This window comes from Xenopus tropicalis, chromosome 3 (assembly GCF_000004195.4).
Source record: "Xenopus tropicalis strain Nigerian chromosome 3, UCB_Xtro_10.0, whole genome shotgun sequence".
Taxonomy (NCBI): Eukaryota; Metazoa; Chordata; class Amphibia; order Anura; family Pipidae; genus Xenopus; species Xenopus tropicalis.
The window spans coordinates 134,001,081-134,145,259 of NC_030679.2; the positions used below are offsets into that span (position 1 = coordinate 134,001,081).

At 44.6% G+C, this 144,179-nt stretch overlaps 6 protein-coding genes across 12 annotated transcripts in view; 1 reads left to right on the top strand and 5 right to left on the bottom strand.

Moving 5' to 3' along the window:
- The window catches only part of LOC100487836 (C-type lectin domain family 4 member G), a 14,988-nt gene extending 6,371 nt beyond the window's left edge, over positions 1–8,617 (bottom strand). The window contains exons 1-8 of the mRNA XM_018092528.2: positions 7,794–8,617; positions 7,145–7,279; positions 6,652–6,705; positions 5,958–6,008; positions 5,463–5,513; positions 3,268–3,396; positions 2,544–2,621; positions 3–77 (exon numbers count right to left, since the gene is read on the bottom strand). Coding sequence (XP_017948017.1) covers positions 3–77; positions 2,544–2,621; positions 3,268–3,396; positions 5,463–5,513; positions 5,958–6,008; positions 6,652–6,705; positions 7,145–7,279; positions 7,794–7,848 — 628 coding nt within the window. The 5' untranslated portion in view covers positions 7,849–8,617. The remainder of the gene's footprint in view (positions 1–2; positions 78–2,543; positions 2,622–3,267; positions 3,397–5,462; positions 5,514–5,957; positions 6,009–6,651; positions 6,706–7,144; positions 7,280–7,793) is intronic.
- Positions 8,618–10,364: 1,747 nt separating this feature from the next.
- Positions 10,365–45,354, top strand: evi5l (ecotropic viral integration site 5-like). Of its 4 annotated transcripts, XM_031897653.1 has the most exons (20): positions 10,369–10,485; positions 14,404–14,564; positions 14,982–15,147; positions 16,829–17,053; positions 17,924–17,998; positions 18,145–18,270; positions 18,785–18,928; positions 19,352–19,441; positions 19,701–19,798; positions 20,718–20,778; positions 20,956–21,009; positions 21,583–21,615; positions 22,107–22,247; positions 34,323–34,451; positions 34,539–34,679; positions 34,816–34,974; positions 35,267–35,413; positions 37,202–37,297; positions 37,443–37,538; positions 38,526–45,354. In XM_031897653.1, the coding sequence occupies exons 2-20, from the start codon at positions 14,404–14,406 to the stop codon at positions 38,811–38,813; spliced, it is 2,430 nt and encodes an 809-aa protein (XP_031753513.1). In that variant the 5' UTR covers positions 10,369–10,485; the 3' UTR covers positions 38,814–45,354.
- Positions 45,355–46,119: 765 nt separating this feature from the next.
- On the bottom strand, positions 46,120–55,870 carry tgfbr3l (transforming growth factor beta receptor 3 like). Of its 2 annotated transcripts, XM_018092529.2 has the most exons (9): positions 55,669–55,866; positions 52,655–52,745; positions 50,526–50,650; positions 49,794–49,931; positions 48,700–49,008; positions 48,053–48,191; positions 47,937–47,969; positions 46,395–46,505; positions 46,120–46,271 (listed from the first exon to the last, which is right to left on the bottom strand). In XM_018092529.2, the coding sequence occupies exons 2-9, from the start codon at positions 52,698–52,700 to the stop codon at positions 46,213–46,215; spliced, it is 960 nt and encodes a 319-aa protein (XP_017948018.1). In that variant the 5' UTR covers positions 52,701–52,745; positions 55,669–55,866; the 3' UTR covers positions 46,120–46,212. The 2 variants fall into 2 exon arrangements, with proteins under 2 accessions (XP_017948018.1, XP_031755210.1); XM_031899350.1 differs by lacking the exon at positions 46,395–46,505 and having other exon boundaries at positions 55,669–55,870.
- A 4,054-nt stretch (positions 55,871–59,924) lies between these two features.
- Positions 59,925–75,805, bottom strand: map2k7 (mitogen-activated protein kinase kinase 7). Of its 2 annotated transcripts, NM_001032352.1 has the most exon segments (12): positions 59,925–61,978; positions 62,567–62,612; positions 62,853–62,995; positions 63,192–63,272; positions 64,493–64,672; positions 65,257–65,364; positions 65,627–65,746; positions 66,101–66,214; positions 67,734–67,800; positions 68,548–68,686; positions 69,777–69,824; positions 75,602–75,728. In NM_001032352.1, coding segments are annotated over 12 exon segments (1,302 nt in total). In that variant the 5' UTR covers positions 75,720–75,728; the 3' UTR covers positions 59,925–61,840.
- A 19,897-nt stretch (positions 75,806–95,702) lies between these two features.
- Positions 95,703–101,051, bottom strand: lrrc8e.2 (volume-regulated anion channel subunit LRRC8E gene 2). Its single transcript, XM_002935416.5, has 2 exons — positions 100,403–101,051; positions 95,703–98,629 (listed from the first exon to the last, which is right to left on the bottom strand). Exon 2 carries the CDS (start codon positions 98,625–98,627, stop codon positions 96,288–96,290), a length of 2,340 nt encoding a protein of 779 aa, XP_002935462.1. The 5' UTR covers positions 98,628–98,629; positions 100,403–101,051; the 3' UTR covers positions 95,703–96,287.
- Positions 101,052–106,419: 5,368 nt separating this feature from the next.
- lrrc8e (leucine rich repeat containing 8 VRAC subunit E) lies at positions 106,420–129,401 on the bottom strand. 2 transcript variants are annotated; one of them, XM_012953063.3, is made up of 3 exons: positions 112,881–112,966; positions 112,031–112,185; positions 106,420–110,124 (listed from the first exon to the last, which is right to left on the bottom strand). In XM_012953063.3, the coding sequence occupies exons 2-3, from the start codon at positions 112,166–112,168 to the stop codon at positions 107,842–107,844; spliced, it is 2,421 nt and encodes an 806-aa protein (XP_012808517.1). In that variant the 5' UTR covers positions 112,169–112,185; positions 112,881–112,966; the 3' UTR covers positions 106,420–107,841.
- Between the last annotated feature and the right edge of the window lie 14,778 nt (positions 129,402–144,179).

Genomic DNA, 144,179 nt, shown 5'->3' on the forward strand with positions numbered 1-144,179 from the left:
ACATAGGGTTTGATTGATTTTGCTTAGGTCTTCCTTGAGGTTCCTTTCCTCTTTAGAGGCCTCTTGAACTTGAGATCCTGCATGGAGAGATAAAATGAGAATGTAATGAGCCCTGTAATAGTTACATAGTAATAATCTGTGAGCAGCCTTTTTGAATTCGTTAAATACCTGCCACTCCATTTGTTAAAAAGTTATTAGTAAGGCTGCAGCATCTCCTTCTCTTCCTCTAACCCACACGGCCCCCTTCCTTAGCAATTTGGCTGCTGGCTACTGAGCATGCTCCGTTCCAAGCTAAGGCAGTGAATCTTCTCAGCTCAGATTACTAAACAGCCAATGAAGAGATGGCATTTCTGGTACCCATAGAAATTTTGCTCCAGCCGTCTACTCCTATTTTTTTTTCTCCTAACCTCCTCTCCTGAGCTCACCTTAACCATTGCAGTGCTCAGTCCATGCAGGACTAAAGTAAAGGTGGCCATACACGAGCAGATCCGCTCGCTTGGCGATGTCGCCAAGCGAGCGGATCTTCCCCCGATATCCCCACCTACGGGTGGGCGATATCGGGGACCATTTAGGTAAAAAAAATAATAATCCGATCGTTTGGCCCTGGGGCCAGACGATCGGATTATGTGGGCGGCAATGGGGCAGTCGGATCGGGGACCGCATCAACGAGCCGATGCGGTCCCCGATCCGACCAGATTTTCTAACCTGGCCGATCGAGATCTGGCCAATTTCAGGCCAGATATCGGTCGGCCAGGCCGCTCTGCTCTCCCCATACACGGGCCGATTAGCTGCCGAATCGGTCCAAGGGACCGATATCGGCAGCTATAGTCGGCCCGTGTATGGCCACCTTAAGTTCTGCCCGTGTAAGCCTGCATTCTTAATTATATGAACTTTACACTGAATAAGAGTCTTTGTTTAGGAAAATGTGATGGTTCTGGCTGGAGATATATGCCGTTTGGGTGGGACTTATATACCAGGTAGGAAGATTAAAGGGTTTACATGTTTTTTATTTATTTGGGGGGTTTACATTTACATTAATGGCTAATCAGTGAACAAGTATGAAGCTATACAAGTAAATATAGTGATTAGTGTAAAACAGTTTCCTTTTCTGGCACAGATTCATATACCACAAGGAACAACCAACCAGTACAGGTATGGGATCCGTTATCCGGAAACCCATTATCCAGAATGCTCCGAATTACGGAAAGCCCGTCTCCCATAGACTCCGTTTTAATCAAATGATTCATAATTTTGAAACTGATTTCCTTTTTCTCTGTAATAATAAAACAGTACCTGTAATTGATCCCAACTAAGATATAATTACCCCTTATTGGGGGCAGAACAGCCCTATTGGGTTTATTTAATGGTTAAATGATTCCCTTTTCTCTGTAATAATAAAACAGTACCTGTACTTGATCCCAACTAAGATATAATTACCCCTTATTGGGGGCAGAACAGCCCTATTGGGTTTATTTAATGGGTAAATGAATCCCTTTTCTCTGTAATAATAAAACAGTACCTGTACTTGATCCCAACTAAGATATAATTAATCCTTATTGGATGAAAAACAATTCTGTTAGGTTTAATTCATGTTTTATTGATTTTTTGGTAGACTTAAGGTAAATTACGGAAAGACCCCTTATCCAGAATACCCTTGGTCCTGAGCATTCTGGATAATGAGTCCTATACCTGTAGCAGAAAGGTGTCTCTGCAATAAGGCTAGCCATATTATGGAATTCAAATAAAATACAGGTATAGGACCCATTATCCAGAATGCTCGGGACCAAGGGTATTCCGGATAAGGGGTCTTTCCGTAATTTGGATCTCCATACCTTAAGTCTACTAAAAAATCATTTTTAACCATTAAATAAACCCAATAGGGCTGTTCTGCCCCCAATAAGGGGTAATTATATCTTAGTTGGGATCAAGTACAGGTACTGTTTTATTATTACAGAGAAAAGGGAATCATTTAACCATTAAATAAACCCAATAGGGCTGTTCTGCCCCCAATAAGGGGTAATTATATCTTAGTTGGGATCAAGTACAGGTACTGTTTTATTATTACAGAGAAAAGGGAATCATTTAACCATTAAATAAACCCAATAGGGCTGTTCTGCCCCCAATAAGGGGTAATTATATCTTAGTTGGGATCAAGTACAGGTACTGTTTTATTATTACAGAGAAAAGGGAATCATTTAACCATTAAATAAACCCAATAGGGCTGTTCTGCCCCCAATAAGGGGTAATTATATCTTAGTTGGGATCAAGTACAGGTACTGTTTTATTATTGTATTGTATTGTATTGTATTATTAATACAGAGAAAAAGGAAATCAGTTTTAAATTCTAAATTACTTGATTAAAATGGAGTCTATGGGAGACAGGCTTTCCGTAATTCGGAGCTTTCTGGATTACGGGTTTCCGGATAAGGGATCCCATACCTGTATTGCTAAAAGCTACAGCAGGGGATTCTATAAAGCACATTTAAACATAATAGATACTATTATGCACAGGAAGTAGCAGTACAAGTTCATTAATAACTCACCCAGGGTCTTATTGATTTCCCTTATGTCTGCCTTGAGGCTGTCTTGCCCTTTCGTAGACGCATCTTGAAACTGAGACACTGCAAGAAGAGTATAAATGGGTTTCCCAAGGGAATGCTCTTCTGTTTGTGTGAGAGACGGCCACACGTGACTAAAGATTAGGCCAAAAACTGTAATAACACCTACCTGGCCAATCACTTTCCATCTTAGAAAAACCCCAAACATTCATTGAAAGAGGAATCATGGGTTTTACATCTGTTGATTATTATTTTACTTTCGACTGTTTAAAGATTCTTTTATACATTTCTTAACCCACAGTTTTCTCACATATTGTACATATGTTAACATTTGTGGTGTAACTACAGAAATATAAATATGGTATGATATTAAAATAAATGTACAATACAATGCAAAACGTCATGTAACATTGCTCAGACTGCTCTTATGAGCACTTTTGCAAATGACAGTCATTAATGAAGAGTAACCGGCTGTACGGCCTGGGCAAGGACCAGACACAACACACACAAGAACACATCCAAGAAGCAAGAAGGTTCTCTTGACACTTATCGGCTCCTCAGTGTTACAGGGGCTATAGAACGGATCAGATAGGGAGCCTGCTTTTAGTAAAGGGCAATAACTATGTTGACACTGTAAAAGCCAATTACCTTTTACCCTTTACATGACACACACATATACATACAATCCACATAATAATCATTTACTCACAATATATGTAGAGGAGGCTTGTCCCTGTTATACACAGGAGCAACATGAGGATCAGCATTGCCCCTAGGAACAGAACAGTTCTCCTGTGTGGCCCTTTATCTTTGTTCTCATTGGTTTCTGCACTTGTATCTAAAAATGTAATGGGAAAGGAATGCATGCATGTAAATAAGTGTATGATAAGAATTTGTGTTTATCCCTGCCTTCTGGGTGCATAGATCTGTATATCTCATATCTCTTCTGCCTTCCTCTCCTGCCCAAAATCTAGTATGGCCAACTCTATAAACCTGCTACCAGCTGCTGTCTGCTTAACCCAGGGCCGCCATCAGGGGGGCACAGGTGGGATAGTTGTCCCGGGCCCAGACAATCGTCGCTTTAAAGGTGGCCCGGTTGTGATACAGTTTTTAAGCTGGGGCCCCATTTAAAGAATTACGGACCCTTGGGTCATTGGTGATCAGTGAGTAATTTGATTGGTTTCACCCCGTGCGTACGCGTGATGTCTGTACATCAGCGGGGAGCCGGGGGACATAGCAAGAGGACGCAACCAGAGGAAGCAGGCAGATGCAGCAGGAGAATGCTGGGGGGGAGCAGTGGAAGCTGGAAGATGCTGGGGAGAACACTAGGTGGAGCTGGAGGATGCTAGGGGGGAGCTGGAGGATGTTGTGCAGGATGCTGTGGGGAGCTGGAGGATGCTAGGGGAGGATGCTGTGAGGGAGCTGGAGGATGTTGGGAGGATGCTGGTGGGAGCTGGGGGATGCTGGGGAGGACACTGGGAGGGAGCTGGAGGATATTGGGGAGAATGCTGGGGGGAACTGGAGGATGCTGGGGGGAGCTGGAGGATGCTAGGGGAGGCCGCTGTGAGGGAGCTGGAGAATGTTGGGGAGGATGCTGGGAGGGAGCTGGAGGATGTTGGGGAGGATGATGGGGGGAGCTGGAGGATGCTAGGAGGGAGCTGGAGGATTCTGGGGGGGGCTGAAGAATGCTAGGGGGAGCTGGAGGATGTTGGAGCAGGGGATGCAGCGGGGAGCCGGGGACATAGCAAGAGGACGCAGCCGGAGGAAACAGGCGGACGCAGCAAGAGGATGCTGGGGGGAGCAGGTGGAGCTGGAAGATGCTGGGGAGGATGCTGGGGGGAGCTGAAGGGCTCTGGGGGCAGCTGAAGGATGGTGGGGAGGACACTGGGGGGAGCTGGAGGATGCTAGAAGGGAGCTGGATGATGTTGGGAGGATGCTGGCGGATGCTGGGTAGGACACTGGGAGGGAGCTGGAGGATATTGGGGAGGACGCTGGGGGGAACTGGAGGATGCTAGGGGAAGACGCTGGGAGGGAGCTGGAGGATGTTGGGGAGGATGCTGGGGGGAGCTGGAGGATGCTAGGGGGGAGCTGGAGGATGCGGGGGGAGTTGGAGGACACTGGAGGGGAGCTGGAGGATGCTGCAGTGGGGAGCAGGCCATAGTATGAGGACACTGGGGGAGGACCAGCAATGTTTTAGGGGGAAAGAAAGTTTGCCAGCGCTTAGTTTGCCTTTAAAAATAATTTTTTCAAAAAATGAGGTGTTAGTACCACACTTTGGCCAAAATATGTAAGCTCACGTGCCACGTCAAGGCCCCTCATTGTACGTGAGTCCTACACTGTCTAATGACTTTGAGTCTGTGATGCAATTAAAATAAAGTCCCCCAGAAAACAATGTGACTGAGTATTAAGACCTATTGCACCTACCTTTAGCTCAAAAAGGCTCTAAGGCAAACTAAGCGCTGGCAAACTTTCTTTCTCTTTGTGTATAATTAATGGCTTTTTATCGTTTATAGCAGCTGGTCAACTCCAGATTGTGGGTTAGACCGAGCGCTGGCACAATAGCGTTTCTAGCAGCTGGTCAACACTACAGCGTGGGTTAGACCGAGCGCTGGCGATTTCTTTCTGTGTTTAATGTTTTAGGGGGACCTGGGCTGGCTAGCAATGTTTTAAGGGGTCCCTGCCCTGGCACCAATGCAAAATGTAACCCCTGGCTACCAATGTCCTAATAAGCACACACTCTTGTATGCATTTATTGTTCTTTAAAGTGGTTTCAATTAACTTTTAGTATGTTGTAGTGAATGCTATTATTGCAATTGGGATTTATTATTTGTGGTTTTTAAATGATTTAGCTATTTGTTCAGCAGCTCCCCAGTTTGGAATCTTTGGGTTAGATTTATTTCTCACCTGGCAGATCTCTAAATGCCTCATTCACGGCCGCTGATGAAAAATCCAAACCTGAGGGGACAGGATGGTGAGACACAGGGAATGGACCAGGCGTACGGTTGCAATATAATGCTACAGGCATGTACAGTGGGGCCAATGCACAAGCTCAGCTCTGACTGTAGCAAATTGTAGTAAATAGATATAATAATATATACATGTTTATTTTCCATGCTGGAACAATTCTCCAAAGAGAAGAGCCTGACAAACACTGCTTTAAACTGAGGACCATTTAAAAAAATATTTTTGGCAAAAAAGTATTCCTACTATTGCTCCCCTGCAGTATGCATTGTAATATAGGCGCCCCCCATTATCTGGATGAGGACGTCACCCCAACCCTGAATTCTTGAACTTTTCTCTGTCCTGTTTTCATTCGTTTCCTTATTATTCAACCTCAATTTAATCTCATTGTTACTATACCCCACTATCCAAACAGTCATTTCTTATATACACACTCACCGATGCGTGGTGTTTGGAATCTTGGAACATCAGAGGTGTTTGTCTCCAACACTGGAACAGACAAAAATGAGGATGATAAATAGTGGAAATGGTGTATTTATGAAAATGATGATGGACAGATGATAGATAGATAGATAGATAGATAGATAGATAGATAGATAGATAGATAGAACCAGTCTTGATAGATAGATAGATAGATAGATAGATAGATAGATAGATAGATACATAGATACATAGATAGATACATAGAAAGATAGATACCTGTAGATGTCTTGATAGATAGATGATAGATAGATAGATAGATAGATAGATAGATAGATGATAGATGATAGATAGATAGATAGATAGATAGATAGATAGATAGAACCAGTCTTGATAGATAGATAGATAGATAGATAGATAGATAGATAGATAGATAGAACCAGTCTCCATAGATTGATAGATAGAACCAGTCTCCATAGATTGATAGATAGAACCAGTCTTGATAGATAGATGATAGATAGATAGATAGAAACAGTCTCGACGATAGATAGATAGATATAGATAGATAGATAGATAGATAGATAGATAGATAGATAGATAGATAGATAGATACATAGATAGATGATAGAACCAGTCTTGCTATATAGATAGATAGATAGATAGATAGATAGATAGATAGATAGATAGATAGACCGACCAGTGATTTAGTTACCTGCGGGGGTATTACGTTGTGCCCCAGCTGAGCAAGTTTCAGGCCTTCCAGTACCTAAACACAGACTCGTATTATTGCAGGATATATATGGTATCAGTAGGAGTGCTGATAGCACTGACCTAAGACTTATAAATTTATATAATTATACTGGCAAACTAAGAGGTGGAGCAACCACAAAACTGCAGAAACCCCAGCTCAGTGCTTTGGAACTTGGAACAGCTGACACTTTATCTATTATAGACATAGCAGCTCAAACTGATGCCTGTGACTGTACAACAATGGGACTTTCCGTTAAACAAGGGAAATAGAATTGATTTTAGCAGAATATTTTAGAGACAAATTAATTTGTCCAACCTCCCCTGTGTCCAACCTCCCCTGCTACCCCTGAGGTCTATATAGCACCCCTGTACTATAACCTGGTATACCTGATATATTTATGTATGTGCCTGTGCTTACGTATTGTATCTAGATGTAAATATTGCACTTTTCTTACTTTTCATTGCAAAGTCTTCCTTCCGAATATTGGCTTTGACCCCCTTTTTCCCTCGGGAAGGCAAAGATGGTGGCTTCATAGTGTTCATATTTTCATAATCATCATCATCATCATCATCACATTTAAAGCTGTTATCTAAACGCAACATGAAGAATAAAGGGTAAATATACACTGCTGACTTAAATATAATTTTTTTAAAAATAATCTACTACCTAAACCTATTGTGTTGTAGGTCCCTCTCTTGACGTTCTGAGGTCAAAAAAAGATCTATTAGAGACCCACGTCTAGCTTGTAGGCTCCCTCTTTGGACAGCACCATATTTGAGTTTTAAATTTATATGGCCAGAGTCATAAGCCAGGGTTGAAATATGCCGTTCCTACATGCTATGTGCACAGAAAAGCTGATAGGCACAGATAGGCAAACTTCCGTACAGTATTGACCAAACACTGGACAAGATGCTTCCACGATTGCTAACCTTTAGTATCTTTGGCTGAGGATAATGAGAGTATAGATCTGTGGCATCTCTAATTTAACCTCCATCCTTCCACTTTCTGCTCTATAAAAATGTATTTGTTTCTATGCTTCTATGTTTCTGGACCTACAAACTGCTATTACAGGTTCCTAGTATGAGGTTATGGGGCATGATTACCTTTCATGTAATTGTCCATCCTATTCCCATAAACGTTCTCCATTCTGCTCTGCATTGAGCCCAAAAGAAGGTGCTGGTTGGCAGTGTCCTCTTGCTGTGCCTGCTCTCACACAAACACAGATTCTAGTTCTTCTTCCCAGAACTCCCCTACTCACACTTACATACACCCCTTCCTGTTTTGGACCATCAGAGCGAGTAGGAACCCACACACCCTTCCACAGATAGTATAGGGGCAGCAGGGTCCCAGGGGATCCCACATGAAGGTCACAGTGAGTAAGGGCAGGGGACTGGAACTGTTGAATGCTAAAAAAAAACCCTCATTACTATTTACTCTGGTGGTGTCAGTTAATGTTAGTGGTTCTGACAGATAATGTTTTATATCCAAAGTGATGGGCTTTGCTACACCCCAACTCTCCCTTTTTGTTGTCTCTACACCCCACAAACCATTAGAGAGTGAACCAAGGAACCTATTAACAAAGCAGCTCTACCTATAATTACCCAGGGTTCAGCCGTTTAGACTAATACATAATTGCTTTCTCAAAAATTCAATGATGGGAATAATCCCGATAGCATTTTGGTAATTTATGGACATAGATTCCCAAAGTCTATATTTTACAGTCATCAACATTTACATGTATTTATAGAAAAAAAATAATGGACACTTACATTTTTCCAAATAAAAATGTCAGTTTTACTGCGTTTTTCAGTTACATTAGGATAACTATTCCTCACCACTCACCACTCAGTCCTTTCTTCTGACCAACACCAATGCCCTTGTGTCCTCTGAAATATGTACAGTCAGTAAGACTATATATATATATATATATATATATATATAGAGAGAGAGAGAGAGATGATAGATGGATAGATAAATAGATAGATAGATGATAGATAGATGATAGATAGATAGATGATAGATACATAGATAAATGATAGATAGATAGATAGATAGATAGATAGATGATAGATAGATAGATAGATAGATGATAGATACATAGATAAATGATAGATAGATAGATAGATAGATAGATGATAGATAGATAGATCGATAGATGATAGATAGATGATAGATAGATAGATGATAGATAGATACATAGATGATAGATAGATAGATAGATAGATAGATAGATGATAGATAGATAGATGATAGATAGATAGATGATAGATAGATAGATAGATAGACTGGAACAAAGACAGCACTTTTAGGATTTAAAGAATTGTGAGCAAAATGTAATGTAATGTAAATGCAAAAATAGAAAGGTTTGCACCGTATGGACTTATATATATATGTACATATAAAATGAAAGAGGCTGCACTCTGACCAGCTCAATTTAATATATATATATATATATATATATACACACAGGAAAGAACAGAGCACACCCTAATGGTAATCAAATGCCCCGGGTGCTTGCACAAAACATGTATACATCAAGACAGTGAGCCGCACACACAGGGACTTAGCGATAGAAGTGGTCAGGGCAACTGACCACAAAGTCCCTATGTGTGCGGTACTCTGTCTATATATATATATATATATATATATATATATATATATATATATATATATCTATTATATGTTTCCTATGTTACTTGTACACAGAGATTATAAGAGAATTGGATTAAACATTCTACCTTCAACTAGGATAGTGATGTAGCAGTGAAATGTAAGCCCTCCGTGTTTAAAAGAAAGGGGGGGAATGTTATCGTTATTTTGCAACCCCTAAGTAAAGAAGGATGGCAGGAGACCACTTCAACAGCTCCATGGTCAGGGGAATGGGACTCCAGGAATGAGGATTGGCTAGGGGAGACTTAGGAGCCCAAGGCAGTGAGGCTATCAAGCAAGCAGCTTTGGCTCCACCAAGATATGTAAGTTGGGTTCCCATTGGGCCTAAAGTACCTCAGCCCAACACTGCAGGGGAATTGAATAAAAGATCCAAAGGTTGCCCAGGTCCAGTAACCCATAGTAACCAATTAAAACGTTTGCTTGTAAACAGCTGACCTGACCATTCTCAAATGCTTCCAGCTGATCAGTTGCTATGCGTTACTAGACCTGCAGCATGCATAGCATTATATTACACACCCCCCCCCGCCATCTAGCGTTAGCATAGAGGTTATAGTTACAGCTCTAGGAGGACCACTGCAACCCACAAATTAAACGTAATAAAACGTAAAGGGATAATACAGCCGTGGAGGTCTGACTATTATTTGTAACAAGGGAGGATGCATTTATATCTAAATATGTGCGCACAGCAGCACCAAGGCTACCAAAGAGCGCAGCTGCCGCTCAAACCCTACGCCTCAGCCACTGGATATCATTTCCTGATCTACCCCCGCCCATTTAATTGAGCCACGCCCAGCTGTCATTTCTTTGCCTAATGATTGGCTGCTTCCCCTCCGTAGCTTCGCTTTGATTGGGTCAATTCCGTCGTCGGCTTGCCAAACCGAGCGTAACCTTATCCTCCAGTCGCTACAGGGAAGTTTGCCTTAGCCCCGCCCTCCTGACGCCGGCTCGGCTTCTCATTGGTCATACAATAAGGCTGGCGTGCTGCTATTGGCTTTTGCCCTGCCCTTACGCGCGAAAGAGGGCGGGGCTGAAATGCCTGCGTGAGAGTGTCTGCTTTCGCCTCTGTTCCGTTCCTGTGAAGCCCCGGGGAGGGAGGAGTCAGTGTGGCAGCGCCGGGGGCCTGAGGTGAGATATACGGTGCAAGGTTTGCGTCTGTCAAGCGCTTCGTGTGCGGCGGCGTGACGTCACTCAGGCGTCCCTGGTACAGGTGTCAGCGGGCACAGCTTTCTGTCAGGGCGTCATTCTGCCTCATAGGGGCACTGTGCCCTGGGGGAGTGGGTGCTTGGATACATATAGGGTGGCTATGCAGGGCATTTGTACTATATATATATATTTGTGTGTGTGATACATATAGTATATATATATATATATATATATATATATATATATATATATATATGTATGTATGTGTGTGGTGTATATATAATATGTATGTATGTGTGTGTGTGTGGTGTATATATAATATGTATGTATGTGTGTGTGTGTGGTGTATATATAGTATATATGTATGTGTGTGTGTGGTGTATATATAGTATATATATATATATATGTGAGTGTATGTGGTCTATATATATATATATATATATATATATATGTTACACGTATATATATGTATATAATCATTTTTCTGTTACCCTTTGTGTTCCTTTCAGTGCAAATGATACACAAGCTCTATGGATCCCTGTTTGTATCCATGTCCCATTCATCACACAGTCAATGGGTCCCCTTTTTCCTGTTACCGTAGCGATATGCCCCTTCAGCTGCTGAGAGGGTTACGGGAAAATGTGTGACCCCCCCCCTTCCCCTCCCCAACGATGAGGTGTCCCAACCCCACCCTTTGAAAGGAAATCACCCAGTTTGTAGGTTCCAAAATGGAAACTGCAGAACTGACAGTGACTTCCTATTGGGACATAGTAACATAGTAAGTTGGGTTGAAAAAAGACATATGTCCATCACGTTCAGCCATAATGCCTCTATATAACCTGCCTAACTACTAGTTGATCCAGAGGAAGGCAAAAAACCCCATCTGAAGCCTCTCTAATTTGCCACAGAGGGGAAAAAATTCCTTCCAAGATGGCAATCGGACCAGTCCCTGGATCAAAAACGTGTTTGAGACACTTGGGGGGGCGGCAGGACTGTGGTGCCTAACACTTATTTCAGGGTGTGCCCCCATTCCCAATGGTAGTTCAGCAGGGTGCCGCCGGCCATTCTTAGTTTGCTTAGTAAATAGAGAAGAATTCAGCTGGCACGACTTCCGTTACAGCAGTGCACCCGTGGCAGTGCCAACTATCGGGCTCCTGGCACACTGTAAAACACCCATAAGTGCACCCTTTATGCCCTGTACCAAGCTGTGCTCAAAGGTGCTGCTGTGCCAGCAGTGAGTATCTGAAGGAAAATGCTGGGAGGCACGAAGCTGACCATTTTTGAAGACACACAGAGCTACTAGTAGCAGCTACTTGTCATGGTTATAGAAACAGACAATGCTGATCATTTACTGATAATTGTCTCTACGTGTGTTGTAGCAGAAGCAATTCTCAGTATTGTCTATGGCAGGGTATTTTTTGTAGTTTAGTAGCAATGAAAAAGTAGCTGCTACTAGTAGCCCAGTGTGTTTTCACCCTAAAGCATTGGTTCTCAACTTTCCTAATGCCACAACCCTTTAATACAGTTCCTCATGTTGTGGTGACCCCCCAACCATAAAATTATTCCTAAATATGTGTTTTCCGATGGTCTTAGGCGACGCCTGTGAAATGGTCGTTGGACCCCCAAAGGGGTCCCGACCCACAGGTTGAGAACCACTGCCCTAAGGCCTTGCGGTGGGTACAACAAACACCCTGGTTTTACTGAGCCCCGGTGACTGCACAGAGCTCACAGCACGCTGACATTTTAATCAAATACAGTTCTTTCTGAATGAGTGCTTTAGCTGTGAATAGGAACTCTGTTGTTTCTGCCTCGGCACAGCAGTGGCCCCCATCCATTCATGCCCAGTTTCCTGCCGCATCCTTCACCCTGTACCAGTCAGTGATCTACAGTGATCTACCAGTCAGTGTGCCGCTTTAGTACATATCTATTGCTGAACAGCCACAGGTTAAAGGTTCCTACTCTGTGCTCATCCCATCTTCCTATTTCCCACCATTCTTTTTATTTCTGCCTTTCCTTTATTTCCCATATACTTTTAATATTCCCCAAAGAGCCATAACTTTTACAACCCAATGTGCCCAGATCAGGGGTAAAATCTCAGGCACTAATAGTCCTTGCAGCCGGTATAATAGACAGGTCCCAGAAATTTTGAGCATTCAAACCTGCTGACACAGGGTGAAGGGGTTTATAGTAGAGAATATCTATATCTATAGCACTGGGAAGCATTTACTACATTTGGGGCGTTTTCCCAAAATATTGAATACCCAAGTAATAAACACATAGGGGTTTACCGCCACTTGCATATGTTTTGTTGAGCCCCTATCATATTCTCTGCTAGTTGGTGCCAACCCTCCACTCTTGCACATTGAGCATTTATATATTGAAGAGGCTAGGGTGTGCTGAGGTCCATTTAAATTTTGTAAATTAGAAACCACTAAAGGGCTGCAATTTAGGAATATCAGTGTAACCATGGACAAGCAAACCTATGGTCAGTCAGTTGTAAACAAGACCCCAAATCCTATATCTTGCTTGTAGCACGTACCAATATGGGGTATATATAATATGTGGAAGGGACTGAAATTCCTCTGTTCTACATGTGAACACACAGAGCAGTTCTGTGCCTCATTAAAGGGGTTGTACACCTTTAAATTAACTTTTTTTATGGTGTGGTTGTAAAGTGATATTCTGACACAATTTGCAATGGGTCTTTATTTTTTATTATTTGTGGTTTTTGAGTTATTTAGCATTTTGTTCAGCAGGTCCCCCAGTATGGAGCAGCTATCTGGTTGCAACCAGGCACTGGTTTGAATGAGAGAGGCTGAATAGTAGTCTCACAGAGCAATAGTGTTTTGGCTGCCGGGGTCAGTGACCCCCATTTGAAAGCTGGAAAGAGGCAGTAAAAGAAGGCCAGTAATTAAAAGTATATGAGAAAAAAATAAGGACCAAATGAAAAGTTGCTTAAAAGTGACCATTCTATTACACAGGAAAAGTTAACTTAAAGGCTAACCACCCCTTTAAATATATATGTGGCTAATTACATGGGTCTCCAGTGTAGCAGTGATGTTTATTTGGGAATATGTACATATGCCCCCAGTAGTTGCTTTCAGAAAAGGTTTTTGGGATAATGATATAAAATGATAGTGTTAACTCGGGGTTAAGGTGGCCATACACGTACCGATATTATCGTACAAAACCTCGTTTCGTACGATAATCGGTGCGTGTATGGTATGTCGGCGAGTCGACCGATATCGCAGGAACCTGCTGATATCGGACGACTCGCCGATCGGACCAGTTTGAAAATTTTGATCGGGCGCCATAGAAGGCACCTGACCAAAATTCTCCCTTCAGATCTGAATCGGCAGAAGGAGGTATAAATCCTATTGTTTCTACCTCCTTACCTGCCGATTCAGCCCTGAATGGTGTGTGGCGGATCTTACGATGTTTCGTGCGACCGATGGTCGTACGAAATATCGTCAGATCGCCACGTGTATGGCCACCTTTAATAGCCATCAAGAAATCCAAGTGTGATATGTGCACACATACAGAATGTTAGCTTACTAATATATTATTTGCAAACACTGCCTGAGCTGAACCCCCCCCCCCCCCCACCACCACTTTCAGTTTGCCCTCTGGCTGCTCTGCTGCTGTTTTGCCCAGCTCTCTGTAACTCGGCTCCTCCCTCACTGCCCTTGTACTCCTGTCTTTTTCCTTCCTGTCACTTTCTTGCCTTATACTCCCCATCTCCACTTTTCCTTCCTTCTTCTCTTTTGTGATAGAGCTTACAAGGTGCCAGAGGACTGCTTCCGTCTCTGCTCCCATATAGCGCCACTGTGTATTAGTTGCCCCATTGAGTCCACTCCCCTATGCTCCCTTTTAATCATTCCTTCTCTCTCTTTGCTTTAGATGAGCACTCTGGCCCCCCTCAGCCTCTCAAACATGGCAAGCCCATCCCTCAGTCCAGATGAATCCTCTTTGTCAGCAGCAGTGAGTATATCTCCCTCGGACTCCGAGAACCTGAGTCCCGATGAACTGGAGCTGCTGAGCAAACTGGAGGAACAGAACAGGTAAATCATCCCCAGGGCTTGTTCTTCAGTGGCTAGAGCAGGGAACTTCTGGACTGGGATTCAGTATAGTCCCTAGCAGTTCATGTACATAGAGGCCCAAACAGCCCCCCAGCAGCCCGATAAATAGTGACTGTCTATGGCATCTTACAGCAGCCCCTCTGGCATTTGCAAGAATCAACAGATTGCCAGTCCAGGCTCTGCAAGGGGAACATTCACTGACAGTACTTGTTGGGTTGTGGTGGGTTATCTTTGGCTTGCTGACAGCTGTGTATATACGATAAGAGTTGTATACACACTACACTATCCTTCCTATCAATGAGTGGTGAAAGTTGTCCACTGTTCTGTATTGATTGATAGGGGACAGTTATCCAGACTTCTCTAGGATCCCCATCTCACTCGCCCCTCCTCTGTTTGCAGGCTTCTAGAAGCAGATTCCAAGTCTCTACGCAGCGTCACCGGGCCCTGCAGGAGCACGGTCACCTCCCCGGGGCCATCACCTCTGGACCAGGATAGCTGGGAACTGTGGGGCCGCATCATTACCCACTGGGAGGAATGGACCAGGAGGAAGGAGAAGCTTTTAAAGGTACCAGTCAGTGCAGTCCAGATAAATCTTTGATTTTCTCCTGAATGTGTCAGACCCCAGTCCAAGGAGAACGATGGAGGCTTGCCCAGAGAACACCCATTGTTGAAAGACATTTTATTATAAGCCGCAGTAAGGGATGAAATAATATTTGTTCTTCTTTATAATATTTATCTTGTGGCAATATGTAGCAGAGATACTTTTGGCAGTGTCAGAGGAGAAGCATTGTGATGGAAAAGAGAACAATGTTGGAGAACTGGGAAAATGCTCCTGTGATGGTGTTTGTTTGCAAAGGGAAGATGTGCAAGGTTCGCTTGTGGTTGTGAAGCACTCGTTGAGGAGTAAGGGTGCTACTGGCACACAAACATAACCCTTATTATTATTCACTATAGCCAACAGCTATTTGTACCGTAAATATTATGCCCTGACCTGCTGGGACTTTCCTCAGTCAGCTTTGCCTACAGCATAAAAGCTGAATGGAAGTCAAAAAAACACATTAGCTTGGAAATACAAAAAAGTTAATGGGCCAAATCTTTATGGACCCCAGATGCAGCCTAAAGCTTTGAGAGGATGAACAGGTTTGTATGCACATAGAACATCTGAAAATTGGCATCAGGCCCCCATATTCTTGCACCCCCCTTAACCCTGCTACATATGCTAGGTCTTATTCGCAAATCCCATAAATAGGCATAATTGCAACCACAGAGCTCTTGGCTGCCCTTTACAAAAGTTAATAAAATAACAATTTTGTACATAAAAGATGATTTCGTTCTATTACTAGTCAGAATCCAGGAGAGCAGTGTGCCATGGGAAGCAGGGAAACATTTTCTAAATACAGCAAAGCATGTTCTTCTTGTCGGTATGTAGAAACCTGATGGTCAGGTTGAGAATTAACAGAGAAAAGCACAGGAGTCAGCTTCTTCTTGTGTTGGAAAGATCAATGTAGCTCTTCCTACAGCCGCCTGTCGGACTATCAATAATTGCTCATTTCACCAGGAGGTAAATGTTTCTTCAGTTCAAGGGCTATTCATTGCATTCATGTTAACAAGGGGTAATATGGCACATGTTTTAGTATCTTTTGGCTTTTTAAGGAACTTTAAGGACTTCTATGAAAATGAATTTACCTTTGCAAGCCGCAGCTGTGTTCAGTCACTGGATTCTATGAATATTTGGACTTTATGTGAAGCCTTAATTACCATTATTTGGGTATACTTTGCCTTATGTGGGTATATGTTGCGTTATTGTTACATGATTTCTTGCAATTTTACAACTGGGTGGTATAAAAAAAGTGTTAGGACCTTTGTGATAGGTTATTAATTGAAGTCCCACAATAATATAGATTATATAGATTATATGGATTATTATAGATCATATAGATTGTAAAATCTACGGGGCAGGGACCTCCATCCTCTTGTGTCTTTTGACTCTTAACTTATTGCAACTATATCTTTTATTTATTTGTATTTATTGTTATACTTTGTATTTATCTATTATCTTATTAACCCCCTGTTGTATTAATGTATTCTCCTGTACAGCGCTACGTACGTACATACATCTGATGCTTACCCATGTGTCAATGCACTGCCGTATTGTGCTGCACTGTAATTTTCCCAGTGGCGAACCAACCCTGCACTTTGTTTTGTTAAAACTGAATATTATTAGTGACTGTGGCTATCCCCAACAGGAGCTGATTCGGAAGGGCATCCCGCATCACTTTAGGGCCATGGTATGGCAGATGCTGTGCAATGCAACAGACATGCCGGTGAAGAAGCAGTACGCAGATCTCCTAAGAATGTCTTCACCCTGTGAAAAACTAATCCGCAGGGACATTGCTCGCACCTACCCAGAGCATGACTTCTTTAAAGGGCAAGACAGCCTGGGGCAGGAAGGCCTATTTAATGTAATGAAGGTAAGTGGGAGTTAGTACACCTGCAACAATAGCAATTAGGCAATTTGGGGGGTATCTAGGAGTAGCTCTGTGAAACGTTATGTGTGGTGGCAGCATTCTAGGGGGTGCTTTCTGCGTGGGAAGGGCAATCCTGTCACTACAGGAGCACCAAAGCTCTTCTGCTAAGAGAGCAAAGAGACACTGAATTACCATCTGCTTTGGGCAGGGGACTGTTCCTGCCCAGTCAGGAACAGTATTTAATAACCGTGGAAAAAGAAATCCAAAGTCATGCAATGGGTTTGCACAGTGTGCCCCCCTAGTAAACAAACCATTCTAGGCTGATCCATGGTTTTTGTAGCTCAAGGAAGACATTCTGGGCAGATATGAGCTTATAAAACCCTTGCTGCTTAAATTATACAGTTACACATAATAAAATTGCATTCTCCCCAAACTGATATGTGTTAAGGGGGTGCTATACCATTAATACATTAAATTATTTATTTATGCTTTGGGTACAGCTTGCTATAAGAGGGTTGTCGTTAAGTCTTTTCATACTGAGTGCAGATGTATTACACCTAGAGCAAAACAGTTTCTCTTTGGAATAGTTAATCAATAAACAAATCGATTAGTTGAGAGTGAGACGAAAAATCAGGGCTAGAATTTTTCCTTTCCTAGTGTTATACACAGTGGGCCTTCACCATCAGATATGTAGGGAAAGAATCATTATGAGTTGCTGAGATCAGTAAGGGGCTGAGTGGTGGTAATAGAAAGATCAGGGTGGTCAATATCTAGGGCAGCACTATTATACATATGTAGTGTGATGGTGAAGGGAATTATGTCAAGTGAGTCCTGTTGAAAAAAATAACACCTGATGTTTTTCTTTTACTACAGGCCTATTCACTGGTAGATCGGGAGGTGGGGTACTGCCAGGGCAGTGCTTTCATAGTGGGACTTCTTCTAATGCAGGTGGGTATTTAGTCCCGTAGGTACCAATCACTACTCTCCCTGTTCTGTCCTACATGGGTGTCTTATTCGCTCCCTTTTTCTGGGCACCTTTCTCTCCCACAGTTGCACCTTATTGGTGCTTTTTTGTTTCTGTCCTCCCTTTGCAGATGCCAGAGGAAGAAGCCTTCTGTGTATTTGTTCGGCTGATGCAGGAGTACAGGCTGCGAGAGCTTTTCAAACCCAGCATGGCCGAGCTTGGCCTGTGTATATACCAACTAGAATACATGCTGCAGGTATTCTCAATGAAGTTTCGTCACTGCCTTCCCATCTCATGTATTTAACAGAACAGTAACACCTGTTGTGTTTGCCTCAGAAAGACTACTATAGTTTATATAAACAAAGCTTTTGTGTAGCCACAGGGGCAGCCATTGAAAGGAGAAAAGGCACAGGTTACTTAGCAGATAACAGATAAACCCCATTATATTCTACAGAGTGTATTTGTTATCTACAATGTAACCTGTACCTTTTCTCTTTTTTTTCCAGCTTGAATAGCTGCCCCCGTGGCTACACAGCAGCTTATTTATATAAGCTATAGTAGCATTTCTGTTAAGAAACACCAGTTTTACCAGTGCGGGGTAACAGTACATTATATTTTAATTACTTTAAAACACTTTTATCTTTTGATGTTACTGTTCCGCACTCTTCTGTATGGAATTACTGCATAAGGCAAAATGTCCTTTGCACTTTTTCTATGCATTCAGTGGTTTTCCTCTTTCATCCTCAAGTTAATAACCATTTTTGTTTCAGGACCAGCTGCCAGAGTTGAGCCAACACTTTCGCTCTCACAGTTTTCACACATCCATGTATGCCTCCTCCTGGTTTCTAACTCTGTTCCTCACCACCTTCCCCTTGCCAGTGGCTACCCGTATTTTTGATATCTTCATATATGAGGTAAGGCTGAGCCTTGGATAGCAGATTGTTATCCATTAATATAAGCAAGGTTATCCATTAATAAGAGCAAGATTACCCATAAATAGGAGCAATGCAGCCCTTTTGCCCATAGCAGCCAAAGCAGAGTCGGCCTAGTCTACGGCTTTAACAATGATGAAAGCAAACATCTCACTAGCTAATATGAGTTATAAAATGGGGAAAACTAATCCTGTGTGACTGCATAATTCCCTAGTTTTCAACAGAATTCAGAGTGAAAAATAGGACTGCCTTGTAAATGTGCCCTGATTTTGCTTAATAGTCAGGGTAACTTGGGCAGATAATTCTCTGCAGAAGTGCACAAGCGGATAATACCTTGGTGTCTGATTGGCAATGCTGAACAAGGCTTTTAGCATATTTTCTCCAACGACCTGTGTCACTTTGCAGGGCCTGGAGGTCATATTCAGAGTGGGGATGGCGCTGCTGACTGTTAATCAGACTGAATTAATGCAGCTAGACATGGAAGGCATGTCGCAGGTATGCAATAATTATTTTGTCACTGTATTTATTTTCCATAAGAACGTATGGCATTGCAGTTCACATTTTAAAGGCAACTGTTAAATGTTATAGATAATGCAACAATACTCATTTATTCTATTATTTGAATACAAATCTGCACCATTCTGTGGGGAGCATCTGGCTCTGTGGGGCGGCATCACGTGCTGCTCTGGAAAGGGTGGAGCATATGCATATCCATGGATTATTATTTTATGACAGTTTAATATTTATTTTTCAGCATTTCCAGAAGGTTATCCCACATCAGTTTGACAGCTGCCCTGATAAGCTCATCCTTAAGGCATATCAAGTGAAGTACAACCCTAAAAGAATGAAACGGTAAGGAGTCGTGCCTGTTTGGTGGGGTTTCTCACTGGCCTAGAGTTCCCACTTTCAAAGTCCATGAAGGTGGCCATACACAGTAAGATCTTCTCCTGAAATCCCCACCTACATGTGGGCGATATCGGACTAATTTGGTCGTTTGGCCCCGGGTGCGGGTATATGCGCTGTTTGTTCAGGGACTGCAACTAGCCGATGCGATCCCTGATCCGATGAAAAAATCAAACCTGTCCGATCAAGATCTGGCCAATTTCAAGCCAGATGTCTGTCGGGCAGACCCATCGTTTGTGCCCATACACGGGCAGATAAGCTGCCGAAACGGTCTAAAGGACCACTATTGGCAGCTAGAATCGGCCTGTGTATGGCCACCTTTAGACAAAGATTTCCTTTTCTTCTCTTTTACAAGATCCAGTCCATAGTGTTTGGTACAGTTTGGTCTCCAGGAATTAATAAACATTTTTATCGAACTAGGGTGCATTGTGACAAGGGTGACTATTCACAAAGGTAGCTAATGCTAGTTGCACCTGCCTTTCTGCATAAGATGCAAAGTGCCGGACATATTCACAGTGCACACAAACAAGCCAAGGCACACATACATGCTAGGCCCCATCAGCCAATTAATGGATAGAGTTCTGCCTTTTGCTCCCACACTACTTCCTGTTACAGTTAGAGCTGCATTATTTCCTGTCAAGTGATCTCTGAGGGAGCACACAGCCCATCACCAAATTTACGGATATATATATTCCAGTTTGGTGAGATTCTTTAATAGGTCACTTAAAATAATAAAAACTATCTGTTGGATAAGTATTCATTCTGTGGTATAGTTTACCTTTAAGCCAAACAGCATCAGTACTGAGAGTAGAATTAATATCACACAGGAACAAGTTAATGCAACATTGGTTATCCATTGCTTCTTTAGACTGGAAAAAGAATATGCTGCCATTAAAAGTAAAGAGATGGAGGAACAAATTGAAATCAAGGTTAGTGCTTTGGATCTGCAGTTCTTCCCCTTGACTTTTGTATACAAATGAACCTTCTCTGATTTTGAGGTTAAAGGGCTCCGCACTGCCTAACTGGAACAGAATACATACTGTTTCTATGAACGTAGGTAGCAATATGGCAACCTTTTTATCTGACCTATCATTTTCTTCACGCAGCGGCTACGAACAGAAAACCGACTTTTGAAGCAACGCATTGAAACTTTAGAAAAGGTGAGAACTTTCCGGTTCTTTCATAAGAGGGAATTCTGTCAAATACCGCTGCCTGCTTCACAGGCTCTCACCTTATGGCGTGTTCCAACTTTCTTCCATTTTTCTGTGTGGATTCCTGAAAGTGCCAGTAAATGCAAATGCCTTATATGTATTTCCACTAGAAATAATCTGCATTAATAAAAATCATTTTAATTTACTCTACAAATAACTTTACATGTAATGTACTGTACCATTCATATGATTGTCACATCTAGGCTTGTAAGTGATTACGTGGGACTTCCCAGTTGTAATTGTTTAACCAATAAGTGATCACGTGTCTGTCCCACACTGCATGACTGGTTACAAAGTGATTGGCAAAATAGAAGGGAGGGTGTGTAAGGGAATCTGTACCTCTGTGCCTAATTCTTTCCTGCTTCTTGTAGTGCGGTGGTGGTTACCTTTCTCTCTCTTTCCTTTCTCTTACGGTGCTTCTTTGTTTTCCTGTATATCTCCTTCCCTGGCTTTTCCCTTTCTATTACTATCTTCTTCCAATTCACCACTTCCTTGGGGACTGTGCCATCTGCGGTCTGGTAGGAAAGTGCTGCCTTAGCGGACAGGCTGATTCAGGTACAGTTACCTCTGTTCTCTCCTACGTTGCCTTTTAGAACACACCCCTTCCTCCCTTTTGCCCTAATGTTTCTCTCCTTTGAGTAAACTGTAGGTGGGAGCTAAATGGGACTTTGCTTGTTAGAGTAAAATATTGGTTCTGCCAAGTGAATATAGGATTTTAAACATTAAACTTTGGTGTTTAGGCCCATATTTAGAATCCCACTCTTAGATTAGCATGTTGTCCTGCAAGGAAACAGATCTGTTTGGAAATATGCCTCTAAATGCTAGCATTTATAGGTCATATCTTCATTATCCAGCTTTTAAGCACAACATCAGAACGTTTGCATTTTGATGTATATCCCTTTAGTACAAGAATGGATTAAGAAGAAGCTCTGGAAATGTTAGATAAGTTAGATAGGTGAATAACAATAAGAAATGGACTGCGGGGGACTGTAACCGAATAGCTATCATGATATGTCTAACTGATGTTCTGGTTTTCTCACGCATAGGGTCAGGTGACAAGGGCTCAGGAAGCTGAGGAAAACTATGCCATAAAGCGAGAGCTGGCGGTAGTAAAGCAACAGTATTATACGGCAACTGAGAGTCTGCAGAATGCCCAGAGTCTCATTCGTCAGCTACAGGAAAAGCAGGTAAGCGGATGAAAGTTCTTCAGGTAGTACTGATGATGTCATGATAGTATTCATAGTATTGTGACCTGTCAAAATGATGTAATTTCTCTAGCGGCCCTCCTGTCAGTGCAGGGTTTTGTCTGTGATCACCTCTGGAGGCAGGACAGAGAATTTAATCCTAGTGGCTCCTGGTCCCTCCCACTGTATATAAGGTTCGTCTCCACCCTCACTCCCCAGTTCTTTGTCCTGCCTCGGAGGTGTAGGACAGTTATTTATTCACATTCTTTTTATTTATTTATTTATTTATTTTTTTTTATTTTTTTTTTTATTTTTACTTAAGATACCATATCACTAGGACACATAGCTGTTCTAGTGGGAAGACTGGAGCACTTGGGTACGCAGAGCTACCCTATAAGTGCTGGCTAATACCAAATCATGGGCACTTGGGTACGCAGAGCTACCCTATAAGTGCTGGCTAATACCAAATCATGGGCACTTGGGCACGCAGAGCTGCCCCTACAAGTGCTGGCTGACATCCACTCGTGGGCACTTGGGCACGCAGAGCTGCCCTTACAAGTGCTGATGGAGATAAAATGGGGAGCACAGGGTACGCAGAGCTACCAAAAACGTGTAACCCCAACACAGCAACTGGTCTAAACAAGGTAGGTAAGCGCTCAATAGGACACGCAGAGCGGCCCCTAGAGCTGAAACCATAAACGGAGCGGCAGGCTCACCATGGACCCTACCTGACAAGCGCGGGTTAGAAGCCCCGCTCACAGGCAGCGCCACACACAGCACTTCCGGGTAGAACGCACGCCGAATGCGAGCGTGCGCCCTGGATTCGCGCCAGTGCGTCGGGCGCGATGACGTCATCCTAGGCGCCCCTGCACCGAGGATACAGAGCGCCATTACACGAGCGCTCTCTAACAGCAGCGCAGTTATAATAAGAAGCTGCAGCTATTGCCTGCGCCATAGTAACAACGTAAGGCTAATATATCTGCCATATACAGTGCTTAATAGTGCACACTTTTACCTACAAACAGTCACTAGAATAGCATGGAGAAAGCAGATTCACTCAAGGACCTCAGAGAGGTCATACAGTCAGCAAAAAAACAAAAGAAACCAGACAAACTACCTAAGTGCAAGGTATGTAAGCACTCCCTGAGAAAATCAGAGAGAAACTACTGTTCTGACTGCAAACCTGTCTCACAGACTCCTTCTGTAGCTGAGCCACCTATCCTCTCCCCACAAGCATTACAGACTCAGGATGCAGCCTCACTGCCAAACACCCCTCAGGCTAGCTCCCCATTACCCCCAGCCACTGACCAACCTATAGCACAGGCACCTATACCCATGCCCTGGGATGAGAATCCGCTGGCCCATACTTCTAACCAAGTACCAGCCCAGTTTGGGGAATTCCTACAGTGGATCATGAATACAGTACAACCACCACAACCTCAGGGGGGGCAGACTAAAGCCCGAGATAACAGGAAGCGCAAAGCCACAGTCACCCTACCTTCCTCTTCCGAATCAGAAGAGGGGCTAGCTTCAGACTCAGAGGCAGATGAACTACTCAGTCAAAATTCAGATTTTTCAACTCATTCACAACCATATTCAGAGTCAGACTCTGAGGAGGAGGGAACATCCTCTGCCTCCCCAGAGACCTCTAAGAGGTTGTTAAGGGAGATGATGCAGACACTAGAGATTAAAGGGATACTGACAGTAAAATAAAACATTTGATTATATCATTCTACCTCCAAAATGACCTATTACACATGTTGACCATTTTCTATGGGAAGCGCTTGTTTTCTTAATAAACGCTTCTTAAGATCCAGGACCCGACTGTCAGCCAAGCACGACTGTCTCTGTTAAGCCTGTCAGTCAAAGCAGGAGCAAGGCTGACGTCAGTCTCACAAAGATCCTCCTCCTTTCCTTTCCCCTTACTTTGAGAAGCGTCATCAATCATGTGACCCTTCCGTGATTTTGGTGTCTTCTCTCGAGACTGGAGACTGCCGAGTGCTGACTGCCTGTGAGTATACTGCCTCTGACTTATCTTATTCTAGCGTCCTGATTGTGTGCTGCTGTGCTGCTCTGTCTCTCTCCCTCCCTCCCTCCCGCAGTCAAACAGGCTTAGGAATAGCCTAGAAGCATCGGCGCGCTTGTTGCTAAGCGCCGGCGTGCGCGATGACGTCACTGATGACGTCATCGCGCACTGAAGCTAGAGAGGGCAACGCTGGACTCATCGCCGATTGGTTAAAAGGTGAGCGGTTTTTTTGATTGCAGGGGCGGCGTTCCAGCAAGCAGGAAGGGAAGAAAGAAGATGGCGGCGTCGTGGGACTCACATTCAGAAGGTGCCGACGGAGGAGCAGCTGGACCGTGGGAATTTTTTTTACAGCGTTTCAGAAGCTATCATGTAAGTATATAACATGGCCAGAAAAAAAAATTTTTTTTACACCATGTCAGAATCGCTTTAAGGATGAGACTGTACCCCTATCTAGGGCTGATAAACTTTTAGGAGTTCAAAAGAAGTCCAAACTAGCTTTCCCAGTGTTCAATTCCCTCACACAGGCAATTGAGGCAGAGTGGGCCCAACCTGAGCGCCGAATTGCACTCACACAAAGATTTTTCAAAACATACCCTGTGCCAGAGGAACACCAGAAGAAGTGGGATAAAGCACCTAAGGTTGATTCCGCAGTAGCCAGACTATCTAGGCAAACTGCCATACCAGCCGAGGAGGCGGCATTCAAAGACCCATTAGACCGCAGGATGGAATCCATTCTCAAACGCTCCTATACACAAGCAGCAGCAATCCTTAGACCCGCAGTGGCATCAGCAGGCTTAGCCCGAACAGCCAGACATTGGGCTTTGGAGTTAGCACGTCACCCACCAGCATCTAAACAACAATTACAGCTGGAGGTGGACAAACTATCCACCACCTTGTCATTTCTAGCAGAATCCGCCATGGAAATCACCAGGCTAGCGGCCAAAGCAACTTCCAACGCAGTGGTGGCCCGCCGAGCCCTGTGGTTACGGCATTGGACGGGAGACACAGCATCTAAAATGCGGTTATTATCACTGAAGTTTACAGGAGAGTCCTTATTCGGACCTGACTTGAAACAAATCATATCAGACGTTACTGGAGGGAAAAGCACCTTCCTACCCACCGGCAAAAAACAAAAATTTGACTCTTCTAACAGATACTCCGGGAGGAGAGGATGGAACTCACAGACGAGACCATTTCGTCCCTTTCGCTCGGGCTTCAGAAATTCCCCAGCTGATCAGGGAGCAAGACGTGGCAGACCCACATGGCAGCAGCACGCCCGCAGCAATACCAAGAAACCTAATACTACCAAACCCAACTCAGCCTGACTCAACCAGGCAACTGGGGGCACAAAAGGTTGGGGGCAGATTACAACAATTTCTGGGAACATGGGAAACACACGTTACAGACAAATGGGTACTAACCATAATCAGCCAAGGCTACAGAATTCCCTTCTCACCACAACTTCCACAAGGAAGGTTTCTCCCATCATCCACTGCACCGCACAAACAACACTTGCTTCAACAAGCGGTAAATACCCTACTACTCTCAGGAGTAGTAGAACAGGTCCCAGAACACCACAAATACAGGGGTTTCTACTCCAATCTGTTCCTGGTACGAAAGAAGGAGGGATCCTTCAGACCAGTCCTCAACTTAAAGCCATTAAACCCAATGGTCCTCAACCAAAGATTCAAAATGGAATCAGTACGATCAGTAGTAGCTGCTATGGAACCAGAGATCTTCATGACAACAATAGATCTGCAAGACGCCTACCTACACATACCAATCTACCCAGCGTCACGCAAATACCTCAGATTCGCAATCAACAACACACACTATCAATTCACAGCACTACCCTTTGGGCTATGTACGGCACCGCAAATTTTTACCAAGGTACTGGCACCAATAGTGGCATACCTGAGAACCCTGGGAGTACACATCATACCATATCTGGACGACCTCTTAATAAAAGCACCCACTGCACAGCAAGCAGTAAAGGACACCAACCTGTGCCTTCAAGTCCTAACACAACATGGCTGGTTAATAAATTACCGCAAAAGCTCCCTGACTCCATCCCAGACGATACTATTCCTGGGCCTGATTTTCGACTCCAAGACACAGAGGGTCTTCCTAACCCAAGACAAAGTCGATACATTAGTCTCGACAACTCGAGCCTTCCTGACCAAAGAAAGGACCTCAGCAGAGGATTGTCTACGCCTCCTGGGATTAATGGTATCAACCCTGGAGGCAATTCCATTTGCCAAATTTCACCTCAGACCACTACAACTCAACTTCCTGAGGTGCTGGAACAAGAACCACCAGAACCTACAACAAGAGATACCGATCACTCAGACAACCACAACCAGTCTTCTCTGGTGGACGATGGTCGACAACCTTCAACAAGGAAGGAGTTGGGCAACCACGACCTGGGAAGTAGTAACCACCGATGCCAGCCTCAGAGGATGGGGGGCAGTATACAAAAACCTCACGCTCCAGGGAACCTGGTCCAGAGAGGAAAGCCAATTACCAATCAATGTGCTAGAACTTCGAGCAATCGCCCTGGCACTAGAGAACTGGTCAACAGTCCTTCAAGCTCAGGCAGTCCGAGTACAATCCGACAATGCAACTGCAGTTGCTTATGTCAACAAGCAAGGGGGCACCCACAGCAGAATGGCTATGCAGGAGGCTTCCAGAATACTCACCTGGGCAGAACGCACAGTACCGTGCATCTCAGCAGTCTTCATTCCAGGAGTATTGAATTGGGAAGCGGACTATCTGAGCAGGACGACCATCGACCACGGGGAATGGTCCCTCAACGAGGAGATCTTCCAACAACTAATTCACAGGTGGGGGACACCGGAAATAGACATACTGGCCTCAAGACACAACACAAAGCTTCCACTTTACTGCGCCAGAACAAAGGACCCGGGAGCGGCGTTTGTAGACGCACTAGTCATACCATGGGAGTTCAGGATGGTATATGCATTCCCACCGCTAGCCATCCTACCCAGGGTAATCAGGAAACTGAGACAGTCCAACACAGTCACAATACTTATAGCCCCGGACTGGCCGAACAGAGTCTGGTACTCAGATCTCATCAACTTATCAATTGCCAGGCCCTGGCGTCTACCTCCACGAACCGACCTCTTAACTCAAGGACCAATAAAGCACCCCAACTTACAGATGCTCCGCTTAACTGCGTGGCTCTTGAGACCGACTGGTGGCGGCAACAAGGATTTTCACAGAACGCAATAAACATCTTCTTGCAAGCCCGCAAGCAGTCTACCAACAAGACATACCATAGGGTCTGGAGAACCCTCTTAAACTGGTGCAGACAGAAAGACATTCATTGGAAAGATATTTCCACAGTCCAGGTGGTTGAATTCCTAACAGACGGGTTTCATAAGGGACTGAGCCTACGCACTCTAAAAACCCAAATTTCGGCAGTCACAGCACTGACACATTCTAAATGGGCTGAAGACCCTATGATCCAACAGTTTGTCAGAGGTGTAACTCGAACCCGTCCACCCCTTAGAGAACCTCTAGCAACATGGGACTTACCATTGGTCCTATCCGCACTACAACAACCACCTTTTGAACCCCTAGCATTGTGTGAGCTCAAGTGGTTGTCACTTAAAGTGGCCTTTCTCATAGCGATGACATCGGCAAAACGGGTGTCCGAGATGGCGGCACTCTCCAGCAAGGAACCGTGGCTCACACTTCACCATGACAAGGCAGTACTCAGGACTGCACCAGGGTTCCTACCGAAGGTGGTAACAGAACGTCATATGAACCAAGACATAACTTTACCTTCCTTCTGTCCGAAACCGTCCAACGAGAGAGAGAGACTGCTTCATAAATTGGACGTGGTCCGGGCACTCCGGATTTACTTAAGGAGATCGGCGGACTACAGACAGTCAGAGAGCCTCCTAATATCTTATGCCACTACGCACAAGGGTAAAGCTGTATCTAAAAGAACTATAGCCCGTTGGCTAGTTGAGACTATCCATACAGCATACGACCGCAGAAACGTACCCAGACCGTTCGCAGTGAAGGCCCACTCTACACGGGCACAGAGTACCTCATGGGCACTACAGAACTTGGCAACTGCAGACCAGATCTGCCGAGCAGCCACTTGGGTCTCTCCAAATACCTTTATTAAGTTCTACAAGTTAAATGTTTACGCTTCGCAACCGGCCGTGTTTGGCCGAAAAGTTTTACAAGCGGCTGTGGCATAGTGCCAGGAACACTATCCACGGCATACTAAAAGTTACCCACCCAGTTAAGGGACAGCTTTGGAACGTCCCCTAACGTCTGCACTGACAGGAGGGCCGCTAGAGAAAAGGAGATTTTATACTCACCGGAAAATCCTTTTCTCGTAGGCCCGAACTGTCAGTGCAGTAAGTCCCACCCAGGCTGATTTAGTATGGGCACCGGGACCTCTTTCTCGCTATCTCTCTACCTTATGTCTCTTGGCCTTCCTTCTATCTATACTGTCTCCACCGACTGAGCTTACCAACAGAACTGAGGAGTGAGGGTGGAGACGAACCTTATATACAGTGGGAGGGACCAGGAGCCACTAGGTCTAAATTCTCTGTCCTGCCTCCAGAGGTGATCACAGACAAAACCCTAACGTCTGCACTGACAGTTCGGGTCTACGAGAAAAGGATTTTCCGGTGAGTATAAAATCTCCTTATCCTGCGCTCCACTTATAAACGTTGTGTGCAGCCCCTTTGTACCAGATAGCCTATACATGTCAGAGAAGACTTGGTACAGTGTTCTGGATGCAGTATGGTCCATTTATATTATATATATATATATATATATATATATATATATATATAGTCTTGCAAAGAATCGGCACTCACCAGTATCGGGCACAGGCTGGGTGCTGACAAAAATAATACATCAAACTCAACAGTAGAAAGCACTCACAGCTACAGCATCAATCAGGTCAGTGATTTATTTCAGCATACCATCTACGCGTTTCGATCACCACAGGATCGTCATCAGGATGATAGACAGGAAGTGAAGTGTCAGGTTAAAAACCCGCAGTATCCAATCAGTGTTTATACAACATTAACCCATTCAATAACATGTGCAAAGTGTAATCAAATACCAGGCACTTAAAAAATCCCCATATGATCAAAAATAAAATTATCATCAAACATCTAGACATATTAATACATAAACTAGGACATATCCCATATATATCAATGTGGTAAGCCACATGGCAAAGCTCATAGTGAAATATAATTTTAAAACACACATAAGTCAATCTATCAAGACACATGACAAAGTCACATGTCATGACTAAAAATTGAATTTATAAATATCACCATTAACTTCAATACTCATCTAAACTCATAATAGTGCATAAAATAGGACATATCCCATATATATCAATGCGATAAGCCACATGGCACAACTCATAGTGAAATATAATTTTAAAACACATATGAGTCAATCTATCAAGACACATGACAAAGTCACATGTCATGTCTAGAAATTAAGATGATAAATACCACCATTAACTTTAATGCTCATACACATTAGCTGTTACATATTAATAGGGAAAAATAAGTTACCCACCCAAAGTTATAACGTGATAAAAACTAGCGTGTTGTAAAAAGTTATTTCATATTCATAGTGAAATTTAGGAAATGTGAACAGATAAACGGACAAAAATTGTCCAATACTAATAAAAAGCATTTCTTACAATCTTTATAAAGTTAAAAGCAGTCACACTTAAAAACATTTAAGGAAGTCACTACATAAAGACAGTGGATGATCAAAATAGCATCAAATATCTTAAATTAGGATCACGTTAATTAACTGACTTCAAATTACATAAACCAATGCTATCTAAAAAATTGGTCATAAGGCCATCATATAGGAAATACCCAGGGACACAACAGTCAGTTTATATAAAACAAGATAGTGATAACATCTCATTTAATCCCCTAGGGGCAATTGTGTCAAGTCTCCGGATCCATTGGGCCTCCCTCTGCAGCAGTAGCTTGGATCTGTCTCCACCCCGTGCAAGGGGGGGGAATATGATCAATCAATATTGCTCTCAACATAGGCAGTGAATGTTTGCACTGTACAAAGTGTCGGGCCAGTGGAATATCGGATTTCCCAGATGCCAGGGCCAGACGAATCACCGACCTGTGATTGTTCATTCTTGTACGAAAAGCTGTGATGCATTTACCGATATAGTAAAGGCCACAAGGGCACATGATGCAGTATATCACATATTCTGAAATACATGTCAGTCTATGTCTAATCAGATACTTTTTCCCGGAGTGTGGATGAGCAAATGTCACTCCGGTGATCAGACAACCACAAGTTTTGCAATTACCACATCGATAACAACCAGGTTTGCTCTTCCTTAGCCATGTGTCTGGTATCTCCGGTTTTAAATCTGTCACCATAAGTATAGTACATAGTACATAGTTACATAGTTACATAGGGTTGAAAAAAGACCTGTGTCCATCAAGTTCAACCCATCCAAGTAAACCCAGCACACCTAACCCACACCTACCAATCTATACTCACATACATAAACTATAAATACAACCACTAGTACTAACTGTAGATATTAGTATCACAATAGCCTTGGATATTCTGATTGATCAAGAACTCATCCAGGCCCCTCTTAAAGGCATTAACAGAATCTGCCATTACCACATCACTAGGAAGGGCATTCCATAACCTCACTGCCCTCACCGTGAAAAACCACCTACGCTGCTTCAAATGGAAGCTCCGTTCCTCTAATCTAAAGGGGTGACCTCTGGTGCGTTGATTGTTTTTATGGGAAAAAAGAACATCCCCCAACTGCCTATAATCCCCTCTAATGTACTTGTACAGAGTAATCATGTCCCCTCGCAAGCGCCTCTTTTCCAGAGAAAACAACCCCAACCTCGACAGTCTAACCTCATAGTTTAAATCTTCCATCCCCTTAACCAGTTTAGTTGCACGTCTCTGCACTCTCTCCAGCTCATTAATATCCTTCTTAAGGACTGGAGCCCAAAACTGCACTGCATACTCAAGGTGAGGCCTTACCAGGGACCTATAAAGGGGCAAAATTATGTTCTCATCCCTTGAGTCAATGCCCTTTTTTATACAAGACAGCACTTTATTTGCTTTAGTAGCCACAGAATGACACTGCCTGGAATTAGACAACTTGTTATCAACAAAAACCCCTAGATCCTTCTCCATTAAGGAAACCCCCAACACACTACCATTCAGTAGATAGTTTGCGTTTATATTATTTCTACCAAAGTGCATAACTTTGCACTTATCAACATTGAACCTCATTTTCCAGTTTGCTGCCCAGTTATCTAATTTTGTCAAATCGCTCTGCAAAGCGGCAGCATCCTGCATGGAACTTATAGTTTTGCACAATTTAGTGTCATCAGCAAAAATAGAAACAATACTGTCTATGCCCACCTCCAGGTCATTAATAAACAAGTTAAACAGCAAAGGCCCAAGGACTGACCCCTGCGGTACTCCACTAACCACACTGGTCCAATTAGAAAATGTTCCATTTACAACCACTCTTTGTACTCTATCCTTCAGCCAGTTCTCTATCCAATTACAAATATTATGTTCTAGGCCAATATTCCTTAATTTGATCATTAACCTTCTGTGAGGTACTGTATCAAACGCTTTAGCAAAGTCCAAGTAGATGACATCAACTGCCATTCCAGCATCAAGGTTCCTACTCACCTCCTCATAAAAGGCAACTAAATTAGTCTGGCAAGATCTGTTACGCATAAAACCATGCTGGCACAAACTAATAGTATTGTGAACTGCAATGTATTCAAGTACCCTATCCCTTATTACCCCTTCCAAAAGTTTTCCTACTACTGATGTCAGACTAACAGGCCTATAGTTTTCAGGCTGAGAACGGGATCCCTTTTTAAATAACGGCACCACATTAGCAATCCGCCAGTCTCTTGGCACCATGCCAGACCTCAATGAATCCTGAAAAATTAAGTGAAGAGGTTTGGCAATCACAGCGCTCAGCTCATTTAATACCCTGGGATGAATCCCATCCGGCCCTGGACCTTTGTTTACCTTTACATGTTCAAGTCTCTTTTGAATTTCCTCCCGAGTGACCCATGCGTCAGTAGCTAAATTACTAGAACTGGGCATGTCACGAAGTGAACGTCCACGCCGATATGCACACACTGGAGGTGGCATGTTAGTAAAGGGCAAACCCGAATCAAATTGTAAAATTGGCCAATGTTTTTTAATAGCAATTTCAACATCATGGCTTCCCGGTGTGAAGTCACTCACAAATACCATCCGATCTGATTTGTCTCCTGGCCGTGTGCCCCTAGGATAATCTTTAAGTAGATTTTCTTTTGCCTTATTCAATTCAGCATTCAAAAAGTCAATAGAGTATCCCCTCTCAAGTCCCGCATCTCATTAGCTTGTTGAAGTGCAGTTATGGGATCTGTATTAATCCTGAATACTCTCAAGAATTGAGTGTAAGGAATAGATTTAATCACCATAGGTGGATGGAAGCTATGGGCATGCAAAACAGCGTTCCGATCCGTGTTCTTACGGAACAGTGTGGTCCCCACCCCCACAGGTGTACGGTAAATCCTAACATCAAGAAAATCAATAACATCTTTTGACTGATTTAAAGTAAACCTTACTGGAGTAGGTAAATCATTCAGGGTGGCCACGAACGATTCAACCCCAATCTGGTCCCCACGCCAAATAATGAAGATATCGTCAATGTACCTACGGTATAACAATAAATTGTCTGCATATCTAGGATAGATAAATTTACATTCAAAGGAGTTCATATATAGATTGGCGTATGAGGGGGCCACATTGGAGCCCATCACCGTGCCAGTCCGCTGTAGGTAAAAGCTCTGCTCAAATCTGAAATAGTTACATGTCAGGACCAACTGCAACAGAGAGCACAAAAATTCAATTGGTGGAGCCCCCTTGTGTCCATCAATAAGTGCCTCCCTGCATGCTGTAATCCCCTCATCCAGAGGGATAATGGTATACAAATTACACACATCAAGTGTCACAAATAGTGTATCATCAGGCAGTGTATCACATTGCCTTAAAATCTCCAGCAGGTCTGATGTATCAGTCAAATAGGATTTCATACGGGCGCATTGTGGTTGTAAAAAGCTATCAAGATATCTAGCCACATTTGAAAAGAGAGAATCTCTAGCAGATATAATAGGCCGGCCTGGAGGGGCAGAAGGATTTTTATGCACCTTGGGGAGGGTATATATGATTGGGCATTTGGGATGTTGTGTTGTTAAAAATGCACCACATTTTTCACTTATCCACCCAGCTGACATAGCATCAGTCACCTCAGCATCCAGTTTAGCTTTAAATTTTAAAGTAGGGTCGCCTGGAAGTTTCACATACACCTCCAAATTAGAAAGCTGCTGCAATAGCTCCTGTCTATAATACTTAAGATCTAAAAGTACTATTGCTCCTCCTTTATCGGCAGGACGTATAACAAGCTGTCTATCATCACGTAGTGAACTGATAGCCCGCCTCTCTATCTCAGTTAAGTTAGAAAAGAATTTTTTAGATTTCTCCAGGGATTCATTACTTTCCCTTTGTACTATCTTAGAATATGTCTTGATGGACGTAGCTGTATTGGGAGGGTCAAATGTGCTCACCGGGCGAAACCTCTCTATCTGGGTTTCAGTGTGATCCTTAAAGTGATCTCTTAGTTTCAGCTTACGTTGAAACCTAAAGAGATCAACCTCCAAATTAAAGGGATTATTCTTAGTTACCGGTACAAACGACAGACCACGTGTGAGGAGAGAGAATTCCCCCGGTGTTAGCACATGTTGACTCAAATTAAAAATTACGGTGTCGGTTTCTTGGGGGGTCTGCCTCTTCGATATATATATATAATTTCATTGGGTAGTTTTAGAATAGTCAGGAAGAAGTAGCGAGACCTCAACCATGGTCCTAAAACAGAGCAGCACTGACCATATTAAGGCAAACTGATAGAGTGTGACTTTCTGGGTAGAGTAGATAATGTTTTTTGGACTTTGTAGATGGATCCCCGTATAACAGAGGAGATGGTGTTGCACTTAGAGTCGGAGCTTGAACATTCCAGGCTGCGGGAAACAGAGACCCTGGGAGCCCTGAAGGAGATGCAGGACAAGGTAGTGGATTTAGAGAAGGTGAGGCATTGGCACAACTGGTTACTTCCCAGGCTGTACTCCTTAGTATGGATAACAGGATAACTTTCCTTATACTCCTCCCCCCAGCGGAACAGCGCTCTTCCTGATGAGAATAATATCGCTCTGCTCCATGATGAAGTGCAAGCTCTAAGGAAGAGAGAAGCCCATGCTCTGCAGGCCATGCGAGAGGGTCAGCAGCAGGTGACAGAGCTGCGAGACCGGTGGCAGGTGAGAGAGTTATCCCTGGTATGACTGGAATCCACCCTTTTTTCTGTAGCTATGTTTACTCAGCAAGCGGTTCAGCATTCCCTCATATACATATTGTATTGATTCATAACCTGGTCTCTTGTCTTTCTCTCTGCAGTCTCTCTCTTCCAAAGGAGGTGGCATTTGGAAGGACTCCCCCCGCAAGAACACAGCTGTGGACTTGCAGGATGAGGCTATGTCGTGCCGCTTGCGAGAAGTGGAGGCTCAGAGTGAAACTCGTGAGCTGCGACAGAGGGTGCTCATCCTAGAGAGTCAGGTGACCCAGCACCACCCAGCGGACCCTGTCTGCACTAATGTCCAGTCAGAGAGAATCAGACATACGTTAATATTGATTAGGTTCCCTTGTTAAATGTGGTTTGGATGGTCTTTCTTATCTTTCAGCCTACGAGCCTTATTTTAGTACTCGTCACATCATAATTAACATGATTTCAAACTGTGCGTTAACATCGTAGCCTTTCTGTGTGCCAAGTGTGCCAGAGATGTAACTGTCGTGTTGGATGAAACAAAGTGCCACTTTTACACTTGTTCCTTTCCCTTTGTCCATGCAGGAGGTGATGCATGAAAAACAGTTATCGCGTCTGGAGAAGGAATGCAAAGAGCTAAGAGAAAGATTACAAAGCGAAACTTCCCAGAACAAGGCTTTACAGTCACAAATGAATGAGGATAAGCGCAGGCATGCTGTTACAGAGTGCAAGGTATGTGCAGGAAGTCTGTGTATCGTACTGAATGTTGGGAAAGATTATGTGGCCAGTTACTGGAGCACTATTGAGCCACAATCAATATATAGTTGTGGGTTAATTCTCCCTCTATGTAACTTTCTGCCTTGGCAGAACATATTTAGTAACATAGTAAGTTAGGTTGAAAAAAGACATACGTCCATCACGTTCAACCATAATGCCTATATATAACCTGCCTAACTGCTAGTTGATCCAGAGGAAGGCAAAAAACCCCATCTGAAGCCTCTCTAAATTGCTGCAGAGGGGGAAATAATTCCTTCTTGACTCCAAGATGGCAATCGGACCAGTCCCTGGATCAACTTGTACTAAGAGCTATCTCCCATACCCCTGTATTCCCTCACTTGTACTGAGAGCTATCTCCCCTACCCCTGTATTCCCTCACTTGTACTGAGAGCTATCTCCCCTACCCCTGTATTCCCTCACTTGTACTGAGAGCTATCTCCCATACCCCTGTATTCCCTCACTTGTACTGAGAGCTATCTCCCCTACCCCTGTATTCCCTCACTTGTACTGAGAGCTATCTCCCCTACCCCTGTATTCCCTCACGTGTACTGAGAGCTATCTCCCCTACCCCTGTATTCCCTCACGTGTACTGAGAGCTATCTCCCCTACCCCTGTATTCCCTCACATGTACTGAGAGCTATCTCCCCTACCCCTGTATTCCCTCACTTGTACTGAGAGCTATCTCCCCTACCCCTGTATTCCCTCACTTGTACTGAGAGCTATCTCCCCTACCCCTGTATTCCCTCACTTGTACTGAGAGCTATCTCCCCTACCCCTGTATTCCCTCACTTGTACTGAGAGCTATCTCCCCTACCCCTGTATTCCCTCACTTGTACTGAGAGCTATCTCCCATACCACTGTATTCCTTCACTTGTACTGAGAGCTATCTCCTATAACCATGTATTCCCTCACTTGTACTGAGAGCTATCTCCCCTACCCCTGTATTCCCTCACTTGTACTGAGAGCTATCTCCCATACCACTGTATTCCTTCACTTGTACTGAGAGCTATCTCCCATAACCCTGTATTCCCTCACTTGCTAAGAATCCATCCAGCCCCTTCTTAGAGCTATATAATGTATCAGCCAGTACGACTGATTCGGGAAGGGAATCCCACAACTTCACAGCTCTCATAGTAAAAAAAACCTTTCCAAATATTTAAACGGAGCCTCCCTTCTTCTAAACGGAGTGGGTGCCCTTGTGTCGTTTGGAAGGACCTACTGGTAAATAAAACATTAGAGAGGTTATTATATGATCCCCTTATATATTTATACATAGTTATCATGTCACCTCTGCGGCAAATTAGAGAGGCTTCAGATGGGGTTTTTTGCCTTCCTCTGGCTCAACTAGCAGTTAGGCAGGTTATATATAGGCATTATGGTTGAACGTGATGGACGTTTGTCTTTTTTCAACCTAACTTATTGTTTTAGTATGTAGTTGCCCTTCTCTGGACCCTCTCTAATTCAATAATGTCCCATTGAGCACTGGAGAAGAGTATGATCTCTTTGCAAACTTTAGGCTAATGTTGCGTGAGGCTATTTTGCAGCTTATTTAGAAAGGCAGGCAGAGAAACAGCTGATCCGAGAAGATCCGGATCAATCTGCTCAGTGCCTGTCAGCACAGTTAACAGAAGGAACAGATTTGCTCCGAGTGGCTATTGATCCACCAGCATTCCTAAGCAGAAGGAGAAACATCAGGCAAATGATAGGCCTTGTGTTCCATTTGGGTGTCTGTGTCTTTTCCAGAATAAAGAAGAGGTAATGGCAGTACGATTACGGGAAGCAGATAGTATGGCAGCAGTGGCAGAGATGCGCCAGCGCATTGCTGAGCTGGAGATACAGGTGGGTGAGAGTGAGGGGAACATTCTAACCATCCATTCAGATCCCTGATGGGTTTCTTCTTTTATTGTTTTGGTTACTATTCTGTTTTTGTGCTGTGAGTGCTTCCATTATGGAAATGTTCTTTCTTCCTTTGTGTCGGTCTCAGAAAGAAGAAGGGGTGATACAAGGAAAGCTGAAGGATTCGGACTCTTCGCAGTACATCCGGGAGCTGAAGGATCAAATAGACGAGCTGAGACAGGAGGTCAGTATGTAGCTCTGTGCAGAGACAGTTGCAGCTGGAGTTGTTCCCCCGTCACTGGGGCCTTTGAAACAGAGACAACCCTGACTTGTGGCAAGCGAATCAGACGCTAAAGCCATTATTATGTGATTCACCAAAAGTGGGAGCCAATCAAGGGCAAGGTGGGGTGGTTGCATTGCACTTGATACTCCATTCATAATTGTACCTTTGTTTCTGAACTTTGTGTTTGAAAATGCTGGTGGCATACCATAGGAAACCATTCGAACTCCATTCCAGTGAAAAGCACAGCACTGTACAACTTTACACGGTGAGACCGTTATTGGCCAATTTAAGGTGATGATGTCATGATCAGACTATATGAGGCCATAACTGATAAAAAACCTTAAAGGGAAACTCCTGCTTCAAAGCCAAAATGTGTTAAACAGTCCCACACAACCCAGAAACCCCTAATATACCTATCACTGTAATCTGTTCCTTAAAAAGGATACATAAATACAATTTCTTTATGCCGGAATCCAGCTGCAAAATGTTCTTCTCTTTCTGCATCATTTGAAATCCTGGCAGGGGAGGAGGGACTTAAACATTGATGTTACAGTTTGTAACAACTTCTGTACAGCTTACAGACAGCATGCAGGAACTACATAACTCACAATGCATTTCACTGTGATGTTCCTTTCCTTAATGACATGTGTGGAGGGAATTGTGGGATTGAGAGGATGGAGGCTGAAGGCAGGCTGAGGACAGGCGACTACTGTTACATTTTAATTGAGTCTCAAAATAGTCAGCCAGATCAACAGGGGGCGGGGCTTAGGGGACCAAACCATATTATTATGCTTGAAATTTTTTTTTTTTTTTTTCAAAAAGCTCAAGTTATGTTTAGGTGGAGTTCCCCTTTAGTTTGTGTATAATAACTTTACCTTAATGTGATGTCTTCTTTTTTTTTTTTTTTCGTAAGTTCATTAACTTTGGGTGTTTTTTTCATTGCAACAGGTTCTTCTTCTTCGGGGCCACAAACCTTATTCCGATCCCATCACTTTTGATCGCCTGCACCTCAATTCTCGCTCAGGACAGGGAGATGAAGATTCCCTTCCATCATCAGATGAGGAGTTACTTTCCAGGCCCCTCGGGGCATTGCAGGATGCACTGTACACGCATTCTCCCCACAAGACTTGTTTCTTGAGGCCACTTAGAAGTTCTGCAAGCACTGACAGTGAAGAAGGAGCAGAAACGAATGGAGTCACTCCAGACACTCCCCCTGATCCTGCCGAGGAGGAATAACACTATGGAGAGGGGAAGGGAGGAGACTTTAGTCATTTGTAAAGCCCTTTCCTAGCATTAAGGATGGTGGAGTGGGAAAGTACTGTTAATCGCTCTATCCCTAACTGAAACTGCCCATTAAATAAGAGTGTGCAAATCTCCAGCAACCTACTCCATGCCACCTGAAGACCATGTATTTAGGAGTGTCATTCTACTCCCTTTCCCACTGCTCTGAGAACTATTGTGCCCTGAGCGTAGAAAGGCGTCTCATCTACTTGTCACTCATCAGAGGTCTTTCTGTTATTCTCCCCAAGGGTGAAGGGGGGTTGAAAAGAAAAGGCAATATCCAAAACTACTGATCAGTAATGCCAAGGTGGCCTTTGCATTGTCACCTCCAATCAAACAGCCCCGTTAAGACCCATGATAAGAACACACATATGCACTACACGAGATCAGTGAGAAACTGATTGGTCAGTATATTCTAGCACCGTCCCTACTGTAGGTGCACTGTGTACAGGACAACTTTGTTTTCAACTACTTGAAATCCTCGGCGTAGAAACAAGGTCTCTGATGCAATTCAGAAGTATTAAAACACTCGGTGTTTATAAACGTTATTTCCTATAATGTATGTGTGATGTTGATAGTGATTGGTACCAATCACCTGGAGTCACAGAGAACAAAAGGTAAATGTAGAATTCTGGAGCCAACAGAACAAATGATAAATGTAGAATTCTGGAGCAACATAGAACAAAGGATAAATGTAGAATTCTAGAGCCACAGAGAATATGGGAGAAATGTAGAATTCTGGAGCCACAGAGAATATGGGAGAAATGCAGAATTCTGGAGCAACATAGAACCAAGGATAAATGTAGAATTCTGGAGCAACATAGAACCAAGGATAAATATAGAATTCTGGAGCAACATAGAACCAAGGATAAATGTAGAATTCTGGAGCAACATAGAACCAAGGATAAATGTAGAATTCTGGAGCCACAGAGAATTTGGGAGAAATGTAGAATTCTGGAGCCACAGAGAATTTGGGAGAAATGTAGAATTCTGGAGCCACAGAGAATATGGGAGAAATGCAGAATTCTGGAGCAACATAGAACCAAGGATAAATGTAGAATTCTGGAGCGACATAGAACCAAGGATAAATGTAGAATTCTGGAGCAACATAGAACCATGGATAAATGTAGAATTCTGGAGCCACAGAGAATATGGGAGAAATGTAGAATTCTGGAGCCACAGAGAATATGGGAGAAATGTAGAATTCTGGAGATAAAGGATACATGAGGAATTCAACAACCATGGTCCACCTATGAAGCAGTTCATACCATGAGCAGCAAGTGTCTGTAACAAGTGCAGCGAGAATCAAAAATGGCTAATTTCTTTGTTCACCGGTGGTTTGATGTGAAACACCAAATATCCAGAAAAAAAGCCATTCCAATATAAATATATATATATATATATATATATATATATATGGTGCATGGGTGTAAGGCCATCAGGCAGTACAATGGAACAATATCTTAAGTGGCAGCTTACTCACTGGCTTAGCCAAGATGTTGTAGTATCAAGATGGCAGCAAGGAACATGTAACTGGTTCCCTTCCCAGCTCTCCCAGAGCATTTGAAAGGATGAAACAACGTCTAACTGCTGACAGAGCTCACACGAGACCCAGTCTGTGGAACCCGCCGCCATTTAACTTTTTGTCATATCATTTGAAGGAGCCTGGTACGTTTTCGAACACACTCCAGTACAGTGTTACTAATCCTTTTGACACTAACACCAGAATGTGTTTAATGTGTGTATATATGTATTTATATATAATTATTTTTCTTCATTGTAAATGGTTCAGTGTTACCTAACCCTAACCGGTCGGATAATGTTACGTTTGTGGCCGTTCTTTCTTCGAAACATGTATAAAACCCCCAACCTTCCGCCGTCCTCCTGTAGGAAAATGCCTAGTGTTTGATATCCTTTAAAGAAGTGTAGAAAAATTTCCTTTTTTAATTTTTTAAGAAGATGCCATGTGTCCCTGTTGTTGGTGGAAATGTGTTGTTGTTCTGCCAGTTCTCATTTTTCCAACAAACGCAGGCATTCCTGCTTGATATAGCTCCAATATAAGTAGATAGTTACCTGATCCTGCTTGATAATGCTCCTGTATAAGTGGATGGTCCACTGAAGCCCTTGAGAAGTTGTTGCTTCTTGCCAGTGGAATCCGGGAGGTTGTAGCTTAGCAACGTTACGATTGCTGCCTTTGCTTAAAGAAGAACTAAAGCTTAACCATTAATATGTCCAGAAATGCATTACTTTCTATATTGAAATTAACGTTCAAGCAGAGAAGGTCACAATAATAATTCAGTCGTTCACAGTTGTCCACATGAGTCCACGATTTTGATTCTGTAAGGTTATCTTTTGAGTGTCAGTGACACTGCACATGCTCAGTGTGCTCTGGGAAACTGCTGAGCATAGGGGTCATCAGAAATTAACAAGCAGAAAATGCATTTGTCTTGGAAGCTGATTATACAGGGTGGATTATTAAATTCTGTAGAAAGCACTGATTTCAGTGAATCTGAATTTATTACTAATTAGCCGTGTGTATGTGTGTATATATATATATATATATACTGTATATGATGAGATTGCCCCTAAGCATAGAGTTACCAACAGCATACACTGTGAATCAGAAGAAAAGAAGAAGGGCTGCTACCTTATGAGGCACGGGTCTTCACTGCCATAGGTCTGTGGTTACCTTAAGGTCCCCATACACGGGCTGATTCTAGCTGCCAATATTGGTCCTTTAGACCGATTCGGCAGCTAAACGGCCCGTGTATGGGCACTACCAACAGGCCTGCCCGACCGATATCTGGCCTGAAATCGGGCAGATCTCGATCCGGCAGGTTAAAAAATCTAGTCTGATCGGGGGCCGCATTGGCTCGTTGATGCGGCCCCTGGACCGACTTTTCCCATACCCGTCGTTATAATTCGATCGTTTGGCCAAGCAAGCGGATCGGCCCGTGTATGGGGACCCTTAGGCTAGTAAAGATGCCCTAACAGTAACGTGAAGCATTTCTAGCCTCCTTCTTTGTTAAGCTTTAGTTTTCCTTTAAACAAAACCTCCGCCGCTGGATCTCTGGTTCCAAGCTATAAACTTCTGTTGGTAGAAGCTGGGAGATGTTGTTTGGCAGATGCTTTAACTCTAATGTAAAAGGACAGTTATAAGCAGGGCAGCTCTCTCTTTAATGCAAGACTTTATAGGGGGGAGAAAGCAGATCCATGGGACTGCATAACGTCCACTAAAACCTGCATTATGGATAAATCCTTTATAAAAACTGCCATCAAACTATTTCACACTTGGTTCTTCCAGAACCGTAAACAGTGTTCTGCCATTTATATATATATATATATATATATTACATAAACGAAATGATCAGATAGTTATTTATATATAGTTTGAAAGTGCTGTGGTTTAGTTTGCACTGCACCAGCTAGCCATTCTTATTGCTGCCACACTTGTGCCCTGGCTAGCCTACGTTACAACAGTGTATTTATAAGAGAAACTGGCTTTTATTTGTGCCTGAAAATATTGAAAAGAAGTATTGAGTTGGTTCTGGGAGAGTGAGCTACAGGGTTATATTTATCAAAAGTTGGATATTTGTGTCTAATAAGACTGGTTGATTATATGAATGATTTGCTGGTCAATGTCGTTCAGTTTCTCGGTTTTAGATATTGATAATTGAATGGACTTGAATTGATCGGAAGTTTCTTCTCTGCAACTCTGATCAGCTGAGATACTCTCGAGATCAATGGGACCTGGATAGTTTCAATTTGAAAATAAGATGTTGGGGGTTTTGTTTGTTGTCAAATATTTGAGATGTCATAGTATGCAGGGACTGCAGAAAATTACTGAAAACGTTGAGTATAATTTCCTCTGTTGAACTTGAATCAGCTGGAGATCTTTCTTAATTTCATCCAGATTCAAAGGAATCACAGACTAGCTAATGATGAGTAGTGCAGCAGGGTTGGTCCTTCAGGTCCTCTTCTCTGCAGTCTTCTACCATGTGTAGTTGAAGCCAATGTGGACCTGGTTTTTGACTGCTAGGTTGGTGATCGTCGACAAGGGGACCAGAAATGGTTCTACATGGGGCCTGCCAACCTCACACTGCTACTCTGCATTACAGAACATGGTTGAGAAAGCAGCCACGTTTAGGGGATCCTACATTATGTAGGTTGGGAGGGCTCTGTAGGGGGCCCAGTGATTACTAAGAGTCTCATTCACCCTTAAACAAGGTAATTAAACACTACTGCATGGTTTTTGCTAAATGTGCCCTAGTTCTTGTAAGATTTATATTTGCTGGGCATCACCCTGTGTTACCTCCCATCAGAAACAGCAGTGCTGTTATACCTTATGGCTGGGATTCTACCTATCCCTATAACAGAGCTGTCGCCTCAGAATACTAAAGTAAAGATCAGTATTGGATAGAAACTAGGGATGCACCGAACCCACTTTTTTGGGTTCCCCTGGACCCAACGTGGCGGATTCTGCCGTGACGGATTCTTTGAAGGGAGAATCCGATTTATTCAACAACTACACAAACCCCATTGCTTTGTATGATATTCTGCATAGAGTTATATGTTGATCATATATATATATATATATATATATATATATTGAAAAGCTCTTGACCTTTCTGGTCTTTATAAAAATCAAAAGTAAAAGTGTTTGGGGGAAGAAAAAAAAAAAATATATATATATATACGTAAATTATTTTAAAGTGCAATAAATGCTAAGGTATGGCAGTATTGGGTAAGCTTGCTGCCCGACAAAGGGGGGTGGGGGGTCTCAGAGTATTAGAAAGACATGATTTAAGATTCTATCCAAGTGGTAGCAGGGTTAACTTTATAGTCATTCTGATTGTAAACCTCAGTTTATACATTCTAACTTTGGTGGCGGTATAGGGACAGAGGCACCCCTAATTGTCTTGATTGCTGCTGTTGTGGCGTTGCAGTCAAAATGGAGACCATGACGTCTGTTCTTACTGATGGTGGGTAGCCCTGAATGGCATGCATACCTACAGCAGGGCAGGGGCTACCTCAGTAGGAAGTATCACGCCCAGGACGTCGGCAGCGTCTGAAATCAGTGGAACTCTACTGAATGTTTCATGTCAAAGACTATGGACTTCTTGTTCATTGGACGGGTTAATTGAAATGGAAATATGGTACAGTCCAGCCCGCCTGTGGCAATAGCCCCGTGTGCAGTCTATGAATATTACTAAGTGTACTTGTCAGACTTTGCTTGCAACCAAATGTGCCACGGAAAGGGAGGAGCGTGGATGGCAACACGCTGATGTTTCCTGTCAGACTTGTATGGGCAGATATATGCTCCCCTGAGCAATATTGTGATGCTTTGCAGAGGGTTCTAGTCGGGTTCCTAATATGGTGCAGGTCTTTGACCACAATTGCTCTGTAGTTGAGTGAGTTCTTCTGACAGCAGAATGGCCACACAATTCAGAGTGTTTATTGCATTAAGGCCACTGCTGATTGATTTGGTGCTATGATGCATGTGATTGGCCACAGTGAGCAGTAACTGGTACACACAGAATTTAAGGCAAGCTCATGGGTCAGGAACCGTTCCACTAAATGCACAGTACAAGCTTACTGGGCCTCATTTACAGGTTGCTTCTTTAATACAAATACAGTACTATCTGCTTTTGGCAGCCTTGTGTTTATGAGGGTTGGGCTGTGAGCAGTAATTGGGTGTCCCCTTGGATGCCCCCTAGCTTGTCATTTAGACACACAAGCTAGAAAGGACCAATAGGAACAAGGTGCTATGGTGCCCCGCAATTACCACCTTCCAATGGCAGGCATTAAGTGCATACCTGTCTATGTCAGAAAACATATCCCCAGCCGCAGAACGTAAGTGCATGGGCCCCTTAGTGCATGGTAAATGACCCCTGCTGTGTTTGCTTTGGCTATCTATACCCTTTGTCATCCCACCCCAGCTCCATTATTTGCCTGCACTCGGCGCTCACTTAAAGAGTAATTTCCCCTGTTGAAGCACTTTGATTCTTTCAGCGACATTGGCCTCTGCCGGTGCCTTAGTTAGAGGGAAAATGCAACAATGAGTTGAGGGGGTAAAGGTGCAATTCTGAGCAGTTGTCTGACAAGAGTAGAACTCGAGCAACAAACCACAGATCTTGTCTGCCTTTATATCACAAACGTGCCATATCACATACATTAAGCACTTTTATTTGTATGATTTCCTGGTAAACTTTACTGAGCCTTTTTTCAAGTGGCTTTAGGCCGATGCTTAAATCACCCTAAATGGGTTTAGTGTCGTTGTATGCAGTAACTCACATGGGGGACTGTCATGCTGAGTATCAGATTTAGATGTAGTATGGTGCATTTTAGGGTAGAAAGGGTCATGGGAGATACTGTGGCATTGACAAGTCACCCATGTTGCTCTTTGTATTACTCAGAAAAGGGGACAACAAATGTTAACGTTCTGTATTCTGTCACATTACCTGTATTAATAAAGACATTCACACTCTTTTACTAATAAAGATTCTGTCACTTGTGTGAACAACAAATGTTAAGGCTGATGCCAGACGAGGCGCAGGGCGTATATTTTTGGCAAGCAGAAAAACTATTGCCGAAAATACCGCCCTACGCTTCCTACTTGTGCCTGCACCCGAATGAATGGAATACGCTCAGGTGCAGGCACATGTAACAGAAATATGCATAAAAACGCAAGAGAATGCAAAGTCGTAGGAGTCGAAAGGTGATATTCTGACCAAGTGTTTTTCCGCTTGCCGATAAAATACGCCCTACGCCTCGTCTGGTATTAGCCTTAGCAATCTTCACAGGTTTGGTGCGTTGACTTTAAATTCAAGGAAATGCAGGCACCCGCTGGGTAACGTGTCAAGAAGTAGCCAAAAAGAAAAGAGATTGGTGCTTCCGAGGGCTTCTAAACATCAAATGTGCTTTATTGTGAAGGCCAACTAGATGGCAGTCAAGCTGAACTTTTGTCAGTGCAATAAAAAAACAAGATGTTTAGAAGTCTTTCAAAGAGTGGATCTCTCTTCTGTTTGGTAACTTACTATTTTAGGTCCGAAAGCCTTATTTCTCCTCTGTGTTCCATTGTTCATAGTCTTTGGCTTCTACCCAGCCAAAGCCAATGAGCTGTAGGTCTACTGGGAATGTGCTGCATCAAGTCTTTCTTGGTCTTCCCCTTTTTCGTTTCCCAACCGATGGACTGATCTTTCCTTAAAAGGGGTGGCCCACCTTCAGCGATATTTCCAAGATCATTATTAGAGAAAGGAACCAATTTACTGCCATTATGATTTATTAGAGAGTGCAGAAGCGATTGATAAGCATATTGATAACATGACAGCGGAATCCTCTGGAGCTTTTAGATTTAAATACATGATGCCTGAAGTCCTTGGGAGGCTCCACGTATCACTGAAGGTGCAGGAGCTACAAAACATAAAGCGCCTCGTTTACTAATAAGTCAAAGTGCTGGTGCATATAAAATTGGCACTGTCTGCCATGTTTTTTCCCCACAAATTATTATTTTTTTTGGTGCAGTTAGACTTTTACCTGTCTTGCTATGAATAAACCAGAGCCCAGCAGTCAGCATCACACCAATGACGAAAGAACAGAGTGTAATTCCAACAACCACCGCCATGCTAACACCTTGCTCCCCTGGCTCTGAAATACAGGAGTATTGGCATTCTCACCTTGCCAGCCAAGCTTTAATAAGCTTCAAGTCGTCACATAACGGCACATTCATTAAAGTACGACAGGTCCGAATACAAAAAATTCCTATTTTTTTTTAAAGGTTACAACTTTTGCATATTTTCTGCGACTTTTTCGTAGCTTTGCGTGACTTTTTCGTACTTTGTGACAAAATTGCAACAAAAAAAGCGACAAAATCGTATTGTCGCACCAGGTACGAAAGTCCTATGGGAGGCTTCCAAAATCATGCACTGAAGGATCAGAAAGGGTTTCCTGCAGTTTACGATCGTTCAGATACAAAAAATTTTTACTTTTTGGACCTTATACGATAAGATACGATTTTTTTGTATTTCAAGATACAAATTTTTCGTACTTTAAAAAACACAATACAAAAAAATCGTATTTAATACGATTTTTTTGTATCGTGCTTTTTAAAGGTACGAAAATCGTACTTTGATAAATCTGCCCCATAATGTGTATATTAGATTCAAATTTTACTACTTACGTACAAATATATACCTGTAACACGGGCAGCAGTGTAACAGAATTGTTATTGGCATTCAGGATGAGTTGAGAGCCTCTAAAGTGAGTCTGACACTTCTCAATCAACCTTACAGTTATATTGGGGTAGAGACCTGCGCAGGACTGTTTTTTCAAACCCCAACCCAACCAGTACCCAATCATCCATATGGAAACTGGAAGTTACATCATGGACACCGGAATACGTCGCGCTACAGAACATTTTCGGCAGACTCGAATATCGAATATCAAAAGCTCGTGTATTTATTAATAAGGAAAACTCGTACAAATACTTTGATTTTTTGAGTTTACAAACTCGAAAAACACTCGAATATCTCAAATTAAAAAATATAGCTTGACTTTGCTTAGGACAGCTGCCATTGACTCGTAAGCTTTTAGGGGGCGAATTTTTACATTCGCGTTTTCGGGGTTTTGCACTTAATAAATACCAGACATTCGAGTTTTTGAACCATAATTCAAATTTGAGTTTTTCTAGTGCAAAAAAACCTCAAACGTTGATAAATTTTCCCCTTAATCTGTAAATTTTTAACATAACAGTCACTGTGAAAGAGCAGAAAACAGCTTTTGGATGACTTAAGGCAGGGGTGGCCAATACGCTGATCGCGGTCCACCAGTCGATCCCGTGTGGATTTCTGGTGGACCGCGATGAAGCCGGGGATGCAGAAGTGCTGTGTGAGTACATACGCTGTGTGAAGTACGTATGCATTCATGCCGCACTTCCGCGGTCGATCGCCACAGTCGATCGCCGATGAGAAAGGTCTGGCCACCCCTGTCTTAAGGGTAGGTGGAGTGAAAGGCTTTATCTATAAGGTTTATAGAAGGAAGAAGAGAGTTATAGAAGCTCACCAGGTTTATACCACTCACCTGCATGAGGAGGGGGAGGTGCTTTCTTCTGGCCTGCATACCAACAGAAATAAGAAATTCAGCAAACAGAACTGCAAATACCTGTTTCTTACTACAGAGGGTCTCTTGCCCCTTACCTGCCCTGGGTTGCAGAAGAGAATTAGACGCTACAGGAATAGTAACAATCAGCGGCTGTGTAACAGTACGAACATAATGGGCCTTCATCTTCAGCAATGGAGGCGAGAAGCTGGAGCACATTCCATCTGGGGTGGGGCACTGGTGGGAGAGTGTTAAAGAGACATGATACCTGATCACACTAAAGAACAAAATAAAGCATCTCTGAATTTATAGGGTGACTTTATCCCAAAGTGTTTGTTTCACTATCACTTACTGATGACCTTTTGAGTCCAACTTTGTTACACTGGGCAAATTGCCCACATAATGCACTGACCAGGGATCCATTTTGGCAATGCACATACTAGATGCACACCTCATGCATGCCCATGATATCACTGGCAAAGAGACGGCATGCAGCTGGAGTGAGGGCCATGTATTAGTGTAGTACAGCACTATAATCTGTACCGAAATCTCTATGGGGCGTACAACAGGAGGCTTTGGCCCAGATGAAATAAACATTCATACTGTAAGTATAGATATTAGCTGAGATAAATAGCAGAGCACTGTCATTTGATCTGATCATTGGAAAATCTAGACCTAAACAGACATTTTGTATTGGGATCACCTGGTTGCAGGTATCAGGCCTAACTGCATTTTGTTAATGTACCTTTGGTATATTTGGGCCTCCATCGCTATTTATGCCTCGACACAGGAAAGGGTCCTGCACACAAATCGCCACATGACAATGCAAGAACTGTATGGAATTGTTGTAGAAGGACCCAAGCCTAAAACTGAAGTTCTTCATGGGTGTGGAGCATGGTGTGGGTGGAGCCAGGGAGATAGAAACATCTGGCTTTACAGGACAACCATTTGCAAGTAGCGGAAGTTGGGAGTGGTTAAAAGGATCAGAAGATGGAGAGAGGGCGCACAAGGAGAGAAATAGGCCAAGATATGGAGGCGCTGATGCGAGGGAGACCTGCGGAGAAATGAAAGAGAGATTTTAGGGTGTTTCTTTATAGGACAACAGGACATAAAAGTAATGCTATTTCATGACTATAAAGCATGTATGTGGAAACTCATAGTCAAAATGGCTGCACTGTGATCTAAGGACCCAGTGGATGCCAGTGGTTGCCAGTTGCGAGTAGTATATCCAAAGTGGGTTTGGCAACAAGCACCACAGAAAAAACAGGTTTCCTGAAGGCTAGGCCACCCCCTGGCACAGCTACACATTATTATATTTCCAGGGTCTCAGTGCGGTCCTAGATGTTACATTACTGTGACCCCTTAAGATAAGGAGGACCATGTCTAAACAGCCAGACCACTGGAGTGGTGGCCGCTTGCCCTGCCAAGTAGTTAAGGGTCTCCCTTCTGGTTTTGTGTTTTGCAGGCAAGGTAACAGATGGTATACAACTGGTAAGAGTGTTTGATGACTTTTCTTCTAACCCAGCTGTGCCAAGGGTTTGCATATTTCTTCTCATGCCATACATGGGTCTCATTGTTGTGCACCTGGATAAAGCAGAATTGTAGTCCTTAAGGCATTTGAGACGGAAGAACAGTCTGCACAAGGAATCTACATTGGCCCAAAACATTGTGCATAACATCTAGGCACACTTCAAAGCATTTATTTATTCCTGTTTCACCTGTTACATATGGTCAGCCTGAAGAATCCCACTCGTCGTTCTAGCATCATTGCCGCATAACCTTCTTTAGGACTTTCTCTTAGAGAGAGAAATATTGGGGCGTTAGGGAAAATGCTCTTACCTCAGCCTGGACTCTGTTTCCCATGCTCACGCTGCACACCCCTTCACGCTCACAGTGCACGGCAGGGCCACGGACCTGCATCTTGGCAACGCTGGCTCTAAGGGAGTGTTCCAACCCAGGGTGAGACTTGCAAGGAGACTAGGACAGATAGAAAATTATAGGGTCACGCAGTTACTAGTTTACTAGCCCATGGATTATCAGGAGAGAAAGATAAGCCTAAAAGGAAGGCCTTCAAAAAAGGGATAAGTGCACCAAGAGGAGGCCACCAGGCAGCCCAGCATCCAGAAGATACACATTGGGAAGATAAGAGTCCACAACATTATTTGGTGGATAGATTTGGTGGCTCTTCACCAAAACAAGCCTGAGTAATGCTCCTTCCCTGGTTACAGATGTTTGCCCCTCTTTGTTTTATGCCTGAGGATAGCAGTGATCTAAATGCCCCATGGACCATAGACCTACCTACGTTTATATAAAATGTTAACCTGGCTGGTATATTGCCATACTTGCCATGTTTATACAATGTGAGAAAAAAAAAGTGGACACTCAGCACCAAGGGGGAAACTCCAGATGCTGCTACTCTTTTGTATTGGTCTCTTACCACTGAGTTTGGTTTTTCTGTGGGGCCCACTTGGCTAGTGTTGCCTTGGTACAGGGAGCCAAAGCCAGTCCAGCTACTTATGGATCAGACCCCTAGAAGGTTGGTGGCAACCATTCATAACTCACCGCACTCACCTCAGCTCCCTGTGGGATGGCAGCCATCTTGTCATGGTGACACATGACAGAGGATTTGGCAAGATGAGGAGTCTCTGAAAGCTGCAGAGCCTGGGGGACTTCAATACTGACCCAAGGAGGAGGTGCTGGGTATGGAAGAAAACATGAATATCTTCACATTGTGGACACTACTTATAGGCAGTAAATACCATGTATGAAGGTAGCCAGCACACAGATACAAGACCACACACAGGCGCAGCCCTGCCTGCAGTAGATCCCTTGCACGGCTCGTGCAGCATACACCAACTTTCAGATAATCACCAGAAAGGCAGATTTTGTTCCCATTTCAAGGTCCCAGGTAACAGCCATATCTAGTGTCCCTGGGCAGCAGAGTAAGGGGATTAGCAGAGCATTGCCCCCTCCCCTGTGCAGAGTGTCTGGCGAGTCAGAAACATGAGCACTTTGTAATATCTCCTGCTAAACACACACAATAACTCCATTTCAGCACATACAGCCTGGGTCTCCCTGAGCAAGCCATGGCCTGTTGTGTGTTATTCCCTAAACATACATCACCCAATGCTAAACTAACGAACAGAGGAACATTGTCTCCTTGGGATTCTCCTGGATACAGAACCCCACCTGGAGCACCTGTCTTCATCTAAACACTGGCATTATGTCTGCTGTACCTATACGGGCACTTTAAGCCCAAAACAGTGGTACCACCTTAAATCACTTCAGCAAGTATTGCCTGGCACCAGATGAGCCACTAGTCTCCCAAACTGGCTACTCATGTGGTGTGCCAAATCAGGCTAATCCAATCATTTGGCCCCCAGGTGAAATGATCTCATAATAATGGGGCCTAGGTAGACCCATTAGGACAGTGGTTCTCAACCTTCCTAATGCCACGAGCTTAATACAGTTCCTCATGTTGTGGTGACCCCCAACCATAAAATTATTCCTAAGACCCTCGGAAATATGTGTTTTACTGTGGTCTTAGGCGACCCCTGTGAAAGGGTCGTTCGACCCCCAAAGGAGTCCCAACCCACAGGTAGAGAACCACTGCATTAGGAGATGATTGTAACAATGTGCCAATGCAGCATCCACCCTGTGGGATATTTAAGCTTACCCCATAGATAGCCTGCTGATACCCATCCAGATATCAGTTGGGTAGGTAATAACACTTGAATCTGCCCTTACTGCACCCATTTCTCCCTAATACTTGTCCTCTGTGAGCCAATCAGACTGCAAGAACTCAGCCATGGTATATCAAGTATAAGTAAATCTAGAGTAATTGGACTTGCTGAGTAATCATTGATGTTTCACTACTCATCCGAGCAGCTTCTTCAGTTCAACTGACTGGTACAGGAAGTCCTCAGCATATAAACCCTTTCAACAATCCTATCACAATGGTGCAATCCTATCCAATCCTGGTTATCCTTTCACAGTTACAATGTGATTGGATTAGTGGTTTATATGCTGAGGACTTCCCGTACTAGTCAGTTGAACTGAAGAAGCTGCTCGGATGAGTAGTGAAACGTCTTCAATGATTACTCAGCAAGTCCAGTTGCTCTAGATTTACTTCTACTAGATATACCATGAGCTGGAGGAATTAAAACCTTCGTAGTCATTCTAAGCCATGGCAAATGTTTTCTCCACAACTCGTCATGCTCCCAATTTTCCATCAGTCCTCTGCACTCTACTTCTACAGCGTGGCCCTGCTCCATCATTTCTAACAGACTACCCTTACCCATCTCTGCAGTCCTAGGGTTAGGGAGTGAGGAAGGCAGAGCACCTATGGAGGAGGGACAAAGCAGGAGGTCTGAGCATGAAGGTAGGAGAGCAGAGAACTGAGGTAAGTACAATATGAGGAGGGCAGAGAAATAACAATGAGTTGGGTAGGGGGGGTGTTGAATGACGGAGCATTGCCAATCTTATATAGACATGCTGTACATGTAATTGGTGGGAGGAGGTTCTAAAATGTCTATTGTATCCTGACTAACCCCAGCAAGACATCACCTGATGATTATACCCTGCTTACCCCACCCACATCATTTGATTGTGTGTGGCTTCTGATTCCCTGGGTCCAACCTGGACACACAACAGCCAATGCCATGGGGAATACAGTGCGTCTATGTTGCGCATATACCAACCTGCCACAAGTCCTGTACACAAACCCATGTAGAACAGGAGGTGCATCTTGGGCCACGGGCATTTGCTGGAGTGATGAGAAGCTGGGTTGTCCTGCAGAGAAAGAAAGGACACACTCACCAACTGCAACAGAAAGAACTGAACGGGATACAGAATGCCACTTAACTAGGGCTGGATTGGCAAAGATACAAGGGGAGTGCAATGGGGGGGGGTACATCCAGGGCCCATCATATCTAACAAATGCCATATGGGGGTACATCTAGGGTCTATCTTCTCTAACAAATGCCATATGGGGGTACATCTAGGGTCTATCTTCTCTAACAAATGCCATATGGGGGTACATCTAGGGTCTATCTTCTCTAACAAATGCCATATGGGGGTACATCCAGGGCCCATCATCTCTAACATGCCATATGGGGGTACATCCAAAGCCCATCATCTGTAACAAATGACAAATGGGGGTACATCCAAAGCCAATCATCTCTAACATGTCATATGGGGGTACATCCAAAGCCCATCATCTGTAACAAATGCCATATGGGAGTACATCCAAAGCCCATCATCTCTAACATGCCATATGGGGGTACATCCAGGGCCCATCATCTGTAACAAATGCCATATGGGGGTACATCCAGGGCCCATCATCTGTAACAAATGCCATATGGGGGTACATCCAAAGCCCACCATCTGTAATACATGCCATTTGGGTACATCCATGGCCAATCATTCCTAACAAACGCCATATGGGGGTTACAACCAGGGCCCATCATCTCTAACAAATGCCATATGGGGGTACTACATCCAGGGCCCATAATCTGTAACAAATGCCATATGGGGGTACATCCAGGGCCCATCATCTGCAACAAATGCCATATGGGGGTACACCCAGGGCCCATCATCTGTAATACATGCCATGGGGGTTCATCCAGGGCCCATCATCCCTATCAAGTGCCATATGGGGGTACCTCCAGGGTCCCATCTTTTTTACCAAATGCCATATGGGGGTACATCCAAAGCCCCCCATCTGTAATACATGCCATGGGGGTTCATCCAGTGCCCATCATCCCTATCAAGTGCCATATGGGGGTACCTCCAGGGTCCCATCTTTTTTACCAAATGCCATTTGGGGGTACATCCAAAGCCCCCCATCTGTAATACATGCCATGGGGGTTCATCCAGGGCCCATCATCCCTATCAAGTGCCATATGGGGGTACCTCCAGGGTCCCATCTTTTTTACCAAATGCCATACACCTAGAACTGCACCACCCTGGCAGCCATTAGCCCTTAGTCCCAGTTACCTGCCCAAGCAGAGATGTGTCTCTCACCAACTGATCTTCCCTTTATATAGAGAAGAGAGAAAGTTCAGATTACAGAGGATTGCGTTAATCCCCCGGCCATTCCAGTGCAGCCTTCACCCCCTCTCAGAGGCACAGTCTCTGCCCTTCATCCCGTTCCCCCATCCCTACTCTCTCAGCACATAGAGCCTTGGCCTCCGCTGCACCTGGAGCCAAAGACACAATAAGTTATGTACCCGGGGATCATAGGGATCAGCTGTTCTGCACGTTTCCTTGTAAATACTGGGAAAAATAACAACGTACTAAGAATGTATATTTTGTCAGGTCTTGGATCTGTGGAACTATATTACATGTGCTTCATTACAGTATATTCTATCTATCCTATCCTATCTTATCCTATCCTATTTTATATTATGCCCTTTATCTCTGCAACTTTCAGTACTTTGGATTTGTTTCTAAGAGCCAATGGCACCCAAAGCAACTGCCAACCTACAGAGTGAAGTACTGGAGCAAAAATAACTAGCTACCCACCCAATGGTGCAATAAGAATTGCCTCCCACCACTCGTAGCATTCCAGGGGTTCTAGGGTCCTCACAGCGAGTCTTTAACTGATATATTCTCTTAACTGTAATTCCCTATTCTCTTCTTAATCCCAATAAACCATTATTTTGTCCCATACATTCTATCCATATTATTATTGCCCATTGGTCCATATGGCAAACGCTCACTACTTGCCCCCCTAACTTCCTCTCATTCCCCACTGCCTGTCTCTGATGTCTCTCCATCCCTCCCAATTGTGCCTCTTCTACCTACCCCTAAATTCTGCCCCTGGAAATAGGGGGCCAGGGAATGTGCATTGATCAATCCCTTTCATTTGTTTGTTGCAAAATTGGCCAAAACCAGTTGCACTTCATTGCATTGTATTGTACAGCATTGTACTTATATCTACATGGATGAAATTGGGTTCGGATTCTGAATCCTACAAAAAGGTCCAGGATTCTTTCAAGTTCCCGAAGGAACCCTGAATTAGAACCAGGGTAGAATAGCTGATATACAGATACAACAGGCTTTAACATGAGAGACACCATTTTACCGCTATAGTCTGGGATACGTCCTTGTACAATGTAGGTTTCTATAAAAATATATTGTATAAACAGCTCTGCTTCATCTAAATAAACCATTTTGATAAAACTATACTATTTTAGTAGTATGTGCCATTGGGTAATCCTAAATAGAAAACTGCCATTTTAAGAATTAAGGGCCGCCCCCTGGGATCATAGGATTCACAGTGCACACAAACAAGCCAAGGCACACATACATTCTAGGCCCCATCAGCCAATGAATGGGCAGAGTTCTGCCTTTTGCTCCCACACTACTTCCTGTTACAGTTAGAGCTGCATTATTTCCTGTCAGCTGATCTCTGAGGGAGCACACAGCCCATCACTAAATGGCGGCTCAAGGGAAAGGGTGTAAAAGGGCAATATTTACTGATATATATATTCCGGTTTGGTGAGATTCTCTAATAGGCCACTTAACAGAATATAAACTATCTGTTGGTTAAGTATTCATTCTGGGGGTATAGTTTCCCTTTAAAGCCGGCTCCATCTGTATATACAGCTCCAATTATACAGGGTATGAGCCGACCTGCAATAATATCAGATCCCTCACATCAGCACAGGGAACACATGGCCGGCGCAGATAGAAGCAGTTGGATGCTCACCAGAAATGCATAAAGCTCCTATTCTTCCTCGTTGCCCGGCATCCGGCGGCGCCCAAGGAACCAGAAGCCTTTGCTATCCAGCAGGAACAGCCTGACCTTCCCCGGGTAAAGTAAACACAGCAGCCTCCCCTTTCTGCTTCACTAAAGCCGATCTCCTGGGGAATAACAATAAACAGACGGGGCTGAGCCGGCCCCCTATTCACGTGGATCGGGCAGGGAAACAGGTAGGTGGATCACGCTGACCTTCCATTAATAAAAATATAGATTCACGTATAAAGGTCTCCGGTTTCACATTCTCGGCAACGTCAGCGTCTGATATTACACAGAGCGGCATTTCAGAAGTATTTACAGGGTGATACAGATTGCTGGGGTATTGGTGTATGTTCTAGACCAGAGATGGCCAACCAGTGGCGCGTGGCCAACATGTTGCTTCTGTCCTGGCTGGGTGGAAGGTTTTGGTTGAATAACAAGATGTACTACCAAATAAAGCCCCCCTTAGGCTGACAGTCTGCATCTAGCCAATCACAGCCTTTATTTGGCACCCCCATGAATCTTTATGATACTTGTTTTGCCCAAGTCTTTTTACATTTGACTGTGACAAGTAAGTCAACCCCTGTTCTAGACCAGAGATGTCCAACTAGAGGCCCACATGCTGGTTGTGTCCCTCCAAAAGATCCTTATTTTAAAGGAGAAGGAAAGGTAAAAACTCAGTAAGCTTTATCAGAAAGGTCTGTGTAAATACAGCCATAAGCACTCACAGAGTCCTCTATCAAAAGGAACACAGGATTTCTTGTCTCTTTTTTTGTAAACATGATGTTCCAGTGTCAGACTTCCTCTCTCAGAGGCCAGAGTCTGTGCAGGTCTCTCCTCTCTCCCCTCTCCTGCTCCCCCCTCCCACCAGAATGCTAAGAACTCCCTCCCCCCTCCCTTAGGAATGTGTGATCTGAGCTACAATGGCTAGACTGGAAGCCTCTTAAAATGGCAGCTGCTATCTTAAGCAAACAGAGAAAGCTTCTAATGCGGTTTACTCAGGTATGGTAAAGCTTTCTGCATAAACATAGGGTTATAGGTGGCACTAATGTGGCAAATCTATTGGCAGTAAAATGCCAAAATGACTTTCCTTCTCCAGGAACCCCCCCACATACTATGTGAGAAATAATTGACCCACTGCATGTAAGGAGTTGGACTGCACCGTTCTAGATTCTAGTTTTTTCTGTCAAATCAGGAAAGGAAACCTTCCCCCCAATGAAGTAGTCAGTTAATACACTACATATATAATGTTGATATAGGAGTAATGTACCCCTACCACTCAAAAAGACCCTGTTCAGTAAACTGTGCCCTTAAGTATTGCCCATTGGCCGATGGGTAGCTTTCCAGTTCCTGTTTCCTAGTGTAAAAAAAAGAGGAGGGATCATGTGCCCAGTCTTTTTGGGCTCCATCATAGTCAAAGACAGATGTGCCAGGGGGTCTGACGAGGAAATCGGCATCAGAACCAGAGGAGCAGAGGTCCATAGTGAAGCCAATGTACCATACCCTGCAAGCATTGTACAGCCAGTGTGTAAGGGAGCCAGGCCTAGTGAGCAAGAGCAGTTCTGTGGCAGTGAGGTTAGGGTACCTCCTGCGACCCCTCGCCAGTGTAGGGACTTTGCTATGGTAGGGCTCAGGGTAACGTACCTCCCCTGAAAGAACCACTGAATCTCGGATACAGTACCTGTAGTGAGATTATCCATTGATACCAGTTGTACTGTATGAGTACTGCTAAACATATAGCCACAATCAGTAAGTGAACAAAGGAAGCGCCTTCTGTTCAATAGACTGTTACGTCTCCCCGGCCCCCTTTATTTATACAGCATTTAATATGGAGTTTAACAACATTACCACTCCTCCAAATGCTTCCAGCAAGGGCGGAGCTTAGGGAAGAGTAATAATACTGTGGTCTTAAGGGGATTCAAAGGAGAACTGAAGCTAAATAAGTTGGGAAGAAATGCTGTGCATTATTGTTTGGGGTTCTGTACCAGCCCAAGGCACCCACAGGCCTTTAGCAGGGAGGATCTGTGCCCCCAAAGATGCCCCAGTAGCCCCCCATCTTGTTTTTTTGCTGATTAAACACAGGCACCACTTACCTGCACATCATTTCGATTCACAATAACACCTACCTGTATTTACAAAGTACCTCAATTTGACTACTTTTTTTTTTTTTTACTGGTATCCAATACTGCCCAGTGCAGTTCAGTCAATGTCCTTGGGTGACATTATCTGTTCATAATGAGTTAACTTAACCCTACATCTCCTTACGTGCCTCACAAGGAACTGTAGGCAAATATCCCAAACCTCCCGTACTGACCTGGGTTTTACAGCAACTGTGCCTGTGGCCTTCCATTTCATGATTACATTCCTTACAGTTGTAACTGACAGTTTAAACCTCTGAGATAGCTTTTTGTAGCCTTCCCCTAAACCAGAGTCAGAGAGCAGTCACCGCCATAACGGCTCAGTGACCATGGGCAGACACTGTGCTATTGTGTCTTGCAGAAGAGACTAAATCTTACACCAGAAAGACTTTTAGGTGGATATTGTCCAGAAGCTCAGCCATTCTAAATAGTTTGCAGCTTATTGGTCAATAGATGATAATATGATAATGATAACGACAACCATTTTCTTCAGTACGATGCTGGAGGTAACATCTATTCCATCAGGAGGAAACAATACACAAACCCACACTGACCCATCTATCCGCTCACATACAGACCCACACTGACCCATCTATCCACTCACATACAGACCCACACTGACCCATCTATCCACTCACATACAGACCCACACTGACCCATCTATCCACTCACATACAGACCCACACTGACCTATCTATCCACTCACATACAGACCCACACTGACCTATCTATCCACTCCCATACAGACCCACACTGACCTATCTATCCGCTCTCATTCCCCAACCTCACTGCCCTCACCGTGAGGAACCCCCTACGCTGCTTCAAATGGAAGCTCCGTTCCTCTAATCTAAAGGGGGGGCCTCTGGTGCGCTGATCGCTTTTATGGGGAAAAAAGAATATCCCCCCCCATCTGCCTATAATCCCCTCTAATGTACTTGAGCAGAGTAATCATGTCCCTTCTTTATTTGCTGTAGTAGCCACAGAATGACACTGCCTGGAATTAGACAACTTGTTATCTACAAAAACCCCTAGATCCTTCTCGATAAGGATCCCCCCAACACACTACCATTTAGTGTATAACTTGCATTTATATTATTTTTACCAAAGTGAAGACCTCTACCCACTTTTCCAATTTTGTCAAATTGCTCTGCAAAGTGGCAGCATCCTGCATGGAACTTATAGCTCAGAAGATTTTTTTCTTTTCAAGATTGCTCGATTCCCATTTGTACTTCCTATTACTGGCCGGTATACAGGGGAGTCAGTATCCCCCCCCACCAATGGGTCAGAGATTGCAGTAGCAAAAGGACACACATCAAGACCATTTCATACTTTCTTGGATGTGGTTTCCAAACTAAGGGCCTGGAGCTGTGGCAGGATGGGGCTCATCCAGAAGTCTAGATAGTGTGAGAGTTGAGGAGAACATTGTTCTTGTAGATACAGAAAGCCCAGCTTGAAGGTCAGTTGGGTTAGATTTAGAGTAAAAACGTATTCAACACCTTAGATACCCAGAGCTACGTGGCCGACTAATCAGTCCTCCAATATTTTTTTAATATATGTATCTTGCTTGAAACCCCAAGGTGACAATCACAGCTCTACTGTTAAAGAGCAGAATGCAAGAAGGTAATAGCTAGAATGAAGCAGATGTGGCTTCCATAGTGAGCTCCATATAAACAAGCCTTGCTAATATTAGGGCGTACCATCTATAATGGCCAGTGGTTCCCAAACTGTGGGGTGAGGTCCTTAAGGGTTTCCAGGCTAAAATATATTTACCCCTGGAACAACAGGGTAGTGTCTGTTTTGTTTATGACCTTGTTTTGAGATAAGGAGGGGCCAAAACAAGTGGCTTATTGCCATCTGGGTCTGAACCCACCGAGTCAGAAAGACATCTGCCATGAGAGCATTGCTGCCTAAGTGCAAAGTAGCTGGCTGGAACAGACACTATGGAAGTCAATATGGCTGCCTCGCTGATAGATGATCTCCATACAGGTGGGGCACAGCCAGTGCCTTTGTGAATGGCGGTTCTTGAGAAAAGAGTTTCTGAACCATCGGCCAATGACTGCTGAAATGAATAACACAGTACACACTCTGGAATGTTGTAGCAGAGTTTATTTCAAATGAGACCCCATCCGCAGAGGAGTCATCCGGACACCATGCAACAGGAATAGTAGAGAGGATATAATAAAGCAGGAGAGGAGAAAATAAAATACACACACACACACATACACACACACCCACACTCCAACGCGGACTAGCAGTATCTGCTGCATCAATATAATTACAGACATTAAAACCGGTGGGAAATCCCCCTTGTAAACCACCCCCTCCCCTTTTTCCACCATTTAGCTTTGGTACAGTCTTGTTGAGCCCTCCCACCCGCGTTACCAACCCTAGCACCACCTCCCACACAGGAAGGGGGCAGTCACATATTGATCTGACATTTAATTAACGGATAATGCATTAAAACTGCATCTATAGTCACACTTATAACCAGCCCTGCAGCATCACTCCATCACTGCTCCCCTGGAAGAGACTCCTTGAGAGCATCTCTCGTGTGATCCACTGCCGAGAACCTCAGTAAATATCGTCCGGCACCATATTTCCATATGATCTAACTCTGTCTCTCGCAGCGGTATCGCTCAACTTCCCCCTCCCACTTACACGTGCTTTCCCTTCATTAGCACCAGCCAGACAGAACAGTGCTGTTCCTTTGTTCGCTCATTCACTTGCTTGGTCTTGCCGCTGTCTCTCCGCCATACCGGCTACTGGCACCTTGCCCGTTTGTGCATTGGACTTCATGATAAGACATTACTAGCCACACTGTAGCACAGGTGAACCCATGTTCCGCTTCTTTCCATTCCATGTCTATACTCAGGTTTAGGATCTCCAGGTGGTGGCACGGAACTGCAGAGAGTCATATCCCACTCTCTTTCCTTGTGCCCATTATCCAATAATGGTGCCAGGAATACATCTTATAAAACTGGCAACTCCAAAACCAGTTTCCATGATCAGTATGCCTTTCTCAAAGTCCTTTACCCCACTGAGTGTATGTGTACATTGAGCCTTCACCCTAGATGTTGGTGGTCAGGCATTACTATGTCCCGCAATAGTTGAGCTTTCTTAGTTTAAATTTTGATTTTAAAAAAAGGAAACACCCGTGTTCACAAACACATATAAAACTCTATAGGAGTATCATTTGGACTGTGATTTTCTAGTTGGAAAGCCTCTCTCTTCTCCACGTGAGGTTCATTAGTGCAAAGACAGGTGCATTTTGACTTGGCTTTCCCATAAATACGCTCCTCCATGGGTGCTCAGAATGCTCTGCTCCTCATATTATGAGAGCAACCAGCCATCTCCATGTCTCTCTTGAAGACAACCCTCTGCTCTTGTTGATGTGCTTTTCAGCTGGAAGGATGTGCTGGTGTTGGGGACCAAGGTGTGAAGACATAGCAACTCCATCTACTAAGATTTCTAAAGTTTATCGATACTATTTTGAGCCAAAGGGGGTAAATATGGTTTGTTTGGCTCAACGGAACACATACAATTCTGTCCAAGTACAGAAACAAAAGGCAAGGGCCTCCGACAGTCACGTGACAACAGCCGCTTGGGTCTCCGCTGCAGGGAAGCCAGTAAGCTCCACTGAATCTCACCCTCAGGCACAATTTCACATGGGCAAAGATAAATAGGGTCCAACCTCCAACTCTGATGCAGAGTCTCTAAAAAGAGGGCAGTAAATGAGCCGTTGTTACTCCGATAGATGATGAATATCTCAATAACGATGCTTTATAATAAAATGGGAGGAACCCCATCACATAGTAGAATATCAGGACAGAATAAAAGTGGGAGCATATCAACTGAAGACCTCGTGAGGCAGGAGGAGCAGACATCCTTTTTCAGGATATGGTCAGTCAGCCCACACAGCACGATCTTTCACCATTAAGTCTCAGAAAGCCAGGTCTCCAGGTATGGCTGGGGGAGGGGGCTGTCCTCCCCTCCCATGCTAGATGCTACCTGCTAAAAAATGTCAGGTTTTGGGGGCTGAGGAGTGTGCTGCTCCTGGGGGATTCTGTCCTAGCCATGATCTCCTGAAACCACAAGGCAACATCTACTTCAGTTGTCTCATAACGACGCAGGAATGGGTGCTCCTAGGAAAGAAATATGGGAGTCAAGCTATGGCAGAAAGACCAAAAAATACTTCATTATGTATAAATATTTTCCTAAGCAGATATCGGTCAGTTTGTCTATGCAGCATATGGGCCAGTGAGCATCAGCTGATGAGCAATGATAAGGGGACAATATGAGGTGCAGACCCCATGAAACATTGTTCTTGCGGTAAAACTGGCAAAGCGGAAGTAGTGCTTCGACTTCATCCAAGTTTGGTGACTAGTGGTGACATTGCCGTGTGTCCAGAAGCACCATTTGCACAGTAGCGCTTCCTACTTATGTACATTCTGGGAAAGTGAAGAGGAGCGGCGGCAGGCCTTCCTTACATAGTAACATAGTAAGTTGGGTTGAAAAAAGACATACGTCCATCACGTTCAACCATAATGCCTATATATAACCTGCCCAACTGCTAGTTGATCATTCAGTCTGTTGGCTCAAAGGAGCAGAACAGAAATACAGCCATTGTGTGTACGGCCCCTCGTATGTTATTCATAGATGTGGCTCACTTGGCCTTATGTGCAAATACAAAATACAAAAGAAAATCCACACAATCTCCAGAGTGAACTTACCAGCAGCTTATTGTACTTTGGCCTCTTTCTGTGATCTTTAGTAAGACTGCAAAGAAACGAGTTGTACAGTTACTACTATACCGTTGCAATTCCTTACACTAATAGAATCTCCATTGAAATAAAACATATTTACAAAGTTAAAAAAATGAAGTAAAATAGGTAAAGTTGGCCCTGGCCCAGGTACCCAATCAAGGAGAAGCTTATGTTTCAGCTACATGAAGGAATACATGGTCACAATGGGTTGTTTACTAAGCAAAATGGTTCATTAAATGAAGTCAGTACTTACCAGTCCTTAACAAATGACTGAAATAATGGGGAGAAGCCCATATTGTGGGGGAGTACGGGTGGCTCTTCTTGGAGAACTTTGGTGAGAACCTCAAAATCAGTCTTACAGTTTTTGTAGGGAAACTGTCCGGTGGCCAACTCCACCTGTGGGGCAAAGGAACGTTTACATGAAAGGAATGAGACACGTCTGACAGATTAGGAAATAAAAGGCAACACAAGGCAGAACCAAGTCTGGCTGGGATGCCCCTGGCTATATAAGGAAACTATATGGAAACTGAGCATTTGTGGGTAGAAAGTTTGTGTTTATACAGAATCATGAGCAGTAGGAGAAATCTCTCACCAGGGAGATCCCCAAACTCCATACATCTGCGCGGATGTCGTAGTCTGGTTTGGTTGGGTCGGGAGGGTCAATTCGCTCAGGCTGCAGCGAGAAACAAGGAAGAAATCAGTTAAAGTCACTTCACACGAGCCAAATACAGTACGAACCTCTGCTCCTCCATATAGTAACTGCAACACACAAGTCTGTCCATTCTTTATTACATTGGCCCTTATCTACTCTGCCCATACCTGGCACCACTAGCTTGTTGTGAGTAAGTTCTTCTACTCACCTACTGCTAGTAATGTCTGCCTCCTGCCCTACTGCTAGTAATGTCTGCCTCCTGCCCTACTCGCATACCGCTAGTAATGTCTGCCTCCTGCCCTACTCGCATACCGCTAGTAATGTCTGCCTCCTGCCCTACTCGCATACCGCTACCTGCCCTACTCGCATACCGCTAGTAATGTCTGCCTCCTGCCCTACTCGCATACCGCTAGTAATGTCTGCCTCCTGCCCTACTCGCATACCGCTAGTAATGTCTGCCTCCTGCCCTACTCGCATACCGCTAGTAATGTCTGCCTCCTGCCCTACTCGCATACCGCTAGTAATGTCTGCCTCCTGCCCTACTCGCATACCGCTAGTAATGTCTGCCTCCTGCCCTACTCGCATACCGCTAGTAATGTCTGCCTCCTGCCCTACTCACCTTCTGCTAGTAATGTCTGCCTCCTGCCCTACTCACCTACTGCTAGTAATGCCTGCCTCCAGCCCTAATCACCTACTGCTAGTAATGCCTGCCTCCAGCCCTAATCACCTACTGCTAGTAATGCCTGCCTCCAGCCCTAATCACCTACTGCTAGTAATGTCTGCCTCCTGCCTTACACCATCACTGCTAGTAATGTCTGCCCTACTCACTTACAGCTAGTCATGTCTGCCTCTTGTCCTTCTCACGTACCGCTAGCAATGCCTCATTTTAGACACCTAAATATACCTTTAGTAATACCTTGTGTTTGTTTACTACAGGTACCTCTAGCAACACCTTGTGCTTATCTCTTACACCGCCAGCAATGTCTGATTTTTGGCACTTGCATGTACAGCTAGCAACACCTTGTACTTGTCCCCTCAGTGTGTCCCAAGCAATGTGTCGCCCCTGTCTTAATTATCTACTAGAAATATCTGGTACCTGCCCATTTCTCTTAAGCTTTATCCTCTGAGAACATTATTTGCTACTCAATAAACCATTCATTACAAGTAGCCCCACACATTTACATTTCCCACACAATGTGCTAGGTTCCACATTGACCAATGTTGACACATATAACACTTACCGCCATATAAGCAGCACAGCCGGCACTCCTTGTCTTTGCCTTTGAGTCCACAAGGCGCCCACTGATTCCAAAGTCACACAGTTTGATCTGCCCATTGGCATCGAGCAGGATGTTAGAGGGTTTAACATCTCTGTGTATAACACCATGTTTCTCTTTCAGATAATACAAAGCATTAACTATCTGAATTGGTGAGGGAAAAAAAAAAAAAGAAAAAGTTATTTTTTTTTCTTAACTAAATAACTTTTTCTGGTGTGTTCCTACTTCTACACTGCTCTTGGGCAAACCTTTCAGTACTTTGCTGTCAATTTATCTAGAATCCCACTGAGTTCCCTTCAAACTAAAGCACAGACTTTGCCAGCCGCCAGAAACTCTCCTCACTAGCCACTCATTAGATACTCTCCAACATTATTATTATTATTATTAATAACATTTATTTATAAAGCGCCAACATATCCCGCAGCGCTGTACAATAAGTGGGTTACATACATTGGACATACAGAGTAACATATAAAGCAATCATTAGCTTTCTCTCTATAGCTCTCTCTCCTTCTCTCTGTGCTTGTTGCCTTGATTCCACCTCCTCAACTGTATCTCCTATCCGTTCCTCAGGTGATTTCTTTCTATGCATCGTGCCTCCAGAATCCCAATATTCAGCTGTACCTTTCTCTCATCCCTAGGCGATTCCATTCCATACACTACCTCTAAAATGCCCCCCAGCTACAGCTCTACTCCATCTGGGCTTTCACACAGCTACTTGCACTTACAGCCACAGTCATCTTTCCCAAGATGGCCTCTGGGATGGGCCCCTGAATCCTCTTCTTCAGTTTTTCAGCGCAGGTCCCCATTAACTCCATTGCAATGAACACATCAGTCTGTAGAGTAGAAATAAGAGCATCCTTAAGAAAAAAATAGGCACAAACGGGTACAAATAACATTGGGGCAGGAAAAAAAGGTTCAAGAGGAAAGAAAAAAAATCTTCAGCTTTGGCACAACCTTACAAGAACTACGGAATTCTGTTGTACATGCAGACAGCACAACCAGTCAATTGGTCAATAAAAGTAGTGCTACAAAACTAGAGGTAGCAGTGGTAACAGTAATGGGATATTAGTAGGCTGCCATCTTTCTAGAGCTCACATTTGTGATGAAGGTACCATAGCACTGCACAATGTACGGACAGTCATGGCTCTTTAGTACAACATCCAAATCCATCAGAATTCTCTTGTTCTCCTCCTTGTTTCCAGAACGACGCATTTGCTGAAAGAGAAGCCAGAGAGGTGTTTAGAGGTACAATTAGCGAATAGGAATGGGGGGAGGGGCATACTTAATGCCAAAGACACTCTGGGACTAGTGAGAAGCAAAACAGAAGCAGGAAAGGAAAAAACAATATACACAGATAGCAGGAAATATCAATAGGCACAGCAAATGCTTGTTTGCAGCTGATAAATCAGAACTGCAAACTGAGCTGCTATTGGTTACTATTCAGGAACAACTTTCTTGTGAACTGTAACTGCCCCCCACCCTATGTGAGTAGAATAATATTAAGTAGAAACCAAGGTCCCCTGCCCCCCCACCCAAATAGCTAATTTCTCCAGCAATTTGGCAATTCACCTTAACTGCGATGACGTGCCCCGTCTTCTTAAACCTCATTTTCCAGACCTGGCCACAAGTGCCGCTGCCAATCTCCCCCAGGTTCTCCAGGTCATTGATATCTGCTGGGTACTTCTGTAATGCAAAGCCGTATATATCGCTGCTCAACTGCTCATATTCACACACAGCAAATCATATTGCTACTGCAAATTTATTGCAACAATCAATCCCCCCACCCCATTACTTTCTATTGCCTTGTCCTTTTATATGGGAACCTCTAACCTTGTTCTACAGCCCAGTACATCTCTTTGCTCTCCTACCTGTAATATTACATGTACAGGTATGAGACCCATTATCCCAAATGCTCGGGACCTGGGGTGTTCCGGATAAGGGGTCTTCCCGTAATTCAGATCTCCTACCTTAAGTCTACTAAAACAATTATGTAAAAATTAAATAAACCAAATAGAATTGTTTTGGCTCCAATAAGGGGTAATTATATCTTAGTTGGGATCAAGTACAGGTACTGTTTTATTATTACAGAGAAAAGGGAATCATTTAACCATGAAATAAACCCAATAGGGCTGTTCTGCCCCCAATAAGGGGTAATTATATCTTAGTTGGGATCAAGTACAGGTACTGTTTTATTTTACAGAGAAAAGGGAATCATTTAACCATGAAATAAACCCAATAGGGCTGTTCTGCCCCCAATAAGGGGTAATTATATCTTAGTTGGGATCAAGTACAGGTACTGTTTTATTATTACAGAGAAAAGGGAATCATTTAACCATGAAATAAACCCAATAGGGCTGTTCTGCCCCAATAAGGGGTAATTATATCTTAGTTGGGATCAAGTACAGGTACTGTTTTATTATTACAGAGAAAAGGGAATCATTTAACCATTAAATAAACCCAATAGGGCTGTTCTGCCCCCAATAAGGGGTAATTATATCTTAGTTGGGATAAAGTACAAGTTACTGTTTTATTATTAAAAAGAAAAAAGGAAATCATTTTTACAAATGTGTATTATTTGATTAAAATGGAGTCGGAGAGATGGCCTTTCCGTAATTCGGAACTTTCTGAATAATGGGTTTCTGGATAAGGGGTCCGATACCTGTACAAGATTCAGATTTAGAATCCAGCTAAATCTATTCAGGCAATTCCACTGATGGATTCAGCGCATTCCTATCAATGATTACTTACATATACATAGTTCACCTTCAGGTTATACGCTAGCATGTAATAGAATGGCTTATTCATAGCAATTTTTCAACTGGTCTTTATTTTTTATTTGTTATAGTGTTTGAATTATTTGCCTTCCAGCCAAGGCTACAACTTTATAGTTATTGTTAATTTTTATTACTATTTATATTACTGTCTCTCTTTCAAACTACTGCCTGGTTGCTAGGCTAAACTGGACCCTAGCAACCAGATAGCTGTCAAAATTTCAAACCACAGAACAAAAAGCTAAATGATAAACAAATGAAGACCAATTGCAAATTGTCTCAGAACAGAACTCCTTACATCATACTAAAAGTTGATTTAAAGGTAAACAACCCCTGTAAATGTGTCTAGACGGCTTGGAGTCAGATCAGAGCTGAGCTATACATATTGCTGATGTACTAAATCTGCTATTTTATACCCACGATTCACTTACCTGCCCATCAATAACTAAATACCCAGTCTGCTTGATAATTTCCTGAAGCTTCTGGTCAATTTCAATGCTGGAAAAAAAATAATGCATGGGTTTAGGAATACACGGAAGGAACAAAATCAGCAGGTTTTACTGGTCAGTGTATGGCCAACTTTAAGAGGTGGTTCAGTGTTAACTTTCTGTACGTTATAGAATGGCCAGTTCTAAACAAGTTTTCAATTGGTCTTCATTATTTATTTTTCATAGTTTTTGAATTATTTGCCTTCCTCCTCTGCCTTTCCAGCTTTCAAATGGGGGTCACTGACCCCGGCAGCCAAAAATGAAGCTACAGTTTTATTGTTACTGTTACATTTTATTACTTATCTTTTTATTCAGACCCACTCTTATTCATATACCAGTCTTTCATTCAAACCACTCCCTGGTTGCTAAGGCAATTTGGACCCCAGCAACCAGATAACTGCTGAAATTCCAAGCTGGAGAGTGGCTGAACAAAAAGTGAAATAATTAAAAAAAAAATGAAGACCAACTGTAAATTGTCTACGTATGACATAGACTTTTCATATTCTAAGTTAACTCAAAGTTAAACAACCCCTTTAACTGTTACACAGAACTGCTGAGTTTATTTCAAGGTGCATATTTATTATAGTGTGTAAGCCAACATCACCAGTGATGTTGCCCATAGCAACCAATCAGATCTTTGCTGTTGTTTTTAACTTGTAGGCGACTGTTTAAAACAAATTGCTGATTGGTTGCTAGAAGTCGGAGATAGAAATAAATAGTAAGTCACAACAAACTGATCCTTTTAAGGTTCTCTCACCTCTCCATGCTGCGCTGCGTCAGGTAGTTGGTCTGCGGCAAACTCAGGAAGGTTCTCGGCCGCACTGTCAGGGGAGAGTGATGGTGGGAAGGGGCGTCTGAACGTGAATGTCCATCATTGGCGAGAGGGAGCTGTAAGGCTGCACAGGAGAGGGAGCAAGGAGATTAATAGGAGAGGGAAGAGCCAATCAGGCACAGGGCCCATTCTGCATCCCGCCATGCACTCCTCGTTGGCCCCGTGTGTTTTCTCCCACAGCCCATGCTCAGTTAGAAACCAGATTCATCAGGACTCCGCTGCTCGTATAGATGCAAATATGTAAGAATGAGGCACATTTGCATCTAATTAATTTAACAGGGCTGATTTACTAACAAAGGCGCTTAATTGCACCAGTGCTATTACCCATAGAAACAATATGTGCCAATGGGAACTGCAACGGTGCAATTTGGCACCTAGGTTAGTAAATCAGTTTCACGGGTCTGTGCAATGCCACACAACTATCTGTGTCTGCTTCGCTGTCTCCCTGCCATATGCAACTACTCATTTTATTTTGCTCATTACCTTTGTGTATATTGACATAACATACTTGCATGTTGTTTTGGTATTTGTAGTAACATAGTAAGTTGGGTTGAAAAAAGACATATGTCCATCACGTTCAACCATAATGCCTATATATAACCTGCCTAACTGCTAGTTGATCCAGAGGAAGGCAAAAAAACCCCATCTGAAGCCTCTCTAATTTGCTGCAGAGGGGAAAAAATTCCTTCCTGACTCCAAGATGGCAATCGGACCAGTCCCTGGATCCCCTGGAGCTATCACCCATAACCCTGTATTCCCTCACTTGCTAATATATATATATTATATTTCCACCCAGCACTTGGTCACATGTATTGCCCTCAGTGCCCACCCATCCATAGCCCCCCGTCCCATTAGGTGTGCCCCTTAGTGTTAGGTTGCCTTGAGTTCATGCCCCAAACCAAGCCTCCATGCTGAGACCACACTGCATGCATCAACCCAACCCATGCATGGAGATGGTAACAGAAGAACGGGCGATGCCAAGCACAAAACTGGGGGGGGAGAGGAAATGAAAGACTGAAAAAAAACCCAGAGGAAAGCAGGAGGAATATAAAATGAGGCCCGAAAATAAGCAGGTGCTTGTTAGGTGTGAGGTGGGCACAGAGGGGCAGACAGCTTGATTGGGGGCAGGAGAGGGGAGACGGGGGGTTCGGTACCTGCTCGCTGGGATGGAGCGGGCGTGGGACTTAGAGTGATGAGAATAACTGGGGAGAAATAAAGGAAAATCAACAAAAAAATACAGAGCGACCCAATGGAAACAGATTACTGATGGTGTACTAAGGAGACAGATGAAGGACAATCTTGAAAAGAAGAAGAAGGGTGGAAAAAAAACCGTGAGGGAAAATGAGAGGAAATGTAAAATGATCATTAGCCAAATGGGGAAACCGGGTGAAAATGGGCGACCCCAGTGATAGCGGGAAAATGTGGGAAAATAAAGAAATGAAAGTGTGCTCTGCCACACAATCCAGCCAATGCTCCAGTGCTTCTATTACACTGTGCCACCCGACTCCTACCGGCTACTGATCCAACTCCTACTGGCCCTTGTAGGGTAAAGAAAATCACAATATATACATGAAACTTCTATATCTTTCATATCATATGCTAGCATCACTCAGAACCTTCTCTGACCCATCAGGAACATCTAAACATCTGGCTCCTTTATCTGCTTCTATGAGGATGCATTAGAGGTCCCTCCGCAAAGAGCCTCCACCGGTCCCTCCGCAAAGAGCTTCCCCCGTCCCTCCGCAAAGAGCTTCCCCCGTCCCTCCGCAAAGAGCTCCCATCTCTATTTGTGCCCTCCATTATTTGTTATTAGGGTACATTATTGGTGGGGTGGCACCTACCAGTGATACCAGGCTCACCCATACAAGGAGGGAGCGGCAGATGCCACACAGTCAGAAGGTAAAAGCTGGGACAAGGAAAGCTATGATTTTTTGCACAGGATGCTCATACAGAAACCAGTCAAACCTTACTTTCTGGGGACTCCAGGCCAACGCAGAGACCCCCACAGATTAAGACTAGTGTATTTAGAATACAATGATATCCCATTTTTCTCCCAAAAACCAAGCCAAATATCCCAGTGAGACACATAGCCATACTTCTGTAGTAACGAGCTTTGTGTATAGATCATCAAATATGTACATTCTTCCACACTTTCTATTTGTGCAGCCAATCCATTTACATTTAGAGGGCTGATTATTTGGCACAGTGCAATTGTGAACCAGATGAGCACCAGGATACTTTAAGAGATGTATTTATTAACCAAGAAATCAGCAATTAGAAAGCTAGAAAGTTAGAAAACAAAAGCAAAGATCTGACTGGTTGCTATGGGCCACATCACCGTTAATACATCCCTAAGGTAGGAGCCAGGGTGTACTGTAGCGCATTTCTGCCCAGTATTACATATCAGCCCTGAGCCAGATGGCCACTGGGACGACTACTGGGCAATAAGGCTTGGACATCTGCTTCACCCCATACCCAACACTGAATGCACTGCTCCTCCCAGGAGGGGTTTGAACCCGCAGACAGATGAAGAACAAGTGGTTGATCAGAACAGAGCTGGTATGGTTCCCTTCCTTCATTACAACACAGGGAAATGGGGTTTTCTATAAATACGGTAAAGTCTTTGGATGAAATGTAACTGGTGGCTCTGACCGGACGTATGCCCATGTTTTACTGAAGAGCCCATATATTCTAACAAATAGACTTTAGTTCAAACTAAATACTCTTGCTATTAGTAGCGCCCCTCCATCAGTCAATCAATCTTTTACTCCCAGTCTTCCTCTCTGTCTTCTGGTTGGTAATTCCAAATTTAGACCTCTGCCAGTGACCATGTCCCTTAAGGTGGACATACAAAGGGAGGCTTCAAGCTGCCAATTTGACACTTCAGACTGAGTTGGCAGTTAATATGCCTGTGTTAGCCTATCCAAAAATTGACCAGATATCTACTGGGCAAGTTTAAAAATCCCACTGGTTGGGGACTGCCTCGGCTCACTGATGTGCCCTCTCCTGATGGGCCTGCATGGCTGCCCACTGATCCGACCATTGGCCTTGGGCCAAACGATAGCCCATCTTAATGCATATGCCCAGCTTTACTACAGCCACAAATTCCACCTCTTTACCGACAAAAGAGAGATTGCTTAACTGCTCTTCTGTATCTAAACGTTACAGTAAGTAGGGAGCATAGGCCAATTGGAGTAAACCACTATGCTCTGGGATCCAAAAAAAAAAAGGTAACTGTCATTTCCAATAAAAGGGGTCATGTGTTGCCAGGCAACCGGTGACCCCACACTGATTAAAACGGAAATGCAGAATGTATGGAGCTGGCACACAGCAACGCGAGTGTCAAGGCCGTAAATTATAAGAGCTCCAGCACTAGAAAGCTTTCCATTTAAAAAGGACAAGACAACACAAAGGCCAAAAATTACCCCTAGAGCAGCAGTTCTCAACCTGGGGGTCGAACAACCATTACACAGGGGTCGCCTAAGACCATCAGAAAACACATATTCCCGAGGGTCTTAGGAACTAATTTTTTGGTTGGGGGTCACCACAACATGAGGAACTGTATTAAAGGGTCACGGCATTAGGAAGGAACCACTGCCCTAGAGGAAGGCCACCATTATTAATAGCACTTTATATCTCATTCCTGCCCAGGGCTCGCAGAAAAACCCACAGGTCTATTCTTTAACTGGTGTCACATCCCCAGCTCCTTCTGTGCTTCCATATGCAGGTGCCCAGGCCATGGGCATGTATAGTAGCCCAGCAACCAATGTACCAGCCCACCAACCCCGACTACACTCTCTCCCAATGTACCAGCCCACCAACCAGGACTACACTCTCTCCCAATGTACCAGCCCACCAACCCAGACTCCACTCTCTCCCAATGCACCAGCCCACCAACCCAGACTCCACTCTCTCCCAATGCACCAGCCCACCAACCCAGACTCCACTCTCTCCCAATGTACCAGCCCACCAACCCGGACTCCACTCTCTCCCAATGTACCAGCCCACCAACCCCGACTACACGCTCTCCCAATGTACCAGCCCACCAACCCCGACTACACTCTCTCCCAATGTACCAGCCCACCAACCCCGACTACACTCTCTCCCAATGTACCAGCCCACCAACCCAGACTCCACTCTCTCCCAATGTACCAGCCCACCAACCCGGACTCCACTCTCTCCCAATGTACCAGCCCACCAACCCCGACTACACGCTCTCCCAATGTACCAGCCCACCAACCCCGACTACACTCTCTCCCAATGTACCAGCCCACCAACCCCGACTACACTCTCTCCCAATGTACCAGCCCACCAACCCGGACTCCACTCTCTCCCAATGTACCAGCCCACCAACCCGGACTCCACTCTCTCCCAATGTATCAGCCCACCAACCCCGACTACACGCTCTCTCAATGGGAGGGAAGACCAAGGGCTAGCAAATATCCATGTCTTAAAGGAACAGTAACACCAAAAATGAAAGTTTTTTAAATCAATTAAAATCTAATGTACTGTTGCCCTGCACTGGTAAAAGTTGTGTTTTTGCTACAGTAACGCTAATATAGTTTATATAAATAAGCTGGTGTGTAGCCACGGGGGCAGCCATTCAAGCTGGAAAAAAGGAGAAAAGGCACAGGTTACATAGCAGATAACAGTTAACCGCTCTAGAATACAATAGTGTTTTATCCGTTATCTGCTATGTGCCTGTGCCTTTTCTCCTTTGAATGGCTGCCCCCATTGCTACAGAGCAACTTTATTTATATACGTTTCTGGGGAAAACACCTAAGTTGTACCAGTGCAGGGCAGCAGTACATTATATTCTAATTACTTTCATACACTTTCATTTCTTGGCGTTACTGTTCCTTTAAGAGGTGTTTTATCACGTAGAATAGTCTCTGGACCATACATGCCCAACCCTGACCAAATCAGCCATCGCTGGATGCTGGCCATTACAGTTAAATAACAACTGTAGATGATAGAGACGGGCACCCCTGCCCCAACATTAACAGAGACCATGACTACTACACAGAACTAAATAAGTCTGCCATTTTAATATTCAAACTTTATTAAACATGTATGCACAAATGGCTACCGATTTACAATCCCCACTAATCTCATTGCCCAAAAACACACTATCTTCATCTTTCAGCACCTTAGAAGGCCAATCCCCTGTAACCCAGTTAAAGGTGATGATCTAAAAAAACTGGGCAGTTATTGACACCTATTAAGCCTTTGTGGAGGAAACCATGTCGTGACAATCACATGACTGCGCCTATTTCCCTTTATGGCAAACAGAAAGAGTCTTGCTTTATGGCAAACAGAAAGAGTCTTGCTTTATGGCAAGGATCTGCGGTACAATCATAAAACTCGACTGACTGACCGAGGGGACAAAGCCACAACAGCAACTTGGAATCCCTGTGGCACAGGAGGCAACAAAAGCAGAAAATATAAAAAGACGACAGCAAAATAAATGAAAGTATTGATCTTCCAAACGGTATAAATGACCAGAAAACAGCAAAATATTAAAGCATAATGAAATTCAATTAAAGGACAACCAAACAGTCATGATGTAAGGAATTTAAAGGGGAACTTCACTCCAATATGTTTTGCCTAATGAAAGATTGTGTCTGATCTCTTTCTGTTCTTTGGGGTCTGTTTATCAGCCGGCCTGCAACACTGTTTCAGGATTCAGAACCGCCAGTGCAGAGAGCAGAAATAGAATGCCATATTGAAACACAACATTAAGACCACTGAACATTTAGAATTATTCTATACTGGAGAGCTGATTAGAAATACGTCTTTTTATTGCAGATGGACTTCCCCTTTAACAAGCCAATCTTCTCTATTCACCGTTATCCCCCGTTTATTCCTAGGTAACAGGATTGGAACATTCCCTGCCCAGCAATGATGCCACCCTCTGTTATAGCTACTAATGGAATATTCCTGTAACCCTACAATTAACACTAGGATCCCCCCATAACCCTGCTGTGTGCATCCCCTGCCCAGCAATGGTCCCACCCCCTGTTATTGCTACTAATGGAATATTCCCCACTCCTGGCTCTACCTAAGCTGATCAGAAAACCCTGCACTACACTGATGAGCCCCAAGAAGGGGTGAAACCGGTCTGTAGTTGGGAATCTGATCTGCTATTATCCTGGCTTCTGCTTTAAACCCCAGTGGGTGAGCTTTAGCCTATAGGATAAACCCATGTAAATGGGAATTTTCTAAGAGCCTTAAGGAATTTGTTCCCAGAATCCCTTTGGAATATTCCTGTAACTGTACAATTACCACTAGGATCCCCCCATAGCCCTGCTGTGTGCATTCCCTGCCCAACAACGGCCCCACCCCCATTATAGCTACTAATGAAATATTCCTGTGACCATACAATTACCACTAGAACCCCCCCCCCATAACCCTGCTGTGTGTATTCCCTGTCCAGCAATGGTCCCACCCTAGTTATAGCTACTAATGGAATATTCCTGTAACCCTACAATTACACTAGGATCCCCCCCATAACCCTGCTGTGTGTATTCCCTGCCCAGCAATGGTCCCACCCCAGTTATAGCTACTAATGGAATATTCCTGTAACCCTACAATTACACTAGGATCCCCCCCATAACCCTGCTGTGTGTATTCCCTGCCCAGCAATGGTCCCACCCCCGTTATTGCTACTAATGGAATATTCCTGTAACCCTACAATTACACTAGGATCCCCCCCATAACCCTGCTGTGTGCATTCCCTGCCCAGCAATGGTCCCACCCCCGTTATTGCTACTAATGGAATATTCCTGCCCAGCAATGGTCCCACCCCCTGTTATAGCTACTAATGGAATATTCCTGTAACTGTACAATTAGCCCTAGGATCCCCCCATAGCCCCGCTGTGTGCATTCCCTGCCGCTCTATGATACCCCCCAGTAACACAAAGGGCCTAGAAACCTATTCTCATCCTGTCAAGCCCCCATTTCCTTTTGAGCTCCTTACTGGGCCGTGGCCGCTGAGGGCTGATCTCAAGCTCGATTCTTCTCCGTGCCTCCCTATTCTCCTGCTTCAATTTCGCCTCCAGACGGGAGAGTTTCTGTTCTAGGGAGGACGCCGCCATATTCGTTCCGCGCACTAATAATAAACAAACTGCTTAAGGCGCCTGCGCGGACGAAGACTGACAGTTCCTAGTGCGCATGCGTCTAGGCGCAGATGACGTCTCGGAAGTGTCCGGTTGCTCTGCGGAATGAAGAGCAACAGTGCGCATGCGTAGAGGGGCAAAAAAAAAAAAAAAAAAAAAAAGGCCCTTGGCTCTTTAAAACTGAGCAGCTGCTTTGAGAATAAATATCGAAATGGGGTTTTGGGGGGTGTGACCAGAGCAACAACAAAAGAATTGACTTTGGCTGTAATCATGAGAATTTCGTTATCAGTATGGCTGACAGTCCCAGATTGGAACCAGTAAGGTTTGGCCTGTGGCTTCCTAATGTGAGGGTGCTGCTTAGCAGGGCCGCCATCATGGGGGACAGGGGGGCTGCTGTCCCGGGCCCGGACGATGCTTCGCTTTAAAGGGGGCGCTGCCGTAAAAAGTTTTCAACTCGGGGCCCCTTTAAACATAAACGGGCCCTGTCATTGGTGGCCAGTGGGGGGTTTCAGTTGCTTGCGCCCCATGCGTACATGTGATGTCAGTACGCACGGGGCACAACGTTATAAAACAGTGGATGCAGCAGGGAGCCGGGCGACATTGGAAGATGACGCAGCGGGACGTGGTTAATTGCCTGCTGGGGCAATTAACCACCCACCCCCTAGAAAAGTCATAGCACCCCATTCCCGAATAAGCCGCACGGTTTGACACCTCATTCATGGGTCTACGACAGATGGTGGTTAATTGCCCCCTGCTGGGGCAATTTACCGCCCACCCCTCAGAAAAGTCATAGCACCTCATTCCCGAATAAGCCGCACGGTTTGGCACCTCATTCATGGGTCTACGACAAACTGTGGTTAATTGCCCCCTGCTGGGGCAATTAACCGCTCACCCCCTAGAAAAGTCATAGCACCCCATTCCCGAATAAGCCACACAGTTTGACACCTCATTCATAGGTCTACGACAAACAGTGGAAATTAACTGCCCACCCCTCAGAAAAGTCATAGCACCCCATTCCCGAATAAGCCACACGGTTTGACACCTCATTCATGGGTCTACTACAAACGGTGGTTAATTGCCCCCCTGCTGGGGAAATTAACTGCCCACCCCTTAGAAAAGTCATAGCACCCCATTCCCGAATAAGCCGCACAGTTTGACACCTCACTCATGGGTCTACGACAAACGGTGGTTAATTGCCCCCTGCTGGGGCAATTAACGGCCCACCCCCTAGAAAAGTCATAGCACCTCATTCCTGAATAAGCCGCACAGTTTGACTCCTCATTCATGGGTCTACGACAAACGGTGGTTAATTGTCCCCTGCTGGGGCAATTGTCCCCTGCTGGGGCAATTAACCGCCCACCCCCTAGAAAAGTCATAGCACCCCATTCCCGACTAAGCCACACGGTTTGACACCTCATTCATGGGTCTACGACAAACGGTGGTTTATTGCCCCCTGCTGGGGCAATTAACTGCCCACCCCTTAGAAAAGTCATAGCACCCCATACCCGAATAGGCCGCACGATTTGACACCTCACTCATGGGTCTACGACAAACGGTGCAGGACTAGTTACGCGCCGAACATTTGTACGGAAGAAGAAGAACTAGAGAGGTACATTTCCTGAAGAAAATGTGAGTGGTGCTTGCCGTGGCAAAACTCGTGCCCCAATATTACAATGTTTCCTTCAGTTCGGTTAATTGCCCCCTGCTGGGGCAATTTATCGCCCACCCCCTAGAAAAGCCATTGCACCCCATTCCCGAATAAGCCGCACGGTTTGACACCTCATTCATGGGTCTACGACAAACGTGGTTAATTGCCCCCTGCTGGGGCAATTATCCGCCCACCCCTCATAAAAGTCATAGCATCCCATTCCCGAATAAGCCGCACGGTTTGACACCTCATTCATGGGTCTACGACAAACTAATTATTTGCCAAAATCCCCATTATAAGTCAATGGGGCAAATTTGAGGACCTCTCTTGCCCCGGGGGTAAAACTTATACCCTTGTGCGGGGTATCTTCTGACACAGGTTGCAAACCTCTTCAAATGTGGTAAATTTCACATTTCTAAAAAATTCCCTCTCTGCGCTACAATCCGTCAAAGTTGGCCTCAATGTTAAGTCTATGGGATTTTTGGGCCAGTTAATTGCCCACTGCAGGGGCAATTAACCGCCAACCCCTTAGAAAAGACATAGCACCCCATTCCCGAATAGGCCGCACGATTTGACACCTCACTCATGGGTCTACGACAAACGGTGCGGGACAAGTTCCGTGCCGAACTTTTGTACGGAAGAAGAATAATAATAAGCCTGTGAGATAACAGTAGGGATTCTTTGCTTCCCAAGCCCCACTAAATATAAAGTATAACAATAAACACAAATAAATACAAGATACAGTTGTAATAAGTTAAGAGTCAAAGACACAAGAGGATGGAGGTCCCTGCCCCATAGAGCTTACATGTAATAAAAGTTGCAAACTTTGCAGCAGGTCTATTAACCCATAGCAATCTCTCGACTTTCAAACATGCGAGCACCAAATGCTAACTGGCTGCTATGATTTATTACAGTGCTGTCCAACTTCTGTGGTACCGAGGGCCGGAATTTTTCCGACCTACGTGGTAGAGGGCCGATAATGGAAGCCAGTTTTGACCACTCCCCTTTTTGAAACCGCACCCACTTGAAACCACACCCATGTTATCACATGACCATACCCATATTAATGGTTGTAGTACAGCAAATACCTGCCATACTCTGCCTTCCCTACCCTGCCTGTGTGTGCCATACTCTGCCTTCCCTACCCTGCCTGTGTGTGCCATACTTTGCCTTGCCTACCCTGCCTGTGTGTGCCATACTCTGCCTGCCCTACCCTGCCTGCGCCATACTCTGCCTTCCCTACCCTGCCTGCATGTGCCATACTCTGCCTTCCCTACCCTGCCTGTGTGTGCCATACTCTGCCTTCCCTACCCTGCCTGTGTGTGCCATACTCTGCCTTCCCTACCCTGCCTGTGTGTGCCATACTCTGTCTTCCCTACCCTGCCTGTGTGTGCCATACTCTGCCTTCCCTACCCTGCCTGTGTGTGCCATACTCTGTCTTCCCTACCCTGCCTGCATGTGCCATACTCTGCCTGCCCTACCCTGCCTGCGCCATACTCTGCCTTCCCTACCCTGCCTGCATGTGCCATACTCTGCCTGCCCTACCCTGCCTGTGTGTGCCATACTCTGCCTGCCCTACCCTGCCTGTGTGTGCCATACTCTGCCTTCCCTACCCTGCCTGTGTGTGCCATACTCTGTCTTCCCTACCCTGCCTGTGTGTGCCCTACTCTGCCTTCCCTACCCTGCCTGTGTGTGCCTTACTCTGCCTTCCCTACCCTGCCTGTGTGTGCCATACTCTGCATGTGTGTGCCATACTCTCTCTGCCCTGTATGGCACACACAGGCAGCATACAGTGACACAATGTTGGCACTGCTCCTACAGTCTGCACAATAACTATATATTAAAAAAAAAAAAAAACTTTTTAATTGCAGTACCACCTCAGTTCTTTTTGTAGTGTGCAGGGTTTATTTGTGGGTTTCTACTGCTGTCTGAGGTGTGAACAGGTAAACAATGTGGGTGATTACAGCCTGAGCCTGAGGTGTGAACACTGCAGGGGTTAAACAATGTAGGGATTAAAAGGTGTGAACAACACAGTGGATTACATTTTTAAACAATACAGAGGGATTACAGCCTGAATCTGAGGTGTGAGCCATGCAGGGGGCCAGTTAATCACAGTACTGATACCATTTAAAGCTTACATAAGAGTAAGCCATCAAAGCAGCCAGGCAGGTGGGGGGCCACACAGAGGGGGGTCGCGGGCCGCCAGTTGGACAGCACTGATTTATTAGATCTTTGTGAACTTTATTTCATTCTACCCAAACAGAACAGTAAAAAGAGATGTTTATTGCATTGAGTTTAAATGTAAACGTTATAGAAAGGAAACTGTAGTTCCAATGTTTTTATGCTGTAATGTAATGCTGTAATGCTGTAAACAATATGTAGGCCAGACTAGTAGAAAACTAAAAGAATGCATCTGATAACATGTTTTGAATATTACTCTCTCTCAGCATGGACTTAGAGAGTAGTAGTCAGCACCAAGCCTTGTGATTAGTTAGCAGTAGTGCAGGTTCCCCAATGGCCACTTTCCATCGGCATATCCTGGTACTGAAGAACAGGACCAGCACCTCTTGTCTTTGTAGATTAAAATGCCTTTATTGCAAAGTTTTCTTGGGCAAACTACAACAGCAGCAACATTTCAGGTCACATAAGACCTTTCCAGTTCTTCTGTCTCTCAGCATGGACACAATATGGACTACTCCAGCGTCTGCTTCAATGAGTTGGATCCGGCAAAGAGAGCTGCAATGTGCCATTTATGGCAAAGAGAGTTGCAGTGTGTCAGTCTCCCCCAGCATGGATACAAAATGGACTACTCCAGCGTCTGCTTCAATGAGTGGGATCCGGCAAAGAGATCTGCAATGTGCCATTTATGGCAAAGAGAGTTGCAGTGTGTCGGTCTCCCCCAGCATGGACATCATATGGACTACTCCAGCGTCTGCTTCAATGAGTGGGATCCAGCAAAGAGAGCTGCAATGTGCCATTTATGGCAAAGAGAGTTGCAGTGTGTCGGCCACGACCAGCATGGGCATCCTATGGACTACTCCAGCGTCTGCTTCAATGAGTGGGATCCGGCAAAGAGAGCTGCAATGTGCCATTTATAGCAAAGAGAGTTGCAGTGTGTCGGTCTCCCCCAGCATGGATACAAAATGGACTACTCCAGCGTCTGCTTCAATGAGTGGGATCCGGCAAAGAGAGCTGCAATGTGCCATTTATGGCAAAGAGAGTTGCAGTGTGTCGGTCTCCCCCAGCATGGATACAAAATGGACTACTCTAGCGTCTGCTTCAATGAGTGGGATCCGGCAAAGAGAGCTGCAATGTGCCATTTATGGCAAAGAGAGTTGCAGTGTGTCGGTCTCCCCCAGCATGGATACAAAATGGACTACTCCAGCGTCTGCTTCAATGAGTGGGATCCGGCAAAGAGAGCTGCAATGTGCCATTTATGGCAAAGAGAGTTGCAGTGTGTCGGTCTCCCCCAGCATGGATACAAAATGGACTACTCCAGCGTCTGCTTCAATGAGTGGGATCCGGCAAAGAGATCTGCAATGTGCCATTTATGGCAAAGAGAGTTGCAGTGTGTCGGTCTCCCCCAGCATGGACATCATATGGACTACTCCAGCGTCTGCTTCAATGAGTGGGATCCAGCAAAGAGAGCTGCAATGTGCCATTTATGGCAAAGAGAGTTGCAGTGTGTCGGCCACGACCAGCATGGGCATCCTATGGACTACTCCAGCGTCTGCTTCAATGAGTGGGATCCGGCAAAGAGAGCTGCAATGTGCCATTTATAGCAAAGAGAGTTGCAGTGTGTCGGTCTCCCCCAGCATGGATACAAAATGGACTACTCCAGCGTCTGCTTCAATGAGTGGGATCCGGCAAAGAGAGCTGCAATGTGCCATTTATGGCAAAGAGAGTTGCAGTGTGTCGGTCTCCCCCAGCATGGATACAAAATGGACTACTCCAGCGTCTGCTTCAATGAGTTTAATCCGGCAAAGAGAGCTGCAATGTGCCATTTATGGCAAAGAGAGTTGCAGTGTGTCGGTCTCCCCCAGCATGGATACAAAATGGACTACTCCAGCGTCTTCTTCAATGAGTGGGATCCGGCAAAGGGAGCTGCAATGTGCCATTTATGGCAAAGAGAGTTGCAGTGTGTCAGTCTCCCCCAGCATGGATATCATATGGACTACTCCAGCATCTGCTTCAATGAGTGGGATCCAGCAAAGAGAGATTCAATGTGCCATTTATGGCAAATAGAGTTGCAATGTGTCGGTCTCCCCCAGCATGGATACAAAATGGACTACTCCAGCGTCTGCTTCAATGAGTTGGATCTGGCAAAGAGAGCTGCAATGTGCCATTTCTGGCAAAGAGAGTTGCAGTGTGTCGGTCTCCCCCAGCATGGATACAAAATGGACTACTCCAGCGTCTGCTTCAATGAGTTGGATCGGCAAAGAGATCTGCAATGTGCCATTTATGGCAAAGAGAGTTGCAGTGTGTCGGTCTCCCCCAGCATGGATACAAAATGGACTACTCCAGCGTCTGCTTCAATGAGTTAGATCCGGGAAACAGAGCTGCAATGTGCCATTTATGGCAAAGAGAGTTGCAGTGTGTCGGTCTCCCCCAGCATGGATACAAAATGGACTACTCCAGCGTCTTCTTCAATGAGTGGGATCCGGCAAAGGGAGCCGCAATGTGCCATTTATGGCAAAGAGAGTTGCAGTGTGTCAGTCTCCCCCAGCATGGATACAAAATGGACTACTCCAGCGTCTGCTTCAATGAGTGGGATCCGGCAAAGAGAGATGCAATGTGCCATTTATGGCAAATAGAGTTGCAATGTGTCGGTCTCCCCCAGCATGGATACAAAATGGACTACTCCAGCGTCTGCTTCAATGAGTTAGATCCGGGAAACAGAGCTGCAATGTGCCATTTATAGCAAAGAGAGTTTCAGTGTGTCAGTCTCCCCCAGCATGGATACAAAATGGACTACTCCAGCTGTCCTGCTCCCATCACTGAGAAGTGAATCAACAGGCAGTTTACTCGCCCTTCAATCACCAACACTGTATAAGTTTTGAACTTGTTTAATGATGATGATCAAAAGAAGGTAGAACTGTAGGTACAAACAGTACAATGGTATCAGAATACATTCTGGGTATGTAAAATACAGATATATACAACAGGAGCATATATAAACATCTTATATGCATTATACAGTCCTAGTGGGGCCTAACAGTTGGCTGCTAAGGGAAAAATAGTGAATCGCAACTACAACCAGAATGCACATAACAGCAAAATACACAGCTTATAATAAGCAGGCATTAAACAAAATGCAAACATACCAACGATGCTTGGATAGGCTTGCTTAGAGATGAGTGTAGGTACTGATTTCACCAGCCCTGGCAAAATGACTGTTACAAATGAAACAGCTGCTTCCTCTCAGGACCAGGAAGTGATGTAATCAGGTGGCAGAGCCAATATCAAAGTAAATAATAAACAGCAGCAAGGACACAGTACTAGAGGTGGCCAGAGGAGAGAGGGAGGGGGAAGTGCAAGGATACATAAAGCCCAAAATGTATAAGAAATTGTTACATTTGAAGAGATTGGCAACACTTGAGAATTGCTGTATCTAAAATGTGAACAGAACTACTGCTGTGGCAGCACACTCCCAGCCTGGTATCTTTAAGAGATACCACAATTTAACCTAAACCTTGAAGAGAACTTTAAGGAGGTAAAAGCAGGATAAGCTCTGTAACTGGTCTAACAAACAAACCCGAACTTCCTTCTTTTGTGAGTTTGACCTCTACCTTACGGACCCTACCATCTTCGTCAGGGAAAGTCTTAGTCATTCTACCCATGGACCACTCAATCTTGCCTGGATTGGTGATTTTTTTTCAGAAGTACAATAGTACTTGTATGGTATGGCCACAAAAGAAATAGCATCTTTCTGAAAGCGGAGCAACACCCCAAGGAGATTGTTGTTGAGGGCTGGGCCCTTTAGGAAGACATCGTTAAGAGATATACCACAGCACTGAGCGCTTGAATCGAAGGCCACCCTAACCTGCAGAGGTTTTTTTTTGGGTGATACACTCTGAAGAGGGGCAGATACCAGCACTCTTCCTCTGTACTCAGGGGTGGTGCTACTTCTGCATGGCCATTCTTTCATATCAGGCTTCAGCCTAAAGGACCTTTGTAGAGACCTAAAACAATGTAAAACCTGGGTCTTGTTATTTGGCAGTCATTGTCTTTGTGGTTAAAAATGCAGTGGGGCAAAAAAGGATTTCCGGCCGTCATCTAAAGTATTGTTGTAGTGGTTACACACTAGGTCTGGCTTGTGGACACCACCTAGACATACATTGCCTACTATTACCCATCCCAAGTCTAGTCTTTGGGCATAAGGAGAGTCATGTGGCCCATTGATCTGGTCTCTTACTTTGTGAATCCTAATGATGTCCCTGCCTAGCAAAATGAGGATAGGGGCATTAGGATCAAGCTTGGGTATCTGACTTGCTAACGATCTCAGATGCTTATGGTGTAGTGCAACCTCAGGGGTTGGGATCTCTGTCCGGTCTTCTGGGATTTTGTTACACTCTATGAGTGTGGGTAGTGGCACAGTCACTTGTCCGTCTAGGGATTCTAAGTGAAAACCGTGTGCCCTCCTCCCAGTTGTGTTAAACACTCCTGCACAGGTTTTGAGAGAATAAGGAAATTGGTGGCCCTTTGACCCAAAAAGATCAAAAAATTCTGATCTGGCTAACGATCTGTTACTTTGATCATCTAAGATAGCGTACAGTTTGATCGCTCTTTCCCTACGCCCTGTAGGAAAGACATTGACTAAGCAGATTTTTGAGCATGACTGACCCTTATGGTTTCCTCCACAAACCTCAGTACACATAGCCGTTACTGTTGGTGCTGTACTATTTTCCTGTCCCTCCCCGCCATGCTCTCCCTCAGCTGGAGCTTTCACAAACCATGGGGCAGGACCAGGATGCAGGGCAGATACATGTCTATCACTATTGCATTCAACACAACTGATAATCTTACCACAGTCCTTTGCCACATGTGAAGTAGATGCACAACAATGATAACAAATGTTATTTTGCCTTAGGAAAGTCTTCCTTTCCTCCAAGGGTTTCGTCCTGAAGCCACGACATTTAAGCAAAGAGTGGGGCTTGTGATGTATGGGACAACCTTGGGTAAGATCTGTCGTCTTGGGACTGGTGGACTTCTTCTGTGATGGTGTAGCTGAAGGGATTACAGTCTTGCGCACTAAAACAGGAGTTCTGTGAGTGGCATTCTTGTGAAGGTGTCTTTCTGGTTTCTGGTCATCGAAGCTTTGAGGAGCCAGAATAAATCCTGGGTCATTGCGCCTCTTTGCTTCTTGGGTGACAAAGTTCACAAAGAAAGAGAATGGTGGGAAATGCACATGATGCAGCTCTTTATAATTAGAACCCTGAGTCATCCACCGCTCTTGCAGAAAAAATGGTAGCTTTTGCACAATGCTGTTTATACCTCGAGCTGTATCCAGAACAGCTAAGCCTGGAAAGTCACCTTCCTCCTTTGCAGCTTGGAGTTCCATCAGCAGGTCTCCTAACTCTCTGAGCCTCTGATGATCTTTGTTGGAGATTTTCCCAAAGCCATCAATTCTTTTCCACAGTGACTCCTCTATGATCTCAGGAGGCCCGTAGCACTCATCAAGTCTCTGCCACGCCATCTGCAGACCCTTCCTAGAGTCATTCACGTACACAGCGTGTATGCGTTTTACTTGTTTACCTGACTTGGAGCCCAGCCATCTCACCAGAAGATCTATTTCTTCTTTATTTGAAAGATTTAGATCTGTTACAGCATTTCTGAATGAAGCTCGCCAGGCCCTATAATTCTCTGGGAGATCATCAAACTGCACAAGTCCCTTAGTGATGATATCTCGTCTGGCCATGAATCTTACCAGATCTGACATGTCTTGCTTGTGAGCTGTTAAGTCTGGGTAGCGGCTAGCTGGTGTTATCATTCTGGTGTCTGGTGGGCGGGTGTAAGTCCCTTCCTTTTGTGGAGACAGGGCATAACTGTGGTAGTCTGTAGAATCTACTTGGTAGTGTGGAGTGTCATGTCGCTTGCTGCTGGTCGCAGGATTTCCCATGCTGGTAGGCAACTGTGGCAGTATATAGTCGCTATGATTTCTAATCAGAGGGGCATCAGGGGGTGCCTCTGCAGTGAATGGAGAGTCTTGGTAAGCGGCATTCTGCTGCTAGGAACTTCTCTGAAGTGGCAGGCCTGTTTCACTGCGTGGACACATGTCTCCTGCCTCTGGGACTGGATCAGGTTGGCTGAGCGTCTGAGAATTTTCATGTACATAGTCCTGAGTTTGCTGTATAACTGTTTCAGGCTTCAAGTCAAACTGGATGTCAGGTTCATCACTGATGTCATAGCCAGCCTGTATTGCAGCCTCTAACACTTTTGCTTTTGCAGATGCTGCTGCTGCTGATTTTTTCAAACTCAGCACTTCCAGTGAAGCTTCTAAACATGCCTTTTCTTTCTTTATCTCTGCTTCTTGTTCAGCAAAGGCTATTTGTGCTCTGATGGCCTCTGCTTCAGCTCTGGCCAGTGCTGCTGTCTCAGAAGCATGGGATCGATAGGAGTGTCTGGATGAGCATGACACCCTAGATCTGGTCTTGAATGAACGTTCAGACATCTTTGTGTTGCTAGATGAGTAACTAAGTGTGTTAGTACCTTCAGTTACGCTGTGGTGGATGCTGTGGCTGCACCGCGTTGCTCTGTGGTGGTGTGGTGCCCGGACCAATCACAGCCTATATCCAGCGTTGTTCTGTTATCCAGACCAAGCACAGCCTATGTCCAACGTTGTCTTACTATCCAGATCAAGCACAGCCTATGTCCAACGTTGTTCTACTGTCCTGCTCCCATCACTGAGAAGTGAATCAACAGGCAGTTTACTCGCCCTTCAATCACCACACTGTATAAGTTTTGAACTTGTTTAATGATGATCATCAAAAGAAGGTAGAACTGTAGGTACAAACAGTACAATGGTATCAGAATACATTCTGGGTATGTAAAATACAGATATATACAACAGGAGCATATATAAACATCTTATATGCATTATACAGTCCTAGTGGGGCCTAACAGTTGGCTGCTAAGGGAAAAATAGTGAATCGCAACTACAACCAGAATGCACATAACAGCAAAATACACAGCTTATAATAAGCAGGCATTAAACAAAATGCAAACATACCAACGATGCTTAGATAGGCTTGCTTAGAGATGAGTGTAGGTACTGATTTCACCAGCCCTGGCAAAATGACAAATGTTACAAATGAAACAGCTGCTTCCTCTCAGGACCAGGAAGTGATGTAATCAGGTGGCAGAGCCAATATCAAAGTAAATAATAAACAGCAGCAAGGACACAGTACTAGAGGTGGCCAGAGGAGAGAGGGAGGGGGAAGTGCAAGGATACATAAAGCCCAAAATGTATAAGAAATTGTTACATTTGAAGAGATTGGCAACACTTGAGAATTGCTGTATCTAAAATGTGAACAGAACTACTGCTGTGGCAGCACACCAGCGTCTGCTTCAATGAGTGGGAGATCTGCAATGTGCCATTTATGGCAAAGAGAGTTGCAGTGTGTCGGTGTCCCCCAGCATGGATACAAAATGGACTACTCCAGCGTCTGCTTCAATGAGTTAGGTCCGGGAAACAGAGCTGCAATGTGCTATTTATGGCAAAGAGAGTTGCAGTGTGTCGGCCTCCCCCAGCATGGATACAAAATGGACTACTCCAGCGTCTGCTTCAATGAGTTGGATCCGGCAAAGAGAGCTGCAATGTGCCATTTATGGCAAAGAGAGTTGCAGTGTGTCGGCCTCCCCCAGCATGGACATCATATGGACTACTCCAGCGTCTGCTTCAATGAGTTGGATCCGGCAAAGAGAGCTGCAATGTGCCATTTATGGCAAAGAGAGTTGCAATGTATCGGTCTCCCCCAGCATGGATACAAAATGGACTACTCCAGCGTCTGTTTCAATGAGTGGGAGAGCTGCAATGTGCCATTTATGGCAAAGAGAGTTGCAGTGTGTCAGTCTCCCCCAGCATGGATACAAAATGGACTACTCCAGCGTCTGCTTCAATGAGTTGGATCCGGCAAAGAGAGCTGCAATGTGCCATTTATGGCAAAGAGAGTTGCAATGTATCGGTCTCCCCCAGCATGGATACAAAATGGACTACTCCAGCGTCTGTTTCAATGAGTGGGAGAGCTGCAATGTGCTATTTATGGCAAAGAGAGTTGCAGTGTGTCAGTCTCCCCCAGCATGGACATCATATGGACTACTCCAGCGTCTGCTTCAATGAGTGAGATCCGGCAAAAAGAGCTGCAATGTGCCATTTATGGCAAAGAGAGTTGCAGTGAGTCAGTCTCCCCCAGCATGGATACCATTTGGACTACTCCAGCGCCTGCTTCAATGAGTGTGATCCGGCAAAGAGAGATGCAATGTGCTATTTATGGCAAATAGAGTTGCAATGTGTCGGTCTCCCCCAGCATGGATACAAAATGGACTACTCCAGCGTCTGCTTCATTGAGTTGGATCGGCAAAGAGATCTGCAATGTGCCATTTATGGCAAAGAGAGTTGCAGTGTGTCGGCCTCCCCCAGCATGGGCATCCTATGGACTACTCCAGCGTCTGCTTCAACGAGTGGGATCCGGCAAAGAGAGCTGCAATGTGCCATTTATGGCAAAGTGAGTTGCAGGGTGTCAGCCTCCCCCAGCATGGGCATCCTATGGACTACTCCAGCGTCTGCTTCAACGAGTGGGATCGGGCAAAAAGAGCTGCAATGTGCCATTTATGACAAAGAGAGTTGCAGGGTGTCAGCCTCCCCCAGCATGGGCATCCTATGGACTACTCCAGCGTCTGCTTCAACGAGTGGGATCGGGCAAAAAGAGCTGCAATGTGCCATTTATGGCAAAGAGAGTTGCAGTGTGTCGGCCTCCCCCAGCATGGGCATCCTATGGACTACTCCAGCGTCTGCTTCATCGAGTGGGATCCGCCAAAGAGAGATGCAATGTGCCATTTATGGCAAAGAGAGTTGCAGTGTGTCAAATATAGAAGAACACAGAAGAATTTTTACTTCTTTTTTCCATTTTTTAAAATTAGAATTCCTTTTTTCTCTTGCTGCCTATTATTACATTTTACAAGGCTGCAATGAGCCTTTTCTTCTTTTTATTTTTTCTCCTTTTTTATTTGTTAACATTATTTTCCCTAACTGGGATATCACGTTGATCCAGGGCAATTTTCCGACTGCCATTAAGGCCTATTGCACATTGGGTGTTTTCACCACCATGGTGCTCTCAATGAAAAGCAGCCCCAGACAGGGAAGGTTTCTCCCTGAGGGGATTACTGGGGTATGAATGTCCTTGTGCCATAGGTCTTAGGGGTCAGGAAGGAATTTTTTCCCCCTTTGCACCAAATTGGCAAGTGCCGCAAGTGGGTTTTTTTTCCTTCCTCTGGTTCAACAGATATATTTCATTTTTTTTTTCAATTTTTAAAAAATAAATGTTGCCTTTTAAATATAACAGCTTATAAGTGTTGGTTATGTGCGCTACATAAGAAAACTACTTCTACACTTAAACACATTTCAGTGTCTGCATAATGGGGACCTGTCACCCAGACATAAATAAAAGTCCTCTCCAAATTAAATATGAAAAATAATTTTTTTTAACTTTTATTAAAACACCCTCACCTGTTAAACTCTGAGTAATTATGGTATTACAGGATGTGACCAAAAATCACCCAACTAAAGGGGGTGAAGTCCGAATCAGCAACTTTGAGTAAAGATTTTCCAAGCTGTATAAAGCATTATTCCCTTGTAGGCTTGCTTCATTGCTGCTATAATGATATTTGCTACCAGTGAAAACACATACAGGAAAGCCAGAATATATTTTTCAGAAAAGCTTTAACCCCAGGCCCTTACATATTCTCCCACTGTTTGTCCAGTTTAGGGGCAGCCTGCTTTCCTCCAGCCATGCCTTTAATTCCCATAATAACTTGGTCTGTGAGAAAACACCTGTAAAGAAAGTGCTTAAAGGGGAACTCCACCCAAACACAACATAAGCTTTTTGAAAAGTCATAATATGGTTTGTACCAGTTCCCTAAGCCCCGCCCCCTGTTCCCCTGCTGATCTGGCTGACTACTTTGAGACTCAAATAAAATGTAACAGAAGTCGACTGTCCTCAGCCTGCCTTCAGCCTGCATCCTCCCAATCCCACAATTCCCTGCACACATGAGGTCAATAAGGAAAGGAACATCACAGTGCAATGCATTGTGGGTTATGTAGTTCCTGTATGCTGTCTGTAAGCTGTGGAGAAGTTGCAGAAAGAGAAGAACTGTTTTGCAGCTGGATTTCAGCATATACTAAATGGTATTTATTCATACTTTTTGAAGAAACAGATTACAGTGATAGATATATTAGGGGCTTCTGTGTTTTGGGAAGCTGGACTTCCCCTTTAACAGAGGGGTGCAACATCTCTATATTGTTTCAAAGGTACACAGTCGGGATGAGAGTACTATGGCAGTATGACAGTACAAGTATTGGATCCCTTATCCGGAAACCCGTTACCGAATTACGGTAAGACCATCTCCCATAGACTCCATTATAAGCAAATAATTCTAATTTTTCAAAATGATTCCCTTTTCTCTGTAATAATAAAACAGTACCTGTACTTGATCCCAACTAAGATATAATTACCCCTTATTGGGGGCAGAACAGCCCTATTGGGTTTATTTAATGGTTAAATGATTCCCTTTTCTCTGTAATAATAAAACAGTACCTGTACTTGATCCCAACTAAGATATAATTACCCCTTATTGGGGGCAGAACAGCCCTATTGGGTTTATTTCATGGTTAAATGATTCCCTTTTCTTTGTAATAATAAAACAGTACCTGTACTTGATCCCAACTAAGATATAATTACCCCTTATTGGGGGCAGAACAGCCCTATTGGGTTTATTTAATGGTTAAATGATTCCCTTTTCTCTGTAATAATAAAACAGTACCTGTACTTGATCCCAACTAAGATATAATTACCCCTTATTGGGGGCAAAACAGCCCTATTGGGTTTATTTAATGGTTAAATGATTCCCTTTTCTCTGTAATAATAAAACAGTACCTGTACTTGATCCCAACTAAGATATAATTACCCCTTATTGGGGGCAAAACAGCCCTATTGGGTTTATTTAATGGTTAAATGATTCCCTTTTCTCTGTAATAATAAAACAGTACCTGTACTTGATCCCAACTAAGATATAATTACCCCTTATTGGGGGCAGAACAGCCCTATTGGGTTTATTTAATGGTTAAATGATTCCCTTTTCTCTGTAATAATAAAACAGTACCTGTACTTGATCCCAACTAAGATATAATTACCCTTATTGGGGGCAGAACAGCCCTATTGGGTTTATTTCATGGTTAAATGATTCCCTTTCTTTGTAATAATAAAACAGTACCTGTACTTGATCCCAACTAGATATAATTACCCCTTATTGGGGGCAGAACAGCCCTATTGGGTTTATTTAATGGTTAAATGATTCCCTTTTCTCTGTAATAATAAACAGTACCTGTACTTGATCCAACTAAGATATAATTACCCCTTATTGGGGGCAAAACAGCCCTATTGGGTTTATTTAATGGTTAAATGATTCCCTTTTCTCTGTAATAATAAAACAGTACCTGTACTTGATCCCAACTAAGATATAATTACCCCTTATTGGGGGCAAAACAGCCCTATTGGGTTTATTTAATGGTTAAATGATTCCCTTTTCTCTGTAATAATAAAACAGTACCTGTACTTGATCCCAACTAAGATATAATTACCCCTTATTGGGGGCAGAACAGCCCTATTGGGTTTATTTAATGGTTAAATGATTCCCTTTTCTCTGTAATAATAAAACAGTACCTGTACTTGATCCCAACTAAGATATAATTACCCCTTATTGGGGGCAGAACAATCCTATTGGGTTTATTCAATATTTCAATGATTTTTAGCAGGCTTACGTCATGGAGATCCAAATTACAGAAAGATCCCTTATCCAGAAAACCCCAGGTCCCGAGCAGACAGTATTGGAATATTGGATAAGAACTACATTTCCTTTTATGAGGTAAATGTAGTTTTTTGTTATAATTTGGGTTGAGATCCCTTTAAAGGAGAAGCTATTCACCTGTGTCATAGTGCGGCCCAGCATTGCATTTAAAGCCAAAATGAGAGCTTTCAACCCTCACTTAATGAATTAGGGCCAAAGACTAATAGCAGCAACTCTGTCTCTTAGTGGGGCTTTGGCAAAACTGTCGGGGATGAAAGATGCCGTGTAAAAATGTAGTCATTGTGCCGACAAAGTCAACAGATGACATTTCTGACATTTGTTTTGCCTCTGCCACCAACTTGTTGTTAAAAGGGGCGTGGTTATTTTTGTGTTGTTGCTACAACATTTGGAACAACATTTTACCAAAATGAAAGGGTGAGGTAAAACTCTTGCTGCATTATTTGGATCGTGTCACTGTAGAGAAGCATTTGTGGCACACACAGGACACTTGTGGCACAATAATGACACCATTTTACCTCAAAAACATGTACACCATTTTGGCGGCATTATGACAAATCCCTGAAACTGCCAACTTCCTGTTCATATAGTCAAGCCCAGATTGGCAAATGCCGGGGGGTGGGGGGCTGCTGTAAGGTGCCATAAGCACATGTATGTGCACATATATAGGTATAGAACCCATTATCCAATAATGCTCGGGACCTGGGGTTTTCTGGATAAGGGATCTTTCTGGAAGTTGGATCTCTATATCTTAAATCTGCTATAAAAAATAACTTAAAAACTAAATAAACCCAATAGGAGTGTTCTGCATCCAATAAGGATTCATTGTATCTTAGCTGGAATCAAGTAGAAGGTATTATTTTATTATTACAGAGAAAAAGAGATATCATTTTTAAAAATTAGAATTATTTACTTATAATGGAGTCTATGGGAGATGGCCTTCCCGTAATTCAGAACTTTCTAGATAATGGGTTTCCAGATAACAGATCCCATACCTGTAGTATAATTATTATTATCACATTTTGGAACTTAAAGGAATACTGTAATGGGAAAACATGTTTTTTTCTAAACGCATCAGTTAATAGAGCTTCTCCAGCAGAATCCTGCATTGAAATCCGTTTTTTAAACAAACAGATTTTGTGAAATATACTGGGGGTTAAAGGTGGTGAAACCGTAGGGGGGCCCAGACCTGTACAATGTACATGCAGATAACCCCAAGTGGAAATAGTAGGTTCTGGAGATTCTAACTGCTTTAAACAAACACTCATTGATAGGTGTTGCCTGTTTCAAAGTGACCCTAATAATATAAGAATAATGTAAAAAAACAATTTAATTGCAAACCAAATTCTCTTTAACCGTTGGTAAGATTCAAAAGTAACATCCAGAGATTCAGTGTATTACAGAATATCACATACATATGTAGGGATGGGGCTACTTTGTACAGAGGAACAAGCTATAGGTGGGGATGGGACTACTTTGTACAGAGGAACAAGCTATAGGTGGGGATGGGGCTACTTTGTACAGAGGAACAAGCTATAGGCGGGGATGGGGCTACTTTGTACAGAGGAACAAGCTATAGGTGGGGATGGGGCTACTTTGTACAGAGGAACAAGCTATAGGTGGGGATGGGGCTACTTTGTACAGAGGAACAAGCTATAGGCGGGGATGGGGCTACTTTGTACAGAGGAACAAGCTATAGGTGGGGATGGGGCTACTTTGTACAGAGGAACAAGCTATAGGTGGGGATGGGGCTACTTTGTACAGAGGAACAAGCTATAGGTGGGGATGGGGCTACTTTGTACAGAGGAACAAGCTATAGGCGGGGATGGGGCTACTTTGTACAGAGGAACAAGCTATAGGTGGGGATGGGGCTACTTTGTACAGAGGAACAAGCTATAGGTGGGGATGGGGCTACTTTGTACAGAGGAACAAGCTATAGGTGGGGATGGGGCTACTTTGTACAGAGGAACAAGCTATAGGTGGGGATGGGGCTACTTTGTACAGAGGAACAAGCTATAGGTGGGGATGGGGCTACTTTGTACAGAGGAACAAGCTATAGGTGGGATGGGCTACTTTGTACAGAGGAACAAGCTATAGGTGGGGATGGGGCTACTTTGTACAGAGGAACAAGCTATAGGTGGGGATGGGGCTACTTTGTACAGAGGAACAAGCTATAGGTGGGGATGGGGCTACTTTGTACAGAGGAACAAGCTATAGGTGGGGATGGGGGCTACTTTGTACAGAGGAACAAGCTATAGGTGGGGATGGGGCTACTTTGTACAGAGGGAACAAGCTATAGGTGGGGATGGGGCTACTTTGTACAGAGGAACAAGCTATAGGTGGGGATGGGGCTACTTTGTACAGAGGAACAAGCTATAGGTGGGGGATGGGGCTACTTTGTACAGAGGAACAAGCTATAGGTGGGGATGGGGCTACTTTGTACAGAGGAACAAGCTATAGGTGGGGATGGGACTACTTTGTACAGAGGAACAAGCTATAGGTGGGGATGGGGCTACTTTGTACAGAGGAACAAGCTATAGGTGGGGATGGGGCTAATTTGTACAGAGGAACAAGCTATAGGTGGGGATGGGGCTACTTTGTACAGAGGAACAAGCTATAGGTGGGGATGGGGCTACTTTGTACAGAGGAACAAGCTATAGGTGGGGATGGGACTACTTTGTACAGAGGAACAAGCTATAGGTGGGGATGGGGCTACTTTGTACAGAGGAACAAGCTATAGGTGGGGATGGGGCTACTTTGTACAGAGGAACAAGCTATAGGTGGGGATGGGGCTACTTTGTACAGAGGAACAAGCTATAGGTGGGGATGGGGCTACTTTGTCCAGAGGAACAAGCTATAGGTGGGGATGGGGCTACTTTGTACAGAGGAACAAGCTATAGGTGGGGATGGGGCTACTTTGTACAGAGGAAACAAGCTATAGGTGGGGATGGGGCTACTTTGTACAGAGGAACAAGCTATAGGTGGGGATGGGGCTACTTTGTCCAGAGGAACAAGCTATAGGTGGGGATGGGGCTACTTTGTACAGAGGAACAAGCTATAGGTGGGGATGGGGCTACTTTGTACAGAGGAACAAGCTATAGGTGGGGATGGGGCTACTTTGTACAGAGGAACAAGCTATAGGTGGGGATGGGGCTACTTTGTACAGAGGAACAAGCTATAGGTGGGGATGGGGCTAATTTGTACAGAGGAACAAGCTATAGGTGGGGATGGGGCTACTGTGTACAGAGGAACAAGCTATAGGTGGGGATGGGACTACTTTGTACAGAGGAACAAACTATAGGTGGGGATGGGGCTACTTTGTACAGAGGAACAAACTATAGGTGGGGATGGGGCTACTTTGTACAGAGGAACAAGCTATAGGTGGGGATGGGGCTACTTTGTACAGAGGAACAAGCTATAGGTGGGGATGGGGCTACTTTGTACAGAGGAACAAGCTATAGGTGGGGATGGGGGCTACTTTGTACAGAGGAACAAGCTATAGGTGGGGATGGGGCTACTTTGTACAGAGGAACAAGCTATAGGTGGGGATGGGGCTACTTTGTACAGAGGAACAAGCTATAGGTGGGGATGGGGCTACTTTGTACAGAGGAACAAGCTATAGGTGGGGATGGGGCTACTTTGTACAGAGGAACAAGCTATAGGTGGGGATGGGGCTACTTTGTACAGAGGAACAAGCTATAGGTGGGGATGGGGCTACTTTGTACAGAGGAACAAGCTATAGGTGGGGATGGGGCTACTTTGTACAGAGGAACAAGCTATAGGTGGGGATGGGGCTACTTTGTACAGAGGAACAAGCTATAGGTGGGGATGGGGCTACTTTGTACAGAGGAACAAGCTATAGGTGGGGATGGGGCTACGTTGTACAGTTAGGATAGCCCTCAGCATTGCAATGTCTGTTGTATACAGTGAAAAGAGTCATGGACAATAGTCTGTCTATTTATTAAGAACTAGCCCTAAGCAGGAATTTGGATAAGTGTTGGAGTTGGGCTAGCTGCAAACAGAAGCTGAATACTTTCTATGAGATTTTGGTCTTTTTGTGCATGTGTCTGAGGGGTCTGCACCAGTTCTTGGAGTGAGAACTGTAATTCTAATGAATGTTAGGGCTATGTATATGACTCTGTGTTCCCTTTAATTGTGTAATTAGAAAGCCTTTACCGCTGGATTCACCCAGAACTAAAAACCGTTCCCACAGTCATAAATAATTCACAATGTTCTTAAAAAGCATACCAGCAATAATATATTTTAAAATGACCCACATAAATGAACTGAATAAATAAGTATCTCTTAATTACAAAATTTCAGTAGTAGAAATTTGCCTGGGAAGGTACAATGGCCCAAGGCAAGTTAACACTGGTTAATAGCCAACTCCGTTCATGAGAAGGAATTTCCTGATGTTTTTGACTATATGTCTTTAAAGGAACAGTAACACCAAAATATGAGAGTGTTTCAAAGTAATTACAATAAATATACCTATATGTATCAAAATGATTTCCGTTGCAGATTAGCCCATTGCTTGAATAGAGTGCATTGCTTCAGTGCAGGTACACCTTGTTGCCCCACTGATTATTCCTTGGTGTGTGAGGGATCAGGGGAGAGCGGTGGAATAAGGAACTTTGGCAAAAATAAGGGCAATGGCAATGTAAAAAGACAAGAGTTTTCGTGGGGTGAACCATTTAGGACTTCAGATGACAATCAAGATGCCATCTAAACCCCCTCCCCTTCCCGCTTTGAATGCATATCTGGATAGTTATAATTCCAAGTAAAGGTGTCCAACCATGTTAGCCAGTCAGAAAGGGTATTTACACTTTGCACAAGAATTTTCTTTTGATCTCCAAGGGCGAAGCTTTTAGAACATGCTCTTCTACATTGAGGCCCCCCTTCAGCAGCAAGGAGCAAGAAGCAATCTCCACAGGCAAGGAGATGAGATGGTTCCCGGCCAGCTCCAGGGTAGAAAGGAGAGTGAGCTTATTAAACACTGTGGGAAGACTTGAAAGATTGTTGAAGCCAGCCTTAAGAGACCGGAGTCTAGTGCAACGGCACAGTTCATGGGGCAGCGATGAGATCTGGTTACCAGTGACTGCAAACCATTCTAGGCGTGACAGCTGCCCTACTTCTAAAGGAATGACTTTAATATTGTTGTGGCTAATGTCAACATTCCTAAGTCTTACAAGAGAAAAGAGAGACGTGGGTATGGTTTCTAGCCTGTTGTGGGAGATGGAGAGTTCCTCCAGATTATGCAGGTGTTGAATAGATGGAGGTAGGCAACCAATAGCATTATGGTTCAGCCGTAAAATAGTTAGACCCCGGAGACGCTGAAAGGTTCCTATTTCATTCACCACATTCAATAAGTTGGATGATAAATCTATACATTGGAGGCTTAACAAACTGGATAGTACCCCTGGGATTTTTGATATCTGGCAATCCTGCAGTTCCACTTCCAAAAGTTGTTTCATCCTTTTTAACTGAGTCTGGCCATCAAGCGTGGTTCCTCCATTTTGTATGCTCAGCTTAGACAGCTGTCCAGCCACATCTAAGATGGCAGAGGGAAGGTGTTGCACATTGCTGTTGAGTGAAAGAGCTCTAAGGTGAGTAAGGCCCCGCAATGAATTCAGACGGATCGATTTGTTATTTGACGAGTTGAGGTTGCCGGAGAGATGGAGCTCTTGAAGACTCTTTAAGTTGTAAATCCATGGAGGAATCTCTTCCAAGTCAGTGAACCTTATGTGAAGCACCTTCAGCTTATTCTGTAGGAAACAGTATGCATCTGTATCCATTTTAGTGGAGCAGTGAATAAGGTGGAGCTCAGTAAGGGCACTTAGTCTCGACACGGCTCCTGAGATCCTCGCTGAGGCGATCAGCTCCAGTTTGAGGACTTCAACCTCAGTCAGATTATAAACAGCTTTGGGTATGGCAGGAAGCATGGAGAGCTGCAACTCCCGCCTGCCGCGAGTGTCCTTGGTCACAAACTCCCCAAGCTTTTCCATTGTCCACTCTGAATTTAATTCCATCTCTCTCAGTCTCCCTTCACTTACGGCCGAAAGGAACACTGAGAATCTTTTCGAATACAAGGAGTCGTAGTGGTCGATCATGTGCAGCAGAAAGGCAAAATCCTTTTTGACGTCAGGAATGTCTCCTAATTCAGCACCACCTTGCTTCTTTTCAAAGGAGTATACCTTCAGCGAATGGCTGCACAGCCAAAACAAGGCATAGGCCAATAGGCACGTATATAGAGACACAAGGAGAATGTAAGTCAACAACAGTTTCTCCAGGATAAAAGCCAAATTGTGGGTGCAATTAAAAATAGTATAACCCATAAGGGGTTGTATCGCCGGCTTGCAAATATGCTGGAAGCTGAATGTTCCTATGAGGCTAAATGTGTAGCCAAGCACTACAACAACCTTCAACATTTTAATGACGGTTTGGCCTGTATAAACTCTGTATACTATATCAGAATCCTCAATATAGGAGCGGAAATGGCGTATTTTTTCAAACAACGCCTTGGCCTGTTCTTCTTCCTTTTTATCCATAATGGACGGCACTGGGGTCTGTATCAGTGAAAATGGAGATTTGCGTAAAAGAGGTGTTCTCGGGGTGTACGGCACCGAACGGGAACAGCTAGACTTTTGCCGGACAAGGTGAGGTTGCTGGTCAGTGGTCTCCTCAAGGGCTCTAGTGGTCCAAGGTGATTCAAAGCACTTGGCTAATATAGAAAGGAAATGGTCAATTTTGGAGGATGTCTTTGGGTACTTAAACCAGAAATGGCTGCTGAAAAGGAGAGACAACGTAGTTACAAGAGCCAAGTAAGGGAAGTATTTTGATTGCCAAGGCACTACATTTTGGTAGCAGACAGCGCTGACGTACAGGTATTGCTGATAATCCAGGTTGGTCAGGTAACCAGAGTGCCCAGTGTTAGACAGAGAGCGCACAGACTGAGCCGCTTCTAAACCTGTGGGGGCACTCTTGGTGCTTACTGGCATGCACACCACTTTGTCGGTGATGATGAGCAGCGTGGCCGAAAAGAAGGAGACCATAACCATTATTACGACGAGATAGTCCATGAGAACGTCCCACCATGGTTTCAGCGCCTTGAAATGCGCTTGGGATTCGGCGAGGGAGACAACTTCGCTGACGGAGATCATCCCTGAAAATTCATAGGAGAGAAAAATCATTGGAAGGACGAGGGGCAGTTTAATGGAGATTTTGGTGGTAGATGTGGGAAAGCGAGACAAGCTTGTGATCTAAAGCATCATATTGATATGGCCATTATTGCTAGTTCTCTCTCTTGTTTACATGACAAAGTACTTTTAATCATATAAACGTAGGGCAAAAACGACTGGTACTGGAAAAGTCCACTATACCCCCAAACAATGTAGGTCTCTATAAAAATATATTGCATAAACAGCTCATAAGTAAAACCCTGCTTCATCTAAATACACCATTTTGATAAAACAATACTAATTTAGTAGTATGTGCTATTGGGTAATCCTAAATAGGAAACTGCTATTTTAAGAATTAAGGGCCGCCCCCTGGGATCATAGGATTCATAGTGCACACAAACATGCTAGGTCACATCAGCCAATTAATGGACAGATATATATATTCCAGTTTGGCGAGATTCTTTAATAGGTCACTTAACATAATATAAACTGTCTGTGGTTACGTATTCATTCTAGGGGTGTAGTTTCCCTTTAAAATACAACTGCAGGTAAACCCCAGTGTTCCCACTTTGGTGGGCCTGATGGCTTGCCGATCCCTTGTGTGTGTGTGTACTACACTATATCCTAGTTGGACCTATTTATCTTTCTTTTCAGGCCCTCTCCTAGTCATCATTTCTGTTGACTTTCCAATAGCTTCCTGGTTTCTAGGGCAAATAAGCCTTAGCAACATCATAGCAGATGAAATTTCAATCCTGGGAGTCAAAGAACAAAAAAAGTACTAATAAGTTCAATTTTGGGGTGAACCGTTTGCAGTCTCTGTGCTGCGCTAGCCATAGGGAATCATGGTACGCTGAGAGACAGTCTCTGTGCTGCTCTAGCCATAGGGAATCATGGTACGCTGAGAGACAGTCTCTGTGCTGCTCTAGCCATAGGGAATCATGGTACGCTGAGAGACAGTCTCTGTGCTGCTCTAGCCATAGGGAATCATGGTACGCTGAGAGACAGTCTCTGTGCTGCTCTAGCCATAGGGAATCATGGTACGCTGAGAGACAGTCTCTGTGCTGCTCTAGCCATAGGGAATCATGGTACACTGAGAGACAGTCTCTGTGCTGCTCTAGCCATAGGGAATCATGGTACACTGAGAGACAGTCTCTGTGCTGCTCTAGCCATAGGGAATCATGGTACGCTGAGAGACAGTCTCTGTGCTGCTCTAGCCATAGGGAATCATGGTACGCTGAGAGACAGTCTCTGTGCTGCTCTAGCCATAGGGAATCATGGTACGCTGAGAGACAGTCTCTGTGCTGCTCTAGCCATAGGGAATCATGGTACAGTGAGAGACAGTCTCTGTGCTGCTCTAGCCATAGGGAATCATGGTACGCTGAGAGACAGTCTCTGTGCTGCTCTAGCCATAGGGAATCATGGTACTCTGAGAGACAGTCTCTGTGCTACTCTAGCCATAGGGAATCATGGTACTCTGAGAGACAGTCTCTGTGCTACTCTAGCCATAGGGAATCATGGTACTCTGAGAGACAGTCTCTGTGCTACTCTAGCCATAGGGAATCACGCTGAGAGACAGCTTGTGGTGTATTGTGCCTTGCACGTATCTCTATATACATAAAATCTTTCAACAAATCATATAATTCCATTTCGGAACGGAAAATGGCTCACATTCCAGGCAATGGAACCCTTACATCTAACTAACACATGGATGCTTGTATAATAATATTCCCATATGGCATCTTTCAGTTGGGACTTACCTTGCCGGAGATGTGCAGCGCTGCTCACTGGCTCCTATTAGGGCGAGTACCTGTATTAGCAAACAAGGAAGCAGCACAGCCCTCTCATTGCCTCACAAGTTCCAACGTGTGCTCCATGCAATATCCCCATTACACACCTCCCACATTCCTCCATAGCTGTCCCTCTCGGCGCTGCCATGCTGTCTATCCCTATCTGTCCCATCTGTAGAGCTTCAGGCGTGGCTGGATTAGTGGGCCAGAGAGACAATTACTGGCAGGGTATGGGCAGGCTCAACGAACTTAGCTGGGCTGGTCACTGCCACTCAATAGAAAGCTTAAGAGTCCCCCATTTATTGATTTAATGACCCCCCTGTGCCTAAAGTAAGGTCTGTACAGAAAGGGCTTGCTGAAATGGGAGCAGCAGAACTTGACTGGCCTGCACAGAGCCCTGACCTCAACCCAACTGAACCTGTCAGGCTCATTTTATAGCTCCGTAGCCACATATGTTAAGATTAAAACCCTGCCCCTTAAGGCCAAACCATGGGGCTTTTTACCCCATAGCAAGCTGTGCATCTCTGACAGGGGTAAAGCTTCAGACCCTTGCACCTTCTCTGCCTGAATGACCTTCAGGAGAAGCCAGTGTTGGACTGGGACCCCAGGGGCCCACCAGAAAACCTTAGACCATGGACCCACTCTCCAAACTATTTTCCTCCTTTCTTCACCCAACCACTTTATTCTCCTAGTCTCTTTTATTTACATGCTAGCATCTATTCTTCCATCTATTTCTCCTCTTTCTTCTCATTCAGAAATAGGGAATGACCATGAAACAGGCCAAATAGTCAGGAGCAGGAGGGCCCACTTACCCCTGGGCCCACTGGGAGTTTTCCTGGCATCCTGGTGGGCCAGTCAGACACTGGGAGAAGCCCATATGTTACCCATTGTCCCATCTGTCTACAGTCCCCCCAAATGGCATTACAGGAGTCCAAATAGCTTGTCTCAGGGCACAGGGAGCAAGCAAAATACAAAATCAGGCAATTATTTGCAATCTGCATATTGTCCCATCTTTCATAAATGAGGCCATTTAACCTATTTCTTGGGCAATTCTGCAGGAACCTGTAAGTAGAAATTCTGGGTGGAGGCTCATACAATCAAATCCATATTAGGAAATGTTTTATTTAACCGTGGAAATCATTTTGGGTATAGCATGTGTTGTCATTTTTGATTAAATGTATACAATAAACGTCTGAGGCATTGTGCCACCCCAACATTACTTAGCTATTTTGGACTTCCGACCCCTTGTTAGCCATGGCTGCTGTAGCTGGGGTAAATACCCAAAAGGCCTCTGCTTACATTAGTGCTTTAGCGGCCATGACTGGGCATCACCGGGCCACACTGATGAGTAAAGGGACGGCTGGGAGGAGAAAGGTCGTAGTTAAGGGGGAAGACACACCGAGCTACTTGTCATGGCTACTAAATGCCAGAAAATACCCTGCCATAGACAATACTATTCTAAAACACAGAGGCACACTGTAAGGAGATTTGACACCCACAGGCAGGGCAGATTTCTCACAGGCAACATCTTTCCTGTTTGCCATTAACCCTTAAGGTCCCCATACACTATAAGATCCGCTCGCTTGGCAATGTCGCCAAGTGAGCGGATCTTCACCCGATATCCCCACCTATGGGTGGGCGATATCGGGTAGCAAGTGGCTTTAAAAAAAATAATCCGATCATTTGGCCCTGGGGCCAAACGATCGGATTACATTTGCGGCAATGGGGCAGTCGGTTCGGGGACCGCATCAACGAGCCGATGCGGTCCCCGATCCGACTGGGTTTTCTAACCTGGCCGATCGATATCTGACCAATTTCAGGCCAGATATCGGTCGGCCAGGCCACTCGTTTCTGCCCATACACGGGCCGATTAGCTGCCGAGTCGGTCCAAGGGACCGATATCGGCATCTTCTATCGGCCCGTGTATGGGGGCCTTTACACCATCCGCAGTCAGATATTTGATTGCCCGCTCAGACCCTGGTAGTCAGACTAAATTTATGAAATTTCCCAGACCACAAGGACATTCCTTGATATCATAAAAAAAAAAAAAAGTCTGTAAGTCTTTTCCCCATAGTGAGTAACCATGTTGGTTTGGTGCCTCTCTGCAGCATTAGGGTGCCTGATGCACTTCATATGAAGGCCACTGGGTGTCAGTCTATCCCAACAAGCGGATACTATCAGTGTCGGTAGTGTAGGTGAGCTAGCAAGCTGCCCATTAGTCCAGAAGGGCCTCACCCTGTGTGCTGGTGTGACGCACCCATGACTCATATAATTCAGGGCACATAATTACTGAAGCTGCCTCTTCTCAATTACAGAGGCGTAGCTGTGACTTCAGCCTCATGTATACTCAGCTTTGTCACCGCTCCCTCATCTGCATTCATTCGCTGCTACTTCATTCTGCTCTGTGTCCTTAGAGTAAGTGGGCCTGACTGCACACAGGCATTATGTACATGTACTGTGCCCTCTGTGTCCTAGTGTGCACGGCATATAAGTACCACTTACCTAGTGCCCATTCATTATAGTGCACTTACCCTGTATATACCACTCAGCCCATTCATTCTGTTTTCTCTCACTCTGTTGCACTTACCCTGTATATACCACTTAGCCAATTCATTCTGTTTTCTCTCACTCTATTGCACTAACCCTGTATATACCACTTAGCCAATTCATTCTGTTTTCTCTCACTCTATTGCACTAACCCTGTATATACCACTCACAGCCCATTCATTCTTTATCCCGACACTCTATTGCACTAACCCTGTATATACCACTCAGCCAATTCATTCTGTTTTCTCTCACTCTATTGCACTAACCCTGTATATACCACTCAGCCCATTCATTCTGTTTTCTCTCACTCTATTGCACTAACCCTGTATATACCACTCAGCCAATTCATTCTGTTTTCTCTCACTCTATTGCACTAACCCTGTATATACCACTCAGCCAATTCATTCTGTTTTCTCTCACTCTATTGCACTAACCCTGTATATACCACTCAGCCCATTCATTCTGTTTTCTCTCACTCTATTGCACTAACCCTGTATATACTACTCAGCCAATTCATTCTGTTTTCTCTCACTCTATTGCACTAACCCTGTATATACCACTCACAGCCCATTCATTCTTTATCCCGACACTCTATTGCACTTACCCTGTATATACCACTCAGCCCATCATTCTGTTTTCTCTCACTCTATTGCACTAACCCTGTATATACCACTCAGCCAATTCATTCTGTTTTCTCTCACTCTATTGCACTTACCCAGTATATACCACTCAGCCAATTCATTCTGTTTTCTCTCACTCTATTGCACTAACCCTGTATATACCACTCAGCCCATTCATTCTGTTTTCTCTCACTCTGTTGCACTTACCCTGTATATACTACTCAGCCAATTCATTCTGTTTTCTCTCACTCTATTGCACTTACCCTGTATATACCACTCAGCCCATTCATTCTGTTTTCTCTCACTCTATTGCACTAACCCTGTATATACTACTCAGCCAATTCATTCTGTTTTCTCTCACTCTATTGCACTTACCCTGTATATACCACTCACAGCCCATTCATTCTGTTTTCTCTCATTCTATTGCACTTACCCTGTATATACCACTCAGCCCATTCATTCTGTTTTCTCTCACTCTATTGCACTTACCCTGTATATACCACTCACAGCCCATTCATTCTGTTTTCTCTCACTCTATTGCACTAACCCTGTATATACCACTCAGCCAATTCATTCTGTTTTCTCTCACTCTATTGCACTAACCCTGTATATACCACTCAGCCCATTCATTCTGTTTTCTCTCACTCTGTTGCACTAACCCTGTATATACCACTCAGCCAATTCATTCTGTTTTCTCTCACTCTATTGCACTAACCCTGTATATACCACTCAGCCCATTCATTCTGTTTTCTCTCACTCTGTTGCACTAACCCTGTATATACCACTTAGCCAATTCATTCTGTTTTCTCTCACTCTATTGCACTTACCCTGTATATACCACTCACAGCCCATTCATTCTGTTTTCTCTCACTCTATTGCACTTACCCTGTATATACTACTCAGCCAATTCATTCTGTTTTCTCTCACTCTATTGCACTTACCCTGTATATACCACTCACAGCCCATTCATTCTGTTTTCTCTCACTCTATTGCACTAACCCTGTATATACCACTCAGCCCATTCATTCTGTTTTCTCTCACTCTGTTGCACTAACCCTGTATATACCACTTAGCCAATTCATTCTGTTTTCTCTCACTCTATTGCACTAACCCTGTATATACCACTCAGCCCATTCATTCTGTTTTCTCTCACTCTGTTGCACTAACCCTGTATATACCACTTAGCCAATTCATTCTGTTTTCTCTCACTCTATTGCACTTACCCTGTATATACCACTCACAGCCCATTCATTCTGTTTTCTCTCACTCTATTGCACTTACCCTGTATATACTACTCAGCCAATTCATTCTGTTTTCTCTCACTCTATTGCACTTACCCTGTATATACCACTCACAGCCCATTCATTCTGTTTTCTCTCACTCGATTGCACTTACCCAGTATATACCACTCACAGCCCATTCATTCTTTATCCCAACACTCTATTGCACTAACCCTGTATATACCACTCAGCCAATTCATTGTTTTCTGTCACTCTATTGCACTTACCCTGTATATACTACTCAGCACTTACCCTGTATATACCACTCAGCCAATTCATTCTGTTTTCTCTCACTCTATTGCACTTACCCTGTATATACCACTCACAGCCCATTCATTCTGTTTTCTCTCACTCTATTGCACTAACCCTGTATATACCACTCAGCCAATTCATTCTGTTTTCTCTCACTCTATTGCACTAACCCTGTATATACCACTCAGCCCATTCATTCTGTTTTCTCTCACTCTGTTGCACTAACCCTGTATATACCACTCAGCCAATTCATTCTGTTTTCTCTCACTCTATTGCACTAACCCTGTATATACCACTCAGCCCATTCATTCTGTTTTCTCTCACTCTGTTGCACTAACCCTGTATATACCACTCAGCCAATTCATTCTGTTTTCTCTCACTCTATTGCACTTACCCTGTATATACTACTCAGCCAATTCATTCTGTTTTCTCTCACTCTATTGCACTTACCCTGTATATACCACTCAGCCAATTCATTCTGTTTTCTCTCACTCTATTGCACTAACCCTGTATATACTACTCACAGCCCATTCATTCTTAGTCTCAACACCCTATTGCACTTACCTTGTATATACCACTCAATGCTCATTCATTTTGTGTCCCCTGACACACTTACCCTGTATATACAACTTCATTTCTATTCTTTTTAATATGTCCACTGTCATCTACCCTGCAAATACCACTTACACAGCCCATTCACTGTGCTACCTGCCCCACTTATGCACTTTTATCCTGTATATACCACACTGCCCATATATTCTGTGGGTTGCATACACAAACAGCCCACCCCTTACCTTATCCAGTCAGGAGTTTTCCACAACGCATCAAAAGTCCATGTACAGAGATTTCATGCATTCCTGGCCCCCAGCATTATTACCAATGCCCCTTCCTTATATATCAGCACAGATTTGCGTTAAGCCTTTTGTCATTGTCTTGTCCCTTTTATTAACCTCCCTAAATATTTAAGGAGTCCCTTATAATTCAAGTATGTATACTGTAGTAATAAACTTTGTTCAGTCACCATATTGATGTACCATCTTCTCTGTATACATGTGGCTTTAAGTGAACTCTGTTTCCCCTCAGCAGCACTCTGGCACCTCTCACACAGTGGTCTCTGTGGTTTCTCCCAAATGGTGAGGGGGGGGGGGAGACCACTCTAAAGCACCCGGCACAAAAAGCCCATATATTTCTGTGAGGAAATGGTGTGGTTTCCCATACCACATGACTAAAATCTGCCTTATACAGACACCACACTCCCTGCAGTTCCATAACTGACCCACACACACACTACCCATTAACTGAAATGTTTATTGTTACATTAAATAAAAACAAAATGTACATCAAGGCTTTGCCCTAGGGGGCGGGTAGGTTTCCATTCTCCTGTAGTGGGCGGACATCTTTAGGAGGCAGTTATCAAGAGAGACTATTCCAACTATTGCTGGTACACCCTTAACAATCCCTTTACTAAAGGCACGAGTCTTACACTAAGCTCATATCCACCCTACATATATACTACTTCATAAATAAGCCTACAACAATTCCACAATATATTCAGTCTACTTTATATAAAAACATGGGCACATATTAATAAAGCTGTAGAAGATTGTTGACACTATAAAAATGTGCGCACTATGGCGTATTTCTAATTGCAGACCTTATGCATAAATGAAAGGGGTAGTTCACCTTTAGTATGATGTAAACATTGATATTCTAAAACAATTTCCAATTGGTTTTAATTTTTTTACTATTTGTGGTTTTTCAGTTATTTAGCTTTTGCTCCAGTTTGGGATTATTGCAACTATCTGGTTGCTAGGGTCTTGTTTACCTTAGCAACCAGGCAGTGATTTGATTGAGAGACAGGAAGAAGGTCTGAATATAAAAATAAGGAGTAAAAAGTAACAATAAAAATTAAATAAGCTCATAAAGTAAAATTTCTTTAGCTTTAGGGGTCACTGACCCCCATTTGAAAGCTGGAAAAATGTTGCAGAATAAGGCAAATAATTAAGAACTATAAAAAATGGACCAGTTGCAAAGTTGCTAGGAATAGGACATTCTATTACATATAAAAAATTAACCTTAAGGTGAACTGGCCCTTTAACGGTGCGCTTCGTAGTCACACTACTTGTTTATAGTAGAACCCCGATTTTACGTTTCCCAGGGGACTGCGTCAAAACTGCATAGATTCTGGGAAAATGTTAAATCCTGAATGGGACTATAGCAAAATGGCGCCAATTCCGGGGGGATGTACAATGGGGGTTCTACTGTATTTACTTTCAAGTTGGACAAACAATGCCAATAACTTGCCCCACTCTCACAGCCCATTGAAGTCAGTGGAACAAATTCACACTGCAATTTCTGGTGTACAAAGTGGAGTTAAATATGGCGGTTAAACCATGGGGTTGAAGCGGCCACGTTTAATGTATTAAAAACCTTACACACCTTTAGAAATATGCCCCATGGTTTGCCAACAGGCATTCGGGAATGAGGAATACACTAGGCACGACCTACTCGTTTGGCATCCATTACTGTAACATTTAGAAGGAAAGGGGGACATAATAATGATTTCTTCTACTCTTCTCTCTTCTGTAATCTCTCTATACTGCATACTCTGCTTACTACTCATCAGATTATATACCCTTCTCTCTCCATGTTCCTAACGAACCTCCATATTTCTGCTCAGTCCTTCCACTACATACTGTATATGCCCATTTCAGTCCTCTTTGAGTTTGTCCCTCACTTCTACTGGCAATGTCTCAAACAGGGAGGGTTCCACAGTCAAGCCCGATCTCTTTAGGCTCACACAGTTCCCTAGCTCAGGAGGTAACGTATCCATTCGGTTTCCTTTGAGTTCTAGTTTTACCAGGCAAACTAAGGATCCCACCTTCGGGGACAGATTTCCCAATCTGTTTTGCCCTAGTTTTAAAGTTTTTAGTTTTTGGCAGAAAAACAACTCATTGGGAAGATCCTCCAAAAAGTTTCCACTTAATCCAAGGTACTGAAGTAGCTGCAACACCCCGATCTCTGGAGGAAGCTCCCGGATTTCATTGTTAGACAGGTCAAGGTGTCTGAGCTTGTTACAGAGGAACAGCTGGGAGGGAATCACCAGAATTTTGTTGCGATTTAAGGACAACTCCTCAAGACCCTTTAGTTTACGGATATGCTCCGGGATGTAGGCAATCTGGTTGTGCCACAAACGAAGAACGCTGAGCTTCCGACAGTGTTGTAAGCTTATGATCTCCTCTATTGTGTGAAGGGTGTTTTCCTTTAGGTCCAACACCTGTAAGTTAGTGAGGCTAAAAACTGCATGGGGAATACGTTCCAGTTCGCAGCGTACCAGTTCAAGTTCTTTGACGAGAGCGAGCCTCTTCAGAGCATTAAGGGTCAGGAGTTTCGTTCCATCGTTGTGAATGCTAAATTTTTGCAAGTGGCCGGCCACATCTGCAACAGTAGCTGGGATTTTAGAAAGGTTACTCTTTATTGTAAGCACCTTCAGACTCTTCAATTCCCTTAGACTTTCTAAAGCTGGGTTTTTAGATAAGTCCTGTGACAGCCAGCCAAAGAGGTGGAGCTCCTCTAAAGCACGAAGACTGAAGATCCACAAAGGTATCTCTTTAATGTCGTCAAACTTTACCTGCAGTATCCGAAGGTGGTCCCGAAGGTAAGCCAAGGAGGCATGCTGAACTTTGGCTGTGCAGTTGATAAGGGACAGCTCCTCCAGCCTCACCAGCTTAGATACCAATGGTGGGATAAGAGCCTCATTAACCATCTCCAACTTAAGTGACTCCATCTCTGCAACCTCAAAGACTGTATCTGGCAAGCCTGGGAGTTTGAAGAGATGCAGCTCAAGTCGACCTTCTGGTGTATGCTGAAGTTTTTGTCTCAGTTTGTCTGCTGGCCACTCATGGTTGAGATTCAGTTGCCGCAGCCTGCTTTCACTCACCTCCGATAGAAATACGGCAAACCTTTTGGAGTAGAGAGAGTCATACTGATCAACCAGATGTAGCACAAAGGCAAAGTCATTCTTCACATCAGGAATATCCCCTATTCCAGTCTCTTCTCTAACTGACCGGAAGGAATACTCCTTTAGAGGGCGTCGGAAGAGCCAGTACAGAGTGTAGAGGCAAGTGAGGCCATAGACACCCAAAAAGCACAAGTAGGTTATAGCTAATTTGGAAAAAAGGTGGGCCTTAGTGTGGTTGCAACAGAAACTATTGTAGCCAGTCATATCCTCTGTATGAACACTGCAGGGAACAATGAAGTGAATCTTTCCCACCAAAACTGCATTGTAGATTGTTATCAGCACAAATTTACACACTTTTAGCACAGTCTGACGCATGTACATCGAGTAGAGCAAGTCACCCTCTTCCACATGATGCCGAAACTTCTTCACTTTCTCAAACAGGGCTTTGGCTTGTTCCCCCTCTTTCTTGTCCAATACACTAGCCGAAGAAGTCTCAGCCACTAGTTTTTCTGCAATTGGTAGGTCAGCAGTAGCAGGGCTGCCCTCCTCAAAGTTTGGTTTAGAGAGCTCTCGATCGATGCTCCTCTCCTGACTGGGTTTCTCCTGACTAGACTCTCCCGAGACTTCAGACAGGGCTCGTGTAGTCCAAGGGGAGTCAAAGCACTTGCCGAGTATGGAAATGAAATGTTCTATTTTGGAACTGGTGCCTGGGAACTTGAACCAGAAGTTCCCACAGATGATAAAGATCAAGGTGTGAATGACCACTAAATATGGAAAATATTTGGCATACCAGTGCAACGCGGTCTCATAACACATCTGATTAATGAAGCTGTACTGCTGGAGGTCTAGGTTGTTGCGTAGACCACTCATCTCCCGAGGAGGACTTGAAGTAGCAGTTGGTGGTGGAATAGTTGTTTCAAGGTCGCTATCATTGGATGGGGGCGACTGTTGGTCATACTCCTGACATGTTATTTGGGAAACAACATCAGCAGAAGTGTGGTTGGGGAGGCAAATGATCTTGTCTTGAGTAACCTGGGATGTAAACATAGAACAGCTTCAGCAAGGGAACAAAATGGCACCAAAGCAACAGAAAATGAACAATAAATGCAAAAGTGAAGCTGAGAATTGACTGGTTGGAATAAAATTGACAATAGGATGTGGATTAAAGAAAACAAACTTTCTATAAGAAAATGATCTCGAGCAGTAAACTGTAAAAAGAAATCCTAGGCATACATGGGCAGGTCATGGGCAGGCACATGGTGGTCAATCAAAATGTAGTTATACGGGGTAAGTTGAATGATGGTAGGCCAGTCTATCACTTTGGCATATTGTGCCACACTAAAGTACATAGAATGGTGGTAGGCCAGTCCATCACTTTGGCATATTGTGCCACACTAAAGTACGTAGAATGGTGGTAGGCCAGTCTATCACTTTGGCCTTTCATGCCACAGTATGGTACGCAGAATGATGGTAGGCCAGTCCATCACTTTGGCATATCATGCCACAGTAGAGTATGTAGAATGATGGTAGGCCAGGCTATCACTTTGGCATATTGTGCCACAGTAGGGTACGTAGAATGATGGTAGTCCTGTCTATCTCTTCGGCATATCCCGACACCGTGTTTTTAAAACTTAGGACTAAAACAGTGGTTCTTAAAAGCAATACTGTTGGCATCTTTTGTACCCCTTTTATGAATACCATTTTCCCGTGGACATAAGGTGATCATACACGCTGCAACCTCACCAAACAAGCTGATCTGCTCCCAATATGCCCATCTAAGGTGGGCAATATCAGGCTAATGTGATTGTTTGGCCCTAGCAAAGGACTGCATCAACGAGCCGATGCGGTCACCAATCTGATTGGAAAATCAAACTTGCCCAAACAATATCAGGGCAATTTTTGGCCAGTTATCGGTCGGGTAGGCCCATACACAGGCAAATAAGCGGTCTAAAGGACCTGAATTGGCAGCTTAAATCTGCCCGTGTATGGCCACATTTAAACTTCAGAATTTTTTTTCAGACCTTGTGTCTGTGTTATTCTGTAGTAAAACCGGTGTGTAAAGCTATACAGATGCCCCAGGTTGAAATTCTATGCAGAAGTGTCGCCCCCAGGACCCTGTGTGCTGGGTTAGTACTTTGTTTTCCTTAAAATGTTAAATTTTCTGTTATAGTACTGAATATACAGACTTGATCCTCGCAGAGCACAGCAGACCTGGTCCGGAGGATGGCACTTCTGCAGAATGTGAATGAACCTGTCAAATAAAGGGTAACTGATCCTGCTCTTGAGAGAGGCACTTAAATATGATTGAATTTGAAGTCCAGCAAGAACAACAGTGACACCACCCTGCTCTATGTGCAGAAGGAGATAGTAAACAACACATCAGGAAAATAGTGATAATACAAACTTTTGACATAAGCTCATTCAATTGGCTTATATAAAAAAAGAACTTTTCTGCCAAAAAAAAATGAATATTTTAGCCTTTTTTCAGCTGAAATCTGATCTGTGCGTGGTGATAGAGTACCTGGAAGTGTATTCTAAAGACTGGAGCAGAAGGCAGTGGATTTCTTTGTCGGTATAAAAATGTAACGTGTGGCAAAAGCCTCAATATCCATCAGTTGAAAATGGGGCAAAGTGAGGGAGGGGTTGGATTACACTGTGAGCCTAAGGAGGGTTGGAAAACAGTTTGTACGTAACATGGTTTCCTTCCAATCTGTGGAAATCTACAGGGAAACCCTGTCTGTATTCAAAATCCACTCTGTACAGAGTATAAAGGGTAAATAGCAAGGTCTGCATTATTTCCTGATGTATTCATAAGCTGCTGAGGGCAGGGCCTCCGTGTAACCGGAATCAGAAGATACACAAAAGATGGGAGAACAGCACAAAATAGCAAAATAAAGAAAAGAATGGAAAGATTAAGAATGGAATATGAAATTCCCACCTGCAAGGTACAGCCAAAGACCCCGATCATGAGCATGGCGTAAGTGATATATTCAGCCAGGACATCCCACCAGGGCTTGAGGACTTTAAAGGCTGGCTGCTGCTCGGTGAATTGCTTGAACTCTGCAACGGGAATCATTCTGGCAGCCTAGAGAGCTGGAACAAAGAGAGAGAATTACGTTTATTTGCACAATCTTCGCTCTTAAAGAGATACTAACACCAAAAATGAATCTTACTTACATGTGCCATAACATTGTCTTTGCATGCTATTTACTCTTTTGCCTTAACTCTTTTGCCCAATGCTTTTACATTATCAGATCCCCATGTTCCTCTATGAGGGGGCGGCCATATTTGTCGGTTAGCATTAGAAGCTGTAACTGACAGGCTGAGAAGGGACAGTCAGGTTGGCAAGTAACAATTACTTACAAAAGCAGCCCTATCAGTGAAAAACAATCTACATGACCTATAAGTAACTTTTAATGTACATTAAAATTTTGAAGAGCAGTGTTTTAGTGTCAGTATAACCCTGCTCCATTTGTGACACTACCGTTTGTCTTCCCCAACGCAACATTACACATCCCAACAAAATCTCAATATATATATTCTTCACATCTGCGCTCAAGCAACTAAACTAAACTCATTCTCTCCAGTTTTATACATCAACTCTGCACCCATTGAAATAGACTTTGTCCTCTCTGACTCCAACCGTTAGTTCTGCACTCCATCCCTTCAGCCTTATCACATCTACACTCACCCAGACAGGCATAACCATCCTCTCGCACTCTACACATTGCCTTTGCACTAATGCACATTACCCAGCAGTCTCTCTATTTAAAATTAACTCTCCAGACCTTCTCCAGACCTTTTCCAGGTTACTTCTCCTGCTTTCTCTCTCATTCTTTCTTTGTGGACAGAGAATAGAAGCTACGCTCTCCTCTGAGAAGCCACAGAGTTTGTATAGTATTTGTTCCTACAGAGGCTGCTCGGTAACATGTTATCTTTCCCCTGCAGGCCTACTCTCTTATCAGGTATAGGCAGGACCCCCTCCCCTTCATCAACACTGCACGGAGATGCACTGAGCAATGGGCTAACAATGTTATCAGGATAACAAATAGGAATAACTCTACAAGTTCCATCCATGTCTTCAGGCCTTTATCAAGATATTAAGCAGCTACAGGTATGGGACCTGTTATCTAGAAGGCTCGGGACCTGGGGGTATTTCCGTAATTTGGGTCTCCATATCTTAAGGCTACTTATATATCATTGAAACCAATAGGATTGTTTTGCCTCCAGTAATTTTTATAGGGGGCTGTTCTGCCCCCAATAAGGGGTAATTATATCTTAGTTGGGATCAAGTACAGGTACTGTTTTATTATTACAGAGAAAAGGGATTCATTTAACCATTAAATAAACCCAATAGGGCTGTTCTGCCCCCAATAAGGGGTAATTATATCTTGGTTGGGATCAAGTACAGGTACTGTTTTATTATTACAGAGAAAAGGGATTCATTTAACCATTAAATAACCCAATAGGGCTGTTCTGCCCCAATAAGGGGTAATTATATCTTAGTTGGGATCAAGTACAGGTACTGTTTTATTATTACAGAGAAAAGGGAATCATTTAACCATTAAATAAACCCAATAGGGCTGTTCTGCCCCCAATAAGGGGTAATTATATCTTAGTTGGGATCAAGTACAGGTACTGTTTTATTATTACAGAGAAAAGGGAATCATTTAACCATTAAATAAACCCAATAGGGCTGTTCTGCCCCCAATAAGGGGTAATTATATCTTAGTTGGGATCAAGTACAGGTACTGTTTTATTATTACAGAGAAAAGGGAATCATTTAACCATTAAATAAACCCAATAGGGCTGTTCTGCCCCCAATAAGGGGTAATTATATCTTAGTTGGGATCAAGTACAGGTACTGTTTTATTATTACAGAGAAAAGGGAATCATTTAACCATTAAATAAACCCAATAGGGCTGTTCTGCCCCAATAAGGGGTAATTATATCTTAGTTGGGATCAAGTAAAGGTACTGTTTTATTATTAGAGAGAAAAAGAAAATTATTTTTAAAATAAGTATTATAATAGAATTATTTGGTTGTAATGGAGTCTATGAGAGATGGCCTTCAAGTAATTTACAAACTTTAAATCTCGTTGTTTACTATGTGACAATGACAATAAAGATATATTCTATTCTATTCTATTCTTTCTGGATAATAAATCCCATGTAGCTGCATTATAACAACCTTTTTAGTAGCGTTACAATTGGTCTTTTTGTCGGCTAATGGCATGCAGGGCATTTTGGCCATTACTGCATTCACAGTAAAGCAGTGGCAGGCAAAGGGGCAAAACACCAATGTCCGCCTGTTGTCACTTCAAATGTTATTAAATGGACCATTGAGTGTGTTGAGTCTGTTGGCCATCAAAACACTCCATGTGCCATCACCATTATTTATATAGCGGCAGCAAGGTACACAGTGCTTCCCATTCATTCACAACAAACTGGGGTCTTACAATCATTTAACAAACAAGGGGTTAAAGAGTTTTCAGGGTCACTGACCCCAGCAACCCAAGAACTGATTCGCTGTGAGGCCACCATTATAGTTTTATTACAATACAGTTATACTGTAAGCAATACCTTTTGAACTTTTAGACTGTAAGCTCTTTTGGGCGGGGCCCTCTTTACCTCTTGTGTTGGTTACTGATTGTTTTTGCATGTATTCTACATGTTTAATGTAGACACCTGTTTATGGTACAGCGCTGTGGAATAGGTTTGTGCTTTATAAATTTGTATAATAATAATTTCTAAGTTTCTCTGACACAGGACAACTTTTGTTGGCTCAGAAATAAAAACTATATATGAGGTTGTATCCATAGCTTATCATTGGCAAACGTTAATTGTCAGACGGGTACAATTATATTATTCTACCTGCTTATCTGACAATTCAGCTCTTGGCGTTAGTGAAGTGGTAGGTAAAACCTTATGGCAGCCATACACAGGCCAATGAGGGATACTTTCTGACCAATCAGCTGTGGCCCAATCAGACAGAGTCCATACAAGGGGCTACACATTGCATTCTTCAGGTACTGGACCCCTTATCAGAAACCCATTATCCAGAAAGCTCCGAATTACGGGAAGGCCATTTCCCATAGACTCCATTATAATCAAATAATTCACATTTTTAAAAATGATTTCCTTTTTCTCTGTAATAATAAAACAGTACCTGTACTTGATCCCAACTAAGATATAATTACCCCTTATTGGGGGCAGAACAGCCCTATTGGGTTTATTTAATGGTTAAATGATTCCATTTTCTCTGTAATATTAAAACAGAACCTTGTACTTGATCCCAACTAAGATATAATTACCCCTTATTGGGGCAGAACAGCCCTATTGGGTTTATTTAATGGTTAAATGATTCCCTTTTCTCTGTAATAATAAAACAGAACCTTGTACTTGATCCCAACTAAGATATAATTACCCCTTATTGGGGGCAGAACAGCCCTATTGGGTTTATTTAATGGTTAAATGATTCCCTTTTCTCTGTAATAATAAAACAGTACCTGTACTTGATCCCAACTAAGATATAATTACCCCTTATTGGGGGCAGAACAGCCCTATTGGGTTTATTTAATGGTTAAATGATTCCCTTTTCTCTGTAATAATAAAACAGTACCTGTACTTGATCCCAGCTAAGGTATAATTAATCCTTATTGGAGGCAGAACACTCCTATTGGGTTTATTTAATGTTTAAATTATGTTTTAGTAGATTGAGATCCAAATTACAGAAAGACCCCTTATCCAGAAAGCCCCAGGTCCCGAGCATTCTGGATAACAGGTCCCATTCCTATACATAAATGTGTGTTTCCTCTGCCTACAATGCAAACAACCACCATTACTGCAAACAAAAATATACTTGCTTATTAGGGGCAATAAACACAGATGTGAGGGGGCCACCAACGGCACTTTCATTTGCTCTCTGTTGGAAGTGATCCACAGGGGTTTAAAGGCCATAAATATACCCTGTGCACCATAATCTTTATAAAAGCTTTTAGGGTCAGACTGGGCCGTTAGGAATTGGGTCTGGGTTGGTGGGGCATACTAGGCTTTCTCCCAATGTCCCATCTGTAAGTATTGTCGTTACCCCGCTGCCTTCTCTCCTCTGATCACAGTAAGGTAAAGGTCCCCATACATGGGCCGACTATAGCTGCCGATATCGGTCCCATGGACCGATTCGGCAGCTAATCGGCCCGTGTATGGGCAGAACAGAGTAGCCTGGCTGACTGATTTCTGGCCTGAAATTGGCCAGATCTCGATCGGCCAGGTTAGAAAATCCGGTCGGATCAGGGAGCGCATCGGTTCGTTGATGCGGTCCCCGAACCGACTGCCCCATGGCCTGCAAATGTTTTTTTTCAAGCCACTTGCTACCCGATATCGCCCACCCGTAGGTGGGGATATCGGGTGAAGATCCGCTCGCTTGGCGACATCGCCAAGCGAGCGGATCTTATAGTGTATGGGGACCTTAAGTCTTGGCGTGTGGGGGGGATGAGCAGGCAGCAGGACCCCTGAGAGGGTGTGGGGGGGCCCCCGGGGCAGCAGACACCCAGTCCGACGCTGAAAGCTTTTAACAAACCCAGCAAGATAACCCACTGACCAATGAATAGGACAGAATATCAGTCTATGGATCAGCGTGTATATGCCATTATCTTATATACATTACTGCAAATGGACTTGTGCTTTATAAATACTTGATGATAATAATAATAATATTGGTTTTTAGTCCCCTGCCCATTTTATGCATTGATATATTTCTGGGTGATCCCCATTCGGTGCAGTGGGTTTATGATAAACCCTGCAGATATTGGCTGGGTGGGTTTGGGGAGTTGCTTGTCCCGTTCCGGTCTCTGGTTCTGAATATATAAACAATGCAGCAGAAGTCAGGCCAACAATAAATATGATATCACACAGAGTATGTACTTTTGCAGGAAAGTGTATAAATAAGCGGCACATGTGGGTGACGCACAGCATTGAGCCGGGGCTACAATAGGGCCCAGTGTGCCTTGCGTGCTAGTGCAGGAAATGGCAGGAATGTGTCAGAAATAACACGGGCACTGGAGGGAGCAGATATACTTAGACATCAGAGTGAAGCTATAAACCCAGGCACGTCCGGCACTAATACTGCTGAGCCGAAGTCTCTGTGTGCCAAATGCAGCCGGCCACATTCCCGGGATCCCTTCCCAGTTCCCAGGCCCTAGGCACTCGCCTATCCACAGTCTGGTAGTGACAGCAATAAGCATTACAGGCTGCGGCATCTCACTGCTTCCTTCCCTATGATTAATGGGATAAGCTCATAATTGAATCTCTTTACGTAATCCTGTTTAACTCTTTAATACAAGCTTAAACAGTGCTGTGTAGGTGGGTGTTATATAAGAGGAGAGACAGCGATATTGCAGGACTTTTGCTCTCTCATATTTATGTATACAGTATATTATATATATATATATATATATATATATATATTTTCCCTGCCCTGCAGCCCAGAACATGATCCCACATGACCAAGAAGAGCTATGGCTGCCTCTCAGTGAGCACCATGTGTAGCAGCCTAGCCTCTTCCTACCTGCCTAGCTAGCTACTGGCTTTAAGACAGCCATGCTGCATTTTTAGCCACTTGGACCCACTACCTAATTATACTCGCTACTGCTTTATCTGCAGCCCAAGCGCCATGATGGCCCCCACGAAGCAAAAGTGCTGCCATCGCCGATTACAAGTGGCATTATTATAAACCCAAATGTAATGTCATCAGAGGGCAAGAGGCAGATGGCAACAAAGGCAGATAAGCCTACTTTAGAAACCCTGGCCCATCCCTGTCCTGCCAAATACCTGCATTTTTGTGGGTACCCAATCCAGCCTTTGGGCCACTTTGCACCCACTTACTTACCTTTCTACCCCCACCCACATGTAAGTTGAGCACCCACCTTAGCTGGTCAACAAAAAAGTTGTTATCTGCACCTGACCCCAAGGTTAAGAACCCATGGAGCGAGTAGCCTGAGATAGATCTCTGCTATCACGGGCGCCTAACTGCTCCGCAAAGGCTTTCCGCCGGCAACAATAGAAGTCGATGGTGAAAAGCCCTTCACATCGTTTTGGTAATCTGAAGTCGCACAAAGTTTCCTCCTGCAGGCAACTTCATGCAAGTTTGGAAACTGAAGTGATGCAAATGGCTGGCTTTTCACCGGTGACTTCTATTGTTGCAGGTGGATAGCAGTTAGGCACCCGCTATAGCAGAGATCTATCGCAGGCAAATAACTTGCTCCATGGGTTCATACCCTAACCCAGGGGTCCCCAACCGCCGGGCCGCGGACCAGTTCCGGGCCGTGGACGGCATGGCAGTGGGCTGCATCAGTTCCCGCAGCGCACCGCACACCCCCCCCAGTGTGTCACATGTATAACGCGCCTGAAGTTTGCGCCCCGCCCCCCTGCCCTCTCCCCCCGGTCCGTGGAAAAAATGTTTTGCCTCCTACCGGCCCGTAGTGCTAAAAAGGTTGGGGACCTCTGCCCTAACCCACCAACTTGTCATCTGCATTTATAGACCCACACCCGTCCCACCACTCTCATGTCACAAAAGGGGTGTGACATGTGGGCACAAATCTATAAATAGTGACATCAAAAGGCAGAATATTGCTTGTGGGATGGGAGCATAAAAAAGTTCAGCCCGAACACACCCACAATCTGCAGCAACTGTGTGGATGTTGGCCCAGACCCACCCAACCTGCGGGTTCCACAGGTTTCACTAACCCACCTCTCCACTTCCCCCATTTTTGAGAGATTGGATAATATCCCCATGTATAATAAAAGGCACTAAGTTCAGACTGGCATACGCTTTGCCTTGGGTCTGGATCTGCGTTCCCAAGTAGTGGCTCAGGGGGCATATAGCCCCCCTTGTTCCAGTCAGTGCAAGTAAAGTAACCCTAGAACTCAGACGCAATGCGCTACCCTCCTATTAGTGCAGTATTATTGCCCCCGGTGCACCAGTGGCACTTGCGCTTAACTACACACTTTGTGTTATTGAAGGGAATGAGTTTCAGGGAGCGCCAAGGCGTGCAAGTAGGCCTGGCACTTTCTTCTGGAAATACCATTCTTCCTATACATCTCACCTGCCTATGAATAACATTGGCATCGAGTGTCATTTTGCAGCAGTTAGGTGGCAAGGCTGCGTGCCAGGAGCACCAGTAAAGCTCCCTCGGGATGCGGAACAGTTTGTATTAAAGCCATAATGACCTATAAACTTCCACCAGAGCCCAGAAAATAAAACAAAGGGCTATTCCCTCACCAGCCCGAAAGGGACTGGATGCCATTGTCCTGCCCTCAGTGGCCACTTAGGTGCTTCGGGATTAAGTATCTGTTTCCTTTCTTCCAACAGTGACTGATTGTCCGACAGGAGATGGGTTTTCAGCAAATGAGTTACAGGCTGGGGGGGGGGGACATTTCCCAGAACAAGCGGCACAACAATGACTTAGTTCTCCGAAGCCTGAGCTTTATGTGAAACACAAGGAAATGCCTCAATATACGGGATCTATGTACATCGACATGTCTCAGGCTCGAGACTGATTGGAGCAAACGCAATCATGACTTTGTATGTAGATAGTAAGGGAGCCGGTTTATCTGCTCTACTGCTATTACTGTTCCTCAGCAGAGGAAATCATTAATGGGAAGCATCTGGCACACATGATTCAACCCCTTTCCTTGATTGAAATGAATCATATGTAGAGGCTACAGTCAGCTCTATGTGTGTGCCCAATGCCTGTCCGGTCACTGCTTGGCACTGGAGCACAATATTAGCTAAGTAAGTGCATGCTGGACCTGCCAGAGGTGAAATTAAAGCAGGTTTCAGTGAAGCGTCTGGCACACACTATCAAACCCCCTATTCTCGACTGAAAGAAGGAGAGGCTTTGCTAAAGTCAGCTCCACTTTTGTACCTAATACCTGCCAGGCAATTGCTTGGTATTGGAGGGCAACAGCAGCTGGTTTCAGTGAAGCATCTGGCACACATGATCAAACCCCTTTTTTGACTGCAAAGGCTCATCTGTGAAGATGCATGACTAAAACGAGTACTATCTGTATATATAAAACGCAATTAACGTTTACAGCCTAAAGATGGCCATACACATTGCGATCCACCAAACGAGCAGATCTTCTCCCGATACGACCACCTTAAGAGAGCAATATTGGGCTAATTTGATCATTAGGCCCTAGGTCAGGTTGTTGATGTGGTCCTCCGTCCAACTGCCCATATACCCTCCATTTTAATTTGATTGTTTGGCACGATATTGCCCTTGGGCAAAACTATCGAAATAGCTTGGGAGTATCGGGAGGTAGGTGGGAGTATTGGGAGAAGGTCCACTTGTTTGGTGACCTTGCCAAACAAGTGGATCTCAATTTGTATGGCCACCTTTAGTTGCCTGTGGTTAAATCTTGGCTATTGCGAGTAACTAATTTCCCCAAAATACCTTCCCAGTGAGAAGGTCCCAGTGGGCCATCTCCACACACGAGATTAGTCGCCCCATGATTATCCTCCTCTATCGGTGACAACTAATCTCCTCCAAAGCTTTCTTACTGGCGAAAATGAAAATCATCAGTAGAAAAAACATAAGTCTCACTTTGCCAGACGTTTCTTCGCAAAGCAACTCTGGAAAGCCAAACGGAGACTTTTGTTTTCCTATTGGCAATTTACATTCTTATTGGTAGGAAAGCATTCGAGGAGATTAGTCGCCACCACTAGAGGTGATTAATCATTGGGCGAATAATCTCCTCATGTGTCATTGGCCTAAAAGGGATAAATAGGGAAGGCCGGTGGGTAATTATTAAAGCCCGCCATTATCACATTACCAGCATTCATTCCGATCAACAGTCTCGCTATGCTAATAAGGATCTGCCAATGGGGAGTCTCTAAACTGAAATTACATTCGGTAGATCACATGAGAAGTGCAGTTTGGGAAGCGCTAATAGTTAACCAAGGGGAAGCACAAAAACATTTCAAATGCATGTTGCTTTCCCACTTTTATTGCTTTACTGCAGTAGTGGAAATACACAGTCTGCATTTCTATCTACTACTAAGGAAGTGCTAATGGGTGAGGATTATCACTCAGACTTTACATTCAGCTGCCGACCCCCTCATGGGCCCACATTGTTGTGGGAACTCCCCGTTAGCGCCTGATAAACCTGCATTGTTATGCTTTGCTCAGGCTGCCACTCCCCCCACCACAGGTATGAGCAACCCCAACAGGGGGGCCTTGCCTTGTGCTTTAGGAAACACTAACTGTGGGGGTGAGGGCACATTTTGCTTACATTTTATTTGCATTTTGCTACTCCCATGTAACTGGAGGAGTCCCAAGCCGGACTTGGATTTCTTATTATTGAGTGCTATTCGGATACCTACTGGGAGCTGCTATCTTGCTCCCTTCCCATTGTTGGCTGCTAGGGAGGCGGGGTGGGGTGGGGTGGATATCAGTCCAACTTGCAGCGCAGCAGTAAAGTGTGACTGAAGTTTATCAGAGCACAGGTCACATGGCTGCGGCACCCTGGGAAATGAAGAATATGGAAAACAGATTACAATGCAGGATTCTGCCGGAGAAGCTCTATTAACTGACAGGAGCCATAAGGGGATCTATGGGCCACGAGAAACATGGCGTCAGTGCCTCCGAACGGTTGGTCTTGTTTCAACACTGGCTCGCTGACACAGAATAATGTTCCCACCCTACAGGCGTCAGCAGATACGGGCGACATTGGATCCCTGCTTATCTCTACTGGCCTAACTCACACCATTGTGTTCTAAATAGCTTATCTCTTATTTGCTATGGGAATGTGGGCCCTGCAGCCCTACTGCCATTTGATTGGCAGCCCCTGTGGCTACAGAAATAGCTTATTTATTTACACTCTTTCCCCCCCCCCCCCAGTACATACAAATACAGGTAGATACAAGGGCTAATGGGTATGTTTGATGTACACAGGCCTCTCTAGTGTGCAGCACTGCGGAACATGTCGGCACTTTACTGAATGTACCTGTGGCTGCCTATTGGCTGGAAAGCACTTTGGAAAAAAATGTTATTTTGTTAGCAAAGAAACCAAAAGCTTGGTGGGGGATAATTACTGGGGTTACAACATTGCCCCTTAAAAAAAAGTACATTTATTAAAGCCATATGCTGCATGGCTAATTACCCATTGCATCCAGAGCCCCATGCTACGCAAACGTTAACCGTTAACTTGCCTCCTCAACTCCCCGTAGGGCCCCAGACTTTAACCGCACGTACAGGCAGTTTGTGCCGCAGCCAATGGGAACAAGCAGGGCAGTTTTAGCTGATATATATATATATGTATAAAGAAGAGAAAGTGCCTTGTGTCCCATCTAAAGGAACCGCCAGTTAGCCATGATGCCAGTTTTAAAAGGGTTAAATCTGACCCGTTTTACATCAGAATAAGCAGGATTTTATGGGGATGATTACTGCGGTTTTGTGGCGTCAGGGGCCGATGGATTCAAGGCTGAGGGGGAGGGAACGTCCCAGCAGGAGATTTACTAGTCAGTGAGATTAGCTCTTTAGCTGGAATGTCGCTCATTCATGCAGAAGCAGATTAAAGGCTATTGTGCCCCTGGCAAAGTATCGTTTTGCCCCCCTACTTGCCTATAAGTATGGTTACCTGCCACTCACAGAATAAGCACCCATCTATCTCCTCACCCCCACCCCCCCATCCCACAGCCACAGGGTCTGCTTCCTCTCTATAGAACAATATATTTGTCTGGCTCTGTAATGGTCAACTTACATGGGGGCCCTGTCCCAAAGAGCTTACAGACTGACTAAAACATATACATATATCTGTACCCTTAAGGAGTATGGCCACCTTAAGGGTGCATCTGGGTGCAGACATGGAAGGGACGAGAGACGTGCCAACACCAATGTGCACACAAGTCACATCATCCTTATACTTTCCCAGTATTTTCCATGATGGTGCACAAAGTCATACGTGCAATGCTGGTCGTGACAACAGAGCGCTATGTGAGCGTGCCGCCATGCATCAGGCACATCCAAATATTGACAAACACTGCTAAATATTTCCATCTGCCTGTAGCACACAGAATATAACCGCAGTGAATAACATATGGGTATGTGCCCAGTGGGTTGCCACTTTATGCATATACTGTATATACCTCTCCATATACACGGCACAATGGCTTCCGCAGTCACTCTTACTGCAGGGTAGAGCTATTCCCTCTGATAGGGTGCGCTCCTTATTATAAATACCCCGGGGGCCCAGCCTGCAGATAGAGGCCTCCGCTTGTGCGATGTTCCCTGTGGGCCGACAGCTGACATTTACCGAGCACCAAGAAATCGTAATTATAACTGGGGAATTCCTTCCCGCGGGGTGAGAGAGAGTAGCACGTGCTATGTGATACATCCAGCACCTTCATATTAGCCAATATATACCCATGGGCTATATATATATATATATATGTATATATATATATATATATGTATATATATATATATATATATATGTATATATATGTATATATATATATGTATATATATATATATATGTATATATATATATATATGTATATATATATATATATATATATATATATATATATATATATATATATATGTATATATATATGTATATATATATATATATATATATATGTATATATATATATATATGTATATATATATATATATATATATATATATATACATACATACATACATACATACATACACACACACTCTCAATAATGACTCTGTGCATTTGCACTTATATTAGGCCAGTCCATATATATATATATATATATTAGACAGAAGGCCTATAACAAGCATTCCATTGCAGAGAAAGGCAACAGGTGCCAGTGTAGAATTACTAGAAAGTTCCACATTCCCCAACCAAATAAACAGGCAGAAGGATGCTGGGAAATATTTGGTGTCACAACAGCTGGGAGGCCACATGTTTTTGGTCCTGGTTATTGAGCCTTAGGGATATCCGGCTGCTGCAGGCACACAGCTCCCATGGGCTCTGGCAATCGGTGCCCTGTACCCTGGGGGGGGGGGGGTATCCATGGCTATCAGTGCCCTGTACCCTGGGGGGGGGGGTATCCATGGCTATCAGTGCCCTGTACCCTGGGGGGGTGGGTATCCATGGCTATCAGTGCCCTGTACCCTGGGGGTATTCATGGCTATCAGTGCCCTGTACCCTGGGGGGGGGGTATCCATGGCTATCAGTGCCCTGTACCCTGGGGGTATTCATGGCTATCAGTGCCCTGTACCCTGGGGGGGGGGGTATCCATGGCTATCAGTGCCCTGTACCCTGGGGGTATTCATGGCTATCAGTGCCCTGTACCCTGGGGGGGGTATCCATGGCTATCAGTGCCCTGTACCCTGGGGGGGTATCCATGGCTATCAGTGCCCTGTACAGTGCCGTGTTGCTCTGATGCTGGTCTCTCACTTCAGCCAGCTGATGGTGTGCATGATAAATACACGCAGGGGCAGTCAGGCTGATAGGCATAACATTCCAACTCAATTATCCTTACAGCGTTTGTCTAAGGCTGATGTTCCACGGAGATATTTAATCGCCTGCGATAGATCTCTGCTGCCGTGGGCAACTAATCTCTCCAAATTGCCTTTCCGCTGGCAACAATACGAAAGGTGGAAAGGCCTACGCAACACTTCGGTTTTCTGAAGTCGCCTGCAGGAGGCAACTTCGCAAGACATCAGAGAACTGAAGCGATGCATCGGCCTTTCCACCAGAGGCCAATCACATCTCTCCATCAGCCTAAAGCACAGCAGCATCTTGCTTGGTTTGGCCACCCACATGGAGAGACGACTCAGAGAGGGCCATGGGGCCTAAGGAAAGCACTCTGGAAAGGATCATGGAGAACTATGGAGACCACTCAGGAGACTACCAAGGGGGCCTAAGGAAAGCACTCTGGAAAGGATCATGGAGAACTATGGAGACCACTCAGGAGACTACCAAGGGGGGCCTAAGGAGAGCACTCTGGAAGGGATCATGGAGAACTATGGAGACCACTCAGGAGACTACCAAGGGGGCCTAAGGAGAGCATTCGGGAAAGGAACATGGGAAACTATATATGAGGCTCTAGCCCATTCACACTCACGGCGCAATGACTGCCAACTCAAGGCCTGCCCAATCCAACCAACACTCAATATGGCCTCATCCCTTGTATTAATAACAAAGCCATAAGGGAACAGAACTAAGAAATGATTCCCCAAGTTATAACTAACCCAAAAACTCCTTCTGCCTACTATGTGAAGTGTAGCAACTAACCCCGGCCTTGCCAGCTCACAGGAAGCCACCAACCTGCCAAGGATGTATTTCTAATGTGATGTGGCATCAGGGGAAGCCCTGGCAGTGCCAGGTTGGGTACTAGTGATGTCTGGGCCGGGCCAAAACCCGCAGGTTGGGGCGACATCCACACAGCTTCCGCGGGGTCACGAGCAGGTTCAGCCCTTAACTTTCCCAACAAGTCGGCAGGTTAGGGTTAGGCTGACTTTCTGTCGACCCGCACATCACTGGGCACCTATATCACATGATACCCACAGGTAATGTCATTCCCATGAAGTCTAATGGGAAGCAACAGGGATCATCTCTTCGGCAAACCAACAACATATAGTTTTCAGTGTGGATTCAGATCTACTTTATAATATACAGTTTCTTCTTTTTAGAGCATAGAGCTACCGTACAGTTTCTCAGATACAGCATCATATATGGGCCTTATTCACCCCCCTTCCCAGTCTGCTTGCCCAATGCCAGACCTTGTGAGCGAGGTCACTATTGGATACCCAGACAGCAACATGCAGCGCCCGATGGGCACCATACTGGGCGGGGAGCAAAGAGAAGGAGCAGAGGATAAACTGGGGAAGCTGTATAATCAAGGAACAAAACTTTGCAAAGACTTTAGTTCCCCTTTAAATATCCCAGGTACTCTTTCACCTCCTTCTATACTGTACATTATGTGCGCAGTGTTTGCTTTTGTCACGTGGGCGGAATTTCAGGCCTATGGGCAGGATGGGCTGATGCATTTGGAAGGGGGGGGGGAATTATAAAGGAGACAAAGGAGCAGCACAAAGCACACCTGCGGGGGCATGTACGTGAGCAAAGGCATTTGGGAGAATGGAGGGGGGTAGGTATCCCACTGAGCCCTTCTTACTGCAGAATGCAGAATATTCCGGACTGTTTTGCTCTCCAACGTATGGGCAAAAAAATAATTTGCCCTATATGATGCCCCTGCCACTCATCTTGCCCCGGTGTCTCAGGGAGCTCAGTACCTGAGTGCCCAAAGCGACACAAGAGCTGGGATCCAGCACCCATGAAGTCAATATGAACCTATTAAGGGGGGTAAAGCCCCAAAAATATAATTGTTTCAAGAGTCAGAACCAGCAGTGTATGAAAGGGATGACCATATACAGCTTTCGGTAGAAATGACATTTACAAATAACGTCAAAACCAGTAAAAAGGTGCAATGACTGTATATAGGGCAAGTTGCTTAGAATTACACTTTTTTTTAATTATATTTTTGGATTTACATGGCCTTTAAAAATCCCAGTCAGCAATATAAGGGATAGAAGTCTGTGCAGCCAATAAGGAATCGGGGGTGTGGCTGGGATGGCTGATAATGAAATGTATGCAGGGTGAGGGGTAACGTTCATTTCATATTAATTACCATATACCCCGGGCAGTGGGGCAGATCAGCCAGGCAGTGGGATGTATGGGCCGGGGCGATGGGCATTACTGGCACCGATTACACTGAGGGCGGGTTATGGAATTAAAGCCAATAAATTAGATTTAGCTTGCAATCAGGTGACAGGAGCAATAGGGCACTTTATAACCACTTACTGTAGGGAGCGGGCTACAGGGGCAACAAGGCAACTGGGTCATGGGGCTACTGGTGTTATTACTACTATTAGATGTTTAGGGGGGCAGGTAGCTCACAGTAGCACCCAGAATCAGGGTTCAATAACTCACTATGGGCAAAAAGTCAGGGTTACTAGAATAAGGTGCTATAGCAGCAGGTAGGCCCCTGAAACCTATAGGGCCCCCAGGCAGTGTCGCTATAATAACCTGATACAGGGGGCAATAAGGCACCGGGGCAGTGTCGCTATAATAACCCGATACAGGGGGCAATAAGGCCCCCAGGCAGTGTCGCTATAATAACCCGATACAGGGGGCAATAAGGCCCCCAGGCAGTGTCGCTATAATAACCTGATACAGGGGGGCAATAAGGCACCGGGGCAGTGTCGCTATAATAACCTGATACAGGGGGCAATGTCGCTATAATAACCTGATACAGGGGGCAATAAAGCACCGGGGCAGTGTCGCTATAATAACCTGATACAGGGGGCAATAAGGCACCGGGGCAGTGTCGCTATAATAACCCGATACAGGGGGCAATAAGGCCCTGGGGCAGTGTTGCTATAATAACCCGATACAGGGGGCAATAAGGCACCAGGGCAGTGTGGCTATAATAACCCAATACAGGGGGCAATAAGGCCCCGGGGCAGTGTTGTTATAATAACCTGATACAGGGGGGCAATAAGGCACCGGGCAGTGTCGCTATAATAACCCGATACAGGGGGCAATAAGGCACCAGGGCAGTGTCGTTATAATAACCTGATACAGGGGGGCAATAAGGCACTGAGCAGTGTCACTATAATAACCTGATACAGGGGGCAATAAGGCACCGGGGCAGTGTCGCTATAATAACCCGATACAGGGGGCAATAAGGCACCAAGATGTTAATAGGAGTTACAGTAAGAAGGTTCCAGATCCCTATTAGAGGAGAGTAGGTAGGAGAGCACTTATCCCATAGAGATGTATCTGTTACACCCATAAAGCACCAGCTAGAACTGAGCGATGGGAAACCTGCCAACTGCTAAAGGCTGAACTGCATCTCTCAGCTGGGAGCTGAATATGTTGAGAGTCATGGTCCAACAATATACTCAATGCAGACAGATCCCAGGTAGGTAGGTAGGTAGATATGTAGGTAGGTGGGTGGGTAGGTAGATATGTAGGTAGGTGGGTGGGTGGGTGGGTAGGTAGGTAGATATGTAGGTAGGTGGGTGGGTAGGTAGATAGATAAGTAGGTGGGTAGGTAGATATGTAGGTAGGTAAGTGGGTAGGTAGATATGTAGGTAGGTAAGTGGGTGGGTGGGTAGGTAGATATGTAGGTAGGTGGGTGGGTAGGTAGATAGATAAGTAGGTAGGTAGGTGGGTAGGTAGATATGTAGGTAGGTAGGTAGGTAGGTAAGTGGGTGGGTGGGTGGGTAGATAGATAAGTAGGTAGGTAGGTAGGTGGGTAGGTAGATAAGTAGGTAGGTAGGTGGGTAGGTAGATAAGTAGGTAGGTAGGTGGGTAGGTAGATAAGTAGGTAGGTAGGTGGGTAGGTAGATAAGTAGGTAGGTAGGTGGGTAGATAGATAAGTAGGTAGGTAGGTGGGTAGGTAGATAAGTAGGTAGGTAGGTGGGTAGGTAGATAAGTAGGTAGGTAGGTGGGTAGGTAGATAAGTAGGTAGGTAGGTGGGTAGGTAGATAAGTAGGTAGGTAGGTGGGTAGGTAGATAAGTAGGTAGGTAGGTGGGTAGGTAGATAAGTAGGTAGGTAGGTGGGTAGGTAGATAAGTAGGTAGGTAGGTGGGTAGATAGATAAGTAGGTAGGTAGGTGGGTAGATAGATAAGTAGGTAGGTAGGTGGGTAGATAGATAAGTAGGTAGGTAGGTGGGTAGGTAGATAAGTAGGTAGGTAGGTGGGTAGATAGATAAGTAGGTAGGTAGGTGGGTAGGTAGATAAGTAGGTAGGTAGGTGGGTAGGTAGGACACCGCTCCTGAGTTAACGCTTCTTTTTATAAGAACCCAAATAATCAGGCAGCGCCTTGTCGCTACAAGCCTGGGAGCAAAGCGATTCTGTAGGAGACGCAGGGCAGGGGCTCGGCCGAGTATTCCGGGGCCCCATAACTCCAACCCCCCATGCCCGAGGGATGTACCAATATAGCGCTGGGTGCCAATGCGGAGCAGGAATCGCACTCACAGACAACTCGCCAACTTTCCCTGCGCTTCCCGAGTGCCCGGAGCGGCTGCGGATTGGGGGGGCAGTATCCCTATTACTGGGAGAGATTGGCTCTCACTCCCCCACTCATTCCACACACGGGGCGCACTTACCGGCCGGGGATCAGCTGCAGGGAGGCGGCGGCGGCGGCTGCTGGGTTACCCAGTCTGACATCCCTCCGGGCGGAACGGCTCCTGTGGGCTCCGGGCACAGGGCTCCCAGCTGGGACAGTAGTACCGGTACTGCCTGCCGGGTCCGGGCTGGGGATGGGGGGTGGGAGGGGTGAGCGGGGCGGTAAGGGGAGGGGGCGGGGCCAGCCAAACAGCCACCTATAGAGAGTCATTAGAGTAGGAGGGAGATGCAGCTGTGGGACTGGGGCAGGGAGGGAGGGGGCAGATGTGGAGGCTTGGGGGGGCAATAAGCTGATATATTCTAGTATAGTCTGTATATAGACATGGTGCAGAGTGCAAAGTTATCAATGTGAGTGGGGAAAGTCAGGTGCGACTGTCTGGGAAGTCTGAGCAACTCTGTCGCTGTAGCCCATTTGTACAAGGAAAACATTGGCATAGATATTGATGTATCCCAAGGGAGGGCACAAGTGTATCACAGGGAGGGCACAAGTGTATCCCAGGGGAGGGCACAAGTGTATCACAGAGAGGGCACAAGTGTATCCCAGGGGAGGGCACAAGTGTATCACAGGGAGGGCACAAGTGTATCCCAGGGGAGGGCACAAGTGTATCACAGGGAGGGCACAAGTGTATCACAGGGGAGGGCACAAGTGTATCACAGAGAGGGCACAAGTGTATCCCAGGGGAGGGCACAAGTGTATCACAGGGAGGGCACAAGTGTATCACAGGGGAGGGCACAAGTGTATCACAGAGAGGGCACAAGTGTATCCCAGGGGAGGGCACAAGTGTATCCCAGGGGAGGGCACAAGTGTATCACAGGGGAGGGCACAAGTGTATCACAGGGAGGGCACAAGTGTATCACAGGGGAGGGCACAAGTGTATCACAGGGAGGGCACAAGTGTATCACAGGGAGGGCACAAGTGTATCACAGGGGAGGGCACAAGTGTATCACAGGGGAGGGCACAAGTGTATCACAGGGAGGGCACAAGTGTATCACAGGGAGGGCACAAGTGTATCACAGGGAGGGCACAAGTGTATCACAGGGAGGGCACAAGTGTATCACAGGGAGGGCACAAGTGTATCCCAAGGGAGGGCACAAGTGTATCCCAAGGGAGGGCACAAGTGTATCACAGGGAGGGCACAAGTGTATCCCAAGGGAGGGCACAAGATCATCCCAAGGGAGGGCAGAATTGTATCACAGGGGAGTAATTAAGCCCCCTTACCTTTATGGTAATGACACACTTGCTTTTAAAAAGCTGCAAACCAGTGCAGAAGCACCCAAATCCACCCCACATTAAGGTCAAATAAGGTGACATTTTTGGGCCACCCAAAGATATGGGACCCACACGGAGTGGTGCATTCCAGGCTGCGATTGTGTGACAAGGATAGTGTACAATTCCCATGCAACCCAATGGGAGTGCAGTGTTTTTGAGCCTGACACAGAGGTGGTACCTGTAAGCCCCCTGTCTGCCATTAACTGTCACCTGCTCAGCAAGTCAGTGAGGAGCCGCCACTTTGTTTGCCAGTGCTGCACCCCATCCTCAGGCTGCTCCCCAACACACAGTGCCAACCTGCCAGTGCACACATGGGCTGATTTTGACCCAAAAATATTATACTAGTGGAGGAAAACAGATGCCACATTCCCCTCATGGCTTATTAGCAGTCATATAAATGTGCAGTGGGTGGAGCTCCATAGGATGCAACCAGGGTAATATCTGGTTATCCCTGCACAATATGAAATCTGTATGTGTTTAGCTCTCCAGGCATGACTGGCACCTACAGTATAATCCAGTGGGAAACACCTGCTCACTGACTGCCATCTGATGGGGTTGAAACTGCCCCCACTAGGAGCAAATTCAGACAGGAACAGTTATAGTGTCTGCCTATTTTGTGCCATGCGTGGCCAGTGCCCCTTCCTGTAGCTAAGTGATGTGGTTACTGTGTATATAAAAGGCAAAAGCTGAGTAATGTTGTGGCTGCAGCCGCCTACCCCAAGGTTGGACCCAGGAGTCGGCAGGCTGAGCCAACACACACCCCATGAAATTGTTCTGTTCATTACACAGAGTGCCCAGTGTCATACTAGTGGGAGGCGCCAGTTTAGGAAACATTGCCCATAGGACAAAGAATTCTCTATAGTGGTGCGTCCCTGGGTGGTGATTAAACTTACTCCAGACAGACACTAGTGGAACTACACACATGGCCTTCATTTACTAACATAGGGACAAATTTGTACCATGCAGTTACCCAGAGCAACCAATTAGCAAGTTATAGCCAGTAAAAGCTGAGTGCTGATTGGTTGCTGCACTGGGCCAGCTGTGCCCATGTTGTTAAATGAGTGCCAGATGGTGTTTACCCTGGGACTGGCGCACACAGGCCGCTTGCTGTTATTACTAACTAATGTACTAATGTAGGGAGCTGCCCTGTTCCAAAACAGTCTCTGCTTGTGCAATGAGGGCAGCAGCCCTGCTCAACCCCGGCCTCGGCTTCTCCCTTCTTTCTGTGTGACACCTAGTGGCTGCCCTGCCATCACCCATGGAAAATCACCCACACGTGCAGAGGAAGGGTGGTGAGGAGGAAGGTGCGGGAGGGGAGCTGACTGAATGGAGGAGGGTGGAGCAGAGGGGATCATTGTGAGGAGAGATGCTGAGCCTTAAGGTGAGAAAACAAAACAAGAGGGGCATAAATGGGCTGCCCCCAAACTTTTAGTAGCCCAAAAATGTGTTTCCGAAGCTCCAGAAGCTTCCCCCATAGACTTTTGTGTCAGTAAATTTCTACTGAAGTCTACAGGGGCTTCTTTGGCTTAAAGAGACCCTGAAATAGCCAGTGAGGCCAGTGTGGCTTTGCCCTTAAGGTGGCCACACATGTAGCAATTCCGATCTTTCATTCCCCCCCTCCACTGACGTTCAGGGCTGAATCATCAGATATCGAGGTAGAAACACTAGAAATTCAGCCTCCACCTGGCGATTTAGCCCTGAACGTAGATTTTTCTTGGGCGCCTTCAATGGTGCCCAATTAAAATCCTGGCCGATTTATGAATCGACTGATATCCGCAGCCTTGTGCAATATTGGTTGCCTCTTGAGCCGCCATACACGTACCGAATATCGTACAAAACGAGGTTTTGTACAATATTATCAGTGAGCGTATGGCCAGCTTTAGTCCAGCGTTCCAGTCTCATTCCCTATGGTCCGATTGTTGTGTTGACATGTGTCTCTGCCCAAATAAGCAGGATCAAAACACCCAAAATGACCCTCTATTGCCCACGATGGGTATCACTTGGCAGCACCAATGCTGGTGGTTGGCAAGAATGTCCTGTTTGGGCAAGAGAAAGGACAAGGTGGCTGAAATGACTGTAAGCATGGCACAATATTCTCCTGTGCATCTAGACTGGCATTCAAAAAAGGACCTGGCATTACAAGTACACAGAGGCCCAAACAGCCCCCATAGGCCCAATAAATAACAATAAGGGATCTAGTACCCCAGTGGTGCCCATGGCTTGCCAAAAGCTACATCAACCTCTTCTTTGAAGTTCCAATACTTACACAGGGAACACACAGCGTAACTGACACGTGGATACAAAATGCTAATATGGGGCATTGGGGGGGAAGCAATTTAACTTGGCCTTGTCACTTCCTGCTGTGGCGGCCAAAGTAGATCAAAGAAACCTCACAAGGGAGTGAGAAGAGCACAAGCTCCGCCCCTAGCACTCGGCCTCCCAAGCAGAAGAACTAATGTGGGCTTGGATACCATAAGATAAATTGTCCAAAAGACACTGTGTGGCCGTAGACACTAGTGATCCCTATGGGCCAGGTCCGGACTGGGATTTAATATAGGCCCTTGCATTTCAACTACACAGAGGCCAAACAGCCCCCACAGGCCCAATAAATAGTGACTGTGGCATCTTACAGCAGCACCTGTGGCATTTGCCAGAATCCACAGATTGCCAGTCTGGGCCTGCTATGGTCTGAATTTGCCGTATAGCACAATTTTGCCTCAGCTCAGCTGCCAGTCTCCATTGTGGCAATAAGCTCATAGGGCCAGGTAGCTTGGGTGTAGCCAATATATCCCTGACCACTAGATCATAAGGCCACTGCCACGCAGGGTATTTTCTCATATGCCGTTCTATCCTCTTTACTTCCCATATACCCTCCTAATCTCTATACTCCCCATATGTGCTTATGTCTTTTGTAATCTCCATGTACCCTCCCAGCCTCTATACTCCCCATATACCATTCTAGCCTCTATACTCCCCATATGCGATTCTAGCCTATATACTCCCCATACCATTCTAGCCTCTATACTCCCCATCTACCATTCTAGCCTCTATACTCCCCATCTACCATTCTAGCCTCTATACTCCCCATCTACCATTCTAGCCTCTATACTCACCATATGCCATTCTAGCCTCTATACTCCCCATCTACCATTCTAGCCTCTATACTCCCCATATGCCATTCTAGCCTCTATACTCACCATCTACCATTCTAGCCTCTATACTCCCCATATGCAATTCTAGCCTCTATACTCCCCATATGCGATTCTAGCCTCTATACTCCCCATACCATTCTAGCCTCTATACTCCCCATACCATTCTAGCCTCTATACTCCCCATATGCCCTCCTAGTATTTGTACTACTCATATACCCCACTATCCTCTGTACTGCCCATACATGCTTCTAGCTCCTGTACTGCCCAAATACCCTCCCAGGATCTGTATAAGCCATGTATCTCCAACAGCCTCTGTGCTATATTGCAGCTCACATACATTAGCCAGATATATATTCCCATTAGTGCCATTTCCCTTTATAATCCATTCAAAATATCTATGCAAATTCCTTTTAGTATCTATTTGCCCAAACACTGCACAGCCTCATAAATAGTGGCTTTATAGAGGTGGCAGTTCTATTTATATAGGGAGAGGGAATGGCAGGCATGCACTCGATATAGACAGGCAAGCTGTAAGGCTGCAATGGCACAACTGTAAATCACTCACAGTTAAAATGTCCCAATATGGAGGGAAGCTGATAGCCATAAACACTCATATATGAATCAATAAAACCAGACACTGTATACTCTTGGGCTCCCCTTGCAGCTGCTGGGTCTGTACAGTCTAATACTATCCCTCCCAGGCTATATGCTTTCAGCGCAATAGGCTAATGGTCTGTGTTGCTCATTTTCAGGAATATTCGTCTATGAGAGGCACTTTAACTTGACACTTTAAGTTGTTTCCCAATCAGAACCGGACGCTTATGGTGGGGTAGATTTCACTGAGCAGTTTATTAATACGGCAGTGCACAAAGACCAGTAGTTCCTATTACTATCTTTCATCTGGAGGTGCTCATCCTGAGGGCCAGTAAGAATGAGATTTGGGCAGAATACTGGTTTGGTCTCCTTGATACCCCTGGAAGCCCACAATGATGGTCAGGGAAGGTGAGATTTGGGGAGAATGCTTATATGCCCACTCAGATACTCCTACAATGCACAAGAATACCATGAAGGCCACTAAAGATGAGATTTGTGAAGAAGGCCTCTTTATTTTATAGATGATCATAAAAACCCACCCTGAAGGTGACTGAGATTTGGAGAATTTTTTTTTCTTTTTTATATTCTCCAGGAAGGGACACCCCAAATCCATTTAGGGTGAGTTTTGGATAGAATGTTTATTTGCTCTACTTGATACTTCTGTAAGCCCACTCTGTGCAGCCTCCCCACGACCCCAATGTAGTTCTTGTCTTCTGCTGGAATGGAGCACACACAGAGACTGCTATCATTCCATAACCATAAGCTGGCGCGGGCTCATCTCCGCTAGCTACAGTCTGTGGTGCCTCGTGGGGTGCTGGTTGCCACCCTTGGGCATAATAACAGATATCTGCACAAACAAAAATAAGATTGACCCAACTTCAACCCTGAATGCCTACGCCATGATTTCAAGTCCATCTCCCAAAAGCTGTGGCTGAATTTCCATCCAGAGAATGTGTGTCCTGGAAGTAGAACAGATGGGTGGGACTAGTAGGGTTTTGGGGGAGAATTTTAATTTAGAGAGGGTATAACGCACCGGCACATTCATAATTTTCACACAATATGTCTCCTTTAAAGACAGTTAATGTCTGTAGGGGGTATGGTCAGGCAAAGTGACTTCCCCTGGGGGGTGAAGATGGTCCCTAAAGGATTATCTCTCAGGTTAATGTCTAGTGGCCCCACTGGCTGCTGCCTCTGTGTTGCCCTGAATCTGTAGGAGAAACTCAGTAGCATGATAGAAGGAAATAGTTCAGAGCATTTTGGAACATTAAAGGCCATAATAACCTTGATGAAAGTCATTAAAATAATTGAGGAAACAGAGAATATTTAAGCAAATCCACCTGCCTGGGGTGCTTCACAGAGAAACCCTTCATTCTCAGATTGCATTCTTCACTAACTGCCAGCTTGTAATTACCCTGTGTCCATGTTCCTGCCACACACATGCTAAGGTCCTGTATAAACAGTGATCCCCACAGCCGTGGGTGTGTTCTACCTTCCATTTGGCGCACATGCTTCTACTCGCTAACTGTCTCAGCTCCTCCCATTGCCTCTGTAGGAGGGAGGCAGGGAAGCTATGGGACCGGCACTATAAGGGTGAAGACACACAGAGCTACTAGTAGCAGCTACTTGTCGTGGCTACTAAAATAGACAATGCTGATCATTTACTGATAATTTTTCCTACATGTGTTTTAGCAGAGGCGATTCTCAGTATTGTCTATGGCAGGGTATATTCTGGCATTTAGTAGCCATGGAAAAAGTAGCTGCTACTAGTAGCTCCGTGTGCCTTAAAATTAAGGCGGTCATTGTGCTAAAAAACTTGGAGATTTGTGTCTAAAATTGCACTTTGCACAATGTGCTTGTGTTTGCTAAATTGGCCCTCAAGTGTAATTTTGAGTAAAGTAGATTATTGTGGTAGAAAAACAATCTTTTGGTCACATTTGTGCCAACCAATGCCTGCCAGAGTACCGTAGGATCTCCCAGTGGGCCTCAGCCAAGGACAATTCTAACCAGCTGTTTCTTATTTCCACCATTGGTCTGTAAGATACATATTGTTTTTAGCCCTGACTGCTGTCTAGTGCGGGGGCCCCCAAACTTTCTGACTCTTGAGCAACATTTAAAAATAAAAAAAAGTTGGGGAGCAACACAAGCATAAAAAAAGTTCCTAGGTGGCGACTAATAAAGGCTGTGATTGGTTATTTGGTAGCCCAATGACTGACAGACTACTAGAAAGTAAAAATTGTCTTTATGCCTCCAAAACCTGCCTCCAATTTAGAAATTCAAAAATGAAGACCTGTTTTAAGGCCACTGGGGGCAACATCCAAGGGTTGGGGAGCAACATGTTGCCCCTGAGCCGCTAGTTGGGGATCACTGGTCTAGAGGCTGTGAGAATGGGCCATCAATGTCATCTTCTCTGGTGGGCAAGGAGAGTCCTTGATCAACACTGGGTTCAGACCACAGTAGCCCGAGCTCCTATCTGCTACATACTGTTTTAGGATTCTGAACCTTTTTTAGGAAAAAAGACTGTGATGAGAATACTAACGAGGGAAAGGAAACAGCACCTAATTATACAGAGCCGGATACATTCAGTAACAGGAAACTGATCAGCGCCATTATTGTCAGGGGTCACACAATTAGCACATGTTTGTATATACATCCCAGAATTAGGGCTCATAAACTCACACGCAAAGGGTGGGTTACTATGGAAACGTCTTATTGAAAAGAACCCATGTGCCACCTGCCATAGATCCCTGGGCAGCCAATGGCAAGAGCACATTTAGCAATGAACATCTCACTGCAGATCATTAAAGGGGAACTCCACCTAAATACAAAAGTAAACATCATTTCAAGCAACTTTGCAATATACAGTTGCCTAAGCCCCGCCCCCTGTTCCCCTGCTGATCTGGCTGACTACTTTGAGACTCAAATAAAATGTAACAGTAGTCGCTTGCCCTCAGCCTGCATCCTCCCAATCCCACAATTCCCTGCACACTTGATATCAGTTAGGAATGTAACATCACAGTGCAATGCATTGTGGGTTATGTAGTTCCTGCATGCTGTCTGTAAGCTGTGGAGAAGTTGTTACAATTTGTAACATCAGTGTTTTAGTCCCTCCTCCCCTGCCAGGATTTCAAATGATGCAGAAAGAGAAGAACTGTTTTGCAGCTGGATTTCAGCATATAAAAATGGTATTTATTCATACTTTTTGAAGAAACAAATTACAGTGATAGATATATTAGTGGGGCTCTTTAACACATTTTAGTTTGGAAACCAGAGTTCCCCTTTAACTAAGACATTAGTATATACTTGCAGCTGGATGCATATTAATCCTCCACAGAAAACAATGAAACCTGCAAATGAGAAACAGACACCTCCTATTGACAAAAGAAGCATTGTAAGGGCTGAATGAATGTCTAGTAAAGCAGATACCACCCATGTTCTGCACCAGTACTGATCTGGTGTGGGTGTATGGAACCACCTGGTCTACAGATTCCTCCTTGTATGGAACTTACTGTATCTCTTGAGGTCCCACAAATATCCCAGGATCTTTAGTGTTATGTGGAAATGCTGGTACCTGGAAGAATACAGAACCTCTACCTCATATGGTTCTTACCAGGCAGATAAACAACTAAAAAGCAGGGTAATTATTAATATATAGATCAACTTATTGACTTGAGAAACAAATCAACCATTGGGTTCCACTGCACACCTCTCTATTACCCTATAGTTCAGAGTGCAGTAATGCCCCAAAGCTCACACTGACCCCAGACTGGAACACTGACTAAAGGTCCCCATACACTATAAGATCCGCTCGCTTGGCGATGTTGCCAAGCGAGCGGATCGTCACCCGATATCCCCACCTATGGGTATGCGATATCGGGTAGCAAGTAACTTAAAAAAAAATAATCCGATCGTTTGGCCCTGGGGCCAAACAATCGGATTACATTTGTGGCTATGGGGCAGTCGGTTCGGGGACCGCATCAATGATCCGATGCGGTCCCCGATCCGACTGGATTTTCTAACCTGGCCGATCGAGATCTGGCCAATTTCAGGCCAGATATCGGTCGGCCAGGCCGCTCTGTTCTGCCCATACACAGGCCGATTAGCTGCCGAATCGGTCCAAGAGACCGATATCGGCAGCTATAGTCGGCCCATGTATGGGGACCTTTAAGCTGGCCACACATAGGGAAGATTATATTATCTTCAATGGCCTCAGCCACATTCTGGGCAAGAAACAAGGTGACTTTCTCATGTGAACCTGCCTGGAAATGAGCAGATTCAGATAGGACCAATGATTGAATCTGTACATGTGAGCTGACAAGGCATCTAGGCCTCCGTTGGTCAGTTTGTCCTGCTTCATGTGTTGTTGGAAGTTACAAACTTATTAAGCAATTTTACAGTTTTTCCATGTTCTGCTTTTGTGTTTTTGCCATAATTCCCCGGATATCAAAGGACATCCTTATTTCTTCCTATGGGATTTGTGCTGGCCAGTTCTAAGTTTGCAAATAAATGACATTTATAGCCCATAATTCCCCAGCCCATTGTGATCTGTATAACTTTCCCAAGAAGATCCCATCTAAAAGCTGAGTCACTAGAATTAGTCTATAGCTACTGCCCCCCTCCAAAGAGCTTGTCCCAAACATATTCCTTATTTTACTATTTAACCTCTGATGTCAAGGTCTCAGGCATATTTGGAGGTTTAAACTTTTAGGGTGAAGACTCGTGGAGCTACTTAGTAGCAGCTACAGTTGACGGCTATTAAAAGCCAGAAAATCCCCTGCCATAGACAATACTGAGAATCGCCTCTGCTAAAACACACATACTAATCCATGAACGTCCGAAAGCGTCCGAATGCGTTTTTTTCGTAATGATCAGTATTTTTGCGATTTTTTTCGTCGCCGTTGCGATTGTTTCGTATTTTGCGCGACTTTTTCGGCACCGTTACGGCTTTATCGTATATTTTTCGTGACTTTTTCGTCGCCGTCGCAAAACATTCGGATTGATTTTTCCGCCGTTTACTATAGCGCAATATGAAAAAATCACGATGGCGACAAAATAATCGCGCAAAATACGATAAAGTCGCGATGGCGCCGAAAAAGTTGCGACAAATACGAAACAATCGTGATGGTGACGAAAAAAACGCAAAATTTTCATTTCTAATCCGTTTTTTTCCCATTTAGGATTCGGGGATTTGTAAATGTGCCCCATAGAGACAGGGTGGGGGGTGTTTTCATGAAGGTGAAGGGAGCAGAAGAGCTTAGAGCAGACCCACTTTGGAAAGGATGTTGATTGGTGGCATTTTATGGTTCCCTATGACAAACAGGACCTCCTGACCCCTATGAGGGCATATAAGATGGTGGAGGGGCTTAGTTCTTTCTGATTCCATACATGAGTAGTAAGCAGACTGAGGGCAGGTTCCTAACAGCGTTAGATAGATAGATGATAGATTATAGATAGATAGATAGATAGATAGATAGATGATAGATAGATAGATAGATAGATAGATAGATAGATAGATAGATGATAGATAGATAGATAGATAGATAGATAGATAGATAGATAGATAGATAGATAGGCAGAGCAAGTTGCTGAGCAGCCCTTTACTGAGAAGATAAAGCGAGGTTGGTGCCCCAAGGGGAGATCCACCATAAAAGGTAAGCCAGATGGTAGGTTGAGGGAAACTGAGTATTCCCCTAAGAAAAGCCCAGAGGTATCCAATGTAAGGGAATAAACTACTTCCATTTTTTTTGTAAGGATATTGATCTTCTCTAGTATATGATTTATTGCCTTGTTATTAATAATCCCTTCCAGTATTTCTGCCCTGAAATATATTCCCTGTATTGTGTGTGTGTAAGTGTGTGTATATGTGTGTGTATGAGTGCGTGTGTGTATATATATAAACACACTGTAAATACAGGGACACATACTTAGCTTGAAGACATACATTTTCTTGACATCCCATGCAAGCGAGAAATCAATATATTCTCTTTTAAACAATTAGTTTTCTGAATTATTTATAGAGATCCCTTAGGCACTATCTTTTATCTCCACGCGGCCTCATTTCTGGGCAAGAGAACTTTCCTCCCATGCACTGGCAGGCACTTGTGCTCAGTATATTCTGCCTGTGCCCCCCGTGCATCCCGTGCATCTGCCTGTGCCCCCCGTGCATCCCGTGCATCTGCCTGTGCCCCCCGTGCATCTGCCTGTGCCCCCCGTGCATCTGCCTGTGCCCCCCGTGCATCCCGTGCATCTGCCTGTGCCCCCCGTGCATCCCGTGCATCTGCCTGTGCCCCCCGTGCATCCCGTGCATCCCGTGCATCCCGTGCATCTGCCTGTGCCCCCCGTGCATCTGCCTGTGCCCCCCGTGCATTTCGTGCATCTGCCTGTGCCCCCCGTGCATTTCGTGCATCTGCCTGTGCCCCCCGTGCATTCCGTGCATCTCCTACCAGGGGGAATAAGGTGTAACGGGGCCTCATTGGGAGGCAGTGATGCTACTGACTGGGAAAGAGGGAGCCATTTATTGGAGACCACTGTATTATCAATTATGGCTTGGGTCACAGAAATGCAGGTTTGCAGGCTGGCCAGTTATTTGCAGTGCCTCGAGGACTTTATTAGAAAGGAAAAGAAATGTTAATCCACATAATGCCATTTCTCATAGCCAAGCCTTTCATACAGAATGTGCTGATGCCATGCTAATTGGCAGCCCAAATCCACCTAGTGCCAAATATATCAGGACGTGGCATGCAATGTTTGGGTAATGCTAAGAGATCCTTTGATCTTGTAGTCTCTTGTTGACAAGCAGGTCTCCCTATAGAACAAAGCAATGTTATAATAAGGATGGGAATAGACTAACGATGATTACGTTGGGATGAGTGGGAAAGCTCCTCTTTGACGAGAGAATACACTAGTTTTCCTACCTCAGAAACCTGGAAGTCTTTTCCATCACTGGACCATAAAAGGGCTCATTTGCAAACACAAGTGTGTTTTTTACCCATAATGCACTGTTATTTCCCCACAATTCTATCATTATTGTGGCTGAGCACTGAGCTGTGCCCAGTGCATTAAAACAAATGCATCGTATTGAATCCTAAGTTTGTCAGGGCGGGGATTGTGTAATTTTTGGCACTCTGCATTATGATGACGGTTGCCCAGTGATTCACTAGGTGCAAGTTGGCGCCTATTAAAGCAGCTCACAGAGGTCCCCTGTGCAATTACCGGCAACTTGAAGGGTTCCTCACCATCAATTTGTGTGGTTCAAAAAAAGGGGATGGGAACACTGGTGTTAAGTGCAGCTATATAGAAGTGAGGAGTATCTTAGGTAAGTCTAAGAGGACTTAAGGTCCCCATACACGGGCCGATTATAGCTGCCGATATCAGTCCCTTGGACCGATTCGGCAGCTTATCGGCCCGTGTATGGGCAGAACCGAGGGGCCTGGCCGACCAATATCTGGCTTGAAATTGGGCAGATATCGATCGGCCAGGTTAGAAAATCCAGTCGGATCAGGGACCGCATCGGCTCGTTGATGCGGTCCCCGAACCGACTGCCCCATTGCCGCGTGCAGAATTCGATCGTTTGACCCCAGGGCCAAACGATCGTATTCGCCTACATGCCTCCCCGATATCGCCCACCCGTAGGTGGGGATATCGGGTGAAGATCCGCTTGTTTGGCGACATCGCCAAACGAGCGGATCTGCCCGTGTATGGCCAGCTTAAGTAATGAAAGGCATCAATGGAATGCACCCATTTTTGCAATTGCACACAGCCCATGACTAAATGGCGGCTCAAGGGAAAGGATGTAAAAGGGCAATATTTACTGATATATATATATTTCAGTTTGGTAAGATTATTTAATAAGTCACTAAATATGGTATAAACTGTCTGTTGGTTAAATATTCATTATGAGGGTATAGTTTTCCTTTAATTCTGACTCCCTGGATATAGAATCAGGCTCAGGTGCCCACAAGGGCACAGGAAGCTCACGCCCCGTATTGTAACTCCAAAGTGCCATTGAGTTTATGCGTCTGAAACAGACTGTATTTCTAGTGGTTGTGTTTACAGCTTAAGAACAGAACTCTCAGGCCTGGAACCCCATGGGGCAATTACTCGTAACCTCAAGATGTAAGAGAAACCAAAGTGCCGTTGGTAGCAGGACCTATAAAAGCTTTCAGGCAAGCTCAGGAAGCCATAAATTATAGCTCCATTGTGAAGGTAATGTCAGAGGAATACAGAATACGCATGCATTCTCTTGCACACACGCAGAGCTAATGGTGAGCACATCATATGGGACAGAGGCAATGACTGACATACATTTTTGAATAAATGAGAGAAACGAGTTTGAGTGATTAAATTATAACAAACTGACTACGTGAGTCTTCTCGGGCAACAGTCCTGTGCTATGAACACCATATGGGCACAATTTCTGCCCCTGCTGAGTAGTGCCCGCGATACCAGTGACTATTGGTGCAGTTCAGCTCTGTGTAGTGCCCGCGATACCAGTGACTATTGGTGCAGTTCAGCTCTGTGTAGTGCCCGCGATACCAGTGACTATTGGTGCAGTTCAGCTCTGTGTAGTGGCCATGATACCAGTGACTATTGGTGCAGTTCAGCTCTGTGTAGTGCCCGCGATACCAGTGACTATTGGTGCAGTTCAGCTCTGTGTAGTGGCCATGATACCAGTGACTATTGGTGCAGTTCAGCTCTGTGTAGTGCCCGCGATACCAGTGACTATTGGTGCAGTTCAGCTCTGTGTAGTGCCCGCGATACCAGTGACTATTGGTGCAGTTCAGCTCTGTGTAGTGGCCATGATACCAGTGACTATTGGTGCAGTTCAGCTCTGTGTAGTGCCCGCGATACCAGTGACTATTGGTGCAGTTCAGCTCTGTGTAGTGCCCGCGATACCAGTGACTATTGGTGCAGTTCAGCTCTGTGTAGTGGCCATGATACCAGTGACTCTTGGTGCAGTTCAGCTCTGTGTAGTGGGGGATACCAGTGACTCTTGGTGCAGTTCAGCTCTGTGTAGTGGCCATGATACCAGTGACTCTTGGTGCAGTTCTGCTCTGTGCAGTGGGGGATACCAGTGACTCTTGGTGCAGTTCAGCTCTGTGTAGTGGCCATGATGCCAGTGACTCTTGGTGCAGTCCAGCTCTGTGTAGTGGGGGATACCAGTGACTCATGGGGCAGTTCAGCTCTGTGTAGTGACCAGTATACCAGTGACTCTTGGTGCAGTTCAGCTCTGTGTAGTGGCCATGATGCCAGTGACTCTTGGTGCAGTCCAGCTCTGTGTAGTGGGGGATACCAGTGACTCTTGGTGCAGTTCAGCTCTGTGCAGTAAGCAGAACACATGCCAGGACTTTATCTGCCATCTCAGCCATTATCATTATCCCTTTGTTATGTAGGTAAGTATGTTAGTCACTGGGCGCCTTTTAGATAAATCAATATTAATATAACTATGCTGAGTGTGATGTTGGAACCAATCCCAGGGCACTGGGGGGGGGAGGGTCAATATCTCCAAATGCATTAAAGGGAAAGTATAACCTATTTATTAGAGGTTTAAATTTCACTTTATATTCTTCTTCTAAGTGTAACACACAACATATGAGCCTGGGCTCTAACCCTGTTCTACTCAGTAACAATAGAACTCATGCATGCCGTTTGTTTGTATAATCTATGGTTTATATTTATATTTTATAATACATTTACGGAATTTCTCCAGCCAATACAATCAATACATCCTTTATATGGCGCATGAGTAAATCAGTGTGCTCCCACATCCCAGAGAGGGTATTGCTTGGCAAAACTGAGCGATCATTCCACCATTGTTCTTGACTATCTGCCCACTTGGGGGCGCTGCTTTATTACAGATTTTGCAGAGAGATTGTATTTGCTGTGCAGAAT

Excerpts from the sequence above, each read along its gene's own strand:
- map2k7 (XM_012953070.3), bottom strand. The coding sequence starts at position 75,719 with ATGGCGGCGTCCTCCCTAGAACAGAAACTCTCCCGTCTGGAGGCGAAA. Across the intron at positions 67,801-68,547 it reads ACGCAGCGCAGCATGGAGAG|CATTGAAATTGACCAGAAGC; the intron begins GTGAGAGAACCT and ends TTTTTTTTCCAG. Across the intron at positions 61,979-62,566 it reads CAAAGTACAATAAGCTGCTG|GAGCACCCATTCCTGCGTCG; the intron begins GTAAGTTCACTC and ends TTTCTTTCCTAG.
- evi5l (XM_031897653.1), top strand. The coding sequence starts at position 14,404 with ATGAGCACTCTGGCCCCCCTCAGCCTCTCAAACATGGCAAGCCCATCC. Across the intron at positions 18,929-19,351 it reads TTGATATCTTCATATATGAG|GGCCTGGAGGTCATATTCAG; the intron begins GTAAGGCTGAGC and ends GTCACTTTGCAG. Across the intron at positions 35,414-37,201 it reads ATGCTGTTACAGAGTGCAAG|AATAAAGAAGAGGTAATGGC; the intron begins GTATGTGCAGGA and ends TGTCTTTTCCAG.
- tgfbr3l (XM_018092529.2), bottom strand. The coding sequence starts at position 52,700 with ATGCACCTCCTGTTCTACATGGGTTTGTGTACAGGACTTGTGGCAG. Across the intron at positions 48,192-48,699 it reads GAGGCCCAAATATACCAAAG|TGCCCCACCCCAGATGGAAT; the intron begins GTACATTAACAA and ends CTCTCCCACCAG. Across the intron at positions 46,506-47,936 it reads ACCTCCCCCTCCTCATGCAG|AGCCAGGGGAGCAAGGTGTT; the intron begins GTGAGTGGTATA and ends CCTGTATTTCAG.
- lrrc8e.2 (XM_002935416.5), bottom strand. The coding sequence starts at position 98,627 with ATGATCTCCGTCAGCGAAGTTGTCTCCCTCGCCGAATCCCAAGCGCAT.
- lrrc8e (XM_012953063.3), bottom strand. The coding sequence starts at position 112,168 with ATGATTCCCGTTGCAGAGTTCAAGCAATTCACCGAGCAGCAGCCAGCC. Across the intron at positions 110,125-112,030 it reads TCTTTGGCTGTACCTTGCAG|GTTACTCAAGACAAGATCAT; the intron begins GTGGGAATTTCA and ends TTTACATCCCAG.